This window comes from Hemiscyllium ocellatum, chromosome 11 (assembly GCF_020745735.1).
Source record: "Hemiscyllium ocellatum isolate sHemOce1 chromosome 11, sHemOce1.pat.X.cur, whole genome shotgun sequence".
In the NCBI taxonomy this organism is placed as follows: domain Eukaryota; kingdom Metazoa; phylum Chordata; class Chondrichthyes; order Orectolobiformes; family Hemiscylliidae; genus Hemiscyllium; species Hemiscyllium ocellatum.
The window spans coordinates 72,432,554-72,576,732 of NC_083411.1; the positions used below are offsets into that span (position 1 = coordinate 72,432,554).

At 42.3% G+C, this 144,179-nt stretch overlaps 1 protein-coding gene across 1 annotated transcript; it reads right to left on the reverse strand.

The window, feature by feature from the left end:
- Positions 1–31,602: 31,602 nt before the first annotated feature.
- On the reverse strand, positions 31,603–88,971 carry lpar4 (lysophosphatidic acid receptor 4). Its single transcript, XM_060832608.1, has 2 exons — positions 88,610–88,971; positions 31,603–35,778 (listed from the first exon to the last, which is right to left on the reverse strand). Exon 2 carries the CDS (start codon positions 35,639–35,641, stop codon positions 34,604–34,606), a length of 1,038 nt encoding a protein of 345 aa, XP_060688591.1. The 5' UTR covers positions 35,642–35,778; positions 88,610–88,971; the 3' UTR covers positions 31,603–34,603.
- Positions 88,972–144,179: the final 55,208 nt, after the last annotated feature.

The following is a 144,179-nucleotide window of genomic DNA, read 5'->3' on the forward strand; positions in this document are numbered from 1 at the left end:
AAGCTGTCAGCTGACCAGGTGGTGGTGGAAGGGCAAGAAGAAATACTTCCACTTGATTTTGCATTTGCATCCAACGGTTAAGATTCAGACATTGCAGTTGCGATCTGCGTCTGCAGGAGTGGCCTTCAGCCAGGGCAGAGTACAAGGGTAACACACCACATCATGGTTGCGTTCTCACTGTGCTGATGAGGTTGACCACAATGACTAGGCTGGAAAGGACAGGCTCAGTTTCCACAGCAACACAAGTGAAAGTTACCTGGGTGTTGATGTTAGAAATGCAGGTCCCTTTAAGGGTCAACTAGAACAGCACCAGAATTGGACGAGGTCAGATGACACACATCAGACTTTGTATTAAGAGCTGGTTTATTACTGCTGGGGTTAGAGTGCACTATTCTCTTACCCCTCATCCCACCACAATTTTGATTCACCTCCCATCTTTGTTTTCTCACCCTTTGATTTGTTTCTTTTCTTATTGCCTCTTGGGCAATGCTTGTAAGTTGTAATTTGGTTAATTAGATAATTGGGTGAGTTAGTGGTGGATTCAAAATAAAACAAAAGAATGCAGTTCTTTTCCACAGTATTGGGATCTAATTTCCTTTATGCTGACCCTTTTCAATTTTACGTTCTAGATTAAGCTATAGTGCCCTTGGTGTGCTGTTTTGGTTTTTAGATCAGTTCTTGTCAGGGAAAGGGTCCAGAAGGTCAAGCTGCAAACTGATGTTTGTGCTAGATGATAGACTAACAATAAAATTCTTCTAAGGCTTGGAAAATGTTTTGCTGTCTTAGTCAATTTGCACATGTCCATGGGTTAAACACAGGATGCTACAGTGAAGTAAGCTGCTGCCGTTAGGAGCTTGGATACCAGTGCTCAAAGCATTTCACAGCAATCCCACAGTTTTTAGGCATTCTGAGGGATACTCCTGGCAATGTTGCAGTAGCCCCACAGAAAAAAAAACTAGCTGCTGCCCTCTCTCAAAGTGAATAGGGCAGCTGTTGGCTGCCCAGGGACAACTCCCCCTACATCCACCCCCAGTCCTTAAGAAAGGTTACACCCGAAACGTTGACTTCTCCATCTCCTGATGCTGCCTGGCTTGCTGTGTTCTCCCAACCTCCTGCTTGTCTCTCTCAAAATGAAAGCATGATTCGCCCACCTTCACCTTCCTGACAAACCATTCATTTCAATTCAGCGGTGGGTTGCAAATTCAACTATCTTAAACCCAAACCTCTGTCTCTTGTTTTTTATTTAGTGTTTGTATTTTGCTGGCCCTTTTCCTCATTTTTGTCTTAATCCCATTAATATACATCCAGGTGACCGCTGACCAGTTATGTAAATCTCAGTAAGACAAACCTTTTATTTCTTTGCTGGACACATTATGTTTCACTTTTGTGCTGTGAAATCTTTATCAATTACTGTCTCCTGCCATCCACCTATCAATAGTTTTCCAGTTTTTTATTTTGTTCCTATTCCCATCCTTGTCCCCTTCCACTGGTTCAAGACCAATTACATTTCCAACTTGCCTCAGCTCTGATGAAAGGTCACACTCCCAAATCATTAAATCAGGTTTTTCTCTCCACAGGGGTTGCCTGACCAGCTTCAGTATTACCAAAATTTATTTTCTTTACTTCAAATTTTCAGTACCTGCTTCTCTGATCAGGGAGTGGGACTTGCTACAAGTTAAGTCACAAGGAGCAGAGTTTTCAAGTTTACAGAGGGTAGGAAATGAGAGAATAGCCTAGAGTTCATTGGACTAAAGATATCTAGTATTAATGAAAGCATAATGAATAAGGGTTTCAGCATGAGATAAGCTGAACCAAGGGCAAAGTCGGGTGATGTAACAGAAATTGAAATACAAGGTGTTTGCATGATTATGAGGTTGGAAGCTCAGCTCAGGGTGAAATGTTATAGCCAGGTTGAGACAAGGTCAGGAGGAAGTGTGCTTGGAAAACTGGCCAAGTGCTGAGTGCCTCTGATTGATCTCTCTGCTACCAACATGTTGAGGAAAACGAGAAGGTCCCAGCTGTCTCTTGAAATGTAACTTCAACCACACCTTTAATTGACTTAGTTGCCTTTCTGTCTTATGGGATAGGCAATGCTCCAGGGTACTGAAACCTTGTCCCTCCGATTGCAGCAATGGAGAGGCAGGGTCCTGAGCCTGCAACCTCCCCCCCCCACCCCACTGGTTGGGTGCTGTATTCTTATGTAAGCCCTCAACCCACTAACAACTGCCCACCATCACCCCCCCACCCCGTCACATTCACTCATTCCTGACATCAGAGTAGCCTCAACGTTTAACTCCTACACAGATGGGCTATGACCTTCCTGTCATTATGAAACAGCATTATACATTGTTGTGAAATGTCAATAAAATGAACAGTAAGTGGTTTCTGGAAAAGCTCAGCACATTATGCCTGAGCAATGAAGAGGACCATCTGACCAAATATATCTTCTAAGGTTAACATAGAGGGGTGCCTAGGTGCAAGTGTGAAGTTAAAAATCACACAACACCAGGTGGCAATCCAAAAGGTTCATTTGGAAATATAAGCTTTCGGAGCGCTCTTCCTTCATCCTGATGAAGGAGCAGCGTTCCGAAAGGTAGTGCTTCCAAATAAACCTGTTGGACTATAACCTGGCATTGTGTGATTTTTAACTTTGTCCACCCCAGTCCAACACCGGCACATCCTCATCATGTGTGAGGTGTATATTTTTGCAATAACTTTATCTTTGAACAATTGAGTAGAGATATGGTTTCCTCATGATTATCAATATTACATGTTCCTTCGGGCTCTCACTTTGACATGTTCAGGTACACCATAGAATTGTTCTCTTTTTCTTTAAGTAACTTGCAGAATTTGTACGTGAATCTTTTTGTCTGAGTCAATATGGGAGGAGAACACATACAAAACTATCCAAACTGTCATTATGCTGACATGCAGAATTGCACGAGAACACAAAGAGAGGAATAAAAATTCGGATATTTCCCAGCTTCCTGATCTCCAGAGCGTAAATATATCGGCCCTGTTTTGTTTACCACATGCACCACAATATACAAGCTAACTGAATATGGTTTGTACATTTTGACTACTATAGCAGCAGGCTTGCTCAATATGCCTTCCAAAATATATAATGTAAACATAAAAAGCCAAGGATACTGTGACAATCCCTGAAAGCAATATGTTGCATTTATTCGATGTATTGTTCATTTGTTGTCAAAGCTGCACACTTCATGCTAACCTTCACCCTTCCACAGGCTGCAGCTCCAAGGACCTTGAGAGTTTTCACCAGCAGATAGGCCCACGTGATGTGACATTTACCAGCTATGGCTAAGAAGCTAGAGACAAAAAAAACGGCAGATGCTGGAATCCAGGGTAGACAAGCAGGAGGCTGGAAGAACACAGCAAGCCAGGCAGCATCAAGAGGTGGGGAAGTCAACATTTCGGGTCTAACCCTACCTGAAATGTTGACTTCACCTCCTGATGCTGCCTGGCTTGCTGTATTCTTTCAGGGCTGAAAAGCTGTCATTTTCTGCTTAACAACCATATCTGAGGTCCATCTGTTTGTGGACAGTGTTTAAACATTTGTCGTTACCTTCCACGCTTCACGTCCTTCTCAGTCTGCTCTTCAGTATCACATGGTGTCTGTCAAAGGAGTTGAAAAGTGTGGCACTAGAAAAAGCACAGCAGGTCAGGCAGGATCCGAGGATCAGGAAGAGTCAATGGTTTGGGCGTAAATCATTGAAGGAGCCACACTATGACTTAAAGATGGAGCTAAATACCGACTCCAATCCAGTCCATTGTGTCAATCACAACCTCACCTCAAAGGCCATTGTCTGGGAATCAGGGAATACCCTCACCTTGCTTTTGAAAGTGACAGTTCCATAATGTTAAATTAACCAGAGGCATCCAGATATCACTCTTAAGACCTCATTTCTCTGGAGCCAATTCATAGAGATATATCTTTGTTAGCGTGTTTGAGAAGATTTGTAGCTAAGGTTAAGGTTCTGGATATAAGTTTGCTCACTGAGCTGGAAAGTTCATTTTACACATTTTGTCAAAATACTAAGTAACATTATCATTGAGCCTCCGGTGAAGCACTGGTGGTATTGCCCGCTTCTTATTTGTGTTTAGGTTTCTTTGGTTGGTGATGCAATTTCCTGTGGTGATGTCATTTCCTGTGGTGATGTCATTTCCTGTTCTTTTCTCTGGGGGCGGTAAATGGGCAACAAACCCAAACAAGCAGACAAAACACACCCAGAAACCCTAGCCACTTTCCCCACATCAAAGATATCTCAGAAATGACTGCCAGACTCCTCAGACCCCTTTGCCTCATGGTAGCCCACAAACCCACCAACACACTAAAACAGCAGCTAAACAACTTGAAAGACCCTATACAGACTATAAGCAAAACTAATGTCATTTACAAAATACCTTGCAAGAACTGTAACAAACTACATTAGACAAACAGGCAGAAAACTAGACACCAGGATACATAAACATCAACTAGCCACAAAATGACATGACCCTCTCTCACTAGTGTCTTTACATACAGATGAGGAAGGACACCACTTCAACTGGGAAAACACATCCATCCTAGGACAAACCAAACAGAGACACGCATCAGAATTCCTAGAAGCATGGCACTCCAACCGGAACTCTATCAACAAACACATTGACTTGGATCCATTTACCACCCCCTGAGAAAAAGAACATGAAATGGCATCACCACAGGAAATGACATCATCACAGGAAATTGCATCACCAACCAAAGAAACCTAAACACAAATAAGAAGCGGGCCATACCACCAGTGCTTCACCGGAGGCTCACTGATAATGTTACTTAGTATGGTGACGAAATGTCTGAAATTGAACCCTCCAGCTCAATGAGCAAACTTACATGCACATGAGTTTGTGCAGAAAAATATTCATCAGTGATGAATATACAATATGTAAGTTGTATAGAAAAGCAACAGCTATGGTAATACTGGTCCTTTAAATAGAAAATCTTCAAGAAGACATTAAGAATATTTGAATGGGTGATTTCGCAACCTTGTAATTCAGTTAACAGGAAACATGCAGTGCAGAAGTTGAAGTTAACCTATTTCATTAAAAATAATTGTAAACTGTAAATTAATCAAGATTTTAAAATGCTTTATTCATATACTTTTCTTATACAGTAATGAGAAGGAATTATTTAATTCAAAATAAACAAGGGAGATACAGAAGGGGATGACAGGGATATTAAAGATACATTTAAAAACAGAAATTCTCTTTCCTTCTTGCATTCACCCCAACCATGAGAGAAAATCATTTGACTAATGTCTCATGACATTTTTAAAAAATTATTTTCTGGATCATGTTTCTAAAACCAAGAAAATGGTCAAATTGTAAGTTTGTAAACTGATTACACTTTCCAGAGGAATTTGGAACTTATTTAAACTTTTTGACATTTAAAAAAATCCCCATCTTTGTTTGTTTGTTAGTGGGCACCATTGTCATCACAAGAACTATGTTCAGTAAAATAGGTATCGTTTACCATGCACCGCGATTAAATGGAATTGACAAATCAATAACGTCGGTTAACCCATTGCAATGTGTGGTGATAATTGGGAGTAAGAATTAGACAAGAACATATTGCCACGGCAACTCTTGCATTTTAGAGCTTCACCACATTTAGATCTGTACATTGTAAACACTGAAGGAAAGATACTTAAACATGCAGCAGGGACTCTCACAATCACTGCAGACCAACAACACTGATATCATATACAGTAAGAACAAAGTCTGGGGGAGGATGTCAGGGATTCTATTTGATGGGTATTGGATAACCCAAATTTTGCTGTACTCTCTTTTGAGATACTTTGAATTTTCATGTGTCCTTTAGGTTTTTAATTTTTGTATTCATTTGAATTTTTTTGACCTTATCCTCGTATTTTGAAGGTAAATGCCTAGAGCTGAAGAAAGTAGCTGTCTAAAATAGGGACATTAAAAAGGCAGTTGTGCTAGTTTTTTAATCTTTCCATTTTTTCTTCTCCTGAAGACATTAATACCTTTGTTCTTTTCTATTATTCTTGTTGCTGTTTGATTACCTCCTCAAGTCACTATGGCCCTGTCTCCTGACTTTCCTAGAAATAACTGCAGATGTGACAAATCTTAAGCAAAAACAGAAGTTGCTGGAAAGGCTCAGCAATCCTGGCAGCATCTGCAGAGAAAAATCAGAGTAAACTTTTCGAATCAAGTGACCTTTCCTCAGAACTCACTAACTTTACCTTCTTCTGGGGTTAGAGGGTAGTTCTGCCAAGAGAGGTACAAGGGGTCAATATTCTCAGAGCTTTGGAGGAATGAGAGATTATTATTATGTGTTTTCCTAGGGTTTAATGAGGAAAGTGCTGAAAAGCTGCTTCCCTGGTTAAAACGTCTGCAAGTGAACATTATGGTTTTGAGGTTAAGGCGTTGTCCAAAAAAAAGGATAGACGAGGAGAATGTCTTCCACTTGAAAAGATTGTGAATCTACCCGAGGTGGCATGAGGCAATTTCAAAACTGAGAAGATTAGATTTTTCAGCATTACATAAATCAAAGGATTTGGGGATTTTGGAAAGAAGTGCAGTTGATGTTAAAGTTCAGTCATTATATCACTGACAGATGGAGCAGGTTGATAAGCCATATGTGCTAACCCTCCTCCTATTTATTTTTTTGGATTAGATTACTTACAGTGTGGAAACAGGCCCTTCGGCCCAACAAGTCCACACCGACCCGCCGAAGCGCAACCCACCCATACCTCTACATATACCCCTTACCTAACACTAAGGGCAATTTAGCATGGCCAATTCACCTGACCCGCACATCTTTGGACTGTGGGAGGAAACCGGAGCACCCGGAGGAAACCCACGCAGACACGGGGAGAACGTGCAAACTCCACACAGTCAGTCGCCTGAGGCGGGAATCGAACCCAGGTCCCTGGCGCTGTGAGGCAGCAGTGCTAAACACTGCGCCACCGTGCCGCCCCCAGAGGTAGAGGTAGTGTTTCGATATAAAACTTGTGGTGTCACCGTCTTGCAGGTACTAATCACCTCATCAGCTCCTCCTCTTCCTCTTTCTCCTGAAAGCGTTGACAGTTCCGGGGTAGGTTACACAGGATAGAGGTTGCCTTCTAAAACATTAACAGAGTTACAATCCTTCACATGTTATGTGGGCATTACAGCATTGCAGCATTGCTGCTCTCACTAACTTCGATCGATTTCCATGGACACCTACAGGGTTTCCCTTTCATGGAGCAGGGGCACCTCATCCAATCTATAACTCTATTCGCTTTACTTCAGTTGTAATGAGGCAGCACAGCATTGCATTCAGTCTGGGAAATTACTGTCATATTGTTTTTGCAAAACACTGCCTTTACTAAATTTAATTCCAAATTTAAGGGCCCCTTGTAATATCTCATTTCCTTGGCGCCTCAGATTCTAGATGAGTATTAACATATAGTAAAAAGACCTCTCTTATTCCCTTAAAGAATACTGTTCTTCTTTAATGCCTATTAGTGAGATATTTGTCTTCTACTGTAAGTTAACTTCTGTTAATAATGAATCAAGAAAAATATAACTGCAATCTCTATCTTCATCTGACATCTTCATTCCACTGCTGACCCTGGCTGCTGACCTCTGCCACCCCTTTCATTTCCTGTCCCTCTCCATTGATAGCTCCTTTGGTATCATATGTACTCAAGTGGTTATTGATCTTCTTCTCCCCATCCCCCCCTCTCTCAGAGCAGCTTCTTATCCTGACAATTTTGTATTAAAATGAATAGCAACTCCCCTGAAAGAGTTGGTCATTTTGGGATGTGCCTCACAGTTAAATTGCATCAATGCACACTTAGAAAAACTGCACATCTTGTGAATAAAGCTACCCTCTGTTTGTGGTGCTTGCTTATCCATTTGCATGTTCAAGTTCTTTATAAAATGTCCAAACTCTATCGTAAAGCCACATCTAAACCTGTGACCATTTTTGTAACGGTTCCCTTCCAGTATAATCTTTCAAGGTTCTTAGTGGAGCGTCTGGCCAGTTCTTAGGGGAGTAACATTTTCATGCAGTTAAATCGTGTGTTTTTGATTATAGTTAATAGTGACATTTGCTGCTGATTTGTTTTAAACACACTTGAAGACACTCAAATTGACCGCTGCATTGAACTGTTTTGCAATTGCAAGAAGTAACTATTGTTTCTGTTTTATTTTATCCATCTCGTTACACTATTAATAACAACGAGCTCTTACCCTTTACATTTTAGTTTTATTCCTTCCACAAAAATGTTCCTGATCCTTAAACAAATAAATTCCGACCGCATATCTGGATAAGTGTCTGTTTCAGCTATTTTTCATTTTTGGTTCTGTGTTTCGCTCAGGCATCAACGCCCTCGGCTTTGTGTCTCAATTTTTCTTTTGTTCACTCAGATGAGAATAGTGATGGCCACCCTGGACCTAGACTCATCATTTTTAAATTTTTTCTCCTCTTTCTCCTTCTTTTCTTTCTATCTCTCCTAGGCTCACATCTCCTGCTTTCCTTCATTTCATCCCTCTTCATGTTAGTGCCCTCACAAAATCTCAACTCCAGCCCTTCATTAGACTTTGACGTTCCTATTGTCTTGATTTCCTCTCAGAAAACCCTGCAACATCCCCAACTTCCTTTGTTATAATCCTCCAAAAAAAAACTATGGCACTCATTTCATTCTTTCTTAGAAGCAGCAATGGTCCTACATTTTTGATGACCTTTTTCCTCGACTCAGCCTTCTTCATGCCTGTGAACACAGCCAGTGACTCAGCTCCCATCTCCTTCTCTCTGCAATTCCTTCTAAAGTATCGGGCCACTTTTCAAAAAAGTTCTTGCCACGCATGAGCTGAGAGGTGATGGCATCTTACAGGAGTACGTAAAATTCCTATGGAAGCAGGCCATTTGGGCCATCAAGTCCACACCACCCCTCCAAAGAGCATCCCAACCAGACCCACCCCCACCCTATCTCTGTAATCCTGCATTCCCCATGGCTAATCCACTTAACCTGCACACATCACCAGAGATTGCTGAGCAATCCACATAATCTGCACAACTTTGAGAGGAAACCAGAGCACCTGCCCCAGAGGAAACTCACACAGTCATGGGGAGATCATGCAAACTCCACATAGACAGTCACCCAAGGCTGGAATTGAACCTGGGTCCCTGGCACTGTGAGGCAGTGGTGCTAACCATTGAGCCACTGTGGCTCCAGCTTCCTCTGCAAGAAACCTCCTTACCTGCTGAAATCTTCCAGCATTTGCCAATCCAAATTACCATGATGGGCCCTATCACCAAATTATGATTTACTTTGCCAATATTCTTCAACCTTCTCTTCCTTTGTGTGATCAATCCATGGACCCCTTCCCTATGTACACTGATTATATCCTGCTGTATCACAGCACAATTATCTCTCTAAACCTATCCACTATCTCTGACATTGTACACTGTTTATTCAACATCCAGTATTGCTTGAGTGGAAGTAAGGGAAATTATAGATTCAGAATTCAGAACTGAATCTTTGAACATGGGGTTAGAACTCTGCTTCATCTGGCTCAGGAGTAAGAATGCTCCTTTGTTTTCATTGGTCATGCAGGGTCAAGGCTGATTAGTACATTTGTCAATGATTCCTATAGTTTGAGGAGTGAAGGTTATTTAGTGGTTGCTGAAGGAAATGAGGGGACAGGAATGAGGCTACAGAGAGAAAGTGAGGATTGCAGATGCTGGAGACCAGAGTTGAAAAATGTGGTGCTGGAAAAACACAGCAGATTCCTGAAGAAGGGCTTATGCCCGAAACGTCAATTCTCCTGCTCCTCGGATGCTGCCTGGCCTGTTATGTTTTTCCAGGATTGAGGCTACACTCCATATTTAAGTTCAACACCTTCGATGTGTTTAGAGAACAGTTGTTGTTTTATTAAATCCTGTCATTGTGACTGATGAAAACTATTGTCGTCCAATCGCTCCACTATTAACTACTGCAGCCAGGAGAGTCTCTTTGCTGTCCTACTGACATTACATATTGTGAAATCGGAACCGTACATCCTTCTTGCACTTTATTAGGCCACTTTTCGTGCACTGTTAAGAAACAACACAAAGAGCGACTGACTTTGTGGAGAAAACTATTTGTCATCTCATAAAAGTGAGACTCTTTCAAGAAACTATTGTGCTCCCAAAAGAGTCAACAGGAACAGGATGTGATCATATAGCGGACAAACTGACCTAGTAATGAACTGTCAAGACTTGTACATAACAGCTTGACGTTTAAATTTGTTGAGAGAATTCACATTCCTGTTTAGTGTAATCCATGTCAACAGTGCAGTTTCTTCAGGATCTCAGTCAGGGATATGTTTACAGATCCTCTTGCAGCTGTCTGACTGGAATGTGATACCTCATATGGTGCCATTTCTAACTATCAGTGAAGCAATTGTCATTTGTAGCGTTTCCTCCAAAACCTTCCTCGCCTCCTTAAAGCTTTCGTCTTTTATCAAAGATTGCGGTTAACTGTCTTAATATATTCGTACGTAGCTTGGTATCATTTTTATTCCGAAATTTCTCCTGGCAGTACCGTGGACACATTTCCCAATGTTAAAGGTGGAATATTATTGCAAGTTGTTGACTGTATCAAATAGGTTCTTTTCTATTTCCTGTCAACTCCACAACTCAGCTGATTTGCTTTGGCGTATGAATCACACCATGTGTTCAATGAATTTGGTCAAAGCCAGTCCAAAAGTGATACTTTTAAACTCGGTTACTTGCTGTCAAGGTCATATGAACCATAAGTTTTACTGCTCAGCATTTCAATGCATTTTTATCAGACAACATTCATTTTTTTTAACTAACTACCTGAGATTTTGTCAATAGCACAATCCAGACTACTTCCCAATATCTTCTGCTAGTATCCTGTGGAGTAAATCTACTTCCATAAGCCTTCATTTCCGAAACTTGTGTAAAATATTTAGGATATTCAGATGCAATAGCCAGTCTGCTACTGGGATATTTATCTCCTCATCTCTCCAATTTAATGCTGAAAGATCAGATAACCAGGCTGAATAACTAAATAAAATTCAATGTCCAAGTTAACTTAGAGACAATAATAAACCATCCAATGGGGTGAACATATAATATTTTAGTTTTCATTGATATTTTATTTTGTCTAAGTTAAGACTTCCATTGAGATTCGTGAAGCTTTTCAGACACAATTCTGTGAATTAGTTTATGTGCAATTCACAGACTCTGTAGACATGCATCCCATGGAGCTAAACAATTGAACTATATGAACTAAAGCAAGCTGTTTATTTATTCTCAGCCTGCATTGCCTCAGAGGACAGATTTGCTAAGCATACCAGATGCACATACATACAAACACATGAATTAGGAGCGGGAGGAGACCCGTTGACTTCTCCAGACTGTATTGCCATTTAAAGACATTTGATTAGATTCGAGCCAAAACTCTGCATTCCTGCCTACCCATGATAACCTTTCACCCCTTTTCTTCGCCAGAATCTATCCACTTCGACCTTAAAAATATTTAAAGACTGTATGTCCACCGCCTTGAGAAGGAAGCGTTTCATAGTCTTGGAACCCTCAGACAGGACAAAGGATTAGAATCCTTACAGTGTGGAAACAGATCCTTCATCCCAACAAATTTACACTGACCCTCTGAAGAGTAACTCACCTACTCCCCTACCCTGACTAGTGCACCTAACCTACACATCTCCGAACATAGTTGGCAATTTAGCATTGCTAATTCCCTAACCTGTATACCTTCGAATTGTGGGAGGAAACACGTGCAGACACGGGGAACACATGCAAACTCCACACAGACAGTCACCCGAGGCTGGAATTGAACCCTAATGCTGTGAGCCACCATGCCACCCCAGAAATTCTCCTCATCTCTGTTTTAAATAGGTTATCCCTCACTTCTAAATGATGACCTCTTGTCAACATTGTCCCTAAGCTGTAGCCATTCCAAGGTCCTGTGCACAGTGAGTGTAATACATTGATGTCCAGTTTCAGAATTTGATACTGTACATGGTCCTTAAAGGCCTGTGCCGCAAAAAGAAAAATCAGACGGAATATTTCTCACTTCTATTTTCTCTCACATGCATCTGCTGTCCTTCCTGTCAAGCCACTCAATATTTCACTCAAGTGGCCCTTACGCTTCTAATCTCCAGTGAATACAAGCCTAACTTGTCCAACCGTTCCTCACAGGCCAATCCACCTATTAGTCTAGTAAACCTTCTCTGAACTGTTTCCAATGTATTTGCATTCTTTGTTAAATAATATGATCAATATTGCACTTACAACTCCAGATATGGTCTGACCAATGTCCTGTTCAGCTGAAGCATAATCTTCCTTCTTTTGTACTCAACTTGCAATAAATGGTAATGTTTTAATGCCTTTCCTAATTGCTTACTGCACAAGCATATGTTTGCAATCCATGCACTAGAACACCAAGATCCCTCTGCACCTTAGGGTCTTGCAAGCTCTCAATATTCTCCTTTTTCAGTGTTTCCGTTGAAATGGACAGTTTCACATTTTCCTGCATTATCTCACTTAACCTATCTCTTTCTCCTCCTATCCACATCACCACTTACTTTCCCATCTATTATTGCGCTGTCAGCAAATTTAATAACCATATCTTAGATTCCTTCATCCACACTGAGGTCCAGCACCAATTCGCATGGCATAACACTTGTTGCAACCAGAAAAAAAGACTCACGTATTATTACTCTGAGCAGAATTTTATCAAAAATTGGCTGCGTCAATTCCAGTGAGTTTGATGGAAGTTTCTATCAGTGTCCTCTAGCTTGTTATTTCAGAATGTGCAAATTTCTAAAATTTGGTATTGATAATCACAACTTACTTGTATGCTTACTGAATGAAAGCACTTTTATATTGGTAACATCTGTCATGCTATGAAATGGTATAGGTATAGGACGTGTTTACAGTCTATAGTGTCTTGTATGTGAGGAGAGCCTATAGAGGGAATAAACTACTGACAAGGATGGGAGAAAGTTGGGGGGGGGGCCACCATCTCGAATTCTCCTGGTCCCCTCTCTGTGAAACTCCCTCCCCCTTCAAGCATGACTTGAACAGAAACGGCTTACCTTCTCATCATGGGATCCTCTGGAGATTAGGTTTCCAGTGACAATCTCTAGGAGACACTTCAATGTTCAGCAGCTTTTGGTGTAGCAAGGCTTCAGCATGCTTCTTGAGGAGCTACAGCCTTATGTGCATCTTCTTCATCAGAATGATACAAGCAGAAGCTGTACTCCGTGCACAGTATTATTCTGCCATTCTAGCAATTTCTGCTCATCAGGATCTAATTTTGGGAAGTAAAGCAACTCGGTTCGAGTTTAGCTGTTATCTAGTGCCAAGAGTTTGAAAATAGTAAGGTCTTTGCAAATCTTTGATTTCAGGTCAGATTGAAATCAAATTTAACATGAAATGACTGTCTCTGTGTTTAATCATTTTGGAGTTTGATCAATGGTCAAGAAACTTGTAAATACCAACCATCGCACATTGGAATTAGGAACAAAATAAGGCTTATTTTTTCATTGATCAAAATTACTTTGCAAAATATATGACATTATTGGATTACACAATCATTAGTGTTACCATGTCAAACTTCTATTAAAATATGTAATAGCTGTGATGTTGCACCTAAATTTGTATTGAATGTGAAGTTTTATAAAAAGGGCCCTCAGCCTTGAGTGTCATTAGTAAATGTGATGTTTATAGATTGTTTATGCTTACCAGCAAAGATATTAGTGAAGGTACTCAAAGCTGTTTGAGACAATTGTTAGGCCACATCAGAGGACAATTAAAGGGGTTAACCACAAACTGGAGAGAGGGGTATGCCAAACTGAGTTAATCATTGAGTTATAGAGGCATACAGGACAGAAACAGACTCTTCAGTAAACCAGTCCATGCTGACCATAATCCCAAACTAAACTAGCCCCACCTGCCTGCTCCTGGCCCATATCCCTCCAAACCTTTCCTATTCATGTTCTTATCCAAATATCTTTTAAACATTGTAATTGTACCCAAATCCATCACTTCCTCAGGAAGTTCATTCCACATGCAAACCACAGTTTGTATAAAAAATTGTCCCTCCTGTCTTTTTTAAATCTCTCCCCTTAAAAATGTGCCTCCTAGTCTTGAAATCCCCCGTCCTAAGAAAAAGACAACTTCCATTAACCCTATCTAAACCCCTCATTATTTTATAAACTTCTATAAGGTCGCCTCTCAACTTCCTATGCTTGAGTGAAAGATGTCCCAGCCTATCCATGATGTGGAGGTGCCGGTGTTGGACTGGGTGGACAAAGTTAAAAATCACACAACACCAGGTTATAGTCCAATAAATAAACCTGTTGAACTATAATCTGGTGGTGTGTGATTTTTAACTTTGTCCAGCCTCTCCAGCCTTTCTTTATAACTTAAATTTTCCATTACCTGGCAACATCCTGGTAAATCTCTTCTGAATCCTTTTCAGCTTAATACAGTCAGTTCTGCTATAACGTGTGTTTCTCCAACGCAAATTGGCTATAACACAATTGAAGTATTTAGACTATTATTTGTAGAACATGAACTTTCCTTACCTGTATTAGCTATAACATGATTATGGTCCCACTAGTTTAAATGGTGCTGCTATTACACAATTTTCTTACAACGCAGGATCGCATGGGAACAGAACTATTGCGTTATATCAGGACTGACTGTACTATCCTTCCTATAACTGGGCGAACAGAACTGGACACAATATTCCAGGAGAGGCCTCAACAATGTCCTGTAAACCTCAGCATGACTTTCCACCTCCTAAACGCAAAGGTCTGAACAATGAAGGCAAGCATTCTAAGTATCTTCTTAACCACCCTGTCTACAAAGGATGCAAACTTCAATGAATGATGAAACTGAACTCCTAGGTCTCTGTGTTCTTAATGCTACCCAAGGCCCTACCATTAATTGTAAGCCCTACTCTAGTTTTTTGTACCAAAATGCAATACCTTGGACGTATCCAGATTGAGCCCCATCTGCCATTTTGCAGTCCATTGACCCATTTGTTCAAGATCTCTATAATCTTAGAAAACCTTCTTCACTGACTACTGTGCCACAAATTTGGTGTCGTCCACAAACGTGCTAACCATGCCTTCTATATTCTCATCCAAATCATTGATATAAGAGACAAACAAAAGAGGAGCCAGAACTGATTCCTGTGGAACACCATTGGTTACAGGCCTCCAGTCTGAAAACAACCCTCCAGCCTGCTTTATCTCATTACCATGTCTTTTTCCTGAAAGGTCATCAGTGAACCGTATGTGTTTAGTAACCATCTGAAAATCTCATGTCATTTTAACTGGTACAGCTATTTATTTATAACCAGGGTCACATATTCAAACAGCCATAATGGGATTTGAAGCTCTGTTCTCTGGATAGTTAATGCAGGACTTTGAATTAATAGTATAGGTTCATATCCACAATGCCACATTTCAGAAACTACATCTTGCCTCGTAAAAAAAATATCATGGTACTCGCTGTGATGTTATCAATCTCTAGGGACATTTGGAAGGATAAAATGTAATACTTAAAAGTGGGAGACATTTACTGTGCAAATCATCAATAATCTGACTACAACAAACTTTAAGCTACAGAAATATTTATTTTGACGTGGCTGATTGGAAACTGAAATAGTAGCAGCTAATATCATCCTGCAGTTTAGACTATCTGAATGTGGTCTCTACAGGTCAAAAGATGCAACATTAATGATGCAAAAATATTACATTGTCAGCAAGGCATTGGTATTTGAGCAAATCAGACACAAAAATATTTATACATAACTCAACCTAAAGTAGTACTGAGAGAGTTCTCATCCAGTCCTAAATAAATAGCTGGTATTGTGCCTTTCGCATCCTCCTGATGTCCCACAACAGTTTACAGCCACTTATGAAATGTAGTCGATGTTGGAATGGAGGAAAATGCAAGTTTCTGTACAGCAAGATCCCACAAACAGGAATGTGATCACAATCACATTAATTGCTTTCATAAGGTGCCTCAAAGAATAAATACACTTCAGGAAATTCTTCTTTCTCCAGGTGCAATGAATCTTTAATGTTCAAGGGAAGGGGCAGCTGGAAAAACCCAGATTCAACAATACATATTCCCTGAAAACAGGTAGACAGGATGGCGAAGAAGGTGTTTGGTGTGCTTGCCTTTATTGGTTAGTGCATTGAGTACAGGAGTTGGGATGCCAAGTTGCAGCTGTACAGGACTTTGGTTATACCACTTTTGGAATACTGCATTCAGTTCTGGTCTTCCTGCCAATGGAAGGATGCTTTGAAACTTGAAAGGGTTCAGAAAAGATTTGCATAGATGTTGCCAGGATTGGAAGGTTTGACCTATAGTAGGAGGCTGAATTAGCTGGGGCAATTTTCCCATGAGCGTCAGAGGCTGAGGGGTGACCTTATTGAGGTTTATAAAATCATGAGGGTCATGCATGGGGTAAATAGACAAGGTCTTTTCCCTAGGGTGGGGGAGTCCAGAAGTGGGCATAGGTTTAGGGTGAGAGGAGAAAGATTTTAACAAGTGCCAAAGGGGCAACGTTTTCACACAGGGGTTGGTACGTGTATGGAATGAGCTGCTAGAGGAGGTAGTGGAGGCTGGTACAATTACAACATTGAAAAGGCATCTGGATGGATATATGAATAAGAAGGATTTAGAGCGATGTAAGCCAAGTGCTGGCAAATGGGACTAGATTAATTTAGGATATTTGCTCAGCATGGACAAGTTGGGCCGAAGGGTCTGTTTCCAAGCTGTACAACACTATGCCTCTATATGAAGAGAATAGTTACATCAGTGCAGCTCTCCTTGTGTACTGTTCTGGAGTGTCAGCCTAGATTACACACTTACCTGGACTTGAACCGTCTAACCCCCACCATCACCTGGCTTAGATGAAAAGCAGCAGACACTGAAACATAACTCTCTCCCAAGGCAACATTTTCAGGTATTTTCTCAGTTTACTAAATGATTGTTATTAATACATTACCCACAATAGCAGCCTGTTAATACCATCAACTCCAGAATCTCAGAGTATATTGTTCAATTTCCTTTCACTTGATTTCTGTGCTTACAGTTGCAGACATTTCTTCGAGTCCTGCCACGTGAGATGTTCCTGCAGAAGTGGCCTCAGGTTCCTCCAATGTAGAAATGGTCAAAAGAATCCATTTCACACCAAGACTTTCTCAAAGTATTATGGCTATTTTCATAATATGCTGGAGAGTCTTTTTTACATTTTAGGATTAGGTCCACACAGGTGCATGGGAGTTGAGAAAGATTAATTTTCATTAGGGTTGGCAAATTGCTTAGTGTTGCATTGGCGGACAATCAGATGAATCCTATCAATGCCTCGATTGTTAAAGAAACTTGTGTGTTTTTTTAATGCAAAATATCACATGAAGGTTCTCTCAAATTATTACGTCTTTAATGATCAATTGTCACATTATTATAATTATTTGCATAATTTCTTTTGACTTTACACCCTTATTTTGAAGAATAGTGGGTGGTGGAGGAATTCATTAGGCTCATTAACAGCTTGTGTGCAGATTTATTTGAAGTTATAAAATTAGCTTGAAGAGACTGAATGGCCTATTCCTGTTTTTGATAGAGGGGTCTCTGATTTACAAACATTCAACTTATGAGCATGATTCCACAGAGAATTAATAAGAATTAAAAAAAACACAAATGTTTCTTTATACTTGCAACAACTATTTTATATTGTCCTTCATTCTGTTCCAACTTGCAAATGGACTCAAGAACAGAGCTTGTTTGCAATCTGGGGACTGCCTCTATGTTGGCAGATGTAGAAATGAGGGGAGGACAGGATTCTCATTAAATTCCTACCATGTACTTTTTCATTACAATCTATTCTAAATAGGTTTAGGGTTTGCTCATTAAGATTAGCTTGACAGATTGTTTCCAGGAAAACCAGCAATGCCCATGTCAAGGCTTGTATCACATTGAAGCTAAGTGTGACTGATTGCTTATTCCTGCCACTGACAACTGAGTCGTTTGTGATTTGTTTTCCAGAGCATCTTGTTTTTCCCTCTTAATGCTGAAAATTGCTTTACAAACTGGCTGACAATTGTCTGTTTGTTTTAGATGGGAGCTACGCAAATTTTGGGCTCCTGCTCCATTAATTTCTCATATGGAAGTTTTGTCCAGCGGAAGCAATGGCTTTGGGGATATTAATTTGCTGGTGATTCAAGAGGAAAGAGGAGTGTAAGGGAAAAGTTAGTTCAGGCTCGATTTAAAAGTCTGCTTTTTATTCTTTTATTCTTTCGTAGAATGTTAGTGTGGCTGGCAAGCCCAGGATTTGTTTCCCATTCTTTCCTGCCCTTAAACTGAGGGGCTTGCGAGACCATTTGGAGGGAGGTTTTAGAGTCATCCATGTTGCTCTGGTTAATGAACAAGGAATGGGATACCTGTTCAATACTTATCATCTATCAGGTTAACAAATCAAAGCTTCCTATTCATTAATGGAAACATTTCCATTTCTTAATGATATTTTAAAAGACTTTGTAGAACAATCAGAGTTTTGTAACTTGAGGATCTCAGTTTTCAAAAAATAATGGTGATTGCACAAATACATGTGAGTTTGTGTGTCTAATGCCACCTTTTTCACTGAATGAATTCAATCAGAACTATAAGAGTGATTCAGAGATTTTCCCCATCTTCTGAGGAGTGTCGGGTCAGGGGCCTGGAAACACGGCACCTAGAATTTTAAAAGCTGAGAACTTTATAAGATTAAAACTTGCATAACGGAGTACCAGAAATAAAAGACTGAAAATAAATTCTTGTCTTGTGCACTATTTGAATTTGATTGGTATTTGTACTTAACAGCTCCACTGCCAAGGCTTGGTTGGCAGCTTTAGCTGAGGTCTTTGTGCAAAAAGGAAAGGCAAACAAGCCTGTCTTTTTTCACTTGGCCCTGCTCAAGTGGGCCTCTTGATGAAAGAGCACTATTGATGGTGACCATGGAGATAACTAGAGACTACATTACTATCCCTCTCCCTAACTAAAGAAAATAATTTGGATGTAGAAATGAAACAGAAGACAGAAAAGAGAATCATTTAAATTATTTTAATCAACTCATTTACCACACATACATTTTAGATTTTGATTTTTGAAGAAACAAATATAAAGCCTTGAGCTAAAATATATTTTTGGGAAATGCTTCCTTCTGCATTTGTGTCCATAACTCAATTTCTTCACAATGGACAAGGGGCTGGCTTCGTAAGGCAAAGGTTTCCAAAATATAATACCGAGAAATTATTTTATATTTTCCTAATCTTAAATTTAATGCTGATATTTAACACAAATTGGGGCATTTTACATTAATCCCAGAGCATGTACAGCAATTTCAAATGGTTTTGCTAAAGATACCAGAATAAATGACAGCATTGTCATGGCAACCAACAGCAATGTTTAATCTAGGAAAGTCTGAGCACAGATTGAAGAACAGTTATCATCTACTTATGCTCCCTGCCTCATAAACACTGTCTTGTTTGAGGCAGTTGAGATTGTCAGAGTGTCATGGGATAGAGACAAGTGGCAGCCAGTTTTTAACCCTCTCTCTGTTCCTAATGATGTGTCCTGTGGTGTTGGGAATTCTGCAGCATTGCTGGGTAAAACAGAGTGACAAACAGCCTGCAGTGCTCCCTCTAACATAGGCTTTGCACCAGAACTAAATAACAGTGATTATAAAAAAAAGGTCAGGAAAGAAAAGGAGGCTGTAGAACAAGAGTGGTTAGATTAGTCTGTTTATCCATTTCATGGTGAAGTATTTTAGTTTAAAACAATGCAGACACACAAAAAGAATCATTGTTTAGGACTGGCAAGTTCATTGCCAAGATGAGGAATTCCTTCACTCAGAAGGCAATGAACCTTTAGAAGTTTCTACCCCAGACAGTGTGGAGGCCCAGTGAATGCATCCGAGACAGAATTTCATGGACTTCTGCTTGTTAAAGATGTCAAGGGATATGGGAATTGTGCAGGAAATTTGCATTGAGGTAGAAGATCAGATATGATCTGTTTAAATTGTGAAGTGGGCTTGAAGGAATTGAATGGCTTACTGATGCTCCTATTTCAAATGTTCCCAGTTCATTTGCAAAGATGAACTGCTTTTATTTCAGTAAAAAAAGCACAAGTTCAGCTTGATGTAAATATTCTGATGTATGGTATATTCCCGCTCAGAAAAGAAACAAGAACAAAACTTTAATACAATAGTAGATACAATGTTTGGAAAACTAAAATTCCCTACTATTGTAAACCTAATATTCTTGCATATACCTGAGATCTTTCTACACATTTGCTCTTCAATTTCCCACTGACTACTTGGGGGGTCCTACAACACAATCTCATCAAGATGATTATCCCTTTCTACTCACTATATTCAGTTTCACATGGTTCTTACATGCACACATACCCCCCAACCCATCACCACCCCTCCTCCCCCAACCTATTGCCATTACTACTACCTGGTGCTAAATAAGTCAAATGAAATGATTTGCAAATGAGGCAGGTGTGATGTGAGAAAAGTCCTTTTTGCACAGTGAGTAGTTAGGGTATGGAATGTACTGCCTGGAAATGTGGTGGAGGCAGGTTCAATTGAGGCATTCAAGAAGGCATTGCATGGTCATTTGGACAGAAATGGTATGCATGCTTATGGCGAAAAGGCAACCAATGAGACTATGGAAAAGAACCATTTCAGGTGATGGCCTAATTATCACTGGATGGTTAATCCAGAGACCCAGGTAAAATTCCAGGGATTCAGGCTCAAATCCCGCCACAGTTGATGGAGGAATTTGAATTCAATAAAAATTTGGAATTAAGGCTCTAATGATGACAGTGAAACCATTGTCAATTGTTGGAAAAGCTCATCTGGTTCGCCAATCTCCTTTAGGGAAGGAAACTGCCATCCTTCTCTGGTCTGACCTACATGGACTCCAGACACACAACAATGTGGTTGCCTCTTAACTGCCCTCTAATCAGTAATAATTGCTGTTCTAGCCAGTGTCGCCCTCCTCCTGTGAATGAATAAAATAAAAGATTCAATTGGAAGACTATCCTCGTTCTGCGCCCTCAGAATTCAACTTCCTACTATTTGCAACATTTATCTTTCTAAACTAGGTACTGCAGTGAGGGAACTTAGAAAACCTTTCACTGTATTTTTCATGTAAAAGTACAGTGCGAACATTTTTTAATTCTATTGTATTCTAAAGAAGATGCACACACACGCACACAGTCTCTCTCTCTCTCTCTCTCTCTCGCTCTCTCTCTATTTATTTCCATTCAGATATTTTACAGGTCAAGAAACCATAGGGTCCACAGTTATCAAGGAGTTATGCCCAGATTGTGCATGGTATGGAACACCTTGTAGAAGTTTATAGATCAGATGGCAGATGTGTTGGTGGTTAATGGATAGGGTAACCAACACTCCTGGATTAATCACTAACCATTACTGTCAGTGGTGTACTATTAATGCCATAGGACTAGTGAGCTCGACTTCAAGCTAATTGTCTGGAAGAATAATGCAGCATGGTGGATGGTGAATTTTGAATTTGAAAACATCTGGAATTAGAAGCTAACCTAATGGTGAGCACTTAATCATGGTCAACTATTGCATGAATCCATCTGGTTCACTGATGTCCTTTAGGTAATGTGTCGTCTTTACCCTGTCCGGCCCACATATGACTCCACACCCAGAATAGTGTGGCTAATTCCGAACTGCTCTTTGGGAATAAAGAAGTGTCTTGGAGGATTCAGGACTGCTGCACTGTGCACCACTGCTGGCAACTAAGGAGAGAATCAGAGCTTTGTATGTTACAGGCTGGAGAGGAAAGAAAACCTGGGAAATGATGCCACAATGATACTACATTTCAGACAATGACATGGATGATTGTGCAAAGTGATATATAAATTCCAAGCCAAAAATTTAAAACGTAGCTCACAGAATTCTAGTTCTCCCTTCTATATCAGTTAACTGCTCAAAATCTTGAATACGTGATGGGGTCACCTTGAGGCAGATCAATAGAAAGGAAGCAGGTAGATCTGGCCTAATTGGCAACATGTAGAGGCAGTGAGAAATGATGGGAAATACAGGTAACATGAAGGGAAATGTCAGGAATGTAAAGTTGCAAGTTGGGAAGGCAAATTGCATGTTGTCCTTCATTGCAGGAAGTTGTGAGTACATACGAATACACAAATAAGGAACAAGAGTAGGCCACTCTGCCCTTTTGAGTCTGTTCCTCTTTTCAATAAGATCATGGCTGATCTGACTTTAACCTCAACTCTGCACACCTGCATGTCGCTGGTAATCTTTCATGCTCTTGGTAATCAAGAGTCTACCTCTGCCTTTCAAAATATTTAAAGATTCTACACTCTATGCCTTTTGTGGGAGGGAATTTCAAATACTCTCAAGCCTCTAACAGGAAATAAATTTACTCACCTGTTTTAAATGGGAGTTGCCGTATTTTTAAACTGTGATCCTCAGTTCTAGACTTTCCCACAAGAGGAAACGTTCTTTCAATATCCATCTGATCAAGTCCCCTCAGGATCTTTTATGTTTCAGTTGTCACCTCGGCTACTTTTAAGCTCAAGCATACATGCCTAGCCTGTCTAATCTTTTATCATAAGGCACTCGGCTTCTTCCAGGTATTAGTCCAGTATGTGTTCTCTTGGTGAGACCATAACTGGAGTGTGGTATGCAGTTTAGTGTCTTTACCTAAACAGATAACTTGCCATAGAGGGAGTGCAATGAAGGTTTACCAGACTGGTTGCTGGGTTGGCAGGTTTGCTATATCAGGAGAGATTGGGTTGACTGGGTCAGTAATTTCTGGAATTTAGAAGGATTAGAAGAAATCCCATTGAAAGGTCCAAACTTCTGACTGGGCTCTACAGACCAGATACAGGGATGATCTTTCCCCTGTCTTGAGGGTGTGAACAAGGGGGTCACAGTCTCAGAAATATAGGCTAGGCCATTTAGGCCTGAGAAGAAGAGAATTCACTTCACTCAGAGTGGAAGTGAATCTGGGATGTTCTTTATCACATAAGGCAGTGGAAGTCAAGTTGCTGAACATATTTAAGAAGTAAGTTTTGAGACACTAATATCAAAGGGTTTGGGGAGAGACTGGGAGTATGGCAGTGGGATGAATGATCAGGTGTAGGCATATTAAATGGTAGAGTTGGCTTGATGGTCCAAATGATCTGCCCTTTCTCCCATTTGATAAAGAGGAAGGTTTCCTCATGGTATAAAACAAAATCAGCAGTAACCCAACAATTGTTTAGGAAGTAGTCTTTGCAGATATGCTTTCATTTATACAAGCTGGAATTCATCTTACTAAACTCATGTATATTTGGATACAAACAGCAATTTTCAGCGAGCAATAGATGAATTCCCCTTGTGCCTCTGCTGCCTTCTCCTGTATCTGTTTCATAGAGCTACCACTTTATATTAAGGTTCTCCATTGTGTCTTAACTTCAAACCCTTTACCACCTCCTTTCCTGGTTCAAAGATGCAGCCAGCAACAGTTCCTGGTGACCAGCTGATTCTGCCTCAACTATACTATTGTCCAATGAAGCTCTGCTTCCTGCCAGTGGCTATGAAGGGTGGTGGCATTGCTTCCAGGATTTCTTTTACTCTAGAGCCCAATGTATCACCACCTTCAGTCGCAGTTGCTAAACTCTGTGTCATGGCACACCCTCCTACCTTGCAATCATGCTCATCAACTCCCCAACCCTTTGCAAGTTCCTTCATGTCGATCACACAGGCCCCACTCTTAATTTACTCCAGGGCTGCAGTTCCCCAAAACATCTCCCACACTGCTCTTGAATGCAGCCTAGCAAGATTAGATTAGATTAGACTTACAGTGTGGAAACAGGCCCTTCGGCCCAACAAGTCCACACCGACCCGCCGAAGCGCAACCCACCCATACCTCTACATTTATCCCTTACCTAACACTACGGGCAATTTAGCTTGGCCAATTCACCTGACCCGCACATCTTTGGACTGTGGGAGGAAACCGGAGCACCCGGAGGAAACCCACGCAGACACGGGGAGAACGTGCAAACTCCACACAGTCAGTCGCCTGAGTCGGGAATTGAACCCGGGTCTACAGGCGCTGTGAGGCAGCAGTGCTAACCACTGTGCCACCGTGCCGCCCAAACTCACCTTTGCATGGACACATGTCGGCTATTATGAGAACATTTGAAAAATAAAAGTAAAATTCCGTACATCTGTAAAGAAGCATGTGGCAGAATCACACTGGGCCATCGGGAATGATGAAGCAGACAGAGAAAAATCCTAGAGAAGAAAGTTACAAAAGGTATAGGAGAGAAAGAATAAAGAAAGCAATAGAGTCAGAAGGATAGGCACCATGTTAGAAAATACAATTGCTGTGTAAAGATAGGGAACACGAGCCAAATGAACAGAAATACAGACTTGGTAACACAAAGTATTTAAGTTTGGGAAGAATGAGATTGTCCATTGATGGAAAAGGGAAACCTTTTTTTTCTTAAAAAAGTCTATTTCATGTGAGTTGTTGGTCAACTATTAATGAAAAAAGCACAGCAGAACAGCTTATGTCAGAGCAGTTTGAAACTGTAACATTCGATGAGGCATATCCCTAAAATTAGATGAAACAGAGTTCATTGAATAGTGAAAAGCATTCTAAAGAAGTTCATATTGTAAAGCAGCCGTGCTTTAATTTGCACTCTTCATTTTCAAAGTGCACCTACTCCACTGGGTGTTATTTTTGTAAAATTGCTTTCATCTTTTGGATCTTTGGTTGCTTATAGATTGGTTTTTGGTACAATAAATATTTTAAATCATTTTGCGTTATTAATAATAATTCTAAAACACCTTCTGTTTTGTTATTTCTTCAATGATTTTGTTCTGCCAGGTTTTCTGTCAAATCCGCTCCTTACTTTTGCCATATAGATGATGGACAGAGGAGTTCGGGCATCAGGAGGTGAATTATTCACTGCAAAATCCCTAGCCTCTGACTTGCTCTTGCAGCCACTTTATTTATATGGCTCGTCCTGTTCAGTTTCCAGTCAATGGTAATCCCCAGGATGTGAACAATGGGAATTTAGTGATATCAATGTCTTTGAATGTGAAGGATAGGTGGTTAGATTCCGTTGTGTTGGAATTGGTATTTAAATATGAGAAGAATAAGATTGGCCATTGGTGGAAAATAAAACTTTTTTTAACGAAGGCTATTTAATGTGAGCTATCGATCAATTAAATGATTGCCTTGTACTTATATACCCTATAGGTTACTTGCCATTTATCAACCTTTGCCTTAATGTTGCCCAGGTCTTGCTGCATATGAACTCAGACTGCTTGTATTTGAGGAATTATAGATGATGCTCAACATTGTGTAAGCGTCAGCAAGTATTCTCACTTTTTACCTTATGATGGAAGTTCTTCAATGAAACAGCAGGAAATACAGGGTGAAAGTGAGAATAGAACACAGTGGAGCAAAGGTTTTCACTCTTCTCTTTTGAGGTCGAGGTCTGGGTGCCGCAGGTCAGGATCACTGCGAATTGAGTGATGGAAAATGTCAAGCAGGTCAGGATCACTGTTATGCAGATTGGATGGAGTATGAAACAGGTCAGGATCACTGGATTGACGGCAAGCCTTCAGTAAAGCATTGGCCAATTTTTCTTTCCATTGAACTCAATTGAACAGAAAGCTAGCTGTGGCCTTTGCCTGTGCCCCATGTCCCCAGAGTCAATTGGACCTGCTCCATAAGGTTGCTCACAAACTGGAAATATAGATCAGTTCTAGATATGGGTGGAGAAATGACAAATGGAGTCAAATCAGGTAAGTGTGAGGTGCTGCACTTTGGGAAAAGTATACAGTTAATGGCAGGGCCCTGAACAGCATTGATGTACAGTGGTCATGCAAGTAAGGTGGTAAAGAAGGCATATGGCACACTTGCCTTTATTGGCCAGGGAGTTGAGTTCAAGGGTCAGGATATCATTTCACAGCTTTATAAGACAATGATTAGGCCACACTTACATTTAATTCTGGTTGCCAATTACAGGAAGGATATGGAGGCTATGGAGACAGTGCAGAGGAGGTTTACCAGGATGCTGTGTGGATTTAGAGGGTAAGAGCTATAAGGAAAGGCTAGTAAGAAGCTGAGGGGAGATTTGACAGTAGTCTACAAAATTATCAGATGTGTAGATAGGGTTAATGGTCAGAATCTTTTTCCCAGATTTACAATGCCTAATTCTCGGGGGCATGAACTTAAGGTGAGAGGGGAAGTTCAAAAGAAAGAACATTGGTGAAACCACTTTTGGAAGAATGTATTCAGTTCTAGTCTCCCAGCTATTGGAAGGATGTTGTGAAACTTGAAATGGTTCAGAAAAGATTTGCAAGAATGTTGACAAGATTGGAGGGTTTGAATAGTGCTCAAATTCTTATTGGGAGAAGTTGAACAGGCTAGGGCTGTTTTCCCAGGAGCATTGAGGCTGATGGGTGGCTTTCAAGAGGTTTATAAAATCATGAGGAGCATGAATGGGGTGAACAGCAAGGGTAAGGAAATCCAGAACTAGAGGGCATAGCTTTAAGGTGAGAGGAGAAAAAAATTAAAAGGACCTAAGGGGCAATGTTTTCACACAGATGGTAGTGCGTATATGGAATGAGCTGTCAGAGGAAGTGGTGAAGGCTGGTATAATTACAACATTTAAAAGGCATCTGGATGGGTATATGAATAGGAATGGTTTAAAGGTACAAGAACTAAATGCTGGCAAATGAAACTAGATTAATTGATGTCTGGTCGGCATGGACGAGTTTAACCGAAGAGTCTGTTTCTGTGCTGTACATCTCGTCTCCCCTCAGCTTCCAATGCTCTGCCTTAGTAACTCTTACCCAGTAATCGAAGCAGTATCTTGGTAAACCTCTTTTACACCCTCTCCAAAGCCTTCACATCCTTGCTGAAATATGGCAACCAGAATTCAATGCAAGTGTGGCTTTAGCAAGTTTTGAGATTTGTAGCTCATTTTGAGATTCTGGATGTAGGTTTGCTCGCTGAGCTGGGAGGTTCGTTTTCAGATGTTTCATCACCATACTAGGTAACATCTTCAGTGAGCCTCCGAACGAAGCACCGCTGATGATTTGGGTTTCTTTGGATTGGTGATGTCATTTCCTGTTATTTTTCTCAGGGGGTGGTAAATCAGGTCCAAGTCAATGTGTTTGTTGACATTCCGATTGGAATGTCATGCCCCTAGGAATTCTCATGCGTGTCTCTGTTTGGCTTGTCCTAGGATGGATGTGTTGTCCCAGTCAAAGTGGTGTCCTTCATCATCTGTATGTAAGGATACTAGTGAGAGAGGGTCATGCGTTTTGTGGCTAGTTGATGTTCACGTATCCTAGTGACTAGTTTTCTGCCTGTTTATTCTAAGTGTGGTCTAGCCAAAGTCTTATAAAGCAACAAAATGACATTCTAACTCTTGAACTCAACTCTCTGGCCAATAAAACCAAGTGTGCCATATGTCTTCTTACCACCCTACTTGTGTGGCCACTGTACATCAATGCTGTTCAGGGCCTTGCTATTAACTGTATATATTTCCCAAAGCTGAGCACCTCACACTTACCTGATTAAACTTTGTACTGGCTCCACTGCTTTTCGTCACTTACGCGAATGATTTGGATGTGAACCTATGAGGTAGAGTTAGTTAGTCTGCAGGTGACACCAAAGTTGGAGATGTAGTGGACAGCAAAAAAGATTACCTCAGATTACAATGGGGCCTTGATCAGATGGGCCAATGGGCTGAGGAGTAGCAGATGGAGTTTACTTTAGATAAATGCGAGATGCTGCATTTGGATTAGCAAATCAGAGCAGGACTTATACACTTAATGGTAAGGTCTTACGGAGTATTGCTGAACAAAGAGACCTTGGAGTGCAGGTTCATAGCTCCTTGAAAATGGAGTCGCAGGTAGATAGGATAGTGAAGAAGGCGTTTGGTATGCTTTCGTTTATTGTTCGGAGCATTGAGTATAGGGGTTGGGAGGTCATGTTGCAGCTGTGCAGGATATTGCTTAAGTCACTTTTGAAATATTGTGTGCAATTCTGGTCTCCTTCCTATCAGAAAGATGTTGCGAAACTTGAAAAGGTTCAGAAACGATTTGATTACTTACAGTGTGGAAACAGGCCCTTCGGCCCAACAAGTCCACACCGACCCGCAACCCACCCATACCCCTACATTTACCCCTTACCTAACACTGCAGGCAATTTAACATGGCCAATTCACCTGACCCGCACATCTTTGGACTGTGGGAGGAAACTGGAGCACCCGGAGGAAACGCACGCAGACACGGGGAGAACGTGCAAACTCCACACAGTCAGTCGCCTGAGTCGGGAATTGAACCCGGGTCTCAGGCGCTGTGAGGCAGCAGTGCTAACCACTGTGCCACCGTGCCACCCAAGGATTTACAAGGATGTTGCCAGGATTGGAGGATTTGAGCTATCAGGAGAGGCTGAATAGACTGGAACTGTTTTCCCTGGAGCATCAAAGGCTGATGGGTGACCTTATAGATTTTTATAAAATCATGAGGGGCATGGATTGGATGAATAGACAAAGTCTTTTCCCTGGGATGGGGAGTCCAGAACTAGAGGGCATAGGTTTAGGGTGAGAGGGGAAGGATATAAAAGAGATCTAAGGGGCAATTTCTTCACACAGAGGGTGGTATATGTATGGAATGAGCTTCCAGAGGAAGTGGTGGAGGCTGGTACAATTACAACATTTAAAAGGCATCTGGATGGGTACATGAATAGGAAGGATTTAGAGGGATATGGGCCAAGTGCTGGCAAATGGGACTAGATTAGGTTCAGATGTCTGGTCAGCATGGACGAGTTGGACAGAAGGGTCTGTTTCCGTGCTTTACATCTCTATGACTCAATGTGAGGGGCAAGTTTTTCGACAGAGTGTGGTAGGAGTTTACCAGAGGTGGTGGTGGAGGTGGTTATGATAGGGGCATTTAAGGGGTTTTTCGATAAACAAGGACTAGAGGGATATGGACCAAGGACAGGCAGAAGGGTTTAATTTAATTTGGTGTTATGTTTGGCACAACATCGTGGGCCAAAGGGCCTATTTTTATGCTGTACTGTTCTATGTTCAAACTGCCTATCTGCCGGATTCAGTCACATTTGGCCTCACATCATCGCTATAAATGAAGCTCAAGTTTAGATTTGGTGACCTTCGGGCGGCACGGTGGCACAGTGGTTAGCACTGCTGCCTCACAGCGCCTGTAGACCTGGGTTCAATTCCCGACTCAGGCGACTGACTGTGTGGAGTTTGCACGTTCTCCCCGTGTCTGCGTGGGTTTCCTCCGGGTGCTCCGGTTTCCTCCCACAGTCCAAAGATGTGCGGGTCAGGTGAATTGGCCAAGCTAAATTGCCCGTAGTGATAGGTAAGGGGTAAATGTAGGGGCATGGGTGGGTTGCGCTTCGGCGGGTCGGTGTGGACTTGTTGGGCCGAAGGGCCTGTTTCCACACTGTAAGTCTAAGTCTAAGTCATTAATTTTTCCTGAACGGAAAAGTAGCTCAATTGCCAGATCAAACAAAATAGCTGCTTTGAGGGCAGTAAATGAACTTTTGTTTCAAACAGGCAGCAGAAGGATGTGGACACCATGAACAATCTGTGAAGTGTCTCTCGGCTGCTGTCCCCAGTTTGTTGAGGGGATTCACAGCTGTTGCAGTTTCAATGCAGTCACCGCTGAAGGGAGATTTCTATCCTCCTACTGTTTTGTGTCAATTTAACATGGGCGCACACAGCAAATTTCCGGTCACGCTTTGTTCCACAATATGCTTTCTGATGGCTGTCCAAAGGAACGGCAATGTAACAGCTCAATTTCGATCAGGATCACTTACCTCAACTATGTCCAACCTTATTTCCTAACTGAGCACTTGTTCCAGCTGATATTTGTTTCGGTGACATTTCAAAGAGCAGTTGCAACTCATCCACTCTATTAACCTATTAGCAACCTCTTCCTGAAGAGTGTGAAAGATGCACAGTCAAACACTTACAGTTCGTCATACCCCACGCCCTATCTTTATTGTAGCAACATTAGAAAAAGTAAACCATCTAACTCGATCATTGAACTGATCCAACCTTCAATCAGATGGTGATTCATTTATAACTTTGATCAGGATACAGAATTATTTCCAAAATAATATGAAGCAATTTGGGCTTTGCATGAACGCATGTGTATTTATGTCTCTCTCTCTCTCTCCATATTATGTCTGAGCTTCTGGAGTATACAGTCTGCCCCTGTAAACATTGCAGAGTTTTGACTCCTCATTACCATGCAAAGAAAAACTGTTGAGATTAAGGATCTGCTGAAGAAATCTATTATCAAAAGTATCATGGGTTATAGAAGGAAGGTGTCAAGATGCAGGTGTGATACAGGTCAGCTATGATCTAATAGAATGATGGAACAGTCTTGTGGGGCCAAAGGGTTTAATCCTATTCCTGTGTCCTAAGATCATTTTATTGACAAGAGCAGCTGCATTGCGGTGGATCCAAGCTCTGTGGATCGAGGCAGACCTGTGACCTGATGTGTGACGCAGGTGTGCTCCCTGCAGAGGAGGTTGCTGACTTTTATCAGAACAATCTGATTTTCTGTTCAGCATGGAGTCGGAAGAGAATTACCATGAGAGTCTGGCCCAGCTGCAGTGCAGCATCACTTTAGAATCTCGATTATATCAATCGCTGACTGTGTTAAATAAGCACAAACTGTTCCTCCAGACGACAGCTGCCCTTGCTCATCTAGACCTTGAAACAATCTCCCATCTGTCCATTCTTGTCTTACTGACACTGATGTCAGAGAGCTAGATTAACCATGACTGGTGACATCCCACTTCCCCTCCAAGTGCTGAGTTTCCCTTATGTGCTGACTTGCTACAGTTGGAACAATAAAAAAGTACATTGATAGTAATCCTGTGACGAATGCATCAAAAGCTAACAAATGTATTATATAGTGAAACAATACACTTATTCAGCCATCTGTCTAATGTCACTTGAATGCAGAGAATCAGTTTCAGGAACTATGCCCACCTCTTCACTGCCCTATCAGCCCACAAGGTTAACAGTGTGTGTTGGCCTTCATCCTCAGTCCCAGCTTGCCATTATACTCCAATTACAGACGATGCTGTGTATTCCTGACCTGGATGGCATCCAAAGATCTACAGACACATTTTGTCAATCAATTTCTTTTAAAAGCAAGACTTGCTTTTTGTCACTAAAATCTATTCTGCAAGAGAGTCCATCAACAGTGTATGAAAATGGGAAATTCAGGAACTGTTTGGACAGTAAACTTGAAGCTGATATGATAATAACTGTGTCTATGTGAAGTGGTACACAATTGGAAGCAGCTGATTTTAGAACAACGCAGTGCAAGCAATTAAATTTCCCAAACTTAAAATCTAGAACTTACTGGGATATAAGTATAAGTAAACTGACAAGTTTTAATCGCATAAATGCAAATTTATTTTCATTAGGTAGGTTCAGTGACACACAAATAAACAAGCAATGTTAAAATGGTACAGCAGCACTACTTTTGAACAGAATGACTTATTAGGAACGCAGAATACTGGCTCCCTCAAGCTTCAGGTTCTAAATATAATGCATTTGTATTCTAGACTTGTAAATCTTTTCAAAATAGCAGAAGTCTAAAGACTTGGAGATTCCTTTTGGACCTCTTATATAGATTTTCCCCTCAAGGCTTGAACTCTTCTTATTGCATTACATTCCTAATGTCTGCCAGACAAGATCATCTGTCCAAAATGTGACAGGTAGAAATGTTTAGCATGAGTTTGAATGTGTAGGAGTTGTTCTTAACATGGTTCATATCGAGGTCCTGCCAATGCAGGTGGTTTCTGATTCTTCTCTGCTGACCATGAACCAGGAATTCATTGAAAGGCTAGGCAAGTTACTTGAGTTAAAAACAAGATCTGAGAAAAGCCACAAATGGTACTGTATTCAATTTACCATTTTTTAAAAACTGAATAACAGATCAGATGCCTACTTCATAGGAATGCACAATAGAAATGAGGTGATGGTGAATGATTGTATATTATAATGTTATAACTGAGTTTCAGAATCAGAAGGGGAAACCTTTCTTCATTGGGAACGTTTGTGAGTGAACCAAATAGGTGTTGGTTTGGAGTACTGAAGAATGAAAATCTGCTACTGGAGAATCGTTACCATCAGTGGTTGTTTGGATCGATAAAGTGACTGCATTCTATACAACGTGCACAAACAAACGTCTTTACCATGGGATGAATTTTCCCATTTGTAGGCAGCAAGTGAGTTTAATGGCTGGAAGTGAAGTAACATCTCCAACCTTCTGCTTTTCACTGTTTAATTAATGCTACCTGGTTTGGGGTGTGTTTTGTGGGGAAATGCCAGAGAGGAGGAAGTGCTGGCCACTGCAGCAGCCTTCCAGTTTAAATACTTCGGCACCATGTTTAAAGGCCTTGCCATGTCAGACGCTTGAATGTCCCCTCACACTGCAATACTCAACACTGCAAACATCACCAAGGCAGGACAGGAGGTGGTGGTGGACAGGCCTGGTGGAGAGGAGGGCACTGCTTTGTCCTGCGGATCACCCAGCAACAGAAACCATGCTAATAAACGCAGCCAGTCCTGGAGAGTAAACCACAACAGGCTGTGTCCCGCATTGCCTCAAGGTCACTGCACGCCAACAGGGCCCTCTCTCTGCGACCACGCACTCCTCGTGACATCACTCACTCTAACTCGGTCACTGCACCAAGGCACACACACTACCAACTCATACTATCACCTGCATCATGGCCACTCAACACTCACCTCATTCTCTCCACCTACTGATCCTTCCTGCCCTCTGCACTTCCTGCCTAATCATCTGCTCATTCGTCACTAGCTGTTCTTCCATACTAATCAATCTTACTCTTTATCTCACTGCAGCATGAACTGAGCATCACAACTGACCTCCGTGAAATCCCTGCACTGCTTGCACTTGACCATCGACCTCTGCCCAATTGGACTAGACATGGTCAAGCCCCTGTTGTATAACTCGGTGATAAAATGTGAGCGTGTTCAGAAAGTGAGTTAAGAGTTTTAAGATGTGTTTTTTTTCATGTCAGCATGAAAGCATCTCTGTCTATGTGTGACTGTCCCTGCACACAATATGACCTGGCAGAATAGAGTCATACAGTATGGAAAAAGACCCTTGGGTCCAACCAGTCCATGCTGACCATGTTCCCAAACTAAACTAGTCCCACTTGCCATATCCCTCCATACCTTTCCTATTCATGTACTTATCCAAATGTCTTTTAAACACTGTAATCGTTTCTGGACCCACCGCATCCTCTGGCAATTCATGGACTTTTTTCACACATCACTCTGTGTGAAAAACGTTGCCCCTCATGTCCTTTTTAAACCTTTTTCCTCTCACCTTAAATATATGCCCATTCATTTTAAACTCTCCCAACTTAAGGAAAAGACCCACCTTATCTATACCCATCATGATTTTATAAACCTCTATAAAGGTCACCCCTCAAACTCCTAAACTCCACTGAAAAACATCCCAACCTATTTTTATAACTCAAACCCTCCATTCCTGGAAACATGCTGGTTAAATCTTCTCTGAACCTTCTCCAGTTTAATAGTATCTTACCTATAACAGGGTGACCAAAATTACATCCAGTTCTCCAGAAAAGGCCTCGCCAATATCTTGTACAACTTCAACATGACGTTCTACTCTGAGCAGTGAAGGCAAGTTGCTAAACATCTTAATCATTCTGTCTACCTGTGACATAAATGTCAAAGAATTATGTACCCATAGGTCTCTCCGTTCTGCAACACTACTCAGGGCCCTACCATTTATTGTCTAGGTCCTACTCTTGTTTGTTTTACTAGAATGGAATACTTCACAACATCTGTTCACTCAAAGTGGCATTGAAGGAGTGATGAGATAAAGAACGGAGTTGGTCTGAGAGCAGGCAAGATGTGATTTGTTGGCATGGATTGGTGTGGATGAAGGGGATCAAAGAGGATAGTGGTTGTGGATCATGTGGTGAAGATACAATTAAATAATGGCCTGAACATGCATGAGGTGAGCTGCAGCTGGTAGGTGCCCAATCTGCTAAACCTGTCAGGAATTTGGACCATCTAATTTCTCAGTGGAGGAGAGGAGAATTGGAAGTGGGATGTAATTAGGGCAATTTGGTTCTTTTAACAAGATACTAATGTGTGGAAATATAACAGTCACCACTCAAGGGTGAGATTCTGAAGTCGCCAGTTGAGAGGGAAATTAGAAACATTCCTCTCTTCTCCAAGAATCTGACTTTTTCACTCCTGCCCTATTTCGTCACTTGACTCGCCATCACTCTTGCTGCAACGGGGAGGGGAAAATTCCACCCTTTCCTTCTGAAATCCTGCAGCGTTATCACACAGATCATTTGTTACAGACAAAATGTCGTCATAGAGTCCTGAACGCAATCTTCAGTCATCCAAGTAATGAGCTTAAAACTGAGATTCTAAATGAATATTGGCTCCATTCCTATTGACAGTCTCAGTCAGTGCCTCTCCCTTGATTGTTAGTGGTGTTTCACTTTTGAAAATGGAATCGAGCTTGGTGCAGGGCCTTATGTTGAAATACTTCTGAAAATATTCAGATGTAAAGTAATAAACGAAGGGATCAAGACAGCAGTTTGTGGTAGCCAGGCACAAAGTGATGGGATACATGGTTTTGGCAAATCTCTCCAAGGAGCAGTTTGCAATTGCCTGTGAGCGCACAAGAGCATAGATAAACAGAATGGAGTTGTAGGGCACAAAGCATATTATGAAAATGGACAAGTGCACAATGATCATCTTCAGTACCCTTTCTTTGTTGGCTCCAATTGGAGACAACGTCTCTGGCTTCCTCAGAGTCCTCAGAACTAACGAGGAGCAGGTCAGATTCAACAGCAAGGGAATAAGAAATCCAACTATTTCAATGAATATGGTGATCTTGGACAGGTAGGTTTTCCATGTGGCCTTGGAGAAACCTTCAAAGCAGGTGGTACTGGAGTTATTGCCCCGGTTGTTAGTGGTGGAGAATAAAGATGCAGAGATACCCCCACTGAGCACCAGAAGCCACACTCCAGCACAGATGATGCTGGTGTTTCTCCTTGTCCTGATGGTCCTGGACCTGAAGGGGTAAACTATGGCCAGGAATCGGTCGGCACTGATGCAGGTGAGAAACAGCATGCTCCCGTATATGTTCGTGAGGAACGCTGTCCCAGAGACTTTGCACAGCCCGTCACCAAAGGGCCAGTGGCGGTTGATGTTGTAAAAGATCTTAAAGGGCAGTGTAAAGACAAAAAGGAGGTCCGAGACAGCAAGATTGGTCATAAAAATTGTGGTCTCATTGCGCATCTTCATTTTGCAGCTGAAGAAGTACAGTGAGGTGCAGTTTGTCAGCAACCCAAGAATAAATACAATGCTGTACACGGAGCCATACAGGGTGTACTTGAATGAATCGTTGATGAGACACATCGGGTTCTGGCTGTCGTTCCCCATAGCTTGCCTTGTGCAGCAGCAATGTAGAGTTGAGCAGCTTTCACAGTGCGCAAATTGTGGCAGGAGTCACGTCCAAGGTTTCCAGATAAGGAGTTGCCTTTGTACCATAGTTTACTGTCTCTACAGCTGATCTGCGCCTGGCAAAAGAAAAGAAAAACATAAACGCATTGGAAAATGGAGGAGGCTTCATTATCTAGTTGCCTTTCCTTAAAAAAAGGAATATGTTGCCTTCCCCAGTGTTAAGTAGCCCACCTTCTGCCCTTGCTTCAGAAAGTGGTGTATAATTTCCTGCAAAAACAAAAGGTGTAACATTAAGCCAAAGGAAATGGCACTGCAGATCAACATCTTCTGTTGTATTATATTAGATAATTAAAGCTGCAAAATATTTCCTTAGGAAATCCAGATAATGATGGCTCATGGAATTTAGATTTATTCATTCCACAGTTGGCCTTTTTTGTCATATGGTTTAAAAAAAATAATCTCTCCTTTATCTCTCACAGCAGCTGACTTTCCCACAGCAGACTCACTTGATTTGGACGTCTGATTTTCTGAACACTTTGCTGTGCTGCTGATGTTATTTAATTTGAATTAATCGTTAGCAGGATGTTCTTTTTAAAGTGTAGGAGCTGAATTATCAGGAATAGATCAGCATCAACAAGGACATAGGGGTTGGCACTGACACCTATATATTTGGCAGAAGTCATCGTGGCTCAGCAGGTCAAACCAAAAGGGAATTTGTGGAGTAATACTGTATATAAAACAAGAGGAGGATTTGACTTAACCTACAGACAGATACACTCACAACATTTACTAATGCTAAAAAGCCAAGTGGTTTAGACAATCTGCTTTTCTAAAAGTGAGAAACAACAGAAGTAATTAATTAACCATATTTATACTGTAGCTTTCACTACTTTTGAACAAACAAATGAATTATAAGCAATATGATGCTTTTGAAGTGCAGTCACTATTGCAAAGTAATAAAACTAACTATATTATAGGCAGTGGTGATGGCCTAGTGGTATTCTCGCTAAACTATTAATTCAGAGATCCAGGTAATAATCTAAGACCCGAGGTTTGAATCCCACCGGTGTAATAAGAATCCGGAATTAAAAGTCTAATGATGATCACAAAACCACTGATTGTCAGGAAAATCCCATCTAGTTCACTGAGGTCCTTTAGGAAAGGTAACTGTTGGCATTTTCTGGTCTGGCCTACATGTGATTCCGGACTCGTAGCAACACAACTGACTTTTAACTGCCCTCTGGGCACTTAGGGATGGGGCAATGAAGTAAACTACATCCTGGGATTTTACAATTTCGGTATAATATGATACCTTTCTGTACAGTCTCGTTAGTTGTCTATAGAATATGAAAATCTAACGAAGAACTGTTTTCTCCAAAGCTTGAAAGGCAGGTTTACACCTTTTACTGAAGGTTTACTGAAGGAATAAACACTCCATTCTACTGAAATCTGCCGATAACAGCATCAGCCCCTGTAGCTGAGTACTGATCTTGTTCCGTGACTTGAGGCAGGATGTCCATGGCAGCAGCTTAGATCAAATGGAAGCAGGACCAAAACAAAAACCTTTGGCAGCTGGAGATTGTGCCCCTATTCCTGTCCTCAGCCCTTTCTCAAGAGAGTGGGTCAGTGAACAGGTCCCTGAGTCCATTCACTCCACTGATGGATGGAACAGACAGTATTGTGTACTCATTGAGAGCCTGCCCCAGCTCAGTTATTTTCATTTTCATGGAGTTGGCCGGATTGTTTCGGATATAAAAGCAAAATGTTACAGATGCTGGAAATCTGAAATAAAAGCAGAAAGCACTGGAGAAGCCAACTGGCCAGGCAGTACCTACGGAGAGGGAAGCAAAGTTAACACTTCGAATCCAGAATGACTCCTGTTTACAGAACTTGTCAACAATGGACTGGATGCGGAAAATGTGTAAAATGTAAAGAAATAAATAGCAGCTCATCATGAAGTGCCCCAGTATGAGTTTCATCTGTGTTCAAAAAAGTGAATTACTGGATGAAGAAACTCTTTTAAATTACATTTTCTGGATTATTACTTTCTTTAAAAAAATTTGTTCATGGGATGTAGGCATCAATGACTTGACCAGCATTTAAAGCACATGACCAAAGCAGTCAAAACTCAAGCGCATGTGTAAGCCAGACAAGGTATGGACAATTGATTAGATTACCTACAGTGTGGAAACAGGCCCTTCAGCCCAACAAGTCCACACCGACCCGCAACCCACCCGTATCCCTACATTTACCCCTTACCTAACACTGTGGGCAATTTAGCATGGCCAATTCACCTAACCCGCACATCTTTGGACTGTGGGAGGAAACCGGAGCACCCGGAGGAAACCCACGCAGACATGGGGAGAACATGCAAACTCCACACAGTCAATCGCCTGAGGCGGGAATCGAACCCGGGTCTCTGGTGCTGTGAGGCAGCAGTGTTAACCACTGTGCCATCGTGCCACCTTGATGTCCTTCCCTAAAGGGTAGTGGCTGCAGGGTAACTATTAGACTACCTTTTAATTCCTTTTTTTAAAAAAATTTTCCAAATTTCATTATCTGCCATGGTGCAATGTGAACCCACGTCCTCAGCACATTAGCATGGGGTTCTGGCTTGCTGGCCCAGCGACATTAACACTGAGCCACTACCTTCCCATTCCTGGCAACATTGTCAAAGAAAGGATCAACATTGTAAAGTGGAATAGTCTTCAGTTGGCCTAAAGAAAAACAGATGACATTTCACACTTTTCAAAGGGCAGCCTTGTACGATAGCCAAGTATAAATGTTACACCTTTCCCACTGCTTTTACATATTCAGTGTACTCATCTGTTGAGACAGCAGTTCTGATGTTTGCTTGCATACAGGGTTATATGGGATATTCAATGGCTTTCAACTGCTGTAATGGGGCTTGTGAATATTTTTAATTACGTGGACGGTGGTGGAAGGGGTGTGGGTATGAGGGAGAAAGGTGGGGTGAGGAGTTTAAAGAGGGGTTTGAAAGTTCAACCATATATAGGTGAGCTATTGACTATTCTGAAAGCACTGTGCTGATGCTTCATGGGACTCGAATAGCTTTTAAACTGCTCTTTCTGGATGAAGCACCTGCCTTCAGGCCACTTTAGTCTGGGTTTATAGAAATATCCCACTTGCCAGCAATCCTGAGATGGAGAGGGTTCCAGTAGTGCAATACATCCCATTTCCTGATACCCCCATGACTTTGTTCAGCTTCCAGATTTCATGACAGATTTGTGTGATGGCCTGCTGTTTAGAGTTAAATTTTGTAAAAACTCTGAACACTGCAGATTATCATCATCTTCTTCACTTACAGAATGAATGCTGACATATTCTTTTAATTCAGCTGACTGGTTTCTGCTCTTCATTTAAATGTGGTGAAACTCCAACTTTAGCACAAGGAACAGCTTTGGAATAATAAGCTAATTGCGAAGAGTTGTCGCTGTATCGTGCACCATTTACCAATTCCATTACTTCATCTACCACTCTCTTGTGATAGACTCCCTTCAAAGCTTTCCCCTTGAATCTATCCCCATCCCAGTCTCCCCAAACCCCCTGCAGCATTCCCATTTCTCTCAGTGATACTATTCCATCTTCCACAAAACAAATTATTTCAGCTGAGTCATTGTTGGGTTTCCCTTTCCCATTTGGCTTTGTTTCCCAGGAACACCACTCACTCCAACACCAATTACTGGCAGCCTCACATACATCATGTCCTCAAGTCCTCCTCTGCCCTAGGCAATGCCCACCAAATAAAACCATGAACAGATGTGTCCTTGAAAGTGATGAAGCAAAACAGGAAGGCAAAAATAAATGAGTGTTACTGTTAGCCCGTTTCAGCACAGAAACATTTGCTGATCCAGTATGTGACATAAAGAGATTCTTTCTCTTCCACAGGAGATAATCAGTTTATATTAAAGTTAAAATACCTTGTTAAATCTGCCTTCAGGATTGCATGTTTTCCTGTTATCAACTGTTTTCAAAATGTGGTACACAAAACATTCTTGAAGCCATCTGAAAACCAAAACTATGATGTGACGTTTCTGATCATTTTCTTCTACCAACAATTATTTTTCAGTTTACACCGTAAACATTTATAATAATTGAACGTCTGGTAAGACAGTCGATTATTTTCTCCTAATCGTCAGTCTTTTTTTTCCTTTAGCAACAGTTTTAAAAATGCAATTTGTGACACCGCATGTTGTGTTCCAGACTAATATCAAACTGGAGCCAAACTTGCAAAATTATTGTAGTGAGGCTTACTGTTTTTAACTTTGTACTCAAAGATATGCATGCAGCTTGGCTTCTAATGTTGTCAAAGACAGATCGGATTGTGGATTGATTTCCTGTCACAATTACAGGGAAAACTCAGGGAAGTTTCTAAGTGGCCATATGCATACAGGAGCTGTCTTGAATAATATGATCACACTGCCATTTAAAACTTATGGATATGGATATGGATATGGAATGAACCAATGCAAGAATTTATATTCTAATAAAATAAAAGCAAAATAATTCATACCAAATGTATTTTTAAGGGAAACAGGTCATGTGGAAATATTTAAGAAATAATTGGGTTGCAAGTTGAGGAAGTGGAATATTAATTTTTGGGACAGCTAAGAATTGCTCAAGCACCCCACACACTCCGTTCATAAACCCAGTGGACAAATTAAATTACACTGAACAAAATACATCTACTTTAGCCCTGAGCAGATAGCAAGGCAGAATGAATGGACCACTTTCCAATCCCCGTAGAATAGTTCCTTATTTCAACCCTCCATTAGAAAGTCATGCAATTAACTCATCAAAACAAAATCCATTGAGACCAATATTCATTGACTAAAGAAAGACCTTTTATCTTTTTAAGCAATTTCAAACATAAGCAGTAGGGAATAAGAACAGGAAGGGTGGACAAAATACTATTTATCTTTGGAAGCAAATTCTTGTCTCAGCAGACATGACGTTTGCAGCAGTCTCTTAAATTAATGACACCCACTCAAACCCAGTTTCACTACATCGCAAGTCCCACTCATCCTGAAACAAAATATATTGCTGCAACAAAGTCCCAGTGAAGCAAGCATTTTTGGCATAAATATCAGCATATCCATTCATCTGGATAAGCGTGACATTGATTCCTTTTTATTATATATGAAGTTCATTATCCAGATGCAAGGAAACATCCTGTCATCCTCCTTCACTTTCACCACAAAACTTGAATAAGTCTATCTTTATTTATCCCCGTTTCAATTTTAGTTTTCCCAGAAACAATCTTATTCATGTAACATCTGCCGCCCCCCTCTTCAATCATTGGGTGGGTGAAAGGAAGGGGGAGGGAGGGCGAAATTTTCTTAAAAAGATGATTTAAACCCAGTATTTGGCTCGTTAGTCAGGAGTGTGCTTATACCAGGGACAGATACATGGAATCAGCATTCGTCAATCAGTTAGCAACCAGGAAGTTTTCATCTGAAATGACAAAATGACAGCTTCAGCTAAAAATACAATGTTATTATTGTACTCAACCATCAATATGACATTGCTTAAACTTTGTAATCACTATAATTATTTTTCAGTTTGGTCTTAAAAACACTAAAACAAGTTGTTTGTCCCTTTATGTCACATCCAAATATTTTGATAACCGCTCTGCAAATAAATAAATGAAGACCTTAGGCCATTACTGACTAGTTACAGAGTACCAATGCATAATCACTCATTTTCCAGTATCAAATTCCACTAAATATATGAGTCGACGTGACTATCTCTTAATCTTTGATGTTCTGATACTTCCTATTGCATTTACAGACCATCTGGACCAACATCTCCTGGGATAACACTGTTAAGCCATTTAAAATCCATTAAGCCTGGGGTATGAGCACAGCAAGAAAGGATGAAGGTGGCTTTGAAAACACATACTTTTTGTTAACTCTTCACAGCAGTATTTCTTCATTTAAAAAATGCAACTGCAGAGTCATAAGCTGGTCCACCCACTGAAAAAGAGTGAACTTAATGCCTCCCTGTGTTTTTCTCATTCAATAAATAAATTCAAATAATCTTCAGAATTAGCACTTTTCTGGCTGACTGTACTGAAGCTGCAATAACTGACTGAAATTTTGATTTTTCTTTGGGAGCGATTTTCCACTCATCAAAAAGGAGGGATGTGGATATTGAGGAAATGGATACTTGCTTTTTCTCAGCAACCTAAATTAGCATCAAGTGCTCCCAAATCAGTGTCAACACTGTTGGCGAAGCACAGTAAAAGCACTATACAGTCTGCCAGCAACTTGCCTCAAATAGGAGCAGCATGGCCCACTGCACAGATCTGGCAGCTCTCCAATTCCCACACTACCCACCTGTGGCCCTCTTGAGTGAGACTGCCAATTAGGAGTAAATTAGTCCCAGGTTTGGGCTGCAAACTCAAGCCTGTCTCGAAAATGGATTGAAACGGAGGCCCAACACACTTCACACACAAGTCCTTTCCAGACACAGAAAACCTTCATTCTGTCAATTCCGCCTCGGCTTGGAACCAGCTCCTGGCAGTTAAATATTTGGACAGTACTTTTCCAGTACATCTAAAACAAATTCCAAATAGATTCATAATTAGGTAGCAATGATGCACGTTCCATCCCTAACATGTATAAAGATTCTTTGGATGTGTATTCATTGGATACCAGAGCACGAGAGCATATGATTCATGGATAACTTGATTCATGGTTACAGACCTTGAGTTCAAACACAAGGTCCCCTAACCAGAGTAAATGTGTGTGACACGCTTTTTAAAAAATCTTTTTTGACTCTGACGAGACTAATGTTGCATTACAGACCACGTCCAATCTCAAGGGCAAAGGTTACTGTATCCTGAGGGGGTTCTCCATGTCAGGATGGATCGCTGATATTCCATTGGAATTGGGGCCTTGGACAGAGTAAGGTTAATTACAGTCTTACAGCGCTAAGCTACCTGAGGAAGGAGCAGTGCTCTGAAAGCTACTGCTGCCAAATAAACCTGGTGGACTATTACCTGGCGTTGCAAGATTTTTAATTTTGTCTACTCCAGTCCAACACCAGTTCCTCTACATCATAGCACTAAGCTTGACTGAAGCTGCAATCAGGTAGGTAAAAACAATGATGCTGGAAACCAGATTCTGGATCAGTGGTGCTGGAAGAGCACAGCAGTTCAGGCAACATCCAACGAGCAGCGAAATTGATGTTTCGGGCAGATCCTGAAGCTGCAATCAATAATAGTCTTTTCCTTTACTTCAATCCATCAGTTTATGGTGAATGGGAAGAAAAAAGTGAAATTCAAAGCACTGAGAGCATGTGATGCGAAGTGATCCCACAATCATCAGATCAGGTTAAAGCTCTGCTGTCCCGTCAAATTCAAGACTGAAAAGGTGGGAGACAATGAAATGATTTATAAGAGGAGGAGGCTCCAAAAAAAAAAACAAACTTATCCTCAAAACTCTCAGATTCCCAGTACTTCAGTCTGACAGAGAAGGCAGAAGCATTTCCAACCATCTTCAGCTAGAAGTAAATGATCCAATTCAGCTTCATCAGGAAGACCCCCTCTAATCTCACTGGGTGTTCGAATTACCAAGCTGTGTGCCAAACCCTGCTGACAATGGGATGTCACATGCTGGTCACACCTACCTGTGTGCATGTAATTTCGGAGTAACCTCGTGGTGCCTTTATAGCCACGCAGTGTAAAGGGAACAATGGTGACGAATGCCTGTCCTCAACCAATTCAATTAATTGCAAGAGCACTGGATACTGCAAAGGCTGCAGGCCCTGACAACATCTTAGGGGTAATACAGAAGGCTTATCCACCAGAACTAACTATGACCCTAGCCAAGCTTTACCAGAAGGACCACAAGACTGGCATCTGTGCCCTGCCCACAAAAAGGAGGACAAATCCAACCTGACCAACTATTTCCCCATCTCTCTATCCTGAGTCATCATCAAACAATGTCAATTAGCATTGCAATCAAGTGAGTCTCACTCACTGATAACCTATTCACTGCTTCATGACTTAGATTTGGTCAGTACCACTTGGTAATCATAGATGATAAAGCTGAATTCCAAAGGTGAGAGTGACTGGTCAAGGGAGCATTTGACCAAGTTTGGTGTCAAGGAACACTAACAAACTTAAAGTGACTGGAATTTATATCTAGAACAAAGGAAGATGATTATTATTGTTGGAGACCAATCGTCTCAGTCCCAGGACATTGCTCTAGGCCCACCTATATTCAGCTGCTTAAACCATGATCTTTGCCCCATCACAAGGTCAGAAGTAGGGATGTTCACTAATGACTACATTGTATTCAGCACCATTTATGACTCCTTGGATACTCCATTTCCACATGCAACAAAACCTGGATAATACTCAGCGTTGGTTAGAGACAAGAAAACAGCAGATGCTGGAATCCAAGATAGACAAGCAGAAGACTGGAAGAACACAGCAAGCCAGGCAGCATCAGGAGGTGGAGAAGTCAACGTTTCAGGTGTAACCCTTCTTCAGAACTGGAGGTGGATGTAAGGGGAGCTGCAAATAGTGGGAGTGGGGTGGGGTCAGGGTGGTAAGTTGGGGACAGGTAGGCTGACAAGTGAGAAATAGATTTCTCACCACCAAATGCCAGGCAATGAGCATCTGCAGCAAGAAGGAATCATCTTGATTGCTGAGTCCCCCATCAGCAACATCTTGAGGGTTATCAGAAACTGGCACTTTGGCTCTCGATGTTGCACCAAAATGTGAAACCAATCTGAAGCCCATCAAACCTACACTATTCTATGATCAGCCATATGTTTATCCAATGACTATTTAAATACCCTTAAAGTTGGCAAGTCATATATATATAAAAATGCTCACTATGACAGCAATAACAGATCAGAGGCCAAGAGAAAACAAAATCTTTGGTACAAATTCATTTAATGTAATTTGGATGAAAATTGTGTCAATTTCAAACCTAAACATTTGCCTTATAATAATCACAGCATTGTATGAAGTCAGAAAGTAGTTTGTTAAAGTTTCAAATCAAGTATAGGTATTTAATTCATGTTGACTGCAGCCGATGATACAAAAAAAGATAGTGATGCAGTCTCCTCCAAAGAGGCTGAATTTTTATGCAACAGTTGATTCACAACATTTCACAATGGTCTGAGTGAGTATATTATTGATCAATACTATCCTCATCTCCCTTTGACACAGACAAGTGCAAAGTGAACAGCGTGTTTTCGAAAAGTGCAGCAGGTCAGGCAGCATCCAAAGAGCAGGAGAATCGACATTTCGGGTATGAGCCCTTCTTCTCATGCCCGAAACGTCGATTCTCCTGCTCCTTGGATGCTGCCTGACCTGCTGTGCTTTTCCAGCAACACATTTTCAGCTCTGACCTCCAGCATCTGCAGTCCTCACTTTCTCCAGCGTGTTTTAGATGCCTGTTCAGCTCTGGGAGCAAATAGTTCTTATTTTATCACTGGGTATGGTTGTCAATTGTCCAGTAGTGTCCCGTCATCTCCTGGATTTGAAGATTAATCTCCAGAGTAAGCGGGGAGACACATTATTGGTCAGTTTTCATTTGCTTTCAACATGTTTGTTTCATAGCTATAAAAATATTGAGCAAAGTTAAGGAAAAAAATAAGTTTGGCTGAACATTTGAAGGTGGGAAATCACATGAAGAAATTCTTGAAGTGGGGCCAATTAATGTTGGCAGTCTTATCACATGAGCATGATGCAGTAAAAACAGTCATATCTCAGTATGAGTAACCCATTACCATTGTCCCTTTCCATGGGGTAAATTATACTTTGCTTAAAGAGGCAGGTTCTCTTCATTGTGCTAGTCAGTTTTATAAAAGAATTACACATGGATTCTTAATTTTCTCCCTCAGACATTAGATGGGACATTTTTGACTTTTATTTCAGATGTCCAACATCCTTTGCTTTTTTGTGTGTCTCTTTTGTTTGGAAAAAAAAATCTTCTGAAGATGCGACCAACTTTTCAGAGACCCCTGGGCGTCATGAATCCTGTCACTCCAGTTTTTTGGAGGAACAAAGTGAGAATACTTGTCAAAGGGGCAACAATTTCCAGAGACAGTTATCTACACAGTCTCATCCAGATATCGGCAGTGAGTTTCAAATGTCCAGTGCCTCACCGAAATCAAACACTGGTTGAATATACTGACCCTTGACCTAATCCCTATATTAGGTTTTCAGCAGCACAAAGAATGGGAGCTTAAACTAGGGACCTGCCAGAAAAGGTGAGTCACTAATTTAAATCTTTAAAACCTTACCTCAAGCGTCAAAGTCCTCCATTTCTGTTTTTAGCAGCAGGAAAAGCGGGAGCTTGGACCAGGGGCCTGCCAGGAAAGCTGAGTCACTAATTTAAATCTTTATATCTGACATCGGAGAGCAGAGGTTTCTGGGAAAGGAGGGACTTTTTCCCCCCCCCCTCAGCTATATATTAGTCTCTAAACCCAAGACTCCACCCTTGTAGTCCCACCTATCCACCTCCTCTAACCTTAAACACCAGGGACACAACAGGTAAGCATCTCTTTTTTACTTTCTGATAAGGAATGGCAATGTAGGGAAAGGAATGTTCCTCCTGTATGATTTTGAGGTGAGGGACACCATTAGTGTCCCTTCCAAGTACATCTGCAGGAAGTGCAACCAACCCTCGCTCCTCCAAGATCGCGTGAGGGAACTGGAGTGGGAGCTGGATGAACTTCGGGTCTTTCGGGAGGCAGTGTCTGTGATAGATAAGAGTTAAGGGAAGTAGTGACTCCTAGTCACGAAGAAAGCTGGGTAACTGTTGGAAGGGAAAAAAAACAGTCAGTGCAGAGATCCCCTCCGGTCGTTCCCCTGAAAAACAAGTATACCATTTTGGTTACTGTAGGGGGGGAACCAGGGGCATGCACTGGGGTGCAGATCTCTGGCAAAGTCTCTGTCCCTGTTGCACAGAGGGGAAGAAGGGAAAGGAGGAGAGAGGATTAGTCATTGGGTACTCAACAGTGAGAGGGTCAGATAGAAGGTTTGTTGGGAATGAGAGAGACTCACTGTTGGTGTTGCCTCCTGGGTGCCAAGATCCGTGATGTCTCGGATCGTGTCTTTGCAGTCCTGAAGGGAGAGGGTGACCAGCCCCAAGTCATGGTCCACATAAGTACCAACGACATAGGTAGAAAGAGGGATGGAGATATAAGGCAGATATTTCAGAGCTTAGGTGGAAGCTGAGAGCTAGAACAGAGTTGTTATCTCTGGTTTGTTACCCATGCCACATGATAGAGAGGTAAAGAACAGGGAGAGATATCAGCTGAACGTGGCTGCAGGGATGGTGTAGGAGGGATGGTTTTAGGTACATGGATAATTGGGGCTCATTATAGTTGCCCTGGGGAAGCTGGAACCTCTACAAGCAGGACAGTCTTCACTTGAACCAGAGGGGTACTAATATCCTGGGTGGGAAATTTGTGGGTGCTCTTCGAGTGGGTTTAAACTAACTCAGCAGGGCAATGGGAACCTGTGGTGTAGTTCCAGTGCACAGCAGGATGTGAGTAGGGAGGACATGGGCAGGTTTCACAGTCACAGGAGTGTGCTGGCAGACATCAAGCTGGTTTGAAGTGTGTCTACTTCAACACTAGAAGTATCAGAAATAAGGTAGGTAACTTGCAGCATGGATAGGTACCTGGGACTTCGATGTTGTGGCCATTTTGGAGACATGGATAGGTTCCAGGGTTTATATTTTTCATTAAGATCATGGAAGGTGGTAAATGAGGGGGAGGTGTGGCTTTGTTAGTCAAGGACAGTGTAACAGTCGCTGAAAAAAAACTCTTGACAAGGACATATCTACTGAAGTGGTATGGGCTGAGGCTAGATACAGGAGAGGAGAGGTCACACTGCTGGGAGTTTTTTTTTTTACAGGCCTCCACAGAGTTCCAGGGAGGTGGAGGAGAGGATTGGCAAAATGATTCTGGGTAGGAGTGATAGGAACACAGTGGTCATTATGGAGGACTTTAACTTCCCCAATATTGAATGGAAATGCTATAACTCTAGTACATTGGACAAAAACTAACCCATCCAATGTGTACAGGAGGGTTTCCTGACAAAGTATGTCGAATGGCTGACAAGAGGGGAGGTCACACTGGATTTGGTACTTGGTAATGAACCAGGCTGGATGTTTGACTTAGTTGTAGGTGAGCAGTTTGGAGAAAGTGACCATATTCCAGTTACGTTTAGTTTGGAGATGGAAAGGGATAGGTACATGCCATAGGGCAAGAGTTATAGATGGGGGAAGGGCAACTATAATGCGATTAGGCGAGACTTAGGAGACATAGAATGGGGGAGCAAAATGCAGGGGATGAGGACAATCAAAATGTGGAGCTGGTTTAAGGAACAGATACTGCATTGATAAAAATGTCCCTGTCAGGCAGGGAGCAAGTGATAAGATAAGGGAACTGAGGTTTACTAAAGTAATTGCACCTCTTGTTAAGCAGAAGAGGGAGGCTTATATAATGTTGAGACGAGATGGTTCAGATGAGGCGATAGAAAGTTACAGATTACCTAGGAAGGATTTAAAAAGAGAGAGTTAAGAAGAGCAAAGAGAGGGCATGGGCAATCTTTAGCAGGTAGACTAAAGGAGAACCCTAAATCCTCCTATTCGTATGTGAGGAATAAAAGGATGACTTGGATAGGAATACGGTCTGTCAAAGGCAGAAGTGGGAAGTTGTGTGTGGACCCTGTGGATTTTGGAGAGGTGCTAAACAAATATTTCTCATCTATTTTCACTCAGCAAAAGGAGAATATTGCACAGCAGAAGATTGAGATTTGGGCTATTAGGCTAGAAACAATTGAGGTTAGTAAGGAGGAAAGGTTGTCAATCCTAGAAGGTGTGAAAGTAGATAAGTCCCCTGGACCAGGTGGGATTTATCCGAGGATTCGTTGGGAAGCTAGGGAGGTGGTGCTGGAGCCTTTGGCTTTAATCTTTGAGTCGTCATTGTCTATAGGTTTATACCAGAGGACTGGAGAATTGCAAATGTGCCTTTGTTCAAGAAGGGCAGTAGAGACGATCAAGGTAATTATAGACCAGTGAGCTTTACATCTGTTGTTGGAAAAGTTTTGGAAAGGATTATAAGAGATAGGATTTATATTCATCTACCAAGCAACAATTTGACTGGAGATAGTCAACATGGTTTCATCAAGGGCAGGTCATGTCTCACAAACATCATTGAGCTTTTTGAGAAGGTGACCAAGCATGTGGATGAGAATAGGCAGTTGAAGTGATGTACATGGACTTTAGTAAAGCCTTTGATAAGGTTCCACATGGAAACTACCAGAGAAAATGCAGAGGCATGGGATTGAGTGTGATTTAGCAGTTTGGATTAGAAACTGGCTTACTGTAAGAAGGTAGCGAGTGGTAGCTGATGGCAAGTATTTAGCCTGGAGTTCGGTTACTAGTCATATGCCACAAGGATTTGTTTTGGGACCACTGCTGTTTGTCATTTTTATAAATAACTTGGATGCAGGCATAGATGGATGGCTTAGTAAGTTTGCAGATGACACTAAAGTCAGTAGAGTGGTGGACAGTGTGGAAGAGTGTTGCAGGTTGCAAGGGGACTTGGATAAACTGCAGAATTGCGCCGAGAGATGGCAAATGGAGTTCAATGCAGATAAATGTGAGGGTGATTCACTTTGGGAAGAGTAACAGGAAGGCAGAGTACTGTGTCAATGGAAAGATTCTTGGTAGTGTGGATGTGCAGAGGGATCTTGGTGTCCATGTACATAGATCCCTGAAAGTTGCCACACAGGTTGATAGTGCTGTTAAGAAGGCATACTGTGTTAGGTTTTATTGGTAGAGGGATTGAGTTCCAGAGCCGTAATGTCATGCTGCAACTATACAAAACGCTAGTGCGGCCTCACTGTGAATATTGTGTACAGTTCTGGTAGTCCCATTACAGGAAGAATGTGGAAGCATTGGAAAAGGTGCAGAGGAGATTTACCAGCATGTTGCCTGGTCTGGAGGGAAGGTCTTATAAGGAAAGGCTGAGAGACATGGGTCTGTTCTCATTGGAGAGAAGGCGGCTAACAGGGGATTTAATAGAGACATACAAGATGATCAGAGGATTAGATAGGATGGACAGTGAGAGTCTTTTTCCCAGGATGATGACGTCAGCTTGTACGCAGGGACATAGCTGCAAATTGAGGGGCTTTAGATTTAAGACAGATGTCAGAAGCAGGTTCTTTACTCAGAGAGTAGTAAGGGTGTGAAATGCCCTAGCTGCCAATGTAGTTAACTCAGCCCCATTAGTGGCATTTAACCAGTCCTTGGATAAGCACATGGATGATGATGGGATAGTGTAGGGGGAAATGGGCTTAGATTGGTTCACAGGTCAGCGCCTGTTCTGCGCTGTATTGTTCCAAGTTCTAAGTTTTGAATTTTAAATTTAATTTATTCATGAAATCAGAATGCTGCCTGCTTTATTGCCCATCAATAAGTCCCCTCAAAGAGCTGATGGTGAGCCACCTTCTTGGATTTCGGCACTCCAGGAGTCTAGAAGAATAGAAAACTAATTTATTAAAGAGATATAAGATCCTGAGGAAATGTGGCAGAAAAGGATACTTCCCCTCATAGGGCAGACTAAATCCAGGGAACAGAGTTTAAAAATAACATGTTTCTCATTTAAATTGAGAATACTTGTAAGACAGAGATCGATGGATTTTTGACTAACAAGATAAACAACAGCATGAAGGCCACAATCAGATCATAGAATCCCTACTGTATGGAAACACGTCCTTTGACCCAACAGTCCACAATGACCCTCCGAAGAATATCCCACCCAAACCCATTCCCCCTACCCTAATACCCAGCATTTACCCCTGATTAATACACATAATCTACGTAGCCCTGAACAATTTAGCATGGCCAATTCACCTAACCTGCACATCTTTGGTCTGTGGGAGGAAACCAGAGCGCCCAGAGAAAACCCACGCAGACACAGGTAGAATGTCTATGCAGAGTTTGCACAATCACCTGAGGCTGGGATCAATCCCAGGTCCCTGGTGCTGTGAGGCAGCAATGCTAACCACTGAGCCATTGTGCCACCCCCTTGAATGGTAGAGCATGGAAGGGGCTAAATGGGATATTTCTACTCCTAAGTTATGCATTCATATGCTTGCTTGACTGTTCTGCTGGTAAATTCAACATAAAATTAGTGCAATGTTCTCCATTTAGTTTCTCTGAACTTACAGTGGTCTAACTAGTGGCTTTTAAATGAATCACTCAAGGCTCCTAATTAATGGATAAGCAATTTGTAAAATAACAAATGTGAACAAGGAACACCAGCTATATAATGGGTGTCTGCCCAGATGCTCACTCTCTCCAGTTCGCCTCAATATCCTTTGGAGAATATAATGCTTTACATCATGAATTTGCCAGATCCCTAGCTTCAGAGGCTTGGTTTGGACTGAATCACTGCCCAGCATCTTTATGAGCACGTTCCAGGCATTCCTATGATTTCTTGCTAATTTTGATACAAGACTAGCATGTCTCCTCACACCCAAACCTTTTGCTCAAATGAATTAATTTTGAACAAGCCACAAGTTTCAGGCTCTGTTCAGTTACACTGACTGTATTTCTAAGTTGATGCACCAAGTACAGTATTTTGAGACCTTTTGCGATATAAATGAAAACGTGAATAAGAAAAGAACTGAAACTAACAGACCTGAGGCACTTTGTTGCATTCAACTGTTAAAAATAGGCTTTGGCAAACTACCAGCATTAAAAAAAATTAAAAGTGATGAGGTTTTAAAGTTTTAAGCAGCACATGCAATCGTGAACTATGCTCCTTATTTGAATTTGGCTTTTACTAAATCTGCAGAGTATGCCATTAGGAATTCGTTGCAGAAATAGATGGAATAAATCCAGTTGATATAATAGAATTAGAAGGACAAATTTGTGTTTATAAAATGGTTTTCACATGCTCAGAGATTCTTCATATCCAATCCCTCTTCTCTCTATCATTATACAGCAAACGCTAACACTTACGATATTGTAAGGTCCCACTCTCAGTAATTTAATTATGCTTTCGCCTTCATTTTTTGAGTGTTTTTGAGTGGAAGATGGATGTCAGTCTGTACAGTGCGAAGATTCTGTGTTCTCTGCATAATACAAAAGGGTTCTTTTGCATCCACCTGAACAAGTCGCGTGAGCTTAAGTTTAATATCCTGCCTTAGAAATAGCACCTTGTACAGTGCAGCATGCAGGATGGTCAATGCTCAGATGAGCTGTCAATATCTTAAAGCAGGGCTGGAAACCATAACCTTTTCTGACTCAGAGGTGGGAAGATGACTAACTGAATCAAGCTGATGTATTTCAAATGAGGTTTATACAAAATTGAACACAAATGGGATACAGAATACTGAATCAGAGGGAAACGTTAACTGCACTTGTATCTGATCGGGGGAAAGTTATTGAGATGGTCCTGAGTTTAGGATACTTCTAGCTACTCAAACAGTGTAATTCTTGGAGAATTACAATTAGGTTTAGAATTAGAATTAAGTGTATTGTCACATGTACTCAAGTACAGGGATAAAGGAGTACAGTGAAAAGTGTACAAAGTCACATTCCTGGTGCCATCTTATGCACAAATAGGTTAAAAGTTAAACATTACAGTCCCTCTTATATAAAGTAGAAAAAAAAATAAAGAATTACGGTCCTTCTTTAGCAGTGGGCCTGCAGACTGGGCTTCCTCACAAGGGCTCACACTCTCCACGATGATTCAATCTTCCCAGCACTGAACTGGATTGTCCCTACCGTGCAAACTGGTCTTCCTCCGCACTGAGCACGGGCTCCTCCGTGATGCCACCTTGATGTCGACTGCTCGCGTCCGGCCCGGCTTGGCAGAAAATCCTGATCCAGTACAACACCATGTCCCCAAGCCGCTTTCACCTGCTCCGGGCCTCGAAGGAGCCCCCTCACAGCGGCACTGCACCAGCCAGCTAGCACCAAAGACTGGTTGTGGGACCTCAGCCACTGCCATCGCTGCTGCCCCACAACTCAGCTCACTCCAGAATGTAAGGTTAAAAACAAAAATTTTTTATCAAAAAGCGAGAAAAGGCAAAGCAGTCAGAGCATACAAGCCCTACTCCACTGCCATCTTGGGGCAGATGTGTGAGGGAATAATGGAACGCATCCAGTTTCTCACCCTCACTGTGCCTTCATGTAGTCCTTCTCTTCCCATCTTCACTGCTTGATTTTCATCTTCCAACACCGAACAAGCCCATATTGGATGGCACAGAGGGGGAGCACAATTTAAAACTTACCAGGCCATTTCCGATGGACACCATTGTCCCCAGGGTGTAACCCAACGCTTACATAAAGTGACACTTCAATGCCATTGGGAAACACATCAGCACATAGGTCAACTTGTAAACTATGCTGGGGAGTATAGAGCCTTTTAGATTAGATTACTTACAGTGTGGAAACAGGCCCTTCAGCCCAACAAGCCACACCGACCCTCCGAAGAGCAACCCACCCAGACCCATTCCCCTACATTCACCCCTGACTCATGCACCTAACACTACGGGCAATCTAGCATGGCCAATTCACCCAGCCTGCACATCTTTGTGACTGTGGGAGGAAACCCACGGGGAGAATGTGCAAACTCCACACAGACAGTTGAACCCAGGTCCCTGGTGCTGTGAGGCAGCAGTGCTAACCACTAAGCCACCATGCCGCCCTTTTGATATGCCAACTTAATAAGTATTCAAACTTCAATGTATTTTTGCCCTCTACCACCATGCTTTTTGTATTTTAATCACTCCCGTCTTCCACCATCACAGACTTTCACTTTCACTCTCCTGTTAATCCCGCACCCCACCAATGCCTCTGTACTTGCTTAAAAAAAGTCATTGTATCTCAAACCTTTTTCCATTTCTGACCAAAGGCCTGGCATTAACATTTTCTTTTTCCACAGATGCAGCCTGACTTGCTTAAAATGTTCAGTACTTTGCTTTCACTAAATCATTGACAAATGCAAGGGTGCCTATGGGACAGGCAAACACCCTTCGACCCATCATGTCTATCTGGATATAAAACAAGCACCAAACTATTCCAAGGGCTTATGCCCGAAACGTCGAATTTCCTATTCCTTGGATGCTGCCTGACCTGCTGTGCTTTAACCAGCAACACATTTTCAACTGTGATCTCCAGCATCTGCAGACCTCATTTTTAACCGAAGATTTTAACCTACTGCGAATCCTCTTGCAAGGATGCCTTCCTTGAAGAAGCTCTCTTCCTCCCTCTACAAGGATTTCAGTGAGTCTCTCTCTCACTGCACCCCCCAGGTCATCTCCTCTGCACAGAAACTCTTCAGCCATGTTCTCAAACAGACTCGCTACTACAGCCACATCTCCTTCCTCAGCACCTGCCTACGGAACCGACTGATCCCACACGGACTCCGAACTACATTCCAACCAACAAAATTTGGACCCAACCAGGACAACCTGTAAAAATTCCTGATGAAGGGCTTATGCCCGAAACGTCGAATTTCCTATTCCTTGGATGCTGCTTGACCTGCTGTGCTTTAACCAGCAACACATTTTCAACCAAACTATTCCAACCCCATTTTCTAATCGCTTTCTCCTTTTCCATGCCCATGTTTATGTCCTTAAAGGTCTAAACCTTTCTAAATGTAGCCTTTTGCCTAATTAACCTACTGCACAAGGCAGGATTTCACTGTTTCACAGATATAGCACTTTGAGGAAGAAATACTCAGGAAAGGTCAGCTGGAGGCAGTCAAGTGCAACAATGGAAGTGGAATTAATTGGTCTGGGCCAGTACAGTGGCACCAGGAACAAGCTACCAACAAATGTCCCATACTAGATAACTAACGTATACGCCCCAATCACATCCAAACTATGGCCTCAGTAAATAAGAAACTCATTTTCAACCTGCATTCAGATGCATTCAGCCATTGGAAGTTGAGTGAACTCTGATCCTGTATAAGTTGACATTTTGCTCAATTTGAGATTCTTCCTTAGAACAGAACTGGCCACTGCTTACACCATTTACTCTGTTCTGTCACCTTAAGTTAGTTTAGTGGAAGTAGTACTGATGTTGATTGTGTATGTTCACAGCATTGGTGAAGACAGGGGAGGTACTAATGATCAGGGAGTTGTTGGTGATGATAGGAGAGATGATAGTGATGAAGATATAGAAGGATTGGTGAAGGGAGGGGATAGTGGTGAAGATAAGGGAGGCAGCTATACAATGGTCAAGCAATTAGACGAGCAAGCCCAGGGTTTTGTTGTGGGAAGATTGTATTGAATCCACGAGGATAGCTGCTGAAATTTGCATTCAGCAAATAAAGAATCTGGAAGAAAAATGGTAACCATGTAACTGATGTTAATTATCATTTTTTAAAAAATACAAACTGGTTTATAAATGTCCCTCAGCATAGAAAATCTGCCATCCTAACCTTCTTTGGCCTACATATGAATCCAGATCCATAGCAATGTCAATTAACCTGCCCTTAGCTGTTAGAGATGTGCAGTAACTGGTCTCACCCATGATGCCCATATAAAGAAAAAATATTGCAATGTGAACCAAACACAGAACGCTGGAGAAACTCAGCAAATCAGGCAACATTCATGGAAAGAGAAACAGTGAACATTTCAAGAACCACATCCTGTTGATGACTTATATTAAAATAAATCATCCCATGATGATGAAGCATGTGATAAGGCCTGTGCGCTTTACAATACACCCAATTATTTTAACACATCCAAAACTGGTGTGCGTGTAAAAGGGGCTGTCGCTGACATTTCAACGTACTGCAGGGCTCAGAGGGTTTAAGTGGACCTGGTGTATAAGACGACTTCATTTTCTGTAAGGAAATGCAGGTTTAGCCTAAATTTAGCAGACAAGTGTCTCCTCAACCCGTCCCGTGTCCCACCCCCCAAAAAAAAAAACAATATTCAGATATAAACATGTTTGGGCTATGATTACATTAGGAACTGGCGCCATTTTTTTTTCAGCTCAGTGATACATATTTGAGATTATACTTGCCTTATAAGCTGGCCCATGGGATCAAGCAGGCGATACAGCCTATGTTGCCAGTGCGGTAGGGTTTAAGACATCCCACACACAGCAGAAATTGGTCCTCCCGTACTAACACTAGTGGTTCGCACTCTATATTCAGCGTGTTTGCCAAACCCTATTTTCCTTAAACTCGAAGCAAGAGGTAATGGCCTAGTGGTATTATCATTGAACTGTTAATTCAGAGACGAAGAATGTGGAGCTGGAAAAGCACAGCTGGTCAAGCAGCATCTGAGGAGCTGAAGAGTTAGCGTTTCGAGCATAAGCTCTTCATCAGGAATCAGAGGCCCTGGTAATGTCTGGAGACCCGGGTTTGAATCCTGCAAGGTATGATGGTGGAATTTGAATTCAATAACTACCTGGAATTGAGTCTAATGATGACCATTGGTGATTGTTGGGGAAAAACCTATCTGGTTTACTAATACACTTCAGGGAAGGAAATCTGCCATCCTTATCTGGTCTGGCCTATGTATGGCTCCAGACCCACAGCAATGTGGTAGACTTTTAAGTGCTCTCTGGGTAATTACAGATGGGCAATAAATTCTGGCTTAGCCTGGAACACCCACAGCCCACGAATAAATTTTAGAAAAAGGCCAACTTCAATGTAAATTCTTGTTAGTCAACAGTTATTTGCTGTGTATAATGTCACTTTATTTGATCCAAAGCTTGAGAATGAGTTGAATATTTTGTATTTTACAGAGGCCTGGCAGAATCAAGCAGCTCATCAGATTCATATTACACCTTTACAGATATGCTGTGATGGAGCCTACTCATCGGCATTTCCTTAGAACCCCCCTGAGTTTTGTTTTCCTTTTCAAGTAAATATCCAATTCCCTTTTGAAAATTACCATTAAATCTGCGTTGAGCACGCCCACAGGGAATGTATTCCAAACTATGACAATTTGCTCCACCAAAAGAAAAGTCACACAATGTATTATCGTTTGACAGCACTGATAGAATCTGTGTGCACCTGGAACTTAAAGACAATGACCAGGATTTTCTGCTGGCTAAACGGTAATTATATCAGAGTTGATGGGAATTGTGCATGACATCCCTGCAGAATTCCCACTACAGCAGACTCCGAAGGAATTGTCCGGGAAATTGAACTTCCTGCTCGGCAATTCCTCTATGCCTGCGCAACCCTGTGGAAGTCTCCATATAAATTGGAGCATTTGGAGGGTTCTGATAAAGTAAATAGTTACTCAGGAGCAGTTACATCATTAAATACATGGTCTAAATCCTGAGTAACTATTGAAAATGGACGCCCGCATTTAACTCATACACCTTCCAAATATTGATCCTACACTTCCTACCACTCAGACGGAAACTTAAAAGGTGGTTGTGCTCCCACACGTGCTGAACTTTTCCTTCAAGGGAGCATAGGTCATGGGTTTAGATAGAGTCACAGGTGCACAGCAATCAGTCCAACCTGTCCATGCCGACCAGATATCCCAACCCAATCTACTCCACTTACCAGCACCCGACCCATATCCCTTTAAACCTTTCCTATTCATATACCCATCCAGATGCCTTTTCAATGTTGCAATTGTACCAGCCTCCACCACTTCCTTGGAGGTTTTTCAGACAAAAGGAAGAGAATTCTAATTATTTTTACTGTTCTCCTCTCCATAACAGAATTCTTCTTAAAACATTGCTATTCTTATTTACTAATTACTTTTAAACAAAACATATTGGCAGTGCTATGATTCCCCAAACCATGTCAGCTAAGTCCAATTTAAAAAAGACTCACAGCAAATTCTTCAGGGTGAAAACAAAGCAGGTTTTATTGCAGTATTGAAAACCCTGGTTAACAATACATTACTCCAAGGAAGAACAGAAAGGAAAAGAGAAATTCCAAGCTACATTTCTTAGTTCTGACTCTTCTATCTTTTCCAGATATGGATTAAGGTCCAACTGCTCAAAAAGTTATCTGGAGTATCTTGGGTCTTTTTAGCTCAGTGAATGATTTAAGTTGTGTTCCCCCAGTGACATATCTTGAAGGTCCTAAGCTTAGAGAATCCCAGATCTCGCTCGTTAGCTCTTCCTTCCCGGCAATCAGCTTTGAAATTCATTTGTGTACATTGTTCTCATGTCAGAATTATGGGAATTTGTAGCAATTGTATTTATTTGCCTTGGAAATAATTTCAGCCACTGCATTTTCCCTCTCTGGTTTCCAATGAGTTTCTTTCAGTAACCAGTTCAGGCTCTTTTACAAATTTGGCCTCTGGTCAGATTTTGTGTGCCCTTTGATCAAATGTTTAACTTGTCTCTTGGATCTGGACAGGAGATCTCTATTTCTGTCAGTGACAGGAAGAAGAAGCGAATAGAAATATTTTTATTTCAGCCAATAATAGGAGGTGTTTTTAAATTTTCTTTTCCTTTTTAAAAATAATAGGCCATGGTGTGTTTTACAGAACCTTGTTTGTGAAGTCCAAATTTAAAACAAGCACAGTAAATTCCATACAGTCAAAACAAAGTAAGATTTATTAAGCATTCAGGACTAAAGGGAATGACTTACGACACTTGTTCACACACACACACACGTTTGCAATATGTATTATTATTTCTGAATTCGGATACAAAAGTGGAAGAACAATAGTTTTCAGTTCAGTGAAGTTGACTTGTTTCTTTTTTAAACAAACGTTGGAAAGTCATTTTGAGCAGTGAGACCACAAGGATCGATGCTGGGTCCACTACTTTTTATCATTTATATAAATGATTTGGATGTGAGCTTAAGAGGTACAGTTAGTAAATTTGCAGATTACACCAAAATTGGAGGTTTAGTGGACAGCAAAGAAGGTTACCTCAGATTATAACAGGATCATGATCAGAATGGCCAATGGGCTGAGATGTGGCAAATGGAGTTTAATTTAGATAAATGCGAGGTGCTGCATTTTGGGAAAGATAATCTTCGCAGGACTTATACACTTAATGTGATAAGGTCCTAGGGAGTATTGCTGAACAAAGAGACCTTGGAGTGCAGGTTCATAGATCCTTGAAAGTAGAGTCACAGGTAGATAGGTTAGTGAAGAAGGTGTTTGGTATGCTTTCCTTTATTGGTCAGAGTATTGAATACAAGAGTTGGGAGGTCATGTTGTGGCTGTACAGGACATTGGTTAGGCCACAGTTGGAATATTGCATGCAATTCTGGTCTCCTTCCTATTGGAAGGATATTGTGAAACTTGAAAGGGTTCAGAAAAGATTTACAAGGGTGTTGCCAGGGTTGGAGGATTTAATCTACAAGGAGAGGTTGAACAGGCTGGGGCTGTTTTCTCAGGAGTGTCAGTGGGTGAGGGGTGATCTTATAGAGGTTTTTTAAAATCATGAGGGGCATGGATAGGATAAATAAATGAAGTCTTTTCCCTGGGGTGGGGGAAGTCCAGAACTAGACAACACAAGTTTAGGGAGAGAAGGGAAAGATATTAAAGAGACCTAAGGGGCAACATTTTCATGCAGAGGGCTGTACGTGTATGGAATGAGTCGCCAAAGGAAGTGGTGAAGGCTGGTACAATTGCAATATTTAAAAGGCACCTGGGTGGGTAAAGGAATAGGAAGGGTTTGGAGGTATATGGGTCAGATGCTGGTAAGTGGGAGTAGATTAGGTTGGGATATCTGGTCAGATCGGATGAGTTGGACTGAAGGGTCTGGTTCTATGCTGGACATCTCCATGACTCTATAACTAAAAACATCTTTTCCAAAAAATGCATATGAGTTAAGTTAAATGGCCTGATCAGTGGTGTAGTGAGATAATTGCTGAATGTTTATAAAGCTGAGTTTTTGTGAAACACAAGCAGATTAAGTTCAGAAGAATTGAAGCCATCCTAGCAAAAGAATGACATTTTCCTGTGTAGATGTCTCCAGCTGCCAGAATTGCAAAGAAATATTAGAACATAGAACATTACAGCGCAGTACAGGCCTTTCAGCCCTCGGTGTTGTGCCAACCTGTACAGGACATTGATTAGGCCAGTTTTGGAATATTGCGTGCAATTCGGTTCTCCGTCTTATTGGAAAAATATTGTGAAACCAATCTGAAGCCCACCTATCCTAAACTATTCTATTTTCATCCATATGTTTATCCAATGACCATTTAAATGCCCTTAATGTTGGTGAGTCTACTACTGTTCCATGCCCCCACTACTCTGAGTAAAGAAACTACCTCTGACATCTGTCCTATATCTATCAAATCTCAGTTTAAAACTATGTCTGCTCATGCTAGCCACAACCATCAAAAGAAAATGGCACTCCCTTCCATCCTATCTAACTGTCTGATTATTTTATCTGTCTCAATTAAGTCGCCTCTCAACCTTCTTCGCTCTAACGAAACAGCCTCAAGTCCCTCAGGTTTTCCGCATAGGTCCTTCCCTCTATACCAAGCAACAACCTAGTAAATCTCCTCTGAACCCTTTCCAAAGCTTCCACATCCTTCCCATAAATGTGATGACCAGAACTGTATGCAATACTCCAAGTGCGACCGCACCAGAGTTTTGTCCAGCTGCAGCATGCTCGCATGGTTCCAAAACTCAATCCCTCCACCAATAAATGCTAACACACCGTACGCCTTTTTAACAACCCTGTCAACCTGGGTTGCAACTTTCAGGGATCTATGTACATAGACACCAAGATCTCTCTTTTCATCTACACTACCAAGAATATTACCATTAACCTAGTATTCTGCATTCCTGTTACTCCTTCCAAAATGAATCACCTCAGACTTTTCTGCATTAAACTCCATTTGCCACCTCTCAGCCCAGTTCTGCAGCTTACCTATGTCCCTCTGTAACCTGCAACGTTATCAACAACTCCACTGACCTTAGTGTCATCCGCAAATTTATTAACCCACTGGAAAGTAATTTTGAACAGTCCAGGATGTAGAGCTGGAAAGAGAGTCAGGTGAGTAAAGAATCTTAAAGTGAAGATAGGATGGATACGTGTAGTGAGGTTCACTGATTGTTAAGGATACTGCAGTAAAACATTACAATTTACACTTTCTTCTGCTGTTCATGTTATGATCTTATTAAATGGTCTTTTTTATAAATGGATCTGTTTTTTTTTGCACAATGAATTTGTGCTCTTTTCTTGAAACAACACGGACAGCCTTGCGTGAATACATTACAGTAACTGATCACCATGGTAACCAAACTACAGAAATAAAACTAATGTTCAATCACACCAGGCTTTACTCGGAGATCAGTTGAGACGATAAGTTTCCAAGAAAGACAACAGAAAGCAAAAGTGAGAAATTACAGGTTATAATTAATTAAAATCAAAGAAGTCATAAGTTGTTCACAGAAATAAGAGAGCTCAGTGCTATTGCGGGCGCACATAGAGGGGAGCCGGAAGGTCAGAGAGACCAGTTTAAATTAAAGTTTTTCTTTTCGCAGTCTGTTTTTTTTCAACTAGGAACAGGAGCCCGGAAGTCATCAACAGAGGCTTCTGGGAAGGTAAGAAGTTTGAGTATACCGCTTTGGATACTGTTGGGGGGACGGCCTAGCAGGGGTAAGCTGCAGTGACCGGGTCTCTGGCACGAGGTCTGGCTCTGAGGCCCAGAAGGGAAAGGGGGAGAGGAGGAGAGCGCTAGTTATAGGAGACTCTATAGTTAGTGGGACAGACGGGCGGTTCTGTGGACATGGGCGAGACTCTCGGATGGTTTGTTGCCTCCCGGGTGCCAGGGTCCGAGACGTCTCAGACCGTGTCTTCAGAATCCTTAAGGGGGTGGGTGTGCAGCCAGAAGTCGTGGTGCACATTGGCACCAACGACATAGGTAGGAAGAGGGGTGGGGAGGTCATTCAGGAGCTCGGAGTTTGGCTGGAAGCTAAAAGCTAGGACGGACACAGTCGTCATCTCTGGGTTGTTACCAGTGCCACGTGACAGTGAGGCAAGGAATAGGGGGAAGAGTGCAGTTGAACACGTGGCTACAAGGATGGTGTAGGAGGGAGGGCTTCAGGTATTTGGACAATTGGACTGCCTTCTGGGGAAGGTGGGACCTGTACAAGCAGGACGGGTTGCACCTGAACCAGAAGGGCACTAATATCCTGGGAGGTAGGTTTGCTAGCACTCTTCAGGGAGGTTTAAACTAATTTGGCAGGGGAATGGGATTCAGACTTGTAGTCTAGCAAGTAGGTTAGCTGTTTTTCAGGATGTCCAAGAATGTAGGGAGGCTGTGGAGAAGGTAGCTCTGACAGGGAATACTTGCGGACACAGATGGGCTCAAGTGTGTATACTTCAACGCAAAGAGTATCAGAAATAAGGTGAAATTAAGGCATGGATTGGTACTTGGGACTACGATGTTGTGGCCATCACGGAAACGTGGATAGAAGAGGGACAGGAATGGTTATTGGAGGTTCCTGGTTACAGATCTTTCAGTAAGATTAGGGGACGGGTGGTATAAAAGGAGGAGGGGGGGTGGCGTTGCTAATTAGAAATGGTATAACGGCTGCAGAAAGGCAGTTCGAGGGGGATCTGTCTTTGGAGGTAGTATGGGCTGAAGTCAGAAATAGGAAAAGGAGCAGTCACCTTGTTGGGTGTTTACTATAGGCCCCCCAATAGGAGCAGAGATGTGGAGAAACAGATTGGGAAACAGATTTTGGAAAGGTGCAGAAGCCACAGGGTAGAGGTCATGGGCGATTTCAACTTCCCAAATATTGATTGGAAGTTCTTTAGATCAAGCAGATTGGATGGGGCGGTGTTTGTGCAGTGTGTCCAGGAAGCTTTTCTAACTCAGTATGTAGATTGTCCAACCAGAGGGGAGGCCAGATTGGATTTGGTACTTGGTAAGGAACCGGGACAAGTGATGGGATTGTTAGTGGGTGAGTATTTTGGTGATGGTGACCACAATTCTGTGACTTTCACCTTGGTTATGGAGAGAGATAGGTGCGTGCAATAGGGCAGGTTTTACAATTGGGGAAAGGGTAATACAATGCTGCAAGACAGAATCTGAGGAGCATAAGTTGGGAGCACAGGCTGTCAGGGAAGGAGGTCGTTGAAATGTGGAACTGTTTCAAGGAACAGTTACGACGTGTCCTTGATATGTATGCACCTGTCAGGCAGGAAAGAGATGGTCGTGTGAGGGAACCTTGGTTGACGAGGGAGGAAGAAGGAGGCTTATATAAGGTTGACGAAACAAGGTTCAGACAGAGCGTTGGAGGGATACAGGTTAGCCAGGAGGGAGCTGAAGAAAGGGATTAGGAGAGTTAAGAGAGGGCATGAAAAATCTTTGGCGGGTAGGATCAAGGATAACCCCAAGGCCTTTTATGTATATGTGAGAAACATTAAAATGACGAGAACGAGGGTAAGTCCGATCAAGGACAGTAGTGGGAGACTGTGTATTGAGTCGGAAGAGATAGGAGAGGTCTTGAATGAGTACTTTTCTTCAGTATTTACAAATGAGAGGGACCGTATTGTTCAAAAGGAGAGTATGAAACGGACTGGTAAGCTAGAGGAGATACTTGTTAGGAACGAAGATGTGTTGGGCATTTTGAAAAACTTGAGGATAGACAAGTCCCCCGGGCCTGATGGGATATATCCTAGGATTATGTGGGAAGCAAGTGAGGAAATTGCAGAGCAGTTGGCAATGATCTTTTTGTCTTCACTGTCAACGGGGGTGGTGCCAGGGGACTGGAGAGTGGCGAATGTTGTGCCCCTGTTCAAAAAAGGGAATAGGGATAACCCCAGGAAGTACAGGCCAGTTAGTCTTACTTTGCTGGTAGGCAAGGTAATGGAAAGGGTACTGAGGGATAGGATTTATGAGTATCTGGAAAGACACTGCTTGATTAGGGACAGCCAGCATGGATTTGTGAGGGGTAGGACTTGCCTTACAAGTCTTATTGAATTCTTTGAGGAGGTGACCAAGCATATGGATGAGGGTAAAGCAGTGGATGCAGTGTACATGGATTTTAATAAGGCATTTGATAAGGTTCCCCATGGTAGGCTCATGAGGAAAGTCAGGAGGTATGGGATAGTGGAACTTTGGCCAGTGGGATAGAGAACTGGCTAACCAGTCGAAGTCAGAGAGTGGTGGTAAATAGTAAATCGTAAATATTCAGCCTGGAGCCCAGTTACAAGTGGAGTTCCACAGGGATCAGTTCTGGGTCCTCTGCTGTTTGTAATTTTTATTAATGATTTGGAAGAGGGAGTCGAAGGGTGGGTCAGTAAATTTGCAGATGTTACGAAGATTGGTGGAGTTGTGGATAGTGAGGAGGGCTGTTGTCGGCTGCAAAGGGACTTAGATATGATGCAGAGCTGGGCTGAGGAGTGGCAGATGGAGTTCAAGCCTGTCAAGTGTGAGGTTGTCCATTTTGGAAGGACAAATAAGAATGCGGAATACAGGGTTAACGGTAGGGTTCTTAATAAGGTGGAGGAGCAGAGGGATCTTGGGGTCTATGTTCATAGATCTTTGAAATTTGCCACTCAGGTGGATCGAGCTTGTAAGAAGGCCTATGGTGTATTAGCGTTCATTAGCAGAGGGATTGAGTCATGAGGTGATATTGCAGCTGTATAGGACCTTGGTAAGGCCACATTTGGAGTACTGTGTGCAGTTTTGGTCACCTCACTTTAGGAAAGATGTGGAAGCTTTGGAGAGGGTGCAGAGGAGATTTACCAGGATGTTGCCTGGAATGGAGAATAGGTCTTACGAGGATAGGTTGATAGTGCTAGGCTTTTTCTCATTGGAACGGCGAAGGATGAGGGGTGACTTGATAGAGGTTTATAAGATGATCAGGGGAATAGATAGAGTAGACAGTCAGAGACTTTTTCCCCGGGTACAACAGAGTGTTACAAGGGCTCATAAAATTAAGGTGAAGGGTGGAAGGTTTGGGGGAGGATGTCAGGGGTAGGTTCTTTACCCAGAGATTGGTGGGGGCATGGAACGTGCTGCCTGTGGGAGTGGCAGCGTCAGAATCATTGGTGATCTTTAAGCGGCAATCGGATAGGTACATGGATAGGTGCTTAATCTAGGACAAATGTTCAGCACAACATCATGGGCCGAAAGGCCTGCTCTGTGCTGTATTGTTCTATGTTCTAAGTACAGCCAGTGAGTAAGTGTCCTTGAGAGGTTCCTTCAGTTGGCTGCTCTTGTAAATCCCTTTTGCAGGATCACAGATGCAGTTGAATTGCTGGTGAAAGTAGACAGTTGGAAGCTGGTTATTGCTTCACTCCGTAGATAAATTGTAAATTTCTTTTGGAAATCAGACTTTTGAGAGAAATTGCGATCAAAGGCAGATATTAAATAAGCCTGGAGCTTCTTATTCTTCGGGTGTTACCCGGAGGTTCTTAGTTGTTGGGTGTTATAAGCAGACTGAGGAAAGGGGTCAACGATTCCACACACCAGGCCCCTAATTCAGAAACACCCAACCTATGAACACTTGTGCTTATGGATGAGATCACATACTACTATTAAGTTTAAGGATCCAACATGCAATACAAACATATTTTATACTGTCTATATTGTGAGCCTACAAATTGATTATGAATGTACTCAGGAATGAAACTGCTTCATAATCTGGGGACACCTTGTAATTAAGAGCAATTCAAACAGCAGTTTCAGTCATGTGAATGGATCTTGTCTTGGCCAAAGCCTACCGTGTTTTAGAGCAGATAACTATGGAATCAATGCAGTAAATCAAGCAATAATGGGTTTCAATGACCTTTGTTCAGAACTCACTGAAGTCAACATCTCATCTATTAGTCTGTTGTGTTGACTTGACTCGGATGACCATACAGTGCAAGGAGTGTGGCATTCCATGAACAGCGGAGTTCCCTTTTGCCCTCTATTCCTGATGAAGGGCTTTTGCCCGAAACGTCGATTTTTCTGCTCCTCAGATGCTGCTTGACCTGCTGTGCTTTTCCAGCCCCACTCTAATCTAGACTCTGGTTTCCAGCATCTGCAGACTTGTTTTTACCTTACCTTCTGTCCTGCTAATTGCTGGAAATTTCTGGAAGGAGCCAACTTGCACATTCTATGTCTGTTAGCAGCCATTTTAAAATCCAGGTAGAAATAATGATAAGAAGAAGTCGTAAAGATGATTCGGTGCAAAAAGAAATTTATAACATTGTATCTTAGAAACACGGGAAATAGAAGAAAGATTAGGCCAATCAGCCCTTCAAACCTGCTCCACCATTCAATATGATCGGGGCTGACCATTCAACTCATTAGTCTGCTCCCCCTTTATTCCCATAACCTTTGACCCCTTTAGCCCTAAGAAAGATATTGAACCACTTCTTGAAAATATGCAATGTTTGATCTTAACCTCCATATCTCTTGACTCGTTTGTCCATTAAGAATGCATCGAACTGAACCAATAAAGATTCAATAAATCTATCTTCTCTGCTCTCTGGGAAAGAGATTTCAATGAACAGATAAGCATACCTTTTCAATTCCTTCCTTCTTAAACAGGAGGCACCTTATTTTTAAACTGCATCCTTTCGGTTCTAGTCTCTCTCACCAGGGCATGCATCCTGTCAGCAACCACCCTGTCAATTCCTCACAGGGTCTTATAAATTACAATGTGGTCACTTCAATAAACAGAAGCCCATTGTGTCTAACCTTTCCCCATCAGATGATATCTATAATCCAGGAATTAACAATCTCTGAAATGCTTCTAATGTTATATCTTTTCTCAACAGTTCAGTATTGTACACTGTATTCCTGGGGTGGTCTCACCAATATACTATATGTCTGTGAGTATCTGAGAGAATTCCATAGGCTCACCACTCTCTGAGTGAAAAAAATCTTCTCATGGCCTAAGTGGCCTACCCTGTATTGTTTAAACTATAGACGACAGAACCCTTCATTCTGTATTCCCTGATGATTGGGAACATCCTTCCCATGTTTATACTGTTGCATCCTGTTCGAATTTTAAAGCTTCTATGAGATTCCCACTCCCCCTTTTATGTTTCTAAACTCCAGTGAATGCAGTCCTCAGCAATCCAGTCACTCATGGTACATCAGTCCTGCCATCCCAGGAATCAGACCGGTAAATCTTCATTGCACTCCTTCCTTCTTCAGATAAGGAGACCAAAACATGTGATGCCAAGACGTACCAGACTATGGACGAAGTGCTATAAAATGGGAGTGGAATAGCTCAGTCAGTGTTTTTGACCAGCTCAGATTTGATAGGCTGAAGGGCCTTTTTCTGTGCTGAAGACCTCTATGACGAAGTGCAACACAATGCCACAGGCATGGTCTCACCAAGGCCTTGTGTAGTTGTCGCAAGGCATCTTTGTTCCAGGACTCAAATCTTCTCGCTTTGAAGGCCAACATGGCATTTGCCACCCTCACTGACAACCAACTTCACCTCCTGCTTTCCCTGCCTTCTTGACATTACAATTAGTAAGCTGTTGTAGTCCACTGCAGATCGTATATCTATTTCTGGATGGTGGATCGAGAGTTGATTAAGAAGTTTTGTCCAGGATGGCTTTGAATGCTGTTGTTGAAGCTGTAGTCAGACAGTGAATGGTGAGTACTCCCCTCTACGTTTGGTGAGCTGCACACTGCGAAGTTTCCTGCCTCTGACCTGTTTATGCAGCCACATCATTAATGTGACTGCTCCAGTTTTGTCTCTGGCCAACAACACTCACAGGATCTTGTGATTCCATGATTTCCATCGCTGTACAGGATGTTGGTGAGACTGCCCCAGGAATATAGTGTACAATACTGTCCTCGGCGCTTGAGAAAGGATATAACATGAGAAGCAGTTCCGAGATTGCTGACTGCAGGAGTGCAGATATCACCCCATGAGGAACGCTGGGCCTTTCTCTATTGGAGTTCAGAAGAATGAGGGGTGATCTTATTGAAAAGTAAAAAGACCCTGAGAGGAACTGACAGGGTGGATGCTGAGAGGATGCTTGCCCTGATGAGAGAGACTGGAACCAAAGGATGCAGTTTAAAATTAAGGTGCCTCCAGTTTAAGAAGGAAGGAATTGAGAAGGTATTTTTCTCTGATCATTGAAGTCTCTTTCGGAAAGAGCAGGGAAACCAGGGATGTTGAATCTTTTATGGTAGAGTTTGCTAGATTCTTGATTGACTAGTGAGATATGTAAGTAAGATAGGATAGTAGACTTCACACCATAATCAGATCAAGTTAAAAATCACACACAATGCCAGGTTACAGTCCAACCAGTTTATTTGGAGGCTGCAAGTTTTCAGAGTACTCCACCTTCATCAGGTAGTTATGGAGCAGGATCGTAGCACACAGAATTTATAGGAAAAGATCAAAGTGTTATACAACTGTTGTGATATAAAAAACAAATAGACTGTTGTTAGGTCTTTCGTCTTTTAGAATGGGTGCCGGTTTTGATTCATTAATATGTAAATCCCAGAACTTCTTTTAAGTAACATTCCGGAGGTAACAAAGTTTTATATAAAAAAGGGTGATAGCTCAGCTCAGACAACTGTATGACACCTTGATCTTTTACTGTACATTCTATGTTCTATGATCCTGCTCCACTAGCTACCTGACGAAGGAGCAGCGCTCTGAAAGCTTGTACTTCCAAATAAACCTGTTGGACTATAACCTGGAGTTGTGAGATTTTTAACTTTGTCCACCCCAGTTCCGCACCATAATCAGATCAATCGTGATCTTATCAGACAGCAGACCAGGCTGAAGAGGCTTATCATTGCTCCTAATTCATATGGTTGTACACAAGGTCTGTGAAACTGTGAACTGATCATTTTATAGCCTGCCCATTTAAAGAGAGGAAATACTAACGCATTACCAAATAAAATAACTGGATAGTAATCACACAGAACACATTTATTCACACCGGGCAAACAACAGATCAGCAGCACTACAAAAGTTATTTACAGTCTTTTTATCCCCCCCAAACCCCTCGCAAATAAGCCCTGACTATGTATGGTTGTGTCCATTCTTTCACCTTGCATCACTATTCTGTACTCTGGACTGCCAGACTCCTTAGAAGCAGGAAGCCAAGGTTATAACAGGTCAAAAAAATTGCAGGAAGACAAATGGAACCCAGCTTCCATAATCTGACAGTTTTGGGAAATCTAACTGAGGAAATGCTTTCCAAGGGACCGTTGTGCTGTTGAGTACAGGGCCTGTTGTTCAGAGTAAAATAACCAATGTAAGTTCCCTGCAATGAATTCTTCACATCAGTCAGAAACATTGTTACTTACTGTTGGCTTGGCATTCTAGTGGTCAAAAAACTGAACAAGCTCATAATGAAAAACGATACGGATGCAGTAAGTCTGCTGTTCAACCGACTAACTGTAATAACATCATTGTTAAAAATTTATCACTTGAATGTAAGGTACTGTATATAATAACTGCTGGCAAGAAGAGAGCAAATCATGTTAAATCCATGAAATAGAAACATTTTGGCTCTTCAGTGCTAATCTACTTTTGCACATTTGCCTTAGATTTAATCATCTCACAGGATTATAGTGCAAAAGGTAAAACCATATCCGAGCTGCAAATCTCCAATCGTAGTAAGATTTCCCTGCTTTTGTACTCCAGTCACTTTACAGTAAATTTAATCTATCATTGACTTCCCAATTGTTTGCTGAACCTGCATGTTCCTTTTATCCATCTTTCTGAATGTCAACATTTTAAAGTTCCATGCATTTTTAAAAAAGTATTCTACTTCTCTATTCTTATTACTAAAGTGAATTACTGCAGAATTCCCCAAGCTATACTTCAACTGTCACCTTGTTGCCCATTGAATTATTTTGCCTGTACTCTTTACAGCCTCTTTGTATTCATTCACAGATTTTGTTCCCTCCAGCTTTGTACCATTGAGTAAAAACTGCATTCATTACTCTCAGTCTCCTTGACTACATCATTAACACAGATTATAAATAGTTGAGGCCCCAGTGTTGCTCCTTGTGGTACTCAATATATCTCTGTTTTTCTTCCGGTCTGCTAATCAATCCATTTGTGCTAATATATTACCAACTTCATAAACTCTTATCTTGAGCTCTAACCTGTTGTATGGTAACCTTTTGAAAATCAATTACTATTATATATACTGGTTCTCTATTACCTACTATACTTAATTACATCTTCAAAAAAAAATTACATTTATTAATAACTACTTCCATTTCATAAGACCATTTGACTGTCTTATATTCTGACTCTGTCTTATATTTCAAGAATATTGCTATGATGCCCTTAATAAAATAATTTCTTAATATTACTCATTGTTTAGGTACATCTTGGCACAATTGATTTACAAACTTGTATGGAAAATGTTTGTAAATGAAAGACCATCTGAAATAAGCTGTGGAAGCTGGGAGACCTACGAGCATGGAAATTTATTATGTCTACGGAAGAGTTGACGTCAAACTCAAAAGACTACATTCTTTCAAAATAAACAAGTTAGTTGCATGTGTCTTTACTTGTGCAAAGTCCACTCATTACTACTGTGCTCACTGGCACAGATTAATTCCACATCTGATAACACCTCAATGTTTAAAGTTCTCATCTTTGCTTTTAGATCTTTGTAATTTCTCCACGAGACAACTCTGTCAATGCTTTGTTCCATCATGCTGCAGTGGAGCATTTTGGGCAGGTTTACAAATTTCAAGGCAACAATCAAATGCATTTTTTGTTGATAATGGTGTTGCCTCAGAGCGTTATCAGGTAGCACACTGTTGCTCATCTCTCTTTCTCGTTCTGTACCTCTGTCACCCCTTAATTTCCTCCCTCCAACAAATAGACTATTTACTGAACACTTCAGCTGCCCTGTTAACTTCTCCTACATCATCCAATCCAAACTCCTCTTGATTAGTGAAAGGCAATTGCAAGGGTTACAGTATGCTTTTTAGAATTTATTTATTTCTCATCCTACGGTGATTCTTTGATGTCCCCATTACCAGATGGATTCTTCATGGATGCTAGTTTCCTGCTACGCCCACTCCTTAATCCCACTGGCCTGGCATGACTCCTGATTTGGGGAGACATATGCCCTAACAATGACAGTGAAAACTAGACATCAAAAAATAAGTTTCTGAAACAGTAACCACAAAATGAAGTGGGATAAATGTTCCGTGCAAGAATCAACAAAACCTCAACAGATTGGCAGAGTTTTCTTTTAGATAACTGCACGAAAATAACACTGACGGAAGTCAGATGAGGGAGAGGTGAATATAAATTAATAGTGAGGAAACCAACGTGTGAGTAATCATGATTTAAAATAATTTTACATTTTGTGGATGAATGTATTTTCAAGAATAGATATCTTGAACGAAAACTTCCATTCAAGAATTTTAGGATTTTCATTATTGTTGTCAGTCATACTTCGATTTGCGGAATCAGTATACATTTGAGATTTAAATAAAACATGCATTGAAAATTAACTGAACGTTTCCTTATGTTCTTTAGAGTCATACAGCATGGAAACAGACCCTTTGGTCCAACCAGTCCACACCAACCATGTTCCCAAACTACTCATGTCCCACCTGCCTATGCCTCCAAGCTGTTCCTATTCATTAACTTATACAAATGTCTTAAATGTTGTAACTGTACCTGCATCCACCACATTCTCTGGCACTTCATTCCACACACGAATCACCCTCTGTGTAAGAAAGCTGCCCCTCATATCCTTTTGAAATCTTTTTTCGCTCACCTTAAAAATATGTCCCCTAGTTTTGAACTCCTCTATCCTAGGGAAAAGACCCTTATCATTCACCTTATTTATTGCATCTCATGATTTTATAAACCTCAGTAAGATCACCCCTCAACCTCCTACATTCCAGTGAAAAAGGTCGTTGCCTATCCAGTCTATTTTTATATCTCAAACCCTCAATTCCAGGCAACATCCTGGTAAATCTTTTCTGAACCTTCCCCAGTTTATTAATACACTTCCTATAACTGGGCAACTAAACCTGGACAGTACCAGAGAAAAGGCCCCCAGAATGTCCTGTACAACCTCAACATAATGTTCCAACACCGATACTCAAAAGGTCTGAGCAATAAAAGCAAACATGCTAAACGCTTTCTTAACCACCCTGTCTACCTGTGACACATTTATTTCACATCATATTAACGCCACAGTATGCAACACTTTTGGCTAGGACATACAGAAAATTTTTAACTGTCCAATAGAACATAGCAGAACATCACTCAAGAAGGTATTTATAAATAAAGGTTTGTTTGCTTTATTGGTCTCAGTTGTGGTTCAATACTCACTGCCAGTCCCTGAGAAAGATATTTATAAGTTTAAGTTGCACTCATGAGACTTTAATCTAAACTGAGATCTGAATTTTCACTTCTAAGGTAGACAGAATGAGTTGGGAATTTTTTTTAGATTACTTAGTGTGGAAACAGACCCATCAAGTTCATACCAACCCTCCAAAAGAGCAACCCACCCAGACCCATTCTTCACCTAACACTATGGGCAATTTAGCATGGCCAATTCACCTAACCTGCACATTTTTGGACTGTGGGAGGAAACCGGAGCACCCGGAGGAAACCCACGCAGACACAGGGAATTTCTTTGAGATTTATCAATTAAGCTGAATTTAGGATCTCCTGCTGAGACACTGACAAGTTGCAGAAAGGAGCCAACTATTATTAATAATAACCCTTAGGTTCCAGTGATCAAACACCTCTTAAAATTGTTGGAGCATACGTTTTCTGTTACCTTAAATAAAATACCTGTGTTATTTGAAGGGCCAGTGATTTAATAACTTCACTGGCTACAGATACTATCCATCCTTCATGAGTATCTATGTCTCCTTGAATGATCCATAATTCCCACACAATGCACTTTCAGCTCCTGGCTACTGTACAAGCATTAGGTTCAAATGGACCTGTTGGGCTCAGGTTTCCTGCATATTGAGTCACATGCCTCTTCCCTTCTGTATCGGTGAAAATGGGACTTGTCAGAAATGCGGATGAGACTTCTCGATCTGAGTCTTGTCCACCATATTTGAAAATGTGTAGCATCACCACAACTTCATAAAAATCAGGGCCTGATCATCCAGTGCAATACTGAAGGTGTGCTGATGTATTGGAGATGTCCTATTTTTTGTGAGAGCTTAAACCAAAGCCTATCTTTTCAGGTGGGTGTAAAGACCCTACTGCATTATTCAGGGCAAAGTTCCAGATGGAACTGGCCATGAAACAGTCACAGAAGCCTCCCCTACACATGTTTTGTGCACCATTTACATAGGTTTTTCTGTCAAAATTAAAGCAGATGAGAGTGAGCTAATCTGGCCATACATCACACATTCTGGTTCAGGGACTTCGGTGTGTACAGGTTGGCTATTTTGTTTCCTCCATTACAACAGGGACTACACTTCAAAAGTGCTTCATTGGCAATGAAGTGCATTGGGGTGCCCCATGGTTGAGAAAGGTCGCTCCATAAATGCATGTTTGTCTTTCCTTCTTAAATTCTAGGTTTACTACTTACGAAATAAATTGAACACTGTCTGCAGTGTTGGAAAATGTTGTTGGAAAAACCATTAAACATCTTTCAATGAACCACTTACATTCTGAAATCTTTATGGGAAAGATGTCAAGTTGCCTTAATTCTGTATTTCCCTGGTTACAAATATCATAGAATTTAGTGCAACGAGTTATGGAAAACGGAATGAATATGAAAATATTTATACTAATGAGATAAATGCAGTTATAATATTTGCCGAGCTTTCCATGGAAAACACTGTCCAATTTAGGTTAGTTCTCAGGAGCAATTGCTCCCCAGTCTTTTGCAGAGTTCCCAAGATGAAGCACAGACCAGTGGGGTACTTTGACTGTCCAAGGAGACCCCGGGTGCACTCCCAGCATAGACCTGTCTCTCATTTCCCAGTTCCACCCACACTCCCTGGCTAATCCCTGTACTGGAAAACAGACCAGGTAAAAATTGGCAGGTTTTAAAGAACCATCAATTGTTGGGTCACTCATTTCTGCCACTGAGGTCTGAGACCAAGTCATTCTGGAAAGTGGGGGGGGCCATGTCGTAAAAATATTATAACAAAGTCTTTACCAATATCCTAATTCTCAAGTGTTAAGATCTTCAAATCTCTGGGTTGTCTGGTTCCTATATGCCCCTAGTTGAATGCCCATTGCCAATTTTTCACAGATAAAACCTCTCCTGGCCAGCTAATGAGGAAGGCAAAGTTAAAGGCAGGCATTATTGTCTACTTATTACATTAATATCCCTGGACCTAGTCCAAACATAAGCCTAATGATATTAAGGGAGGCCCAGTGGCTCAGTGGTTAGCCCTGCTGCCTCACAGCACCAGGGACCTAGGATTGATCCCAACCTAGGGCAACTGTCTGTGTAGAGACTACACATTCTCCCTATGTCTGTGTGGGTTTCCTCCCGCAGTCCACAGATGTGCAGGTGAAGTGGACTGACTGTGCTAAATTGCCTATAGTGTCCCGGGATGTGCAGCCACGGGAACAATAGGGTTGGGTTGGGATGCTCTTCTGCTTGTCAGTATGGAGTCCATGGCCAAATGGCCTACTTCCACACTCCAGGGAATTCTATGAAGCTGTCCTTGTCTTGTATGGAAAATGTCAACGATTGTTAGGATAATGTAATGGGGAAGCTTTAAACATCTGCCTGGTTTACTTCTCATGTATCTGGGAACTAAAATACTCCTTAGGTACAGAGGTCAGGAAGATCCACACTGTCATGTGGTGTTACACGGTCCAATTAAATGGACTGCCTCATTTTACACCAGCACATCCTTGTACTTAATTTAAAAATTAATATATTTACTCTGATTTTTAAAATCAGTGTACACATCTTTTTTTCTGTCTGCTACATTTAACATGTACTAACCTTTTTTAAGATGGGTTAAAGTCTCTGCTAAAATAATCAAATGAATAATCACGATCAATATTTACCTGCTCTTCCAATCAACACTAATTGTCAGGCTATGTATTCCATACATGGGATATATCTTGCAACCAATCATGCAAGTAAATCAACTTCAAGATGATGAAACTGCACTGCTTTGAATTTTAAATATTGGTGGCATGCTTAATTTGATTAAACTATAATGTAAGTTGCAATTAAGACATTTTACAATCCAAGGCTGGTGACTACAAGAGTACGAGTGGCTTTAAGGTGCTTTAGAGGGGGAAATCAACTTAGTCTGGTCTACATTTTGATCGAACCTGGACTGCATTTTGAAAATGGCCGAGAAACCACTCAGTTGTAGCAATTAGAAAAAGGAACTCAGATCACCAGTTTCTCTGGTTAATGAGATATATACAAAAACCCACACTCGCCGATGAACTAAATAGGAAAATGTAATCAACAAAAGTCCCTGTCTGACCACAGATTCTGAATCACACACCATCTATCACAGCAGCAAGTGAGTTTCTAAAGCCTGAATGAAACATCTTTCCAGACAAAAGACAAAACAATCACTTCTTAAATTAAAGATCTGATAGGCAGTTTTCAATCTGTTACCCAATGTAAGCTGACAATGAGAATCAACCCTGTGTTATAGAAACTACCCGGTCTTTCTACCCCTATTGACATCTTCCACTGCAAGTTGAAAACGTAAGCCTTTGTGTTATACTTATCAACATATTATCCCACAATGTGATGGAGACCCAAATGATTCAGAAGTCACTTTAATGTTGATGAGCCATATTTGCCTTGTATTGCTTCAAAACGTGACAACATGGTGGCTCAGTGGTTAGTACTGCTACCTCAACACCAGAGACCTGGGTTTGATTCCTCTCTTTGGGGACTGTCTGTTTGGAGTCTGCACATTCTCCCTGTGTCAGCATGGCTTTCCTCTGGGCACTCCAGTTTCCTCCCTCAGTCCAAAGATGTGCAAGTTAGGTGGATTGTCTGTGCTAAATTGTCCCATCGTGTCTGGGGACGTGTAGGTCAGGGGGATTAGCCATGGGATTACAGGATGGGTCTTGGTGGGATGTTTTTCAGAGACTCAATGGGCCAAACGGCCTGCTTCGATACTGTAGGGATTCTATTAATGCTCTTCTACATTTCTGTAAACAATAATAATCTGCACTTGTGTAGCACATTTAGTTTAATATATCCCACAGTATTTCACAAGCGTCCAAAATTGACATAAGCTGCAATCTAAACTTGTTAAAAATTCAAATTCTAAAAGGTAAAAATGGGGATTTGAGGTGGAGAGTGTAGCATAAGAGGTTAATAGCTATTATGCTAATACAGCAACTAGAATGTGTGATCAGTAATATCAGGTCACATGAAATAAGAGAGGGAGTGCTACTGAATCATATCTCTGTAAATAGTAAATAAATATTCATTTGTTTGTACTAGAATAGTGTTGAGTCTTCATCTACTAACGGTACACAGAACCTAGATGTGATATTTACAAAGACAGGGGTGGGGGTGGGGTGGGGGGGGGGGGGGGGAGGTAAACTTGTTTAATGGGTTAGTTACAGAGCTTTGGGTGTAACCAACTGCATGGCCAGCTGCAGCAAAGGCTAAAGGTGAGGGATGGACACAAAGGTTACATTGTAAAAGTGCTGAATTTGCAAAAGGGTTGTAGGATTGCCAGGCATTACTAAACTTGAAGTTTTGGAGGACTAGAAACCAATATAGATCAGTTAACACAAGGGGAGTTAGTGCAAATTAGGATACAGGCAAAGCTTTGGATGAACTCAAGTATTTGGAGGATGGAAGATGGGAGACTGGCCTGGAGAGCTTTCTTTGGTGGTTACTGCAGCAAGACCTTACATTCTTGCCCCTGTGCAGGTAATGAAAATCAGCAAGTAAAAGCAATTGTCATATCATCATTAACTCTTCAAACCTCTGTTAGATTAGATTATCTACAGTGTGGAAACAGACCCTTCAGCCCAACAAGTCCATACCAACCCTCCAAAGAGTAACCCACCCAGGCACAATTCCTTCTGACTAATGCACCTAACACTACGGGCAATTTAGAACGGCCAATTCACCCAACCTGCACATCTTTGAACTGTGGGAGGAAACCAGAGCACCTGAAGTAAACCCACGTAGACATAGGGAGAATGTGCAAACTCCACAAAGACAGTCGCCCGAGCTGGAAACGAACCTGAGACCCTAGTGCTGTGAGGCAGCAGTGCTAACCACTGACAATAGACAATTGGTGCAGGAGTAGGCCATTCTGCCGTTCGAGCCTGCACCACCATTCAATATGATCATGGCTGATCATCCTTAATCAGTATCCTGTTCCTGCCTTATCTCCATAACCCTTGATTCCACTATCTTTGAGAGCTCTATCCAACTCTTTCTTAAATGAATCCAGAGACTGGGTCTCCACTGCCCTCTGGGGCAGAGCATTCCACACAGCCACCACTCTCTGGGTGAAGAAGTTTCTCCTCATCGCTGTCCTAAATGGTCTACCCCGTATTTTTAAGTTGTGTACTCTGGTTCGGCACTCACCCATCAGTGGAAACATGTTTCCTGCCTTCAAAGTATCCAATCCTTTAATAATCTTATATGTCTCAATCAGATCTCCTCTCAGTCTTCTAAACTCAAGGATATACAAGTCCAGTCGCTTCAGTCTATCAGCGCAAGGTAGTCCCGCCATTCCAGGAATTGACCTTGTGAACCTACACTGCACTCCCTCAATAGTCAGAATGTCTTTCCTCAAATTTGGAGACCAGAACTGCACACAGTACTCCAGGTGTGGTCTCACCAAGGCCCTGTACAGCTGCAGAAGAACCTCTTTGCTTCTATACTCAATCCCTCTTGTTATGAAGGCCAGCATGCTATTAGCCTTCTTCACTACCTGCTGTACCTGCATGCTTACCTTCATTGACTGGTGTACAAGAACACCCAGATCTCTCTGTACTGCCCCTTTACCTAAATGGATTCCATTTAGATAGTAATCTGCCTTCCTGTTCTTGCCACCAAAATGGACAACCATACATTTATCCACATTAAACTGCATCTGCCATGCATTTGCCCACTCACCTAACTTCTCCAGGTCACCCTGTAATCTCCTAACATTCTCATCACATTTCACCCTGCCACCCAGCTTAGTATCATTAGCAAATTTGCTAACGTTATTGCTGATACCATCTTCTATATCATTAACATATATTGTAAAAAGCTGCGGTCCCAGTACTGATCCCTGTGGTACCCCACTGGTCACTGCCTGCCATTCCGAAATGGAGCCATTTATCACTACTCTGTTTCCTATCAGCCAACCAACTTTCAATCCAAGTTAGTACTTTGCCCCCAATACCCATACGCCCTAATTTTGCTCACTAACCTCCTATGTGGGACTTTATCAAAAGCTTTCTGAAAGTCCAGGTACACTACATCTACTGGATCTCCCTCGTCCATCTTCAGAGTTACATCCTCAAAAAAATCCAGATTAGTCAAGCATGAATTCCCCTTCATAAATCCATGTAGACTCTGACCTATCCTGTTACTACTATCCAGATATGTCGTAATTTCACCCTTTATAATAGACTCCAGCAGCTTTCCCACCACTGAGGTCAAATTAACTGTCTATAATTTCCTGCTTTCTCTCTCCCACTTTTCGTAAAAAGTGGTATAACATTAGCCACCCTCCAATCCGCAGGAACTGATCATGAATCTGTCGAACTCTGGAAAATAATCACCAACGCATCCACGATTTCTCGAGCCACCTCCTTCAATACCCTGGGATGTAGACCATCAGGCCCTGGGGACTTATCAACCTTCAGACCTAACAGTCTCTCCAACACCAATTCCTGGCAAATATAAGTTTCCTTCAGTTCAGGTCCTTCAGCCACTGTTACCTCAGGGAAATTGCTTGTGTCTTCCCCAGTGAACACAGATCTGAAGTACCAATTCAATTCTTCTGCCATTTCTTTGTTCCCCATAATATATTCTCCTGTTTCTGTCTTCAAGGGCCCAATTTTAGTCTTAACCATTTTTTTGCCTTTCACATACCTAAAAAATCTTTTATTATCCTCCTTTATATTATTGGCCAGTTTACCTTCGTACCTCATTTTTTCTCTGTGTATTTCCTTCTTAGTAATGCTCTGTTGTTCTTTAAAAGCTTCCCAGTCCTTTGTTTTCCCACTTATCTTTGCTATGTTATACTTTTTCTCTTTTAACTTTATATGTTTCTTAACTTCCTCCGTCAGCCACGGCCACCCATGCCTCCTCCTGGGATCTTTCTTCCTTTTTGGAAAGAACTGATCCTGCAACTTCTGCATTATACACAGAAATATCCACTGTCATCCCTGCTAAGGTATTGCACCATTGAACTTTGGCCAGCTCCTTCCTCATAGCTCCATAGTTTCCTTTATTCAACTGAAAAATTGTCACTTCCGATTGTACCCTCTCCCTCTCAAATTGCAGATTGAAGCTTATTGTATTATGGTCACTACTTCCCAATGGCTCCTTCACTTCGAGGTCCCGGACCAATTCTGGTTCGTTGCACAATACCAGATCCAGAATTGCCTTCTCCTTGGTCAGCTCCAGCACCAGCTGTTCTAAGAATCCATCTCTGAGGCACTCCACAAAGTCTCTTTCTTGAGGTCCAATACCATCCTGATTCTCCCAGTCTACCTGCATGTTCAAATCCCCCATAACAACTGTAGTAACATCTTTGCGACAGGCCAATTTCAGCTCCTGATTTAACTTACATCCAACATCCAGACTATTGTTTGGGGGCCTGTAGATAACTCCCAAGAGAGTCTTCTTACCCTTAGTATTTCTCAGCTCTATCCACACTGACTCTACATCCCCTGATTCTAGGTCCCCCACGCAAGGGACTGAATATCATCTCTTACCAACATGGCCACCCCACCCCCTCTGCCCGTCAGTCTGTCCTTACGATAGCACGTGTAGCCTTGAATATTCATTTCCCAGGCCCTGTCCACTTGAAGCCACGTCACAGTTATCCTCACAATATCTTATCTGCCAATTTCCAAAAGAGCCTCAAGCTCATCCATCTTATTTCTAATGTTTTGTGCATTCATGTACAGTAATTTGTTACTGCCCTCACCCTTCCCATCAACTCCTATTTCACTCAACCTTACAGCATGATCCCTTTCTAAGTTTTCTGCCTCATTGATACAGTTGTCTTTCTTGACTTCCCTTGTTCTGACTTTCCCTCCAATTTCCTTCTTAAACATCCAGTTTGTCCCACTGAGCCACCACTCTTCTCCAGAAGTGCTTAAAAACTGTTGAGACTGGACTTCATTCGTGAGGCAGTGACTAGGAGTAGGGGGAAGTTTACCCTCAAAAAGGGGAGAAATTAGGGAGTGAAACACAAAGGTGTCATTTGTTTTAGAGCGTGGAGCACTTGGGGTGAATAACCAATCAATTTTCAGGTAGGGATGGTCACTCAATTTTTATAATGAGGTTACTTGCCTCGGCAACAACTCTAATAAAGTAATTCAGAATTTCCCAACGTGGGCATTGGGACCAAGTGGAGTTGCAGGCTGAAAGTTTGGAGTTATGATATCTGAGGCAGCAAAGCTGTCATAGGTCTCTGAGTTACAACAGCTATCCCCCCTGCTCTAACAAACTGCTACCTGCCGCACGGCAACCATACTCTCACAGCTCAAACTTAAGACTTGTGACATTTTGACAGTGGAATAAAGTCTGGGAAGCACTGACCTAACAGGTAACAGGAGGAGGTGAGGCCTGCTGACTGCTGGCACTAACTCATTTCTCCAGACTCCGCATACGGGACACTCTGCCACAAATTCTCCAAATTCCTCCTAACCTGATCTCCCCTAGTCCACCAACATTGCTTCTGATCTCCCACCCCAAACAGATATCCACACAGACAGACACAAGCACACAGAGACAGACGTGCACACACACACACACACACACACACACGTCCACTCAAAGTTTCAGTCAGATCCTGTTCTTAAATTTCAGCAGAACTCATAAACCATTCATCTGGGTTTCTTGATTTCAAAACAACTCACAGAAAGTGAAGACTGCAGATGTTGGAATCCAGAGTCAAGAGTATGATGCTGGAAAAATCACAGCAGGTTAGGCAGCATCTGAGGAGCAGGAGAATTGACATTTCGGGTATAAGCCCTTCATCAGGAATTGGGATGAAGGCCTGAAATGTTGATTCTCCTGCTCCTTGGATGCTGCCTGACCTTCTGTGCTTTTCCAACACCACACTCTTGACTCAGTCCCTCATTACCCTTAATTGGTCATGTAAGGACATCAATGGGTGAGAAGGTTCACCACAGACCTCCCTATCCCAAACCTATTTCAATGTAAGCAGGAAGACACAGAATATGAGGACATAAAAACACAAGAACTAGGAGCAGGAGTAGACCACATCTGGCCCTTCGAGCCTGCTCTGCAATTTAATAAGTTCATGGCTGAGCTTTTTATGGATTCAGCTCCACATATGTGCCATCTCCTGCTTCCAAGGCAATACAAATCATTGCAAGATTCCTCTTTGTTGCTTTGTGTCTCAACACTTACACATTAAAAGAATACTTATTTGAAGGTTTGCCTTCTTTCCACCTACAGTGACCTCTGTCATTTGTTGCGCTCGATTGTCTATATTAGCTTAGAAAGCAGGAAGCAGCATAGAACATGTCAATCAGGGGAGAACATTTCCAGCAATGGAACTTGTAAAACAAAAAGAAAGGCACATTGTTAATTGTTGTCAATTTGTGGGCGCTGGCAGTGAAAAGCTTTTCACAAACTCTCAATGTTATTCTGATCATCGAAACACTACACAGTTTTTATGCCAAATTCAGTTTGCACTTGAACAGGAAATTCTGCAACTACAACAGTCAGACATTTACTTGCACGGTATATTTGTAAATTGTCAAAGCACAAAGCAAGTACTATTCTTAGCCTAAAGTGTAGAACTTCAATTATATTAATTTTTTTTCACTTCCTGGCAGACCTTAACTGATCAGTTTGGATGAAGAGTCAATGGACTCGAAACATTAACTCTATTGTCTCCCCACAGATGCTGCCAGAGCTGCTGAATTTCTCCATCAATTTCTGTTTTTATTTCAGATCAACAGCATCTGCAGTCCTTTGTTTTATTCACTGCTAAACTGTCGAGATTAAACTCCTGTTAACAAATCACCACCAATCACAAATAAAAATCATTCTCGGAAATTATAAAACTACCATTGTCTCTTGATCTGTGTCTGCTATTAGAATAAGGAACACAAAGACCAATGTACACATATATACATTTTTTAATATATTGTCCGTACTGTAGGATGCACACTTTTTTGCCTAAAAAGAGACAAAGAAAATTTTACTCATCTCATAGGTTTTCCTGAGCATAACTTACACACCTCACAGTGAAATAAACCGAGGACTATTAGCCTCTCAAGTGCAAATCGCTCTGCTGGTTTTTATTCCTCCAATTAAAAGGAGCACTTAAAAAACAAATCCTGATAGCAAGCTATCAGTCTTGGAATAAAATATTTTATTTTCTTCTTCCAAAAAGGAAAAATAACAGAACATGCCTTTATATCCCAACTTTGACAGTTTCAAGTCAGTCCATAATAATTCACAGCTACCTTTCAGGTGAAATGCACAACAGCAGCCGTGTCTGCTCTCATAATGTTAAAAATCTTGGAGATTTGACTAAGAGGATGGAATTTTTTCCAAATAACCTAGCCCACAGTTAGCCCTTGTTCAATACCCTTAAACAGTTTATCCAATCATCTATCTTGCTTTTAAGACCTTGTAATGCAGATTGGCTGTTGTATATCCCAACATTACTTTTTGAACTGTAATAACCATTGTAATTTTGTTAGCTGTGCATAGATTTAGAACACCTTGAGATTTTTACATCTGCAAATTTTTTAACCTTCCCTGAGAAGCAGTAATCTTTTTGTCAACTGTTCAATTAAATTTAGCATTAATCTGGACAAAATTACAGAATTATACATTGGTCTTGTATAAATGCAAGTCCTTTCATTTGTGGTGACATGTGACTCAGTGATTAGCACTGCTACCTCACAGGGTTTAACTCTAGCTTGGATGGCTGTCTGTATGGAGCATGCTTTCCCTATGCCCGTGTCAGTTTCTACCAGATGCTCTGATTTCCTCCCACAGACCAAAATGGTCAGATTCGGTAGATTAGCCATTATAAATGCTAGAGTTACTGGGGTGGGGGTGGTGGTCTGGGTGGGATGCTCTTTGGAGGGTTTGTACAGACTCGATGGGCTGAATGACCTCTTTCCATGCTGCAGGGATTTGAATCAAATACTGTGTCGCCACTAAATTACAGGAAAACGTGGCAGATAATCATTTTTCGTGTTACGACATGAAGGAAAAGTGCTGGCCAAGACAATAGGTCAAAAGGCCTTTGCTCCCCTCAAATAGGGGGATCATTTTTGAGGAGGCAATTGGAGCCTTGGTTTCTTATCTGAAAGACTCTGGCAGTGTAGTACTCCGTCAGTACTGCCCTGAAGTTTTTAGTTTGTTCTTGTGAATTATATGTTTGAATTTACAGAGGTGACAAGTGATTCATTTTGGCCTCAAGAAAATGGATCAGAATTTTTTCCAAATTCCAAAATGCTGAGAACTTTGGACGAGCTGAGATATCTTGGGGTCTAAGTACAGAAATCAATAAAAGTCAGTAGGCAGGTAGAAATGTATATAAGAGCTTAATGAAATCATAGAATCCCTGCACTGCAGAAACAGGCCATTCAGCCCAACAAGTCCACACTGATTCTCCAAACAGTATCCCACCCAGACCCATTCCCCTCCATATTACTCTATATTTACTCCTGACTAATGCACCTAAACCACACCCCTGAACACTCCAGGCAATTTAGCATGGCCAGTTCACCTAACCTGCACATCTTTGGACTGTGGGAGGAAACCGGAGCACCCGAAGAAAATCCACACAGCCACAGGGAGAATGTGCAAACTTCACAAATAGTCGCGTGAGGCTGGAATTGAACCTGGGTTCCCGGCGCTGTGAGGCAGCAGTGCTAATCACTGAGCCACCGTGCTGCCCCAGTGCTGGGTATTGGATCAAAACAATGCAATACAATGGGGCAAAAATGAAATCATAAGAGGGACAAAATACCACATCCCAGGCAGAATATACTGGCTCTGACTGGGATGCAGTACAGTTTATTAGAGTGGTACCCGAGCTAAAAGGTGTTGTCCAGACCAGGTTTCTATTCCCTTGAATGTAGAAGTAAGAAAGGTGATCTAATTGAAGCTGATGATCAAATCCTATCCCCATCATATAAATTGAAGTTATTCCCTCTGGTGGGAGTCTAGAACACATCTTATAATAGGGAGCACTCTTCATAAATATTTAATTGGCTCTAACATGCTTTGGTATTCCCTGTGATCATGAAGTATGTTATATAAGCATACTCTTTCTCCAAGGTTCTCTAATCCATCTTTGTAACTTCTGTTCACACATTCCCGCACAATCAAGCAGAACCATCTTCAGAGAAAAACAGTTTAAAGTGAATGGGTTTCATTTTCAGCCAGTGACCACAGAACAGGTTTCTGGATTTGAGACAATTGGCAATACACAGTGATCTACTTTTAGGATCTATCTTGATGTCAGTACTAGGAAGTACTGGAAGGTTGCATTGCACCAATTATGGACATGCAGAACAACTTCTCAGTGCTTACTGTCTGAAATAGCATTGCCTATCTGGCATATAAATTCACTGGATGTGGGGGAAGGTATAACATTACTTCACAAATAGGAAGGTGCAGCAACAGAAAGGCCGCCAGGTTCTTTCTGGTCAGTGTCATCGCACATCAAATATTTCCTCATGTCAAAAACCAGTTCCTCTAATATCTCCGAACACTATTCAGTTACACAGTCTCCTCACAGAATCTAGGCTGGGGAATCTACAACACCGGGTCATAGTCTCAGTGTAGGAGGATAACCATTTAGAACCGAGAATAGGAGAAGTTTCTCACTTGAATGTTTTTGAATCTTGTGGCTGTTCCATTGTCAAATATATGTAAAAGCTGAGATAGACAGATATTTGGTCTCGGGAAATCAAGGGATGTGGGAAGTAGACAGTAAGATGAAGTTGAGGTATATGATTAGCTGTAATGGTCCTCGATGGCATTCACCTCCTTCACCATTGATGTGTCATAGCTGCCATCTATAAAATGTACTGCAGCAACTCACCCATGCCTCCTCAATCGTTTTTTCAAACTTACAGCCTCTACTGCCTAGAAGAACTAGGGCATTGAGCACAGAAAGGAAACACCACCTGCAAATAAATCTTCAAGTTGCATGCCTCTCTGTTGTCACTTTCACATTAACTGTGTGTTAAATTATATACAGGATGTTGAGCATTAATTGGGGATTCACTTGTACTCCTATAAATAGGACACAGACTGAAAATATGGTTGTTTTGTTAGCAGGTGTATGCTTTAAATGTGTATCACTTCAAATAAATGCTCATAAAAGTGTGCAAAGACTGGTTCCAGTTCCATCCTTCACTCACTGGCTTTCTGAAACATATCAGCAAACTGGGTGGGGGGGAAACAAAAAAAAAATCACCATTTTACCACTATTGCTGGGCTAGAATTTTGGAATTCTTACCCTTCTAGTACAAAAAAAATGCACAGGATTGCAGCAGTTCAAGAAAGCAGCTTATTACCACATTACATGGACAATTTGGGATGGGGAAACAAATTATTGCTCCAGTAAGAACTCCACCATGCCATGAACAAATGATTAAAAGTGGTCTAGCTACACACCTTAAGAGCTTCTTTACTACGTTGCAGATTGTGCTCAGGTATTAATAACTTGTGCAGCAGAAAACACCATCTCCACCCATCCACCTCGATCCAATATTGTGCCAGATAGTTTTTGCCTGACTATTCTGTATTTTATGCTAATTGTTTCCTTTCTTTTCAAATCTAAAAACATGATACGTCAGTGTAATCAGTCAAGGGAGAACAAGAGAGCACATTCCCATTAATGATAAGACTAAGAGCAAAAAATTAAAATCCTGAAAATAGTTTGGCATCACTGATCCTCTTAGATGCAAACACCCTGTAATTTCTATTTGGCCTGTAGCTAACTTTAGAGACATCCCACACCAGTCCAACAATCTGATGAAAAGGGCCATTTATTGCTCTGATACACAAGTCCAGCATAAATACAAAATTGGCATCAGAGTCTTATACTTCCCTCAGACCCTAATTAGTGAATCAGTGGCTGCTGGTGATGAAAGATGAAAGTCCCACAGTGTGCGAATACTGTTCAGGATGCTTGGAACTGTTCATCATTTACAGCTGAGACTGTCAGTTTATTCTATTGCTGGCCTGCTTCTAATAGAAAGAAACTAAGCATTTCATTAAATCTATTATTGAATGGTTCCCACTGTTGCAAACAATTTTAGGTGAGAATTCATACATATAATTGATTAATCACACAGTCCAACAGTGTAGATTAAAGTTCCCAGTGGTATTTAAGTACTTTAAAAAATAAAATAGATTCTAAGAACTGGTGTGTAAGCATGTTCAAAACTCAAAAATCAAACCACTTATTTCGAGATTGCTTGATTTGAATTTGAGTGAATTTGCTTACGCTATACCAGCTAAAATAAACTCTGCTTTAGTTAGCACAAAGTCTTTTTACAGATCACATATTTAACAACTAGGTTTCAATGTGTGGTATCAATTTTTATTTGGTTGCCCATTTTTGAGGATATTTATGAAGCGAAATTCCTCTTCAATTAAAGTGGAAGGCACACAACACATTCTGCAACATATAAGGTTACAAATGAAATTTCCTTCTCAAAAAAATCGCAGTCTTCAATTTCAATTGATTTTGTTAGCAGGTCATTCAATATTGAAGCAAAAAAAAACTGTACGTTATTTGTTACATGTCTGACAAAAGCTATCTCCCTTCCTGGTTTTCTTGCAGGAGTTGGTATCAGCAACTTGCTGTTTAAAATTCTCAAGCCACAAATGACTGCTCCTCACAGAAAATTTTTAGGTTTATAATTAGTCTGGAATAGAAAATGAACATTATAAACGTCAGCCCACTCTAATTATCGAATTAATCCAACCAAACCCAAGCAAGGAATCCATCCCTGCTCTCCACGATTTCTCGACATTGGTCGGAGAGTGTTAACTTTAATAAAGGAAAAAAGAGAGAAAATGAACTGCTTATATATTTTAATAAAAGACTGCAAATTCTAGAAATTAATCCTAAAATGATACAGCATATCAGTCAGAATTTGGGAAGGGATTCCATGCCCAGAATTTAATCCAAACTTTTCGATGCTGATAGACTTGCTGCTCCATTTCAGAGACTTCTTGTAAAGAGTATGAGCAGACAGAGTTGGGTTACAAAGAAGCCCTGACCCAAATGACAACACTAAAATTCCATTTACATCCATAATGTGTATGTCACTAGTTTGGATGCTGCCTTTGCTAGATAGTTAGAACAGTAGGGGGAAATAAGAGTTAAAAGTGAAGTTGAGGGAATAAAATGAGGGAACGAGTTCTTGAAATGTGATCCTCTGGACTAAAATCACAGAATCCCTAAGGCGTGGAAGCAGGCTATTAACCCTGCCAAGTCCACACTGACCCTCTGAAGGGCATCCCACTCAGACCCACCCCCTACCCAGTAACTCCACATTTCCCATTGCTAATCCACCTAGCCTGCACATCCCTGGATACTATGGGAATTTATCACTGCCAACCGATCTAACCTGCATAGACTTGGACTGTGGGAGGAAACCCACGCAGACACAGGAAGAATGCACAAACTTCACACTGGCAGTCACCTGAGGGTGGAATCAAACCCAAGTCCCTGGCACTGTGCTTAAAAAGAACATGACGTGGAGGTGTCGGTGTTGGACTGGGGTGGACAAACCTTTTAAAAATCACAACACCAGGTGACAGTCCAGCAGCTTTATTTGCAAGCACTAGCTTTCAGAGCACTGCTCTTTCATCAGGTGAGACAGCTGCCTGATGACAGAGTGATGCCCCGAAAGCTTGTGCTTCCAAATCCACCTGTTGGTCTGTAACCTGGTGTTGTGTGATTTTTAACTAAAATTAATAAGTGAATGTCTGTCGGCAATGCCAACATAAACAAAGCAATGTTGCAATGTCAGAAACAGAGCAGCCAATTTGTGACTGGAAAGTAGTGATAGTCAGATCTGATTTTGTGGTGTTGATTGAGAGATACACACTGACCTGGTCACAGACAATAACTCCTGTGCTGTTTTTTGAAAGTGTGCCATAACGTCTTTCTGAGGGGCTGGGGGAGAGGGGGGGGGGGGGGGGGGTCAACATCTCATACAACAGGAAGGTTGTGACATGATCAATGCCATTTTATTTCCGCCTAATCTCCTCCGAAGTGTGTGAATTTGTTATTGTGAGATTCTCCCCAACACACTGCAGGATTGCACTGCGTTTTGTAAACTTTATTTAGAAACAGAGAGAGAAGGTGTTGCTCAGACGAAATAAAACAAAAACCGCTACAAATTCTGGAAATATGATTCAAACGCTGAAAGTATCCGAAATACACAACAGATCAGCGTTTCGGAAAAGTTTCCATGCCCAGGATTCAACCCCAGACTTTTGTCCTTTCTGAAGCTGACAGACTTGCTGTCCAGGGAGGGTGGGAGCAAATGAGCTCTAACACAAAGGATATAAAAATGTATGGTCTCACACACGTCCCTTAAACTGGGGAATAAAATCCCGAACTGTGGACTGCAAACAGGGGAACAAGAGCACTGTCTTGTACAAAAGGTGGCGAGACCTCGCTGAACTGAGGGGGTGGGTGGGGGAGCTATAAGGCAGTTTCTGTGCAAAAGCTCACATCAGTGTGAGAATAGTTCGGGGAAGACATCAGTCAGTGTAAAACATGTGGATCAGAGGAAGCAGCACTCACACCATTAGGACAGCAGCGACAATAAATAAAAGAGGACCCTTGCTTGAGTCAGTTTGGAGAAGACAAAGCAGAAACCGCGGAACGACTGAGAATTGGTTTAAATCTTACCTCGGGCTTGAGTTCCTTGTGCGGACACTTGTATGGGATGTCTTCATGCAATTCAGTCTCGGTGCACGTTGACTGCAGTCCGTAACAAACAGCCAGACGGCTTCAGGCTATCCTTTGTTTCCTCCTGGCTGTGATGCCACACCTTGCGGCTTGGTTTGGCCACACAGTGCTGTCTAGGGACATTTTGCAAGCAACTTCCCCAGCCTGCACAGCCTCTGGTGCAGATCCCCACTGCACTCTGTCTGTCTGTCTGTCTCTCTCTCTCTCTCTCTCTGTATACCATCAGACAGCAGCATCAACTTTTATTCCCCCCTCCCTCCCCATGTGTGTAACTCAATCCCAGCCCCGCTCTATAACTTCCACTTTACCACAGCACGATTGGCTACGGCTCACATCAGATGGTTTCATTTATATCTGTCCAGGAGCTCTCCCCCGTGAGAGCCCGTTAGGAACATGTTAGCACTACACCAGATGTCTTCTGTGTGTTACATTTCAGGGGAGGGAGGACACGGAATCTCACCATTTTTTGTTCAGCCACCGCCCAGCTAAGACGACCAGGTTTTGATTTCTTTTTTGCAACTTCGAATCGCAGCGAGAGAGAAAAAAAAAGTTTAAAATCGTGTTTTTGCTGCTTCTTTAATCCTTAACTTCTGGGGGGGACTTGCATTTTCTCGGGATTCCGGTCCGAAATGAGAGGGAGACACAAAGGGGGAGGAACGGGCAGCGTGTTAGATGTGAAAGTGGGCTGGATATTTTTAGGTACTCACTCGAGCAAGAACCGAGGAGGGGGTGTGGGGGCGGGAGAGGAAGTAATATACCCTTTTACCCTTTCCAAAACGGCTCGCCAGTCACCAGGACGGAGGGAGAATGATCCAGCAACCCTCTGCAGATTCTAAATCTATGAAGAAAGGCAGTTGAGGTTATATTCCAACAACTTCATTTGGAAGTACAAGCTTTCAGAGCACTGCTCCTTCATCAGAGCTCCCTGATAGTGCTTCCAAATACCGCTGTTGGACTGTGACGTGGTGCTGTGGGCCTTTTAAGTTTGTCCATTCCAGTCCAACACTGGCTCCTCATATCTGGAACAGACCAACTGACCGGAGGTGGGCACACGCCAACGTGCCAGATACATTGTAGAGTAATACAGCATGCAAACAGGCCCTTCAGCCCAAACTGCTCCATGCTGACCATGATGCCCACTCAGCTAGTTCCAGTTGCCCGCAGTTGGTCCATATCCCTCAAAACCCTTTCCATCCATGTATTTGTCCAAGTGTTTTTTAAATGTTGCTATTGTACCTGCCTCAACCACTTTCTCTGGCAGCTTTTTCCATACACGCACCACTGTCTGCGTGACGAATTTGCCCCTCAGTCCTTCTTAAATCTTTGCCCTCTCATATTCAATTACCCATCCTTGGGGAAAAAAGATGACACACATTCATCATATCTATGCCCCTCATGATTTTATACACCTCAATAAGGTCACCCCTCATTCTCCGACGTTCCACGGAATAAGTCCTATCCTGGTCAACCTCTCCCTCGAACTCAGGCCAACTAGTCCCAGCAACATCCTTGGAAATCTTCTTTGTACTCTTTCTACTTTAACCATACCTTCCCTATAACAGAGTAACCAAAACTGCACACAATACTTCAAGCATGGCCTCACCAACGACGTACACAACTGTAACATAGTGTCCCAACTCCTATACTCAATGCCTCGACCCAGTCACTCTGAAGAATTCAGTGGGCACCATGAAATATGAATGGCGCCAAAGGAATCCAGCCTTTGGCATGTTGGGTGACCTCCAGTTAGTTCAAGCCCGTTGGTCCAGTGCAGAGCACAGTCACCTTCCTCCTGGTGGTCATAATGGAAGGGGAAGCCTGGGATGCACAAATGGGGATGAGGTGTGGGCAGCTGAGCATAAGGATCACAAGAGCAGGCCACACACTATCAGGTTTTGGGTCTAGTGGAGTTGGAGATGAAACCAGTCTCTGCAGGAAGGGCATGGTCCCAGGCGTAGGGAGGGCATTGTAGAAAGAATAATTGGCAGGGAGGGCATGGAGGCCTTACACTCGAGAGGAGGTATCCTATCCTTCTCAGTCACTACAACTACCATCTTCACAATCTCTCACCTGGCCTGAGGCCTGGTGATCCTTAAAGTCACTACCAGTCGTGACTCTAATGAGAAAGCAGCCTGATGGTCCTGTGGAACTATGGTGATTTATTTACTCTACCTTGGCAACTGGCATCCCTTCCAGACATTGCTGCTCCATCAGTGTGACTGACGCTGGCTCGTCATGGTGTGTATCCTGTGTGTATCAGGGTGCACCCAATGCTGCCATGTATGACTCTCCATGAGATTCTTCACTCTCTGAATGGAGAAACATATATTCTCAAATCGTGGAACCCAAGATGAGACTCTTCCATTCTCAGCCCAAGACCCCACATGTTGACACAGTCTCCTTTCCAGTGAATCTCAATGTCCTGTTTTTGTGCCCAACTCAAGTGGGCAGTGTCTATCTCCGGTACACGAAGGGGGTCTACTGATTGTTGTCTCTATCTTTGTTCCATCTGCTCACAGGTGTGTTTACCACCCAGTACCTCCCTATCTCATATGCACACCCACTGGGGTGACTTCCAGAGCCAGAGGGCACTGTTCTTAGAAAGTGTGATGGTGATTCTTCTGAGCACTGCTGTGGTTATATGTGTTGCAATGATGTTGGGCTCATCTCCTGGGCAAGATTCAAGGAGAGGTCATGAGAATGAGCCTTGGACACCAGAGCCCCTGCAGTGCTGAGGATTCCCAATGACATTCAGAAATCGCTATCCCTGGCTCTCTCCCTTCTACTAACCTCTCCCCTGCCACCTCCTGCCTTCTTTCCTCTCTCCTTACTCTGACATCTTACCATGCCTTTCTCCCCTCTTCACTTTATCATTTCCATGGTGTCTCCCATTCTCTCCTTGCTCTGTCCCCAGCTGTTTGCTTCTCTTCCCCCATTGGTCACAGTGCACCCTGCGCTCTCCTAGTTCCCTCATGCTCTCCCCCTCTCCTCCCTCACTTCCACACACATCATTTACTGCATCCGCTGCACCCAATGTGGCCTCCTCTGTATTGGGGAGACAGGCCGCCTACTTTCGGAATGTGTCAGAGAACACCTCTGGGACACCCGGACCAACCAACCCAACCACCCCATGGCTCAACACTTCAACTCCCCTTCCCACTCCACCAAGGACATGCAGGTCCTTGGACTCCTCCATCGCCAGACCATAGTAACACGACATCTGGAGGAAGAGCACCTCATCTTCCGCCTAGGAACCCTCCAACCACAAGGGATGAACTCAGATTTCTCCAGTTTCCTCATTTCCCCTCCCCCCACCTTGTCTCAGTCAAATCCCTTGAACTCAGCACCACCTTCCTAACCTGCAATATTCTTCCTGACCTCTCCACCCCCACTCCCACTCCGGCCTATCACCCTCACCTTGATGTCCTTCCACCTATCACATTTCCAATGCCCCTTCCCCAAGTCCCTCCTCCCTACCTTTTCTCTTAGCCTGCTGGGCACACTTTCCTCATTCCTGAAGAAGGGCTCATGCCCGAACCATCGACTCTCCTGTTCCTTGGATGCTGCCTGACCTAATGCGCTTTTCCAGCAACACATTTTCAGCTCTGATCTCCAGCATCTGCAGTCCTCACTTTCTTCCTCTCCTCCCTGCCCTGCCATCTCTTTTCTTCATCCCATTCTCCTCCTCTCGCCTTTTCTCCCTTGCCCATTCATCCTCACTTCTCGCTTCTTCTCCCTTCTTCTTCTTCATCCTTCTTCTTCCTCCTTCTTGCTTTGTATTCCTTTTTTTTAAAAACACCAGCTGTCACCTTTGGAATACATTCAGTCATCTCACCTTGTTTCATGTTAGCTTGGGAAGGGGTAGCAGAAGGAGCCCGACTTGGCTTGGATTATGAGCTTGGAGATTGCTCATTTGCCCATATTTAAATCATGAGTCAGAGATGCTGAATCAGCCACCATCTTCTGAATTTGTGCATATCTAACTGGCCCCACACACATCACATGACTTCCTTGATGATAATATATTGGAACTGCTCTGCTAAGATTTTTTTTTATTCATCCAGGAAAAAGGAATGAGGGGAGAATCTTATAGAAACATAACATTATGAAAGAAATAGATAGGATAGAAGCAGGGAGATTGTTTCCACTGGCTGATGAAATTAGAACTGGGAGCGTTGCCTCAAAATAAGGGGGAGCAGATTTAAGACTAAGTTGAGGAGGAGCTTCTTCACCCAAAGGGTTGTGAATCATTAGAATTCCCTACCCAGAAAAGCAGTTGAGACTATCTCGTTAAATGTTTTCAAGGCAAAATTAGATAGGTTTTTGAACAGTAAAGGAATTAGGAGTTACGATGAGAGGGTGGGTAACTAGAACTGAGTCTATGAAAAGATCAGCCATGATCTTATTGAATGGCGGAGTAGGCTCGATGGGCCAGATGGCCTACTCCTGCTCCTACTTCATAGAGTCATAGAGATGTACAGCATGGAAACAGAGCCTTTGGTCCAACCCATCCATGTCGACCAGATATCCCAATCCAATCTAGTTCCACTTGCCAGCACCCGGCCTATATCCCTCCAAACCCTTCCTATTCATATACCCATCCAAATGCCTCTTAAATGTTGCAATTGTACCAACCTCCACCACTTCCTCTGGCAGCTCATTCCATGTATGTACCACCCTCTGCATGAAAAGGTTGCCCTTAGGTCTCTTTTATATCTATTCCCTCTCACCATAAACCTATGTCCTCTAGTTCTGGACTCCCCCACCCCAGGGAAAAGACTTTGCCTATTTACCCTATCCCCTCATGAATTTGTAAGATCATCCCTCAGCCTCCGACGCTCCAGGGAAAACAGCCCTAGCCTATTCAACCTCTCTCTGTAGCTCAAATTCTCTAACCCTGGTAACATCCTTGTAAATCTTTTCTGAACCATTTCTAGTTTCACAACATCTTTCTGATAGAAAGGAGACCAGAATTGCATGCAATATTCCAAAAGTGCCCTAACCAATGTCCTGTTTCGGTCATCACTGGCTGGACCACAATTTATGGTCATCTGTATTTGCACCTTGAAATTGTGTGCCTTGACCCTGAAGATATTTAAGAGTCAACTACATTGCTGTGTGTCTGGAGGAATATGTAGACCAAACCAGTTAGGGCTGGTGAATTTTCCTCCCTAAAGCATATCAGTGAAGCTGATGGTTTTTCATAATTCACAGCAGCTACTTAGTAGCTAGTTGGTGGCTTTTAACTCCAAATGTTTATTGAATTCAGATTCCGCCATCCAACATGGTGGGATTCAAACTCATATCCCCCAAGCATTGGCCTGAATCCGTGAACTACTAATCTAGGGACATTATCACTATGCCTCCCCAAAGACAACTGGAATGAAAGATCTGACTCTGGCACAGGCTGAATAGGGCTTCCAGCAGAAAGCAGCAGAATAAGCTTTTCCTAGACCACAGCCAGTTTATTGCCTTGCAACAGAGGAGTCTCAGAGCTGGCAAGAAATGATAAACATGTTTGTGAAATCCTGAACCTTAATGATGGAAGAGAGTTCACTGAATTCACATTAACTTATTGGCTTGTGGAACAGTCCAGGCATGCGGCATCATCCATATAGTATACATTGCTGTAGTGAAGGTAAGGATTGCAAACACTTAATTGAAATTGTCAATTTATTCAAATGTTTTTAATTTTCCTATTGATTTACATTGCTCAATTTAAGTAAGTCAGTCTGTTACAACTTATATTTCAGATTCCTCATGTAATGCATTTAACTCAGAGAAACCTGATAGTGCAAAAAGAGGTCATTGGACCCATCAATCTTCCCAAATGTACCCCCATCCCCATCACTGCAACTCTGCATTTCCCATGACTAATTCACCAAGCCTGCATATCTTTGGATTTTGTGAGGAAACCAGAACACCATGAGGAAACCATGCAGACATAGGGAGAACATGCAGACTCCACACAGGCAGTCATCCAAGGCTGGAGTTGAGCCCATGACCAGTGAGTCAGTAGTGCTAGCCACTGAGCCACCATGCTGGTAAAGTGCATTGGCTGCTCTGGTGAGAATTTAACTTATGATTAGATTAGATTCCCTACAGTGGGGAAATAGGCCGTTTGGCCCAACAAGTCCACACCGACCCTCTGAAGAGCGACCCAGCCAGACACATTCCCCTACGTTTGCCCCTAACAAATGGGCAATTTAGCTTGGCCAATTCACTTAACCTGCGCATCTTTGGATTGTGGGAGGAAAACGGAGGAAACCTACGCAGACACAGGGAGAATGTGCAAACTCCACACAGACAGTTGCCTGACGCAGGAATTGAACCCGGCTCCCTGGCGCTGTGAGGCAGCAGTGCTAACTGCTGAGCCACCGTGCCACCCCAGAGGATTAAAAACTGAAAGAACTCCGGATGCTGTAAATCAGAAACAAAAACAGAAATTGCTGGAAAAGCTCAGCAGGTCTGGCAGCATCTGTGGAGAGAAATCAGAGTTAACATTTCAGGTCAAGTGGCCCTTCCTCAGAACCACCATTCCACAGAGGATCAGTTTGGGTTACTAGCCTAAAGGTAGCATCGCTACCCCACCATCTTTTTTCTTTCTCTTAATTTTTGCATCTTTGCTTTCTCGGTTATTTAATAGCATTGTGAGATTTGATGGACACTGTCAGCAACTGAAAGGCAGTAGATTCCAATGCTAAAGACACCAAGTGACCAACACTGCCAGGAGTAAAGAACAGGAGGGTAAATATTGGAGAGGACAATTAAAGAAGAAAAAATCATTGAGGGTTGTTTGTGGGCGGGGAGGGAGTCCCATAGACAAGTGACGATAGCGAACAATAGTAGATGGAGCAAAGGTGAGAGAAAATGAGGGAGTAATGGAAATGAAACAATTTGCTGGTACAGGTTACAGAAAAGCTGCAGGGTGATTTGGAGGGAATAGTTTTAGGACATGAGGCTGGAACAGCCCCCTTGCAAAATGAGAGAGGGACATGGCTAGGCGGTGGGTAGGAGGATGAAGGGAATTTGATTTGATCGCAAAGACATGGATCATGAAATTGATTCTGTGTGGCACGTTTGGTCTGCAGATTCATAGCAAGGGCCGAGGCACCAGGACGTCATCTGAGAATCAAACACAGACCCAGATCGAGGGAGAAATACTGAACAGACGATATTCAATAGATGTCTTGTGAACCAAACTTCTCACACTGGGGCTGCTATGAATCCACGCAATGTATTTATTTTTACTTTTTATTACAACAGTGAGTGACTGGGGGGCTTTGTTTCTGTGCAGTGATTATAATTTGAAAGTGTATTTATTTACTGCTGCCAGTGACCTGAGGCCACACTGAGCTCCCTGTATTCCTGGAACCCAAAAACCACACTGGAAAATAAGCCATGAATCATGTGGCAAATAACAACTGGCAGCAATTGTCAACTTAAAAATTAAGCATCAGAGAGTTTAAAACAAATGTCTTTTAGTGCATGGTTATTTCCACCCCACCATTATTTCATTTGCTCCCTCCTACTCCTATATTATCTCCTCCTCCCTCTCCCCACTCTACTCTTTCCCCATCTTACTCTGTCTTTCTTCATGTTCTCTCTCCCCATCATACTCTCAACCCTCCTCTCCCCATTCTACTCTCTCCTCCCTCCTTCTTTACCCTCTTGCTTCCCTCTCTCCAACTCCTCTTTCTTCCCAACCTCCTCCCACATCTCTCCTCTATCCCATTCTCTTTCCTATTCTTCTCCCATCCCAAAATCAGCCATGATCATCTTGAATGGCAGTGATAGTTTAACGAGCTTTTAATGGTCTATGTCTACCCCTTTAACTCTTGCGTTTCTAATGAACCACTTTCCCTATTGTAATGACCACCCCCATCTTTTCTTTCTGTTTCTTTGATCTTGGACTGAAATGGGAAAACCATTGTTTTAAAGCCAAGGATTACATCATGCTTTGAAAGCAAGGAACCTGATGCTCGCTGTAAGTGCAGTTTTAAACAGCTGCTGGTTAAGAACACAAGGGCATAGGAACCAGGAGCCAGAGTAGGCAAACCCGACAAACCTACTCCACAATTAAATACGGTCATGGCTGATCTCATCACTACCCCAACGCCACTTTTCTGTCTGCACCCTATTACCCTTCAACCTGTAATTAATTAAAATTCAGTCTATCTCCTCAAATTTATTCCATGTCTTTGCATCCACCACACTCTGAGATAGTGACTTGCACAGATTCATAACCCTTTAAAAGAAATAATTCCTCTTCATCACCTCTATCCTAAAACCATCATCTCGCATTCTAGATTGCCCCACAAGGGAATACATCCACTCTACATCTGTTTTGTCAATCCCCTCCGGCATCTCACATACCTCTGGCCTTACCTGTTCAACCTTTCCTTATAAAACAATCCTTTCCTTTCTAGAGTTAATCTAGTGACCCTTCTCCGAACTGCCCCAAACTAATTCCATCCTTCCTCAAGTAAGAGGACCAAAACTGTGTGCAGGATTACCGGTGCGCTATCTCCTATGTCTTGTACAGTTGCAACAACACTTCTCTATTTTTATATTCCATTCATTTAGCCAAAAGGAATGCCAAAATTCCATTTGCCACCCTCATTACCTGATGTACCTGTAGGCTAACTTTATGGGATTCATGCATGAGGATATCTAGATCCCTGTTTACCAAAGAATTTTGAAGCATCTCTCCATTCAAATAATACATTGTCCTTTTATTCTTCCAATCAAAATGGATAATCTCATGTTTGTCCATATTCCAATCTAAGGTCTCCTTGCCTCACCATATCCATTTGTAAATTTCTTATTTCTTTATCGCAATTTATGCTCCCCCCGCCCCCCATTTTAGTGTGGCTTGAAAACTTGCCTGTAATATATTCTATCCCTTTTAAAGCAGTAATTGAAGTATAGATTGTAGATGAGCTGGAGTCAAGGGGTTGATTATCTGGACGTTCATCCAGAGGTGAGTCTGTGTAGACCTGGAAAAAGCACAGCAGTTTACGCAGCATCAGAGGAGCAGGAGAGTCTGGGGACTGGTGACCAGGTGTCAATGACAAACGTTTTCTATATGCCAACAACAATGTGATTGGTTCTCAGGTAACTGAGTTCGAGGCTGTGAATAAGATAGCCAAAAGCTTTCAGATATCAACCACCTCAGCCGCTATCTCTGCTCTCAGTTAAAATAGATAGGCAGGAGGCTGGTTGAACACAGCAAGACTTAAGCCTGAAAAAATCAGTTTATGTTCTTCCTTCAGTGTTATTGTGGGCCATGATTATAATTAATAAGTCAGAGACCTTCTATAGGTGTGAACCAGCACCTGGTCCCTCCTGCAAACCAGTCATAGCATTTAGAGAAGGAAAAACACAAATCAACTTTCTGGTCAGCACAAGAACCATCACAGCAGTTCCTGTGAACTAAAACCATGGAAATATATCCTTAGTTTTCCCTCTATCCATAATATCCAGTTTTGTTTCTTGTGTGTGTGAGAGAGAGAATGTGTGTATATGTGTAAAGGAGAGTTTATAAGGGGGATTAGATTTGGTAGATTTTTTTTCAGTAGAGCTGTCAATTCATTATTACCTGAAGTGAGAGTCCTCTCCATATTCCCTTCTCTGTGTCTCCTCCTGTTTTCTCTTCCGTTTTCTATTCTCTTCCTCCCCTAAACCTTTCTTATCCTTTCTTCCCACTCCCCTTCCTCTCTTACTTTATCCCCCCTTTCCCAATTTGCCACTGTCCCCTTTCTTTTTCTCTCTCTCCCTTCTCTTTGCTCTTTCTTCTGCCCAACTTCTTTTCCTCTCTCTCTCTCTCTCTCTCCAAATCCTCCTTTTCCCTCCATCCCATATGTCTTGCTTGCCTTTCCTTCCTCTTTTTGTTGTCAACCTTGATCCTACCTTCATCATTCCTTCTCCTCCTTCCTCTTTCTTTCACCCTCCTCTCTCTATTGACCTCCTCTATTTATCTAATCCACTTTCTCTCAGCTTGATCAGATGGTCCTGCACCACAGTGATGCAGAATTTCACAATGGCTGGATAATAACATTTGAACCAAATTAAAACAAATTCATCTCTCACCCCATCCTCCACTCTCCAGATCTTATGTCATATTTACCCCTACCCCTTCCTCTCCCCAGTCTTCATTGGAAGAAAGAAGACTGAAAGAAGATTTAATAGAGGTATTGATGCAGGTGGACAGAGTAAATCAGGAGGAAACTGATCCCAGTATAAGGGGATCAAAAATGAGAGAGCATAAATTTAAAATTATTGGTAAGCAAGGCAAAACAAAGATGAGGAAAAAGTTTGTTTGTAACTTACCAAAATATTCTGGTTTGGAATACAATTCCTGAGACCGTACTGGAGGCAGATTCAATTGAAACATTCAGATGAGAATTGGCACATTACATGAAAAAGAAGAACACGAAGGGTAACCAGGAAAGGATGAGAAAATGGCACTCGGTGAACTGTTGGTTCGTGCAGCCCATGCAGCTGCCTTCTGTGCTGTAACAATTCCATGATTCTCTGATATTCTCATCCCCTAATCCATCCACAAGTCTCCAATCAGTCCTCATCCCCAATCCCAACTTTGCCCCATATCATTTTCCGTCGAGGTCCCTGTATCACAATCTCCCATTTTGCCCATACAGTTCAAATTTCCTGTATCTCTCTTCCCCATCTTGCTCTGTGTTCTGACTTTCTGTGATTGCTTAATCCATTTATTCTGAGTCCTGCAAAGAATTAAACCCAAACAATTTTGCCTCTTGTTGTGTTTGTTTTTTTAATGACTGCTTGATCAGTCATGCATGTCTGATTCTGTTGAACACATCGTTATTGTCACTACCTAAACAGCAGATTTGGAGTACTCACATGTAGACTGACATTCAATGCCATTGACTGATAACAATCATTGTACTTACTTTGAATGTTTTCTCCAATCCTGTGTGAGACAATGGACAAAAAGACACCGCCACTAGCCCCAGTCCAGGCATTCTCCCACTCTTGGAGGTTCTCCTGAAAAGCAATTCACCAGCTTTTCTCCATAAGGTGGTGTCCTCTCTGCTGCCATATGGTGAGTATATGTCCTGCCAGCATCAATCGCTTATTCCCATTGACTCACAGGATGTGGGCATCGTAAGCCAAGCTAGAATTTAGTGCCCATCCCCAGTTGCCCAGAAGGCAATTAAAAGTCAACCACATTGCTGTGGGTTTGGAGTCACATGTAGGCCAGACCAGGTAAGGATGACAGATTTACTTCCCTAAAACACATTAGTGAGCTAGATGGGCTTTTCTGACAATTGTTTCACGGTCAGCAGTAGATTCTTAATTCCAGATTCTTTATTAACTTTTCACCACTTGTTTTGTTGGGATTTGAACCCAGTCGCCAGAACATTAGCTGAGTTCTGGTTAAATAGCCTAGGCTATTGCCTCCTTTTCTACATTATGATGTAGCACAGATATCTCTCACCAATCTGCTGGAACACTTCCTAACTGGTGATGCTGTGTCTTCATGTGATACCTAGAATTTTATGTGGGTAGTTAGGATGAAAGACATCCACCTATGTGATATCTATGACAATCTCCTCCATATCTCATTGGTATTATTTATGGACATGTGCAGTTACAGCGTTATGGCCACATTGATGGTTTTGCATTCCCAGTTGGTGTGAAGCAATTAGAAGACCAATGCTTTGTGACAATTCTTGAGGCCCTGGAGATGTTGCTTCCTTGGTAGGGGAACTAGTTGGCATCTTCAATGTTCGGTTGCTTGATGGTATTGGGGATTTCTTGTGGCTGTCCAGTCATCATTGTCTTTGACCTCTCATTGCTGGTACACCGATCAATCTCAGCAGTGCTCCTTTCAAAACTATTGGTCATGTCATAGAGTCATAGAGTCATAGAGATGTACAGCATAGAAACAGACCCTTTGGTCCAACCCATCCATGCCAACCAGATATCCCAACCCAATCTAGTCCCACCTGCCAGCACTCGACCCATATCCCTCCAAACCCTTCCTATTCATATACCCATCCAAATGCCTCTTAAATGTTGCAATTGTACCAGCCTCCACCACATTCTCTAGCAGCTCACTCCATGGGACGTACCACCCTTTGCATGAAAAGGTTGCCTCTTAGGTCTCTTTTGAATCTTTCCCCTCACACCCTAAACCTATGCCCTCTAGTTCTGGACTCCCTGACCCCAGGGAAAAGACTTTGTCTATTTATCCTATCCATGTCTTGTAGCACATGTGATTCCTCAGCAAGGTAATGTTCAACAAGTAACCCAAATTCAGATCCTTCACTGAGCAAATCTCTGCAAAATGGATAACCTATTTTTGACATTCACACAGGAAGAGGATTATATTTGGCATGACAATAGCTCTCTGAACTCTCATACCCAATTCCACAATGTAACACATGAGAAAGCAGGAAGTGTTTTGAGGGCTTAAAGTTAGGAAACTGAAGTTCCAAGTTCAATTCAGTCAAGGTTCTCATTGATATTACCACAATATTCTATTTCTGATGTGTGAGCTGACAAGTTGCTTTCAATGGTTTGAAGTAGCATAAACATCAATGCATCATATAGACTAACACTTATTAGATTAGATTAGATTACTTACAGTGTGGAAACAGGCCCTTCGGCCCAACAAGTCCACACCGACCCGCCGAAGCGCAACCCACCCATACCCCTACATTTACCCCTTACCTAACACTACGGGCAATTTAGCATAGCCAATTCACCTGACCCGCACATCTTTGGACTGTGGGAGGAAACCGGAGCACCTGGAGGAAACCCACGCAGACACGGGGAGAACGTGCAAACTCCACACAGTCAGTCGCCTGAGTGTGGTTTCTTGTATGTCTCTCATAATGTAGCTTCAAATACTCTATACTTTTCTACAAGTGAGCTAACTTTCTAATTGATGGAAAATGCAGTTTTGTTCATCACTTCTCCAGACTTGAACTAACTGATAGCCTCTTTGGTTTGCTGCATTTAATCAACGTGGTGCAGGATAGGAGGAAAGAAATTTTCAGCCTCTCTCTAGGTCATTAGCCAAATAGTTACTCCTACTGAGAGTAAATATCCAAAGAAAAGCTAAAGAAAGGAAAATAAAGTTGGAGGAAAGTGCAAGCTTTCATCTTGAAAACCATCACTCAGCAACTCCAATTAGTTCACTTCAGAAAATTGGCACTCATATCATCTAAATGTATAACAGCCAAATAAAACATGAATTTTACACTTGGTGTCGTCACCAGAAGCACTTGTACAATGAAAGGGGAGTGGCCAGTTCTCCCAGCTCAGCTTTTCTCTGGTTTGATTTGGTTTTAGTAGTCTGGCTGTTCACTGAAAGCAGGCAGTTCAGTTTGAGGCTGCTGGTCTAAGAAACAGCTACATGGAAGAGGGTGTTCCATACTGAGTCCCTCTGCCATCTCTTTCTCTTTCTCTCTCTCTCTTTCTTGTAAGACACTGTGTTTGATTTTACCTTTTTTAATAGGGGTGTTTATGGGGATTGTTGCAGGAATGTGGACAGCATCATTAAGTTGGGATAGTCCGTTGGGTTTTGGATAGGTTAGATTATTCAATAGTCTGTTCTCTTTTGTCTGTGTTTCTTTTGGTAATCTTGCAAATAAATTATTTTATTTTAAAACTAAGTTGTTGGGCCAGCTGCATCCCTCTTCGAATATCCACCCTATACCTGCTTTAAACAATGAGCAAAGTTAGGGTCCAGGCTATTTTCTTGAAATGTTTTGAGGAGGTCTGACCTGGTCCATTACAGGTTGGACCTCATATCTGAATAATGGCAACTCCTACAGTGTAGCACAACCTCAGAGCAGCATTGGATTGTCAGAAGAGAGAATGGAGGTAACTTCCAGTTATGATGTTGTCATACAGCCAGCAAATACACTTTGGCTGCAAGTTATTCACCCACCTGGTGAACATTTGATGGGTATATAGTAAATGGCCAACTTCAATGAGAAAGAACATCATGGTATCTAGGTTCAGTGAATAATGGGCATCCAAACAGCAAAAGGCTAGTTTTCCATCTGAGGTCAAATAAAAAAGATTATGTCTCTGTTCAAGTATCTGTATTTGGAGCTTATGTCTAAAAATCATCAGATCAAGAGATATGCTAGTACATTTTATTATAGCTTTATTACCCATAACTTTTCTATGATTCCATTCTGTTCTGTACCACATTCTTACCAATGCCTTAACTTCCTCAGTAGCCTAAGGAAATTAATTTTTATAGATGCGTCATTGAAAGCATCCTATCCAGTTGCCTGACAGCTTAGTTTGACAACTACTCTGCCCAGGACTGCAAGAAATTACAGAGAGTTGTGAACACAGCCCAGTCCATCACAAAATCCAACCTGTCTTCTATTGACTCTCTATACTTCCCACTCCCTCAGGAAAGCAGTTAACATCATCAACGACCCTTGTCACCCCGGTTAGACTCTCTTCCACCCTCTTCCACCAGGCAGAAGATGCAGAAGTTTGAAAATATGTATCGATAGATTCAAGAACAGCTCCTTCCCAACTGTTATCAGCCTTATGAATGGGTCTCTCATAGATTAGAGTTGATCTTTCTCTGCATCTTCTCTGTGGTTGTAACACTATATTCTGCATTCTGCACTATTACCCTGATGTAATTATGTAAGGTAGGATTTACCTGCAAAGCACACAAAACAATACTTTTCACTGTATCTTGGACATTACTAAATCAAATCAAATCAAATCACCAAGCCAAGACAGGCACCAGATAGAAGCATTCAACAAATAGTAACACACAAAGACTATGAAATATTGTAATTCTTTTATTAGATGGATAACGTATGATAGGACATTGGGCAACAGTTAACAACTAACATATGCCAGTTGTTGTTGATGGATACAGCATGCAAACCTCCTTCTGCCTGTTCATTTCACCAATTGCTGCAACCTGTGCTTTGTAAACTGCTGAGCAGGAGGCACAAGTCATAAGGTATCAGCCTGCGTTCAAGCTTGTGCTAGTTAAAAGTCAGCCAGCTCCTTTTTAGAGAGGAGCACACTGTGGCTTGGAGGGTATTCTGCATGTCAGTTTGACCTGGGGAAATGCAGGATTAGCATGACAGAGGAAAGGGTGTGCTCCAAGGTTCTGTGGTATGAGCCAGTTTGCAGAGGGTTGACAGAAGGGGAGAGATCCTCTATCTGCAGACGATCAGGGAGCCTTCCCAGACAGACACTGTGAAAGCAAATGGCAGCTGTTTGCCTTTCCTGTCAAAGCCAGCACTGTAGCCCCTAAGGCCTGGATACGATGCTGTGAAAACTTTAATGAGCTCTCATGAGTGTTCGATGTCAGTGAATGTTTCCATGCATGCTGTAACATACTCCTGTCCCGGTGGTCTCACACATTACTCTATTCACTACACTGTGATCACTCACCTATTAACATTCACTTTCAATCACAATTCAGATTGTCATGTAGGGCCCTGCAGTGGGCACTCTGTCACGGCCGAGAAACCATGGCTGGGGGCTGGGGGCTGCTTAGTGTGGATGAGTTTGGTGTTAGGGGAGTTGCTGTTCTCGGTGTGGGTGGGTCGGGATGGAGCCCTGTGTTGGGGGTGAGTGTGTAGGCCCTGCCAGTGGGTGGGACACCTGTGCCTGAGCCAGCAGCTGGGCCTGGATGCCTTGGTTCAGGAACCGTACCAGGGCCCTTGATTTCTGCCTCTGGCCCTGGCTTCTCCTCATGGTCAGACACTTAGCACTGCTGCAGCGTATTCCCTATATCTCATCATGTATACACTGTCCTAGATATCACCCATGACAGGTACATCATCATGACACATTGCATCAGACTCAATGACAACCTCTCTTTCTCTTCCAGGATAAAGTGCAGGATAACCAGAGCTGACCACTAGGGGACAGATACGGCTGTGTATCCAGCCCACACTGGACTTTTTCCAAGACCTCATTGCATTGGCCATGTCTGAAACTGTGGTTGGTGGATGGACCTAAAATCATTGAGGATTAATGTGGATCCCTACCCAATTGTCCAGCTCAAAGCTCATTTTCCCCACCACAAAACCTTTTCTGAATTAAGTTACAGATATGTCCATCATTCACCTCTTGCTTCTAACTGCACACTCACTCAACCAGTGCCCACCTTCCTTCACCGAGCCCCATAGCTTCCTGTTTTCTCCCTATGCCTAGGTATGCCAGCTTGCCAGATAGTGGCTTATGGAAGATAAAGTGGAGACAACTGATAATGGAGCACTGTCAGTCACTCTGCTTAGTTAATGGGTACCGTGCCTACTTTAGGGGGTAGCATAGAGATGGGACGTACATTTGGTGAGAACTATGTAGAGGCCTGTAGCCTGGACAGGGTAAACAGTACTGCAGCAGTGAACGTTAGGAGGTTAAGGGTTCTACCTAGGTCCTGCTGCAGTAAGCTCTGATGACAACTTAAATAGGTTGTCTTAAAGAAGGAATTCCCAATGTAATTCCTGGTGCACTGATATACCGGCTGGAAAGGCTACTGTGTCTGTCAATGAGCATTGAAGAAGTCGAGTACCACCTTCATGAGGTTTTGTGCAGAATGTACAGCCTATCGCTTCCAGCATGAGAGGTGATAGTCAAGACACCATACACTGGTGGATCCACCCAAATGCACCGTCTCATTGCTGATGTCACATCTTCCACGGAAACCACCCAATGCCTGAGTGCTGGAGCGGAAAGTCAGATTCTCATCGTGCAAGCTGAGACTGCTGTCTTTTCAGTTACAAACACAAAAGAAATTTAAGGATGTCACAGCTGTCTAGCGGTCTTGGCTCTGGCACGTAATAAAAAAATTGCAGGGAAGTTACTCCTGGGAATTGACCGGGACTCTGTGGAGCCCAGACCTGTTGTTCTCTGTCAAGATGGCAGAACTTGTTTTCTAACCACTGCACTCTCTCAATGCCCTTGCAGCCAGCCTGGATTACTGCTGCCCACACTGAGAAAGTACAGGCCTTCTAGGTCCTGTGCTGTAGCTGTTTCTCCTGCAACGCCACCTGCAGTAGTCCCACTGAAAGTCAGCAATCTTCCATGGTCAGTGCTGTGGGGGCTTAGAACCACACAGGAGAGCTGTACTAGCAAAATCAAGCAGAGGGTGAGCAGTAAGGGAAGGTGACCAGTCAGATTTTGTACGGAATGGTTTCTTCTTGATGAAGTTAGTTTGGAATGGTTATTTTGTGCTGAGTTTTATTTCGGAAAAGTGTACCGTGATATCGAGTATAAAAGGGACAGACCGGATAACTGATGGAACAAGAGTTGAGCAGTAATCTACTGCAAAGTAGGTTCGGATACTCCAGTGTTGGCAAAGTGCAGAGGAGTAGCTCAGGGTTACTACAGGGGCTCAGAGAGCAACCGAGCTCTGCATGAAGACTGGGGTGTAGCCTGCGATTGGCACAGAGGTCAGAAATATTTACATATACCATATATATTTATATATTTAGCACTGTGGCCGCATTGATACCACATGGATTGCAGCTGCTCATAAAGGCAGATCTCCACCACCAGCTCAAGGCCAATTGCGGATAGGCAATAAATGCTGTCCTTGTCAGCGACGCCCATATCCCAAGAATGAATAAACAAAAAAATGTATTTTCTACAAGCAGTACTTATTCTGCTACCAAATTAAGGTGCTGTTAAAAATACATTTATTGTACAATGAGCATTTTGCTAGAGAACTATTAAATTGTTAAAGTGCCAATAATTAAAAGGATATTATCTCCTGGCTGTTTTTCAAACGATTATGCAATAATGTAGTTGGCCACATGGTACTTATCATTTCACACTGGGAACATTCAAAGTTCAGTGGCCTTCAGAGTGATGAAAGATCCGCAGTGAACTGAACATATCTAACCCTTGTTTTAATGTGAAATGTTTAACCTGTTCATTCCTAACCCTGTGTGGATGTATCATAGAAATGCCCCAGATCATTAAACAGTGAATCTTTCTTGTTGTATTTCCTTTCGCTTGGTTTGAGATTAATATCTGACAAACCACCCCTTTAGGCAGCATTTTACAGGCAAATCTATTCCAGATTTAGACTTCAAGTACCTTTTTTAACTTGGATGTTTCAAAACCAAGATTACCATGACTCAGTGAAGCCTCAGAAGCATTTCTGAATTTAGATGAGTTTGCAAGAAGGAAGATCATTATCTATCCTAATGCTGGAAGGACTAACTGAAAAGCTGTGTTTCAGCAATACTAATGAAATTTGCATTTTCCTTCTGAAAGCAATGTCCCATTTCTTCAGATGCTGTTATCAATCCTTCCATTGTTTTAGTTGTCTATTCTCACTACTATGTGTGAATTAAAGACTTGCATTTAGGTAAGTCAAGAGTGTGTTGCTGGAAAAGCACAGTAGGTCAATCTGCTGTGCTTTTCCAGCAACCATTCTCGACTCTGACCTCCAACATCTGCAATCCCCACTTTCTCTTGCATTTATGTAACATGATCGTGAACACCTTATGTCATTGAAGTATTTGTGAAGCCTAGCCACTGTTGTAGCAACAGAAGAATTTATTTTACTCACTTGTAGGTATTGCTGGTTGGGTCAACATTTATTACCCATCTATATTTGCTGTTCAGAAAATGCAAGTGGGCGCCATGCTTTTCCTCATTCATTTTGTGGACATTGCTGCCTGGACCAACATTTATTGCCTGCCCCTAGTTGCCCTTGAGAAGGTGGTGATGAGCTGCCTTCTTAAACTGCTGTAGTCCACCTGTTTTAAGTTAACCTGTAATGTCATTTAGGAGGGAAATGCAGGATTTAGACCAGTTGACAGTGAAAGCACAGCAATATATTTCCAAGTCAGGATGATGAGTGGCTCTGACGAGAACTTGTAGGCAGTGATGTTCCCATATATCTGCTGTCCTTCTCTTTCTAGATAGAAGTCGTCATTTGTTTGGAAGGTGCAGGTTGGGAGCATTCCATCACACTCCTGACTTGTGTCTTGTTGATGGTGGACAGGTTTTGGGCTGTCAAGAGGTGAGTTACTCGCTGCAGTATTCCTAGCCTCTGACCTGCTGTTATATGTTAAGTCCACTTAGATTACTGGTCAATGTTAGCCCCCAGGATGTTGATAGGTGGGATTTGGTGATGGTAACAACATCAAATGTCAAGGAGAACTTGTTAGATTGTCTCTTATTGGAGACAGTCATTGCTTGGCAATTATGGGGCACAAATGGTACTTGCCACTTGTCAGTCTAAGCCTGGTTGTTGTCCAGATCTTGTTGCATTTGATAGCCTGCTGTATCTGAAGGATCACGAATGGTGTTGAACATTGTGCAATCATCAGTGAACGTCTTGATGACATTATGTGCCGTTCAGCCCATTCAAATTATTCTGAAATTCAATGAGATCATGGCTTCATCACCATTTTCCTGCACATTCCATATATTTCTTTAAATAGAATATTTTTCCTTTAATATTTAGAGATCTACCAATCTCTGAATGAAATATATTCAATAACTGAGCCTCCACATCTACTGGGATAGAGATTTACTCCCCTCTGACTGAAGCAATTACTCAGGATAAGGAGTCACAAGCTTAAAACAAAGAAAAGGATAAATTTCCTCTCTCAGAAGGTTGTGAATCTGGGCAATTCTTCACTGCAGAGGGCTGTAGAGGTTGGAATATCATTTACATTCAAAGCTCAGGCAGATTTTAAACAGTAGGAGAATTAAGGTTTGTGGGAAAAAGGCTGGAAAGTGAAGTTGAGGGTTATCAGATCAGCAATGATCTCAATGAACGATGCAGCAGACTAAAAGGGCTGAATGGCCTATTTCTGCTTCTAAGACATATGGTCTTACCTCAATCCTAAAACCTTGCTTCTTATTCTGATATTCCAAGACTATGTCACCTGGTCCTGGACATCCCAGCCAGATGAAATGTCCTTTCTACATCCTTGTGTTATGAATATGAAGACTTGTACTGTGCCTTTAAGAGAGAGTGAATGCTGTTCTAAACTGAGAGCTTACAGGCACCTGTGTATATGGGTAGGTGGCAGTCCCAGAGTGTACTGGAAAATTGAAAATATGTAACATTTGGCTGTGAAATGGATACCTGAGTTTTGGTTGCTGTTTTGACAACAATTCGAATTTAACCAATCAGTTTAAATTATGCCCCAGGAAACTAAACCCAATCGAGTTTAAATTTATTGTTTTTCCAACATCGAGGTGATCAGATGTTGGGGGTATATGAATGCGGACATTTTGAAAATTAGTCAGAGAGCAACTGCCGTGGAGAGAAAAACTCCTGAAGAACTCATTAGCCATCTTAACATCTTGCTGTCAAAGAAACTAGAAAACACTTTCTATCAAAGGTATCTTTTCATGTGAAACATATTCACAGTAAAAAGAAAGTAGACAACACAAGGAGATCAGCAGCTGGAAGAGTGAAGGCACAGAAGAAGACAGAGAGTGTGTAATTTTGAAATTAATTTTGAGATCTCCACTCCCCGAGGCTCCCAGCCTCATTCCTGATGAAGAGCTCTGGCCTGAAACGTAAATTTTCCAGCTCCTCAGATGCTACTTATCATGCTGTACTTTTCAAGCAACACAGTGTCGACTCTGATCTCCAGCATCTGCAGACCTCACTGTCTCCTATAGACCAGTAATCCTGACATCAGTGGTGGGCAAGCATTGGAGGGTCAGGATGTGTATGTATTTGGAAAGGCAAGGGCTGATTAGGGATAGACAACAAAGCTTTGTGCGTGAGAAATCATGTCTCACAAACTTGATTGAGTTTTTTGAAAAAGTAACAAAGAGGATTGATGAGGGCAGAGTGGTGAATGTGATCTATATGGACTTCAATAAGGGTTGTTTCCAGATTGGAGGCCTGTGACCAGTGGATTGGTGCTGGGTCCACTACCTTTTGTCATTTATATAAATGATTAATGTGAGCTTAAGAGGTATAGTTAGTAAGTTTGCAGATGACTCTAAAATTGGAGGTGGAGTGGATAGGGAAGAAGGTTACCTCAGATTACAACAGGACCTTGATCAGATGGGCCAATGGGCTGAGAAGTGGCAAATGGAGTTTAATTCGGATAAATGTGAGGCGATGCATTTTGGGAAATCAAATCTTAGCAGGACTTATACACTTAATGGTAAGGTCTTGGGGAATGTTGCTGAACAAAGTGACCTTGGAGTGTAGGTTCCTAGCTCTCTGAAAATAGAGTTGCAGGTAGATGGGATAGTGAAGAAGGCGTTTGGTGTACTTTCCTTTATTAGCCCGAGTATTGAGTACAGGAGTTGGGAGGTCATGTTGCAGCTGTACAGGACATTGGGTAGGCCACTTTTGAAATATTGTGTGCAATTCTGGTCTCCTTCCTATTGGAAGGATGTTGTGAAACTTGAAAAGGTTCAGAAAAGATTTACAAGGATGTTGCCAGGGTTTGAGGATTTGAGGTTGAGGGAGAGGTTGAATAGGCTAGGGCTGTTTTCCCTGGAGCATCGGAGGCTGAGCTTTATAATATCATAATGGGCATGGATCAGGTAAATAGACAAGGTATTTTCGCTGGGGTGGGAGAGTTCAGAACTAGAGAGCGTAGGCTTAGGGTGAGAGAGGAAAGATATAAAAGAAACCTAAGGGGCAACTTTTTCATGCAGTGGTGCGTGAGTGGAATGGGTGTGGAGGCTAGTACAATTGCAGTATTTAAAAGGTATCTGGATGGAAAAATGAATAGGAAGGGTTTGGAGGGATATGGGCTGGATGCTGGCAGGTGGGACTAGGTTGGATTGGGATATCTGGTCAGCATGGACAAGTAGGACCGAAGGGTCTGTTTCTATGCTGTACATCTCTATGACTCTAAATTAAGGGTTTGGTTAAGAAAGAAAGGAAGCATATGTCAGGTATAGACAGCAGAGATCGAGTGAATCCTTAGAAGGGTTTAAAGGCAGTAGGAGTACACTTAAGAGGTCCAACCCATCCATGCTGACAAGATATCCTAACCTAATCTAGTCCCATTTGCCAGCATTTGGCCCATGTCCCTCCAAGCCCTTCCTGTTCATATACCCATCCAGATGCCTCTTAAATGCAGTAATTGTACCAGTCTCCACCACTTCCTCAGGCAGCTCATTCCATACACACACCTCCCTCTGAGTGAAAAAGTTGCCCCTTAGGTTCCTTTTAAACTGTTCCCCTTTCACCCTAAACCTATGCCCTCTAGTTCTGGACTCCCCCAACCCAGAGAAAAGACTTTGTCTATATACCCTATCTACGCCCTTCATGATTTTATAAACCTGTATGAGGTCACCTCTCAGCCTTCGACACTCCAGGGAAAACAGCCCCAGTTTATTCAGCATCTCCCTATAGCTAAAATGTTCCAATGCTGGCAACATACTTGTAGATCTTTTCTGAACCCTTTCAAATTTCACAACATCCTTCCGATAACAAGGAGACCGGAATTGCATGCAGTAGTTTCTGTGCTGTACATCTCTTTGACTCTATGACGAAGTGTAACAACTAATTTGAGTTCAGCAAACTCCCACAAACCACAACCTGATCAAGCTCAAATAATCTGTTTTTAGTGGCTTCATGATAAATACTGATCAGAACGCAAATAGTACGTCCCCTGTTCTTTTTGAAATACACTGTGGTATCATCAAGCTGAGAGAACAAGTAGGCCTCTCATTGGGTAACTGCGTCATTGTCAGTGCAACACTTCACCAGTGTATCAACTACAGCTTTGTTGTCAGGTCTCAGCAGTGAGACATGAATCTATAACCTTCTGGTTCAGAGGTAAGAATGCTTCTAAAAGAGTCACAACTGATACTGAATTTATTCACGATACAGTGGGTAACACAACATTCCATTACAATTCCAAGAAAAAGGCAATTTTTCTGCTTCAAAATCACAGTATCCCAGATGACCTAATACACCGTAATCTAATCTAATCTAATCTAATCTAAACAATCATACAAAAATGAGTGACAAGAAGAGACCTAGCGCTGGGTCTTGTGTGGTGAGAGGGTGTTCTGCCCTCCCACTTGAAGAATTGATGGAGAAAACGGTCCAGAGTGTTAATTGCATAGATTCAAGTCTCGTACCATGGAGGTTGGCCAAGAGAGCAGATTGGTTGGCAACTCTATCATTCCCGGAGCACCAGTGGTCAGGACTGGACAAGCTGTTCCCAGATCCCAGGAGCAGGGAAATGTGAGAGTCTTGTGACCAGAAGAGAAGGTAAGACTCAGGTTTGGGGATGTAGGCACTTTGGGGAGGCAGAGCAGGTTAATCATCTCATAGCAGAGGTCAGGGAAGGAGTAGAGGAAGAAGCACTTGCAAGGGAGGGAGGGGGTAACCTACATTTTGAAAAGGAGGGGCTTCTCCACATTCCTTCCTGCCTGAGGCATGAGCAGGGAGACCTGCTGGACCTCTCCTGTCACAGAACATCTGCCTCAACATTGGGGCCGGATGAGAACCAAGCCCTAAGTAACCAAAACTTGACTACTTAAGGACATCGATTGTAATGAGGTTGGCAGGTCACCTTAAACATTAAACAATAAGACATAGGAGCAGAAATTAGGCCATTCAACCATTCAAGTCTGCTCTGCCATTCAATCATAGCTGATAAGTTTCTGAACCCCATTCTCCCGCTTTCTCCCTAAAACCCTTGAATCCCTTGATACTCAAGAACCTATCTATCTCAGTCTTAAACATAATCATCTATCCTCCACAGGCTACTGTAGCAGTGAATTCCACAGATTCACCACTCTGGCTGAAGAAGTTCCTCCTTATCTCCATTCTGAAAGGTTTTGCCTTTACTCTAAGGCTGTGCCCACGGGTCCTAGTCTCTCCGACCAGTAGAAGGTACTCCCAACATCTAATTGGTCCACTCCATTCAGTATTCTGTATGTTTCAATTAGATCCCCCATCATCCTTCTAAATTCCATCAAGTATAGACCCGGAGTCCTCAAAATTTCCTCATATGTATTCCATCTGCCATTTCTTTGCCTACTCTCCTAACCTGTCCAAAACCTGCGCCCATTCCTCCCACCCTCACCTCTGTCCAAGGACCCAAGGGATCTTTTCAAATCCAGCAGAGGTTTTCCTGCACATCCAACCACCTCATCTATTGTGTCCATTGCTCTTGATGTGATCTCCTCTAGATTGGGGAGACAGGACACCAACTCGCGGAACATTTCAGGGAACATCTCTGGGGACCCTGTGGCCAATCACGTCAACTCCCCCCTCATACTCCACCAAGGACATGCAATTCCTGGACTTCCTCCACCACCAAATCCAAGCCACCCAATGACTGGACAAAGACCGCTTCATCTTCTATCTTGGTACCCTTCAACCACACAGCATTATGGAGTTTTCTAATCTCCCCTTCCCCCACCTCATCCCAGATTCAACCCTTCTACTTGGGACCACCCTCTTGACCTGTCCTACCTGACCATCTTCCTTCTGACCTATCCGCTCCACCTTCCCCTCTGACCTAGCACCATCACCCCCACCTACATCTACCTATTGCCTTCCCAGTTACCTTCTTCCCAGGCCCACCCCTACCCTTCTATTTATCTCTCAACCCCCTTCCCCACCCAACATTCCTGATGAAGGACTTATGTCCGAAACTTTGACTCTCTTGCCTCTCAGATATTGCCTGAGCTTTCCCAGTGCCACAACTTTTGACTCTGATATCCAGCATCTGCACACTTCACTTTTTTCCAAATCCTTCTGCAGCCTCCACAACTCCTATTTGTCCCTCTACCTATCTTTGTAACGTCTGCAAAACTTAGACCTAGTGCTCTCAGTTCCTTCATCTAGATTGTTAATGTATAAAGTGAAAAGTTGCAGTCCCAACACTGAGCCTTGCGGAACACCACTTGTCACCGGCTGTCGTCCTAAGAAGGACCTTTTACCCGACCTTGTGTAAAATTGCAAACAGGTCAGCTGCATGTGGGAGAGTGGTGGGAAGGCCATCTGCTGTATGAAGTGATGACTCCAGCCCTGTGAGTGAATGTTAATAGGCTTTATTGGACCTGATTGTTGACAAGGTATGGTAAGGCGAGATCATCCCTCTGACTCCTTGCAGACTCACATTCCAGTTCCATGTGATCTAATATCGCTGTCACTTGCCTTCTTTAGTGCATGCTCAGTAGCAGTTCTTCAAGCATGACTGGTTGGTGCAGACGTGTTGGACCAAAGGATCCGTTTGTGTATTGTATGACTCTATGATTCTATCATTAACCCTTTGTATTACATCCGGAAAATTTTGCAAACTGGTGTTGAGGAATGAAAAGAAATGATGTGTCCAGTGTGATGAGTCCAGTGTCCCGTGTTGTTGTGATGCCTTGGGATTCAAAGTGATTAAAATTCTCACACACCCAGGACCTTACAATCTGAAATGGGAAAGGATCCATGCCCTTCGTGGTGCGTATCTTTTTTGACCTCTTTAGGGGATAGAAACATGCGTGAGTTCAATGTGACACCGATTTTCAGGATATAAAATTTACCTATTGTACATGGTCATCTCATTCCCAATCTGAAACACTTGAACGGATACATTCAATTGGCATCCACATCATGTGTTCTCAGATGTTTCTTGAAAATACAACTTAATTTCAGTTTGAGGATGCTGATCTGAAAGTATATGTTAACGAAGTAGAGATTGAGTTTCTTGAAGAAGTAACAAAGGTGATTGATGAAGGTAGAGTGGTGGACATGATCTATATGGACTTCAGTAAGATGTCTAACAAGGTTCTTCATGGGAGACTGATTAGCAAGGTTGGATCACATAGAATACATGGCAAACTAGCCATTCAGATACGGGACTGGCTCAAAGGTAGAAGACAGAGAGTGGTGGTGGAGGGTTGCTTTTCAGACTGGAGGCCTGTGACCAGTGGAGTGCCACAAGGATTGGTGCAGGGTCCATTGCTTTTCTTCAATTATATAAATGATTTGAATGTGAACATAAGAAGTATGTTAATAAGTTTGCAGATGACACCAAAATTGGAGATGTAGTGAACAGTGAAGAAAGTTACCTCAGAGTACAATGGGATCTTGATCAGATGGGCCAATGTGCTGAGGAATGGCAGATGGAGTTTAATTTAGATAAATGTGGTAAGCTGCGTTTTTGAAAGGCAAATCAGAGCAGGACTTATACACTTACTGGTAAGGTCCTAGGGAGTGTTGCTGAACAAAGAGATCTTGGAGTGCAGATTCAGCTCCTTGAAAGTGGAGTTGCAGGTAAATAGAATAGCGAAGAAGGCGTTTGATATGCTTACCTTTCTTGGTCAGTAAATTCAGTACAGGAGTTGGGAGATCTGGTTGTAGCTGTACAGGTTAGGCCACTATTGGAATATTGTGTCCAATTCTGGTCTCCCCCTACTGGAAGGATGCTGTGAAACTTGAAAAGGTTCGGGAAAGATTGACAAGGATGTTGCCAGGTTTGGAGGACTTGAGTTGTAGGGAGAGGCTGAGTAGACTGGGTTATTTTTCCTGCCACATCGAAGGGTGAGGGGTCACCTCGTAGAAGTTCATGAAACTCATGAGGGGCACAGATAGGGTAAATAGACAAGATCTTTTCACTGGGCGGGAAATCCAAAGCTAGAGGACATAGATTTAAAGTGAGAGAAGAAAGATTTAAAAGGGACCTAAATGGCAATTTTTTTCACATGGAGGGTTATGTGTGTGTGAAATGAGCTGTTAGAGGAAGTGGTGGAGGCTGGTACAATTACAGCTTTAAAAAGACATCTGGATGAGTGTATGTATACAAAGGGTTTAGAGAGATATGGGCCAAGTGCTGGCAAATGGGGCTAGATTAATTTAGATATCTGGTCGGCATAGACGAGTTGGACTGAAGAATCTGTTTTCTCCAAAAGAAGACAAGTGTGTAGGTATTTTCAACCATCAGTTATGTTACATCTCTGGAGAAAGTGAGGACTGCAGTTGCTGGAGGGATAGAGTCAAGAAGTGTGATGCTGGAAAAGCACAGCAGGTCAGGCAGCATCCAAGGAGCAGGAGAGTCAGCGTTTCAGGTACAAGCCCTTCATCAAGGCTTATGCCCGAAAGGTTGTCTCTCCTGCTCCTCGGATGCTGACTGATCTATTTGCTTTTTCCAGCTTTTTGACTATGATACATCACTGGATGAGTTGGGTCTTGAACTTTGGCCTTCTGGCTTGAGGTAGAAACACCACCACTATAATGAAAGAGCCTCTACCCTCAAAAAACAAATACCAGCGATAGATTGCACTCCCCGAATACCTTATTGTTAATCATCAAATTGGAGTTGCTAATTGTTCAATTGATCTATTTTGGACTATATTATTGGTCGCAGATGGGTTCCTTTTAACCTTCTTTCTGTCTTATAGGCACATGGAGAGGAGATAAGATTATTTCAGTAATTCAGTTCTGGCTGTTAGCTTCATGGAATTTGGACAATGTTAACTTGAACTGGGTAGTCAAACCCAGATCAGTTTGTTGATAGTAAGTGTGCAGTATCGTCCTGTGTGTTATAAAACCCGGTGGATGCAGTTTTCATTATGAAGCTGCTGTGACTTTGTTTCCCTTTGTATTGACGTTTATTTTAGTCATATTTTAAACTCTTTGTCTGCCCTGTTGGAACAGTTTTAGTTCCCGACAGGATGTCTTCCCTTTCTTTTAAGACACATTGAAACTAGGTCCAACCACACCAAGGAAAGAGCTATTTTTCATTACGTTTACCGAGACCGCCACATTAACGTTTTAAAATAATCTGTGCTGATGAAATCCTTTTGCCTTGCTGGTGATGCCATGTACGCACATTCTGACTTTTTTAAAAACAGAATTAAATCCAACAATATCCATCTATGTAGGTGTTGCATGGAACACTCAAGTCTTGTAAACCATAAAGAAAAAATAAGTGACCCTCTTTTGGGCGGCACGGTGGCACAGTGGTTAGCACTGCTGCCTCACAGCGCCTGAGACCCGGGTTCAATTCCCGACTCAGGTGACTGACTGTGTGGAGTTTGCACGTTCTCCCCGTGTCTGCGTGGGTTTCCTCCGGGTGCTCCGGTTTCCTCCCACAGTCCAAAGATGTGCGGGTCAGGTGAATTGGCCATGCTAAATTGCCCGTAGTGTTAGGTAGGGGTAAATGTAGGGGTGTGGGTGGGTTGCGCTTCGGCGGGTCGGTGTGGACTGATTGGGCCGAAGGGCCTGTTTCCACACTGTAAGTCTAATCTAATCTAAACTCAAACTAAGAAGTTCTGTAGTGTCACTGTAATGAGGTAACTTGCTTTTGGTGGCCCTTATTAAAGATTAATGCTCATACTGTGTATACACAAGTCCAGAACATAATATCTAATGGTGAAGCACTCTATTATTGCGACATATTACGAGCGTCACCTCATAAATTTTTGTTCAACATCATGCTGTAAGCAATTCAGAGAAAAGGATCAGAATGTTCCAGTAAAGGAAAATGAGGCTTTCAGTCCGTTAAATAAAGACACTAACATTGAATGAAGAAGCCATTCATAGGCAAGCTTTTCTTATCAAGCTAGTGTCAGGAGTTTATTTGTATTCTAAACATTTATCTTAAAAAAAACATTTTGTGGAAATTTCAAACATAATGTGCTTGTAATTAGCTCTTATCCTATTTGCTACACAAAATCCTCCTCTTTGATTTATGCCATACAGAGTGTTGTGCTATTATAATTCAATTTAGCTTATTTTTCTTTTGGGCCAACTTACTTTTAGTTGATTCAATGCAACACCATGCACGGAATTTTCCCATTTGAAGTTAAAGTAAGTTTGACGGATGGATTTGGGTTGAGGTTATTGCATAATATCTCGCAATAGTTGGGGCAAGTTATCTCATGTGATCTATGCAAGTGAGATGTTGTACAAATTACTCAATGAATCATGTGGCGAGAAAGCTGGAAGTTCTCACCACTGATGGCACCTCCTGAATTTGAAGGCAACATTTGTAAAGTCCATTCAAGCATAATTCAGATGCTGCAAGCCAGGTACTGTCTGCCCATTCTGTTATGACTGCCCCTAGCAATCAAGCAAGGGATCTGAAGAAGGCCAAGTTTTACAGAGATTGCCCTGTAGGCATGGGGTCACCAAGAGGAGGTCAATCCTCTTCCTGGCTATCCACATCAGGAGGCCACCCCATCAGATCACAACATAGGTCAGTGTTGTCGTCAGTCTGAGAAGAGATGATCAACACTGCTGTAAGATCAATGATCCCTTGTGCTCCACAAGTTTAAGTGGTATCATCTTCTTTCTGCTAAGACACACATACATACACTCTCAAACACACATACACTCTCTCACTCATACACAGACACACACACACACACACACACACATCTACAGCATACATCACTCACCAAACTTTAGTCACATCAGATGAGCACAATCAAGGGAAATTATTATCACTTGAAATGAAAATGCCAGCAATTTTTCAATCATTAAACAACAAAATTATTGAATGACTATGTAACAGTGATGACTTACTTACATTCCGCCAATCCTCGGAAGAACATTTACACCACTTCGACAAATTATTTGATCAGTTACAAAGAGCCAATTTAGTTATTAATCTGGGCAAAAGTGAATTTTCTGGACCAAAGCTGAGCCACACTGTAGGACAAGGTCAATTTAGCACCTCGAGAAAGAAAGATAAATGCTATTTGTGGATTTCTCCATCTTTATGATATACTGGCATGAGTAGATGCTTTCAGAGGTTTGCTCTGAATTTCAGCACAGCCTTTGCCAATATTTTGAAGAAATGCAAGAGATGTAAATAGATAAAAGAATGTTAAAGTGCCTTTGACAATTTGAAAACGGCACTAACAAACACACCTACTTTAATAGCACTGAATTATGAGAAGCCATTCAAACTGGTTAATGCTTGTGACATTGCTGTTGGTGGGATGTTGTTACAGGAGGACAAGACAGGGATCAAACAACAGGTCAGTTAAAGAGGAAATGTCCACCCTTAGACATAGTTGATGGTCAAGAACAAAACATTGATCTTGGTTTTGACTGTATAATATATTCAAAACTCTGAAGCGACAGCTATTCATATGAACCTAGACACAATGTTTAGAGAGTTTACACGACAAAAATCTAACACTGTTACATTGGAGTTTGATATTATAACCATGCAATGTAAAAATTATTCATGTTGCCAACAAGGACATTATTATATTAGATGCTTTTCTCAACAGCAAAAATACATGAATACAAATGTTCCTATCAAAGTAGAATATGGTTGTTATAAAAAATCATTGTGTCTAATGTAAATATCTGATTACCGTCAATGTAAAATAGAAATTGTGATAGGAATGCATGTTAATTGAAAATGAAAATGCCTCTTAATGTTATCTTTGCATTTTTTTTCTTTGTGTGGATGTATGATAAAGGTATAGTAAAGTATACACCATTATCTGCAAAGTTGTACTTCTAAAATAGTTGCTAATGAATTTTGGTTTTAATTCTGTAAAAGTGACATTTTTAAGATGTCAATGTTAGGGAAAATAGTGGCCTAAATACATAATTTCCAAGAAAGCATGTGATTTATTCAAATGTCTGGCAAGATACCTATCTAATTGGTGTAAGTGGCTGCTGCTGAGCAGATAAATGACATTGTTCAAGACTTGACTTTTGAGTTTAGTTCCAAAGAATCAGGAACTCAGTTTGGAAAAACAGTCATGAGCAAGATTTTAGTTTGTGAATTTTTCAAGTCATGCAAGTTTAATTAAAAGTTATCAATTGTCAGAATTGAAAAGAGGTTTATGCTATTAAAACATGGAAGGGGTTTAAGCCAGCAGAAATCACAAAACTATCTCAACAGTGCAAGAAGTATTTGGAAAAAGTTAGTCAAATAAGGAATTAGAAAGTTGCTGTGACAGTTGGTTGTCTTTAAAAGGAACAAGTTGAAGCTTTTTTGTTTTGTTTATATTAAGATCATATATATATGTACCTATATATATATACACACATACATATATATATATATATAGTCTTGTTTATTTTTATTTATCTTTTGTATAGTAAACTTGCATTCCTGTGTAAAAGAACGTTGGTAGACTCATTTGAATATGTTCAGCGGCACGGTGGCACAGTGGTTAGCACTGCTGCCTCACAGCGCCTGAGACCCGGGTTTAATTCCCGACTCAGGCGACTGACTGTGTGGAGTTTGCATGTTCTCCCCGTGTCTGCGTGGGTTTCCTCCGGGTGCTCCGGTTTCCTCCCACAGTCCAAAGATGTGCGGGTCAGGTGAATTGGCCATGCTAAATTGCCCGTAGTGTTAGGTAAGGGGTAAATGTAGGAGTATGGGTGGGTTTCGCTTCGGTGGGTCGGTGTGGACTTGTTGGGCCGAAGGGCCTGTTTCCACACTGTAAGTCTAATCTAATCTAATCTAACCAGCATGGTAACCAAGTGCAAAAGTAGACATATAATCGATCAAGCCAGATTTTATTCTGAAATCTAACTTGTCCAGCATTACTATTGGCTAATATCACAACAGGATTCTGGATTAGAGTGGTGCTGGAAAAACACAGCAGTTCAGGCAACATCCGAGGAGCAGGAGCCCTTAGTACATTTGCCAATATTCATCCCTCAGTCAAAAACAGTTTTTGCAAAAGGTGTCCCAGTTCCCATTTGTGGTACCTTGTAATTTGAAGCTGGCTGCTCTGCTTTCCCATATAACAGTGATTCAAAGCCAACCAATGGATTATTAGCAATTTCGAGCATCCTGGAGACAGACTTACATTTTTTTCTTGTGTGTTCAGGATTCAGTACCAGGAGGTAATAACAAATACTATACACTTCAAAAATAATTATTGGCTGTTAAGCGCTTTTGGATGTCCTGAGGTTGAGAGCGATGATAAATGCAAGTATTTTCTTTAACTGGGCAGTTAAATGAACAATACACCAGAAAAGAAACTGAGAAGAGAAATGACCTTGAACTATGTAAGGGAACTACATTCTGTTCGAAAAAATTCCTAACTCTTGCTGCATTCTTCTACCTCATTATGCCTCAGATTACTCCAATGGAGCTGCCTGTGGGATTACTGGAATCTGTGAACACAGGTCAGTTCTCCAACACCTCCAGATTGTGAGAATCCCACTCACTAACTGTATTCAATTTGTTGCTACGGTTTTCCGTTGTGGTTTATATCACACTTCAGTACGTCTTGCTGATTTCTGCAATTTCCTTTCTGGGCTGTTGTGTTTAATTTTGACACAATCTACGATGGGCCTAGGGGGCTGATTGCTGGCTGGTTTTCAGTGTGTTGTTCATAAAATCAGAGTCACTAGTGTGTTGACAGGTTCCTGTCCAGCAGCCAGAACAGACATGAACAGAATAAGGAATGATGAGAACAAAAACAGAAAAGAAAAATTGGGTGTGAAGAGCGCAGAAGACAGGCAAAGTATGTGATAGACTGAGTTATTTTGGAGGAAATAAAATAGCTACTTTTGGGTTAAGTAGGCTAGTCCTGGGCAAAGATACTCTCATTTAAAAATAGCTCTGGCAGTGGCAGATAAGACCCTTTTTAATTGACTCGCTAGAAAGATAAATCATCACCCCGAGACAAACACCCCACTCCATTATCTGGGTCGAATTGGTGGCATTAATTTGGCTGTGCAATAAAAATGCACTATATCCAGCAGAAACTGAGACGTTTAGTTCCCATCTGCATCTTTTAATGATTGCTAGTCTGAATTGACATTTGAGTAGCCCTTTGGGCATCGCCAGTGGATATTGCCCATATAAGGCATACAGTGAGGTTAATCAAAGACAGATTACCCTTGTAGAAGCTCCTTAACTCTACCTTTCAAATCAGCATTGAATGGATCAGGTTATATTAGATAGGTCAGGGGAAATGTGGCAAATTTCTCTTCTGCTTTCGCTGGCCGTGAATAATGAGACAAACCAAAAATATATAATGGCTCAACTGTTCAGCCTTTCTATGGAAGTTAACGATTGATTGTGGCATGTAAATACGTCCCAAAGCAAAAGGATGACCTACAGACTGACTATAAACATAAACAGCCAGTGTTGGTAAGGCCTGCCATAGTATGTTAAAGAAGATGCAATAGCAGAGCATTTAGGAATACATAATATAATCAAGCAGAATCAGCATGCTGTCATGAAGGGGATGTCATGCCTGAGAAATTTATGAGATTTGTTTGAGAAGATAACAAGTAGGATCATAAAGCTAAGCCATACTCTTCACTGCTGGTTGCTATAGAGTGGTATCTGCTGGAAAAAGCCAACTGATGCACAAATTGGAAAAGAAATAGATATTGCATGATTTTGTGCATCCTAATTCGCTGAAGGTAACATTTAGCACCAACACTGCTGGTGATTTGGATTCAGCTTGGTCAATGATAGGTATCGTAGCAATATGGATGTGTGGAAAAGCCATTATTTTGTTGAGTTCCTGTTTACTTTGGGACAAAATTGTGTCCAAACTAGGGCATTGGCATCAAAATATGGAAGAAACACAATGTTTGCAGAAAGTAACACAAAGAACAGTAACTTGGAGCCATTAATAAACACCAAACTGGAAACATCCAGTTGTGGATATGACTGTTTTATTCCTTCAACACTGGCACTGAGAAACAGCTGAGTGTTTGCAGAGTACCAGCAGACTGTAACAGATACACATTGTCAAAAAATGAAGTGGAAGGATGTAATTTGATTTCATTTTGTGGTGAGGTATAGCAATGTTACTGATTGCAAGGGTCCAGGGTTACAGTGGAGGGCTGTTTACATACACAGATGTGAATGTCAGCCCTGGGACTGGATGTTAGAGAGAGGGCTTATTATCGCAGCTCCACGAAGTTAAGTCAAGGCCTTTTATCATTGAACTTTATGTGTAATCATTTGTATCTGTATGTTTGTATGGAGGTGTGGTTGTGTTTATATATTATTATATACACTGTATATATTTAAAATCTTCACTTCCTTATGGGAAAAGACCCTGAGCTTCCAGTTGCCTGCTACTTTAACACACCACCCAGTTCCCTGGCAGAGGGAAGTGTCCCAAGGAAGCTCAGCACAAGCTGGAAGAACAACATTTCATTTTTCACCTGAAAACCCTGCAGCCTTCTGGACTCGATATTGAGTTCAATAGCTTTAGGCTTGAGCTCTCCCATGTTCTTACCCAAACCCCACGCATCAGTCCTTGTTATTACACAGTCTACAATTACACACAACCTACTGCCAGCCACTAATGGTCTTCATTAACAGTTATTCACCTTCCTACTCAGATCATTATCCATACCTTTGTCTGTCCAACTGTTCTTCATTCTCTTTGAGCTATATTTGCACCTACCCCTCCATCCCCACCTACTCTATCTTCTGCAAATAAATTGACATTTTCCTAGCTACCATCAGTTCTGAGGAAGGGTCACTCAACCCGAAATGTAAAAGCTGGTTTCTCTCCACAGACGCTGCCAGACCTGCTGAGCTTTTCCAGAAATTTCTGTTTTGATCTCTGATTTGCAGCATCTGCAGTCCTTTTGGGTTTTCTTTCATTTCCTTGTGGGTTGGTTAGCTCAGTTGGTTGTACGGTTGATTTTCAATGTAGATTGATGCCAACAGCATTCGTTCAATTTCTATACCAACTATGGTTAACATGAAATTCTCACCTTTTCAATTTGCCTGAGGTGTGGTGATCTTTAGTTTAAACCACCATCAGTTTTGTCTTTCTCTCTTGAGAGACAGCAGCCCAATAGCAGCCTTACTTTTTCAGTTCCTGTTGCAATAATTTTATTACACTTTGTATTAGCTCTGAAGAGTTACTGGAGTAATCTTGACTTTGCACAATTGTGTTAATTAGGTGATAGTGAAGGAGAAGTGTCTGTTTTCGTGCTGTGTGGGTCGATGACTCTAGTGTGACATATATTTTACATTGTGGAACTAAAAGCTATGAGAGATGTGAAACAGAAACGAAATTTATCATCACGTGTATTTTTATGCAACCAATACAGTAAAATGCTTTATAAGTTGCCCAATCATGTTGCCTTTATTAATGACAGGAGTCAAACATAATAGTTAAAAAAAAGTAAAATTCAGGCAAAGCTCATAATATCACCCACTTCGGGAAAGCAATCCCTGAGCTGCGTGAGGGGAAGCGTGTCCTGGAGCAGTGAGGGGAAACAAATTAGTGAGGGGAAAAACACAAGGGTAACCAAGTCCTGGAGATCCGCAAGAGAAAAAGCCAGTCCTGGAGCAGTGTGACTTACCTTGATGCAGCTGAGTGCCAGTACAGAGCGGACTGGAGGTTTGGAGCAGAGCAGGACTGTTATTCGACTGTGGCCTGACACGGATAGTCAGACCTAGTGCTCACTGAGCTATTCAATATTGTTGCAATATAATGTCAATCTGAAATTCTCTATTGGTCTGTAAAGTCAATCCTTTAACTAGGTTAAAACTATCTTGCTTCTAATTTTTTTTAGGTGCAGTAAGTAATGCTACTACCTTTCCTTTTATGCCTCTTTTGTATCCAGGATTTGTACCTAGGCACTTTTACCTAAGATGTCAATACAGGCAGCCATTGTAAAAACCCTTTCACTTTATTCCTGTATTTCTGTACCGGAGTACATGTGACAATAAAATATATTTTATTCTATTCTATTTATACAACTGTCCAGTCAAAATGACTGCCTGACATCCACAGATTCATTAATTAAATTTGTTATACAGTAATCACCATATTCCTCCAACAGTGCTGCTGTGATAATGATGTTTGGCATTTTCCCAGCTCCTCAGACTGCAATATAACAAAACCTCCTTTACTTCAACTAATGCTTACTTTTCAGCTTCCAAAATTGCTGTCTTTTACCACAATTTAACTGTAGAAATAACACATGGTTGAAGTATTGTTGGAAAATGAAGATTCAGCTGTATCTTCATGCTCTTGTTCCTAGCTCTCAATGTTGGGAGTCTAATTATCAGGCTTGGATCTGGAGTGCAGACTACCCCTGAGTCAGCAAGTTGTCAAATGTTATTCCAGAGATTTAAATACATTGGGGTTTAGGCTTCAGTACAATACAGGGGAGTGATGCTATGTTTAAAATGGCATGCTGTTGATGAGATACTAAAATGAGCCCCATCTGCCTTTCAGATTAAAAGCTGCTAAAGTAATATTCAAAGAAGATCAGAGAGTTCTTTGACCAGCATGTATCCGTCAACCAACATTGCCAAAACACTTCCTTATTTTATCAGATTTTTGATGTTGGGATCTCTCTATAGAGATCTCTCTATCTCTCTATTATAGACCTATTTTCCTGGAATAAGAATACTTCCAAAGTACTTAGTCAGCTACAAAATAAAATATGTTTATTTTATGGATTTCAAATAATCAAATTTTCTTTCTTGAGATTTTTTTCTCTTGACTTCAGTCTTATGGCCTTTTCACACTCAAATTTCTTTTCTTGTTGACTTGATGTGTTCCAGTGCCACAAGCATTCATTTGGATGTTGCGGTTTTGTCTTTGCTTCTAACTAAAAAGGAAATTAATCTGCTTATGTTAAATAAGGCAATGTTAACACTGAATTAGTCCTGTGCACGAATGTTAGCAAATGGGACACACACTTGTACTCGATTTCCCAACCCCACCCCAGGCATATTATAACAGGCTCGGTTAGCATCAACCAACCACTGATGGTGATCCTCCCTTCAATACAATTTGCCAACAATTAGTGCAGGGTCCGAATTCTGTTGTCCAGTGAACCGAGGCAAAGAATTTCCCCGGAGCTGCACCCACTTCACTGGGTCAGCCATGCTGTTGGGATCCAATTTCTGCAGTTAAGTGAAGGTTTCCACCACACTTCCAACTAAATTACTGGAGCACAAGTTGCAAAGAAAATTCCATGTATTAACTTGAAGAACAAAAGCATGATTTGCTACTGCTCTTTTTGCTAGAATAAACTTTCAAAAGAAAACTCATTCTTCTTGCACAACATTCAGAAAAGATTTTAGTATTCATCAACAAACACCATTTCACTTTTCAGTGTTGTCATTTTTCAATGGGAGCCATGTTTCTTCAAATATATAAACAAATGAATTTTGAAGGCTGCTAGTGTCAGTTGCATCAAAGAAACACAGAAATATAGATAGCACGTTTTCAATTTGTAATCAAATATTTGAAGTAAGAACTTGACTGTGGCTGACGAGTTGCATAGACTCAATTCACATGGGACATTATTAAAAGAAAGCTTCTGGAGAGGATGAACTGATACATGTTTGTAATATCAGTGAGTTGCTTGTTGTGTCCTCAACAGTGTGGAGCCACTGACTCTGATGATTGTGCAGTTAGGTCAGCTTGACCCTGATGTCAACAACACCACACAGCGAGCAACTACGTCTTTACTCTTTATTCTCATTCCTCTTCTCCTAGGAACTGACTGTCTTACTAGGGTAACATAGTCACCTTGGTTCCTTACCCTACTGGCCATCATTAATAGCCGTGAGCATTATGTTCAGTCGTGAACTGAACTGAATGGAAATAGAAATGGACTGAGCGTACAGCTAATGCCTGGTTTGCTATTGTCTACTCTGGATGACAAACAAGTCTAATCTGTATCCCTGTCTGTTTTAATTGGATAAACAGCCAATAAGAGGTTTCACTTAATCTTCAATGAGTACAACTGTTGATGGGAATAATGGTAATTATCCAATAATTGTCTAATTATGATAATATAATCACTGAAGCATAAGCTATATCAGTGCTGCTCTAACAGCAACTGCCTGTTCAGATTACAGAGGGTTCAACGTGCTGATCTATAATAACACTATTTACATTGACATGTTTTAACAAATCTGAAACAAATTGTTTGAATGTGCAATTTATATTCTGTACTTTTTGAGAAATGTGCTTATTAAAGGAACACAGTAATTTTACTGAAATAATGTTACTGAACCTGCTAAACTTTACATTGGAAAAAGAATCCACTGTACAGTTTAACCTGTACACGTTTACTCAAAGGAGAAAATGAGGACTGCAGATGCTGGAGACCAGGGTTGAAAAATGTGATGCTGGAAAAGCACAGCAGGCCAGGCAGCATCCGAGGAGCAGGAGTATCGACGTTTCGGACATAAGCACTTCCTCAGGAAATGCTTATTTCTGATGCCAAGAATAACTACGGTACATTGTCGATTCTCACAATTCTCCTGACCACGCCATCTCTTGCCCTCTGCCTCTCAGAACTCGATTTCCTTTTCTCAGTTTCACCTTCTCTGTTGCACTGAAAATGCAACTTTCCACATCATGGTTTTTAACACATTCTCTGATTTTCTCAAATAAGGATTCCGCTTTATGGACAAGTTATCAGCCCTCTTCCTCTCACTGACATTCACTTCCATTTGCATTTCCTCCTCTTACTGAAGAAGTATATGCCAGCAAGATGTGGACAACATTCAGCATTAGGCTAAGAAGTGAAAAGTAATTTTGGTGCCACACAAATTCCAAACAATGACAACCTCCAAAACAAAAAGCATCTCACCACGTCCCCTTGAAATTGAATTACTTTGCTAATGTTAAATTGCCCACAATCAATATAGGGCAGCAGCCTGAGGACTTGGCTGTTTTCCCACCTCTAACTGATTGAGTTTGGGTACGAACTTGGGGTGGTCAGTGCAATTAATGCCCACATGAGGACCCTATTCTTTTGGGAAGCCAATGTGGGGTCCTGGGAGAATTCTTTACTCAAAGGCACTTGGTGCCTGAATGAGTGACCCAGTGTTGGGATGAATGGGGTTAGTGTATACAAGTCCTTGTTCGTACATCGAACATCCCTTCCCCCTCGCTCTTGATCCCATGCTCTCATCTCTCACCTTTGGCTTCATTTCTTTCTTAATCTTGAGACTGTGGTGAATGCGTTGCTGGCAGCTACCATCATTCCCTGTGGGCAGTGATGGCAGCGGAGAGTTGCCAGGCTTGTGATTGGCCAGCAACTTTCAGAAGGGGGAATGGGGTGAGCATGAGATTGCTGCCCTTGGGCACCTCAATCCTGGGGAAGGCCCAATGCTGGTCACTTCAGGGACTGATGGGTACTTCATACGGTGTGACAAAGGAGCTGATAGGGGGCTCTTACCTGTTCTGTTCTCCAACATGCGGGTGAGTCCTGCATCACAAATATTAAAGTGCAGTGGGACACAGTTGAGTTTAAATGCTGGTTATTTAGTGTAGTTAATTTTCTGCCTTCACTTGACGTTTCCATCTGTTACGCTGCAGCTCCTGTATCCTTCATGAAGCAATGTCAGATACTCCCTGACATCATTCTGGCCCTTCCTCCTAGTCTCAGAATCTCAATATGCTTGATTTTTACATCAAAGCAAAAATGCTGGAAATGCTTAGCAGGGCAGGCACCAACTGTGGAGAAACAATGTTAACGTGTCAGGCACCAACTGTGGAGAAACAATGTTAACGTGTCAGGCACCAACTGTGGAGAAACAATGTTAATGTGTCAGGCACCAACTGTGGAGAAACAATGTTAATGTGTCAGATCAGTAAACTCAAATGAGAAACAATCTGATTTTTATATTTTACTTTTCTGGGATTCTTGTAATACTGGATCACATTCATGAGCAATGTTAACACTCAAGGAATTATAATAAATCTTAAGAGACTTTAAAGACTATTTCTCAGTGATAACTAATTATTTATTGATAGCTCATTGGCTAAGTGAATAGAAGAGCTTTTTTTTAAAATTATGATCTTTGATTCCGCGTGTTTCCATAAATGGAAGATTGAAACTGATCACACTTTGTATCTTTACATTATGTCTTAATTTGTCCTTAATTTTATCTCTAATCTGGAGGTGGTTAGCAGTCCTGCCTCACAACTCCAAAGACCCATGTTCGATTCCAGCCTCAGCCAACTGTCTGTGTGGAGTTTGCACATTCTCCTCATGTCTGCTTAGTTTCTGATGGATGCTCCGGTTTCCTCCCACAGTCCAAAGATGTGCAGGTTAGGTGGATTGGCCATGGTGGGATTAAGGAGATGGCAGGGGTCTGGGTGGGATGCTGTTCAGAGGGCCAGTGCAGACGCAATGGGCCAAATGGCCTCCATCTGTACTGTAGAGATTCTCTGACTCTTCTGAGCTAAAACAAATATATTAAAGTGAGGGAAGCTGTGGAGAGGGACTACAGGAAATATAATTGGTGAGTATTTTTACAGGAAGGTGGATTATACTTAAAATGGTTTTGCCACCCAAGATGCTGCCCTATCTTTAGATAGGGACTGTGCAAATTCTACATTTTTGTTTAGGTTTTAGCTGCCATTTTCTTTCTTTTTACACTTTCCTTTAATACTTATTCCCTCAAAAACAGCATTGGACAATTGATATGGAGACCAATTGTTGTACCCAACTATCAACTAAACAGAAGACAAAGTAAAAACCCTCCAGTGTTAAGTCACCACCACTGGCTTGAAACAGGAATGTGTGTTGCCTTATGGACTACGGTTAATTTTAAGTTGTGTTAAAAAAAATTGGAACAGATATATTTAAAATTTACTTCACAATCCCGTTGTCTTTCAAGGGTTTTCCCAAATTAGCATTTGTGTGAAAGGAGGAGTGAATGCAAATGTGACTTCAGCATTTTAGATTAAAACTCCTTGTAGAGATCAAACACCAATGTTCAAATGGGGAACAACCTTATGACCCAAGTCTGAGAATTTGGATTACCCTCCACACCACCCAGTAATCTCTCCACTTACCCTGTCCATTTGTCAGACTAATCAGCAACGGAAATCTGAAATAGAAACAAAAATAGCTGGAAATATTCAGCAGTGCTGACAGGATCTGTGGAGAGTGAATCAGAGATAGTGTTTCAGGGCAGTTGTAATGAGAGGCCATAGGTTGAAGCATTAACACTGTTTCTCTTTCTACAGATGCTGGCAAGATACAGATGCTGTCAGATCTGCTACATTGCTAGAGTTTCAGTTTCTATTCTTCCTTTTATTTTCATCAATGTCATTTATATTTTTGGCACCAAAAATTACATGGAGCAGTACAAAATGATATTATTAAATGCGCCATAGCCAGTTTCCATGAATTTTATTGAATGCATTGCGTTAACATGTTCTATCTGCTCTAATCAGTGTAATTCATGAATGATCGAATCAGAGAATGTTTCGCTCAAAAAGGAGGCCATTTGGTCCATTGTATGTGCTGGCTGTATGGAAGAGCAACTCACAGTGTCATCCCACATCATCCCCACCCCACCTTGTCCCCAGAGCCTGCATGTTTTCTTTTTCAAATAATGATTTATTTCCCTTTTGAATGCTTCTATTGACATTTCCTTCAGCGCCCTGACAAGTAATGCATTCCAGATCCAAAACAATTGCAATGTGAAAACATATTTTCCTCCTGTTGCCATTGTTTCTTTTGCCAATTCCCTTTACTCTGTGCTCTCTGTCTTCTCAATTCTTCCACCAATTGGAACATTTTCTCACTGTCTACCCCATTCAGATACCATGTGAATTTGAACACCTCAATCAATGCTGTTCTCCAAAGGGAACAGTCCCATCTTTCTATGTAACTGTTCCTCAGCCATGAAACCATTTTGGTCAATCTCTTTACCTCCCTCTCTAATGCTTTCACATCCTTCCTAAAATGCGATTCACAGAACTGGATGCAATACTCCCTTTGAGAGATAATATCAATGTAAATAGAGTAATATGCCTGTTCTGGCATCTGGAGCTTATCAAAGCAAAATTATTTCAGAGGAAATTAAAATAATATCATTTGAACTGATACCAGTAATCATTTTTTATATTACAAATCATGTTCTGGTACTGTGTACAATCTCTGAAATGTGCTGGAGGAGTACAAAAGCTAACAACATCAACCTAATATTACTGAAAATCACAGTTGGATTCGCTCTATTTTATTTTAGGTGGCTTGATTGTGTAAGTGTTGAATGTTCTGTTATAAACCATATCCTTTTCACTTACAGTCATAGAGTCATAGAGATGTACAGCATGGAAACAGACCCTTCGGTCCAACCTGTCCATGCTGACTAGATATCCCAACCCAATCTAGTCCCACCTGCCAGCACCCAGCCCATATCTCTCCAAACCCTTTCTATTCATATACCCATCCAAATGCCACTTAAATGCTGCAATTGTACCAGCCTCCACCACATCCTCTGGCATCTCATTCCATACACATATTACCCTCTGCATGAAAAAGTTGCCCCATAGGTCTCTTTTATATCTTTCCCCTCTCACCCTAACCCATGCCCTTTAGTTCTGGACTCCCTGACCCCAGGGAAAAGACTAAATCCCCTATAGGAGGTGAGTTGGCCTATCTACTTCCCCCTGTAGATACCCACATTTCATTGAATCATAGAATCTGTAGAGTGTGGAAGCAGATCATTTGGCCCATTGGGTCCACATTGACTTTCCAAAGAGCATCCCACCAACCCTGCATTTCCCATGCCTAAATCATCTGACGTACACATCCTTGCACACGATGGGTAATTCAGCATGGCCAATCCATCTAACCTGCACATCTTTAGACTGTGGGAAGAAACTCACATAAACGCACAATGTACAAACATCACACAGACAGTCACCTGAATTGAACATGGGTCCCTGGTGTTGTGGTGCATCAATGCTAACCAGTTTTGTGGAACATTTTCTGTTTCAATTTCAGAATGGAAGACTTTTGCTTTTATCCCTCAACTTTAAAAGGTGGGGTTAATGCTGGCAGTCTACAACAGAATAACAGAATGACTGGAGAGAGTAATACATTGAACAGTGAAGGCATTTCTGTCAGGCGTAGTATTCACTGAATCCATCACCACCTGGTGGTCAATATTCCACAATGCACCAGCAACGTTAGATTTTGTTAGGGTTGTTCAAGGGAGGAACCAATGCCCACAGATCCTGGAGAATTCTCTGCCATGAGGCCTTTTCCAACTGTGCCTTGGGAACCGTCTGACAGAATCTTGGCTTAACTTATGACCTGAAAGTGAACAAACTGGGCAAGAGAAATGGTTTTTATAAACAAACCTATGGGCAGAATCTCATCGGGTTCTGAGCGACGTGGGCCATGGTGAGATTGGTGGGAGAACCGACTGAGATGTTTGCTTGACACCTCTCATTGCCGCTACGTCTTGGGCCAGTTTCCTCAAGCCCATTTGGTTCTCCAGCAGCGTGGCATCATTGTTGCTAGGCAGCGGCGCATTCCCAATTGGCACACATGGTTGCTTGCTCCACGGCCTGTCAACAGCCCTGCCTCGCCCATGCGTTGCGATCTTGCCAAACTCATTGCACAAATTAGCTGTTCGGAGAACTTGACATGGAAACCTGAGCGAGGTCAGGGCGGGTTCAACTCGCCACGTGCCCAGGGCACTTCCATCTTGTCCATGGATAAACCGGGGAGCCAGGAAGGATCCATGCGCACACACCTGTCTACCATGGTCATTGGCGCACCACTTCCACAGAGGCATCGCTACCATCCTGGCACCCTCCAACAATCCTTTGGGGCCTTGGACGGAGGTGAGGGGGAGGTGTGAGCACAGGTTTTGCAATGCCTGCAGTGGCAAAGGAAGGTGATGGGAGGAGAGGGTGGGTTGGTGGGGGGGTGGGGGAGGGAGTGCGGAATGCAGATCTATTCTACAAACAGACCCTACCACCAGGGATGTATTTTCCTCCCCACCCTGACCATTCCTTCTGCGACTCTCTTGTTAGGTCCATGCCCCCCACCAACCCACTGTCTGCTTCCGGCACCTTACACTGCCACTGCAAAAAGTGCAAAGCCTGCATGCACATCTCCCCCTCACTTCTGTCAAGGCCCCAAAGGAGCCTTCTACATCTGACAGAGATTTACCTGTACGTCCACAAATGTCATCTACTGTATCCATTGCTCTTAATGTGATCTCCTCTACACTGGGGAGACAAGACGCTTCCTTGCGGAACGCTTCAGAGACCCCAAGATCCTTTGGTACATCAATGCTGTTCAAGGTCCTGCCATTTGATCTCCCATAGTGTGGGTGGCAGGCTGAAGGCTCCCTCTCTCACTCTCAGCCTGCCTTTGATCCTGAGGACCAATGGATGGGGCAACGGGGTGAATGTGGGTATTGTTGACCCTCCATCAACACGGGAACACTGGGCTTGGCTGTCTGTGGCAGTTGCCAACCTGACCACGGAGGCAGGCAGAGGAGGTCGCGGGGCTGGCGACAACGCTGCAGAGTCTGGTAGAGTCTCAATGGACTACCAGCGTCTCCGCTACGAGGCTGGTTACAAGCCTGCATACTTCCTGCTTCTCCATATGTGCTTAGGCAAAATCCCTCCAGGCCAAGACCACAGAATTCTCCCCTACCAGGAACTCAGGGGGTACCTGGTATACAGCTGACTGTGGCCTGGGATAATTCTCCCACTCCGTTCAGCAGAGTTAAAGATCACACAACACCAGGTTATAGTCCAACAGGTTTAATTGGAAGCACTAGCTTTCAGAGTGCCGTTCCTTCATCAGGTGGTTGTGGAGGACACAATTGTAAGGCACAGAATTTATAGCAAAAGTTTACAGTGTGATGTAACTGAAATTATATATTGAAAAATATCTTGATTGTTTGTTGAGTCTCTCATCTGTCCGAATACCATGATATTTTCACTTCTTTTATGTGTAAATCACAAAACTTCTTTTTAAAAGTTGTATTCTCAGGTTAATTGTAACAGTTGGTGTTAGCTCGACAATATGTTGAAGGTGTTAGCCCCCTGTGTTCTCTGCCTGTGCCATAATGTTTATATTGATTCTAATCTAAAAAGTGAGATAACAGAGTCTTACATAAATTCATGCAGTTTTTGAGCAAAGTGCAATGTAACTCTGCAAGTACAAATTCACCCCACAAACACGTATATGTGTATGTGTGCATGTGGGTCTTTGTATTTGTGTGTGTGTGTCTGTCTGTCTGGATTGGGGGGTCTGAGTGTGAGAGAGAGTGTATGTGTGTGTGTGTGTGTGTATGTGAGTGTAGAGTGTCTTAAATCTGTGAGGGGGTGCATGTGTGAGTGTGGGAGTGTGTGTGTCTGTAGGAGTGTGTGTGTGTGTGTGTCTGGATTGGGGGTTGTGAGTGTCTGTGAGAGAGAGTGTATATGCGTGTGCGTGAGTGTAGAGTGTAGAGTGGTCTATGAAAGCTAGTGTGCTTCCAATTAAACCTGTTGGACTATAAGCTGGTGTTGTGTGATTTTTAACTTTGTACACCCCAGTCCAACACCGGCATCTCCAAATCCGTTCAGCAGACCTCAGTGCCTGGAACTCACTGTGCACCCTTAGAGAGCCCCCTGAAACATCCTCATCCATACTGCTGAGGCTTCCACAAGGCAGCGTCAATAGTGGCCCCGTCAACGTGTCTGCATTGTCACTTGTAAAAGTGGAGGAGTTCTCATCTGTGGGAAGACAGGCTGCACTCGTGAGAAGGAGATGAAGTAGTGGCTACTGGTTAGTCAACGTGTCTAATGCCTGGTTGACATCACTGTTGCACAGGGAGGTTACTTACTCAGGTGTCACAACATGAATGTCTGCACATCCTCACAGGAGCAGGCATGCTCCTCTCCTGGGAGGGCAAGAATCGTTTCCCCTGGGGGGTAGGGGAGGGGGGGGCGTGGTTAGGTGGGATGGAGGGGAGGCAGTGAGGATTTGATTTGATTTTTGATTTTACTGTTGAGTGTATTTTACAATAGACTCTTGGAGTCATAGAGATGTACAGCGCAGAAACAGACCCTTTGGCCCAGATATGCTAAATTAATCTAGTCTCCATTTCCCAGCACTTGACCCATATTCCTCTAAACCCTCCCTATTCATGACCATATCTGGACACCTTCTAAATGTTGTCACTGTCCCAGCCTCCACCACCTCCTCTGGCAGCTCGTTCCTGACACATACCACACTCTGTGATAAAGTTGCCCCTTTGGTCCCTTTCCCCTCTCACCTTAAACCTATGCCCTCTAGTTCTGGACTCCCCCACCCCAGGGGGGAAAAGACCTTGTCTATTTACCCTATCCACGCCAATATGATTTTATAAACGCCTGTAAAGTCGCCCCTCAGTCTCCCACGCTCCAGGGAAATTAGCTCCCAGCCTATCTAGCCTCTCCCTGGAGCTCAAACCCTGGCAACATTCTTGTAAATCTTTTCTGATCCCTTTCATGTTTCACAACATCCTTCCTGTAGCAGGGAGAGACCAGAATTGAATGCAATATTCCAAAAGTGGCCCTCACCAATGTCCTGTACAGCCGCAACATGACCTCCCAGCTTCTACGCTCAATGCTCTGACCAATAAAGGAAAGCATACCAAACGCCTCCTTCAAGATCCGATCTACCTGACACTCCACTTTCAAGGAATTACGAACCTGCACGCCAAGATCGCTTCATTCATAAACGCTCCCCGGGATCTTACCATTAAGTTTATAACTCCTGCCCTGATTTGCCTTTCCAAAATTTTCAGTTCTATGAATTTCAGAGGCAGCTCTGCCACACCAGGCACTCACCAGGCATTAGCGCTCTGTCTCCACACAAGCTGGCTGTCCAGTAAGATTACAATAATTTGTCACCACAAAACGGCGCCATTTTGAATGATTTAAGAATAAGGAACAAAAAAGAAGGATGTGGCTTGAAGAGGGTCCTGTGTCAGCTCAACACCGCCTGCGCTGTTATCCGTGTTGTTGCCACTATCCACACCAGACCCAACCCATGTTGACGTCGCCGATTGTCAGCTGCCATCTTTTTCTGTTGGGCTGACACCCTTGGTCCGCTAGACCAACCCCACACCACAGGTGTGCCTCTCGCTATTGGGCCCACCTCACTAATGTTGCCGTGACATCCTTCCGCCACCTCTTTGCTGCCGCCAGCGTCTGACCCGAGCGTCCACGCTCAGGCGCCATTTTTTGCCGTCGGGCCTACCTCACTGATGTCACTCCGACGATGGAGCAGCCACTAATTCCAGGTTCCATGCTTGCTCTGGAAAAGGAAGTAAGGGGGAATCGCTTGATAGAGGCATCCAAGATGATGAGAGGCACAGAGAGAGTGGATAGCCAGAGACTTTTTTCCAGAATGGAAATGACTGCTACAAGGGGGCTTAATTTTAAAGATGATTGGAGGAAGTTTTAGCGGAGATGTCAGAGGTAGGTTCTCTATACAGAGAGTGGTGGGATGTACTGCCAGCAGTGGTAGTAGAATCTGATACATTAGAGACATTTAAGTGATACTTGGATAGGCACATGGATGTAGGGTATGTAGGTTAGTTTGACCTTAGAGTAGGATAAAAGGCCAGCACAACATTGAGTGCTGACGACCCTGTACTGTGTTCTATGCTCACTCTCCTCCACACTGGGCCCTGCTCGAGACCGCTCGAGGTCCATGCACTGGGCTTTTGCCGCTGTCCAAGCTCAGGACAAGGTCAGGAAGTGAGAAACAGTAAAAGAGATGGGAAAAAAGAAAGGAAAAGTTAAAGAAAAGTCATTGGAGTGGACAAGCTCTGGCACAGGAGCGCCACACTGCTGCCATCTCATCGATAGTCACAGGTGAAGACTGGAGATCGGCAAACGTGGTGCCACTGTTTAAGAAGGGTGATAAGGACAAGCCAGGGAACTATAGACCGGTGGGCCTGACCTCAGTGATGGGCAAGTTGTTGAAGGGAATCCTGAGGGACAGGATGTACATGTATTTGGAAAGGCAAGGACTGATTAGGGATAGTCAGCATGGCTTTGTGCGTGGGAAATCATGTCTCACAAACTTGATTGAGTTTTTTGAAGAAGTAACAAAGAGGATTGATGAAGGCAGAGCGGTTCGACAAGGTTCCCCATGGGAGACTGATTAGCAAAGTTACATCTCATGGAATACAGCAAGAACTAGCCATTTGGATACAGAACTTGCTCAAAGGTAGAAGACAGAGGGTGGTGGTGGAGGGTTGTTTTTCAGACTGGAGGCCTGTGACCAGTGGAGTGCCACAAGGATCGGTGCTGAGTCATCTACTTTTTGTCATTTACATAAATGATTTGAATGTGAGGATAAGAGGTACAGTTAGTAAGTTTGCAGATGACACCAAAATTGGAGGTGTAGTAGACAGCGAAGAAGGTTATCTCAGATTACAACAAGATCGTGACCAGATGGGCCAATGAGCTGAGAAGTGGCAGATGGAGCTTAATTCAGATAAATGCGAGGTGCTACATTTTGGGAAAGCAAATCTTAGCAGGACTTATACACTTAATGGTGAGGTCGTAGGGAGTGTGGCTGAACAAAGAGACCTTGGAGTAGAAACATAGAAACATAGAAACATAGAGAAATACAGCGCAGTACAGGCCCTTTGGCCCTCTATGTTGCGCCGCCCCAAGTCCACCTAATCTACACTAGCCCATTTACCTCCATATGCCTATCCAATGCCAGTTTAAATGCCCATAAAGAGGGAGAGTTCACCACTGCTACTGACAGGGCATTCCATGAACTCATGGCTCGCTAAGTAAAGAATCTACCCCTAACATCTGTCCTATACCTACCTCCCTTTAATTTAAAGCTATGCCCCCTTGTAATAGCTGACTCCATACATGGGAAAAGGTTCTCATTGTCAACCCTATCTAAACCCCTAATCATCTTGTACACCTCTATCAAGTCACCCCTAAACCTTCTTTTCTCCAATGAAAACAGCCCCAAGTGCCTCAGCCTTTCCTCATACGATCTTCCTACCATACCAGGCAACATCCTGGCAAACCTCCTTTGCACCCGTTCCAGTGCCTCCACATCCTTCCTATACTATGGCGACCAAAACTGCACAAAATACTCCAGATGCGGCTGCACCAGAGTCTTATACAACTACATGACCTTGGGACTCTGGAACTCAATTCCTCTACCAATAAAAGCCAATACGCCAGATGCCTTCTACACAGTGCTAATTACCTGGGTGGCAACTTTCAGAGATCTGTGTACATAGACACCAAGATCCCTCTGCTCAGCCACACTACCAAGTATCCGACCATTAGCCCAGTACTCCATCTTCTTGTTACTCTCGCCAAAATGAATCACTTCACACTTACTTACATTGAACTCCATTTGCCACCTTTCTGCCCAACTCTGCAGCTTATCTATATCCCGCTGTAACCTGCCACATCCTTCCTCACTTCAACAACTCCACCGACTTTCGTATCATCCGCAAACTTGCTCACCCAACCTTCTAGCCCTTCCTCCAGGTCATTTATAAAAATGACAAACAGCAATGGTCCCAAAACAGATCCTTGTGGAACACCGCTAGTAACTGCACTCCAAGATGAACCTTTACCATCAACTACTACCCTCTGTCTTCTTCCAGCCAGCCAATTCCTAATCCAAACCTCCAACTCACCCTCAATGCCATACCTCCATATTTTTTGCAGTTGCCTACCATGGGGAACCTTATCAAACGCCTTACTAAAATCCATATAAACCACATCTACTGCTTTACCCTCGTCCGCCTCCTTAGTCACCTTCTCAAAGAATTCAATAAGGTTTGTGAGGCACGACCTGCCCTTCACGAAACCATGCTGACTACCCTTGATCACATTATTCCTATCCAGATGTTCATAAATCCTATCCCTTACAATTCTCTCTAATACTTTGCCCACAACAGAAGTGAGACTCATTGGCCTATAGTTACTAGGGTTATCCCTACTCCCCTTCTTGAACAAGGGAACCACATTTGCTATCTTCCAGTCATCTGGCACTGTTCCTGTAGACAACGAGGACATAAAAATCAAGGCCGATGGCTCTGCAATCTCCTCGAGAATCCCAGAGAATCCTAGGATAAATGTCATCAGGCCCAGGGGACTTATCTATTTTTCACTCTTTCCAGAATTTCCAACACCTCTTCTCTACATACCTCAAAGCCATCCATTCTAATTAATTGTGACTCAATATTCACATCGGCAACAATGTCCTATTCCTGAGTGAATGCTGACGAAAAGTATTCATTCAGTGTCTCTCAAATCTCTTCAGCCTCCACGCACAAGTTCCCACTACTATCCTTGACTGGACCTGTTCCTACCCTAGTCATTCTTTTATTCCTGACATACCTATAGAAAGCCTTTGGGTTTTCCCTAATCCTCCCAACAAAGGACTTTTCATGTCCCCTCCTTGCTGCTCTTAGCTCTCTCTTTAGATCCTTCCTGGCTACCTTATAACTCTCAATCGCCCCAATTGAACCTTCACGCCTCATCTTTACGTAGGCCACCCTCTTCCCTTTAACAAGAGATTCCAATTCCTTATTAAACCACGGCTCCCTCACACGACTCTTTCCTCCCTGCCTGACAGGTACATACTTATCAAGGACACTCAATAGTTGCTCCTTGAACAAGCTCCACATATCGATGGTGCCCTTTCCTTGAAGCCTACTTTTCCAAGCCACGCATCCTATGTCATGCCTCACCGCATCATAATTTCCCTGCCCCCAGTTATAACTCTTGCCCTGCAGTGCACACCTATCCCTCTCCATCACTAGAGTAAAAGTCACCAAATTGGGGTCACTGTCCCCAAAGTGCTCACCTACCTCCAATTCTAACACCTGGCCTAGTTCGTTACCCAGAACCAAATCCAGTATGGCCTCACCTCTTGTTGGCCTGTCTACATATTGTGTCAGGAAACCCTCCTGCACACATTGGACAAACACCGACCCATCTAACGTACTCGAGCTATAGCTTTCCCAGTCAATATCTGGAAAGTTAAAGTCCCCCATAACAACCACCCTATTACTTTCACTCTTCTCCTGAATCATCCTTGCAATCCTTTCTTCTACGTCTCTAGGACTATTAGGAGGCCTGTAGAAAACTCCTAACAGGGTGACCTCACCTTTCCTATTTCTAACCTCAGCCCAAACTACCTCAGATGGTGAGTCTTCATCCATTGTCCTTTCCACTGCTGTAATATTATCCTTGACAAGCAATGCCACACCTCCCCCTCTTTTACCCCCACCTCTGACCCTACAAAAACATTTAAACCCTGGAACCTGCAATAGCCATTCCTGTCCCTGTTCTACCCATGTCTCTATAATAGCCACAACATTGAAATCCCAGGTACCAACCCACGCTGCAAGTTCACCTACCTTATTTCATATACTTCTCACATTGAAGTATACACAGTTCAGTGTTTACAGGCACTCTGCTTCGAGATTGATGCCATTTCCTAACCTCCCTACACTCAAGGTCTTGCACCCAAAAGCTACAGTCCAGGTTCCCATGCCCCTGCAGGTTGATAGCTCCTTGAAAGTGGAGTCGCAGGTAGATAGGATAGTGAAGAAGGTGTTTGTTATGCTTTCTTTTATTAAGTACAAGAGTTGGGAGGTCATGTTGCGGTTGTACAGGACATTGGTCAGGCCACTGCTGGAATATTGGGTGCAATTCTGGTCTCCTTGCTATCGGAAAGATGTGAAACTTGAAAGGGTTCAGAAAAGATTTACAAGGATGTTGCCAGGGTTGGAGTATTTGAGCTATAGGGAGAGGTTAAATAGGCCGGGGTTGTTTTCCCTGGAGTAACAGAGGCAGAGGGATGATCTTATAGTGATTTATAAAATCATGAGGGGCATGGATTGGATAAATAGACAAAGTCTCTTCCCTGGTGTCGGGGAATCCAGAACTAGAGGGCATAGGTTTAGGGTGAGAGGGGAAAGATATAAAAGAGACCTAAGGGGAAACTTTTTCACACAGAGGGTGTTACGGGTATGGAATGAGCTGCCAGAGGAAGTGGTAGAGACTGGTACAATTGCAACATTTAAGAGGCATTTGGATGGGTAAATGAATAGGAAGAGTTTTGAGGGATATGGGCCGGGTGCTGGCAGGTGGGAGTAGATTGGGTTGGGATATCTGGTCGGCATGGACGGGTTGGACCGAAGGGTCTGTTTCCATGCTGTACATCTCTATGACTCTATGACCTGTCCCACATGGCCTCAGCCTTGCTAAGGGTTCCTGTCACGAATATTCCAAATTAGTAAGATGCCAATGGGTGGCAAGGTTGCTAGGGCAGGTGGGTGGGGGGTGAAAGGTGACGGGGGGGTTCTGATGGAGTGGGAAAGTGGGTGAGGAGAGTGCAGGTCAGTGGTGCGAGACTGTGGAGTGGAACAAGAGTGAGCAAGGGAAGGTGATGCACACAGCAGAGGGGTAGGGTGTCACAACATTGACTGGGAGGTGGGGCTGGATAAGAGTGAGGTAGCAGAGACTAAGGTCGTGCAATTGTCCTGGTGTTGACCTTCCTGCATCGCTGCCAGGTCATGGCATGACATGGTCTCCTCTCCTCTTCCACCAACTTGTCCACAAGGACCTCCAGATTCTCTGTCAGAGAGATGCAGTGTCAGTCTGGCATTTCCTTCCACAGTTTCAGATGGCAGCATTCATGCAAGTGCACAGCAAGTTTGGAAGGTAGCATGGCCGGGATAGATGCGGGCATTAGAGAGCATCTCTGCTGGGTGCTGACTCACTCTGTCATTGGCATGTGGTAAGACGGGGCCAAACTTTGATCAGATTCTCACCACAAGGCCTCGAATGGCAACTAGCGCGGTGAATTTGGTCAGATACGGCGAGTAAATGTACTCGGCACTGCGGCGAGAATCACTCAACGCAATTTGCCAAAAAAAAAACAAGGTAGGACTCAGGCCTATGAAATGTATGAATAGCTTAGGTTGGTTTTGGTGTATGGAAAAAATCACGTGAAAATTGAATGGAAATCAAAAGTCAGTTTAACACCAAACTACAATCAAGACATACTGTTGACCAGTTTGATAAACACAATAGGAGGTTAAAGAGAAGAGCAGGGAGGCAGGATCAACTCTCTGATTTGGGACATTTGAAATTCAAGTCCCTTCTGAGTAAACACTGGGGTTAAGTCTTTGGGAGGAGATGCCATTTCAAAACCATCGTTCTCTTATGGCTTTACTCCTCCCCTTCAAATTAAAATCAATTTAGAGATGCTCTAGAAACACCAACAAAGTTTGATTTAATTTCAAATACTGCTTTCAAACCCGATATTTCCCAGAAACAAATAATCTCTGTGAAGTTAACTGCAAAGCTGAGATGCAAGGGGGAGCACGGTGGCTCAGCCTCACAGCACCAGGGACCTGGGTTCGATTCCATTGGGTAACTGTTTGTGTAGAGTTTGCATGTTCTCCCCGTGTCTGCATGGGTTTCCTACTGCTGCTCCAATTTCTTCCCACAGTCCAAAAATGTGCAGGTTAGGTGAATTGGATATGCTAAATTGCCCCATAGTGTTAGGGTGCCTTAGTCAGCGGGAAATGGGTCTGGATGGGTTACTCTTTGGAGGGTCGGTGTGGACTTGAGGGGCCAAAGGCCTTGTTTCCACACTGTAGGGAATCTAATCTAATACAACCTGCTCACACTCATTTTGAGGTAATGATCCTCAAAACTGGACAGTTTCTGCTTCAATATCCAGTTTTACACAGTCAATGGCTGCCAAAACAGGCATCCACACTTCGAGGGAGTTGCGCTACTGCTGCTGCTTTGAAGAGATTTTGTCTCAAAGTCGTCAGGCTTCGCCACCAGTAGTGTCCCTACCTCTAAACCAGGAGATCCAGGTTCACATCCCCCATCTTTCAAAGGTATGTAATAACACGTCTGGAGAGGCTGATTTGAAAATATCCATAAGTACTACTGGCTATCCTCTACCATCTCATTCACAACAGAGGAACCTCGAATGGGTCAGGTGGGCAGTATTTCGTTTGGATATTTGATTATTCAGATAATTGATTTGAACTTAAACAAAGGAAGCCATACTGATCTGTGCTCAACTGGAGAGTTTGTTTAAATTGAGAATTTTGATTAGTCTGCTATTTAAATCAACTAATCTTTCTACTCTGCAAATTGCAGGTTAAACTGAGAAAGACTAAACCCTTACCATCACATAAATATATGAAATCCCAGCATTAAGTAAGGTCCCGAACAGCTTCTCGTTTCCGGGAACTCAGTGTTGTGATAGAAAGACAGAAGCATCGCCTCACACATATGTTTACTTTCCTGGCCATTTTGGTCATGAACGGTCCAGTAAAGTGACAGGAATAAAGCACTTACTTTTGCAAAGAGCTGTGTGACTAACCCTTGCCTAAAAAAAATACAGTCACTGATGCTTGAGGTGCTTGTGTTTCTTTATTCTTGCCAGCGTTTTCACATGTCCTTCAGAACAGGTAAATCAAATACACTTACTGCTTTGATGTTACATTTTTTCAGGACCTTGAGATCTTATTTGGATAATCCAAAATTCAGATAATTGATATTCGGATAATCGAGGTTCCTCTGTAAATGACTTATTCCTGTCTGACTCACTATTGCATATTAGTGGTGAAGCTCTATTTACAGTGGGAAGACATTGTTTACCTTGCAAAGCCGCTGAGGGTAGTTTTGAGGAACTGCTGTAGACTGTCCAAACATCTGGTGCACCTAACAGCATGAGAGTCAGTGTTGTCCAGTAAGCAATGACCTTAATCGCAGATTTGAAATACTCCATCTCCCTGTAACTGAAGGCTGAGCTAGTACATTGGAGGTGACTAAATATTTCCCCATATACTTCTGCCTTCATTAAGGGAAGGCTCACAATTTGCAAAATATGCCCCATTTTTTCAACGATATAGGTCTTCAAAGAATCCCAACAGTATGCTCCACACTAACTCTTCCAAGAGCATCCCACCCAGACCCATCTCCCTACCCTATATTCCCCCAGTCTAACCAATCCAGCCTTCACATCGCGGAACATTATGTAGTATTTAGCACGTCCAATCTACCTAATCTGTACATCTTTAGACTGTGGGAGGAAACTGGAGCATCTGGAGGAAACCCACACAGACATGAGGAGAATGTGCAAACTCCACACAGATAGTCGCACGAGGTTGGAATCAAACCCGGGTCCCTGACACTGTGAGGCAGTAGTGTTAACCACTGAGCCACCGTACTGCTTTAATCAACATGGCCTTAATCAGCATGGTGCGATATTTTTGCCGTGGAAGCCAATTAGAGGAGGATGTCAGTTTTTTAGGTGTTCAATGAAAGGCCCATATTTTCATATGCTATGGAAAAGGAATGAATAGTGAGCTGGTTCTCAGTTTCTGAGTTAGTGTGCTCACAAGCATCATCAGCATACCAAAGCTCAATGATGGAGGTTGGATTGATTTTGGTTCTGAATTGAAGGATCCTTTCTCAAGTTAAACACCAATTTCAGGAAACTGACTCCACTAGGTAGGACACATCATTCACCTGACATACAACTCTCAAAGCAACTGCTCTGTTCAGATCTTTAGCTGCAGCAGGAGATTCCCGGGGCATTGCAGAAACTCTTTATGGATGTCCTCAAGCATCTGTAAAGAGATTACATATCCCCGTTGTCTCATAGGAGAGTTTGGTTTCTGACCAATCACCACGGAGAAGGCTGATCTGCGATACATCAAACATGTTGAGAGATTTTGTCAGAAACATGAAGAGGACAAGTCAAGATATCAGAGAAAGCAAACACATCTCCAAAGAACCCACTTACCCAATATTTGATGACTGTCTTCCCCAC

Coding starts and splice junctions, on each gene's coding strand:
- lpar4 (XM_060832608.1), bottom strand. CDS start 35,641: ATGGGGAACGACAGCCAGAACCCGATGTGTCTCATCAACGATTCATTC.